We start from the raw sequence: 144,179 nt of genomic DNA, 5'->3' as shown, positions 1-144,179 counted from the left end.
TTTACATAGGTTTGTTAAAACCACTCTGTTAAGAGATTTTCCCTAATTCATTCTATCAAAATTGATTCAATACCTGATCCTTTAGTCTGTAGTTATAATTGTTGATTACAAATCTCCTCCTTCCAATCTTTGATCTAATCTCCAATTTGATATATCTATATTTAGTCCTTTACTATTTCATTAGGTCACTAGCTCTATTCTTCACAACTTTCTCATGCAATATCCAAAACTTAATTCCTTTGCACAATACTTAGCTTCCTTCACATGCTTCACATTATCATTTACAATATCTTACTCTATATTTCAAAATAGGGTTTGGATCTACCTATTTAAAGACATCTATAAAGTCTTCAAGATGCTTCTCTTTTTGCTTCTTCATTTGATTGGTTGTTCATCCCTCCTAGGGACCAATGATCAAAGTTAGAATGCATAACAACCTCTATAACAGACTCTATGATCATTAAATTTCATGTTCATTTCTACTTGAAATGGTTTATCTCAAAGTTCATATTATTCTAGACTTTTATGTTCTTTTTATATTTCTCAACACACACTATCTCTGTTGCTTGATCATAAATATTCTTTTTTCTATTGCTTGACCTTAACTTACTTGTCTCCTTTTGTATATTTCAACATCTATGTGCTCTGTCTATTAAAGATTCATTGATCTTAGGTTGTATTGAAAGTACTCAGTGACCAAAGAGTTTCTTGACTCCTATAGACTTATACATGATTATTTGTAAGTCTTTACACAAATAGACCTATATAGAGTAACTCAGTCATAGTGATGACTAACTAACTATAACTTTTTTATGATTAAATGTTTGACACTAATAGACAACAAGACTTAGAGATACCAACAACATGTTAGGTGAATAACACATTGATCATCACAATGTAAAACTATTTCTTCATGTTTTACTTGTAATGCATCCAAAAGCCTTTGAAACTAGATCACCTCTTTGCTAGCCTATGTTACTACCATATAATCTACTTCTATTATAAACAATACCACTAATAGATACAACTTAGAAACCCAACTAAGAACACCTCCAACTAAGGAGAAAATATAACTTGTAGTAGACATTCCCTTATCTCTGTTTCCATTGCAATATACATCAACAAATCCAACCACTTGAAGATTACTCGCACTATAATAGATAGCACCATTTGAAGTGCCTCTTACATAGCTAAGAGTCCACTTTATAATTGTCCAATGATGAATACTAGGATTTTTCATGTATGTCCAACTAACAATTTGTGCAATGTTTGTCTAGTGCATACCATGGAAAGAATAATATTTTCAACTGATGATGAGTACAACATGTGAGACATATTTATTTTCTTCACTTCTATTATAGGAATTTTTTCAATATAAAACTTAACATTCAAATAGGAAATGCAATACTATCTAGTTTTATATTTTTCAAATTAAAGCATTACAATACCTTCTCCACATAAGTCTTTTATGAAAACCATAGTTTCTTATTATTTCCATCTCTATCTATCCTCATTCCAAGAATCTATTTTTCACTTCCTAAGTTCTTCATGTCAAACTCCCTAGTAAGATATATGATTTTTCAAATGGATGATTTTAACCATGCTAGGACCTACAACTAATATATCATCCGAATACAAAAGTAGAATGATAAAATTGTCATCATAATACTTTTGAAAATAGGCAAAATTATCATATTTACATCTACTAAACCTTATACTCATCATGAAGAAATTAAACTACTTGTACCAATATCTTGGTACCCATTCTAAACCATACAATGATTTTCTCAAATTTTAAATAAGACTTTCCTTGCCCTTTTCCTTAAAACCTTCTAGATACTACATATAGATATCCTTAGAGAGATCACCTTTCAAGAAGGTTATTTTACCATCTAACCATTCTAATTCCAAATAAAGACTATCAAAAAGAGCTAAAAAACTCTAATAGTACTCAAATGCACATCAGGTGAAAAAAAATCATCAAAATCTATACCATATTTATGAGAAAACCCCTTGGTCACAAACTAGGCTTTGTATCTCTCTAATTGTCATTTAAATACATTTTCATCTTGAAAACCCACTTGTTCCCAATAAATTTTGTTCCTATAATCTAATAGAACATGATAAATATAGATAATTTTATGTAACTTAGATAATGGTTTCTTATTATGATATGAAAGCTTCTATAGATGAGTTTTCTTGATGTTTAAAAAAAAATTATATACTCTAGATTTATTACTTTACTTGAGATTAATAATATGAAGATGCAACCATGTGTTTTCTTGCAAAGTTAGACTATATTGGTATATGTGAAGCTATACAAAAAGGATGGAGATTCAACATTTAAACTTAAATTCGGTGACCATGAAATTTATGTGAAGTAAGTTTTAGATTCAACTTGAAATTGATGAATAGATTCCAAAATATACAAAAATTATTTTACATTGGGAAAAATGTTGAACATGTCTTGTTCTCTCATGATCTTAGTGTAGAACTAGAAAAGGAGTAAGAATGCACAAATTTGAGAACCACTAATCTCGTTAAAATTATGCAAAAAAAATTTAATCCAAACATAAAATCTACTTGAAGTAAAAATATTTAAACTATGAAACCCCCTTCAAATTGAGCTCTTATACTCTCCTTTATTCTCCATAATGTTGAAGTATTAATGTAGCTCTCAATCTTGACAAATTGTACCTATGATATTGAAAGTAAGGTTGATAGAAAAATGACAAGATGATGTGATAGAAGGTTGATGATAATGAGAATACTAGGAGAATGTGGTTTTCCAAAACAAGTACATAATGGCTTAATTTATAGGATTTTGAAGCCAAATGTAAGAAATGGAAAGAAAGAATGCAAAAGAGAAAGATGTCGTAATCATGTGTGAAACTTAGAAATTGCTATGAAAAAGGAAATAAAATTTAGAAAATTTTGAAACAATATGACAAAATATGAAAAATTGTAAAAATTGTGCATAGAAATGTGTAAGAAAAATAGAAGAAAGTATAAAAACATACATAGAAAGATGTAAGAGGTGTAAGCTAAAAATTAGGAATGTGTAAGAGAGAAATTTTGAATTTTAAAAACTCATAATTACATCTAAAATTGAAATTAGAAATTAAGAATTAGGAATTTGAAATTAGGAAATAAGAAAATAAGAAAATAGAAAATGGGAAATGGGAATTTAGAATTAGAATTCAAGAAATTAGGAATTCCTGTAATTCATAAAAATGGAATCAATTAACAATTAACAATTAATTAATTGCTAAAGGTTAGTAAAGAGGAATAATTAATAAGAGGGGATGAAATTAAATGATTAAGGCATAGGAAGAGAATATGGGTTATCTAATCCTATAGGACAAATTAACAAATTAATTGGCCAAAATGATGGAATAAATGCAAGATAACCCTATTGAAGGATCATGACAAAAATGCAAATCAATGTGATGATATTAGATTGGACTAAATAAATGATCAATTGAAATAAAGGGTGCTAGATGAATGACATGAAATGATAACTTGTCAAAAACACATGACAAGGGTTGATGACATATGACACTTAATAAACATGTAAATACCACAAGGTTGATTGAAATAACATCAAAAAACATAGTCAATGCTATTAAATTGAATAAAATAAAGAAATGATTAGATATTCGAGGACTCAACAATGTCGAGGATCAAATTGATGACATGTGATGATATGCCAAGGACACATGACATGTATTAATGAATGTTGAAAAGGCACTAAAGGATTTAATAATACCAACAATTGAATGATGAAATGATGATATGCCAAGGACACATTACACATATTAATGAATGTTGATAAGGCACTGAAGGATGTAACAATGCCTAAAGGATAGATAATATGATTGAAATGGTTTTGAATTGATTATGAGATGATCTAAATTTTGATTGAATGATGATCAAGTCGGCCAAAAGATCAAAGTTAGTGAAATGAGAAAATGGGACACGTTAGGATGTAAAAGTGATGAAAGAGTACGCACAAACCATTTTTGAGCATCTACATTTCCCCCCTCTTTGATACAATGTGATTATGAGCATTGTCTCAAAGAATAATAATGAAAAAATCAATACCTTGATAAAATTGAAAGAAGGAGATAGGATGCCTCCTCAAATAATTGGGCTAGAAATTGACTCAAGGACAACTTTTTGAAAATAAAAGATGACAAGAAAGATTGATGGAAGAAAATATTAGTAGAAGAGAAAATGAAACACAAGAAGAGTTAGTAAATGATTAAAAATTGCTTTCGTAGGTGCACTTTATGTCATTTGATCTTTATTTTGATATTGAAAATGGAATGCAATGCATCATGGCATAGAGAGTCAAAGTAAAAATGCAAGCCTTTTGCATAAAACAAACACGAAACAAATAGAAAATGACCTTATCCACCTTGAGGCATAAAATCATGCCCCAGACTACCAAAAGGACATTTAAAAAATAAAAATAAAAATGATCATGAATCATCATGGATACTCTCATAAATTAGTTTATATCATTGAGTATCATAGGAACATGATCAAAAGAAAACAAAGAAAAAATTTAAAAATTCTCTAAACAATTTGAGCCAACAACCATTTTGATATGTTATTACTTGTTTTATTAAGTGTTGTTTAGGGTTTCAAAGTTTTCTTATTTGATTGATGTTGGATTGGTTGATATGCCAATGTGTTGTGATCAGAGTGTGAAATCAAATTGATTATTGGTTCAAACAGTTCAATTTCTGTGTCGTAAAAGCATGATTTCATTGAAGCATAATGCTTAAGTCTAAGTCTACATGTGCAAGCGTTTAGAAAAATAAGTGATTATTTAAACCAATTATTTACAAGGTTTATTGCAATTTTTCAAGTGGATTTTCAATTTTTTTGTGTTTTTTAAGATAATTGATTTTTTATGGTGTATGTTTTGTTAGGACTTTTTATAATTTTTAGGTTTTGTTTCACATTTGCATTTAATTTTTTAGGGTTTTGTTCAAGGAATTTTATTGTTTATTTTTAATGATATTTTAGGATATTTTATTTGATTTTTTGAATTTTTTCAAGATCATATGTGATTTTTTTGGATTTCTTCAACATCATATTAGATCTTTTTTTTTGAATTTTTTAAGGATCATATTTGACTTTTTTTTTGTATTTCTTCAAGATCATATTTAATTTTTTTTTTTTTTTGTATCATATGTTATTTTTAAAGATTTTTTAAAGGTCTTTAAGGTATGTATAGAGAAAGAATTGCCCCTAGTGTTTGCCGAGGCAAGGGTATTGTGGATGGATGCATGAATAAGGTAGATGGATGATGAACGCAGGTTAGCTAGAATTTCATTGAGGTTTCTTTGGATAGCCTAAGACTATCCATAGAAGGGGAAGACATGTTTATGCAAGATCAAGGAATGTATATGACAATGATAGGCTATTAACACTTTATGAACTAGATGGAAAGAAATGTATAGGGATGGATGTGCCAAGAAGTTTGTTTGAAAATATGTTGTGCATTTTGTGTCCTTATATTCATCAAGACAAAGATAGGGACTGTAATAGGAAAATGATGGGATATGAAGGGGATAACCGAGATAAATAATTGACAAGGGTGATATGAACTGAAGCTTATGATAGGATAGGAAAATATGGACTAAAGTTATTAGGATAGTGTAGATAAGATATGATAAGATGTTCTTCTAGGAAGAATTGTATCCTTGTTAAGATCAAAGTCGAGAAAAAAGGAAATGTGAAATGTTGGTAGGATGAGGGGTACAATGGACATAGGATGATGGAGGAAATGATATTAGATAACATGAGTGAAACCTACCCCCAAGTAAGGAATGCAAGATGTTCGTAGACTACACATGACACCTGTTTGCTAGGTTTTCATATGATACTTTTCGAAATCACTTGTTTACTAGGTTTTTACCATTGGACAAAATGATTTCTCTTTATTTTTCTTTTTCTTCACGCCAAGGCATTTTTTGGTAGGTTTTCATCAAGGCAACATTTTTCTTTCTTTCTATTTTTGAAATTTTGGACATTTTGACACCTTTTAGAAGACAACAGATACATGAAATGACATGGATGAAGGACTCAAGCATCTTTATTCTTTGAATAGTTCTCTTAAAATATATATACTAATTGACCATGACTATAATAGTAGGCTCAAAGAGGTTGGTAGGGTAATGAAAAATGGGGATGAAAGGGATTTAAGAAAGGGATGTTGGACGCACATGATTAATTGCATATTGTCTTTGATGTTACACAAATGTCATATCATTATTGATTAGTATATGTCAAGCTCACTTGGGTAGTGAAGATAGTTTTATGTGTCTACCAAGCATTCCTATGGTTACCTAGTTCAGATTGTAGTGTCTACCATGTTCACTCAGGCATTGAAGGAAACTACACAGAAGATGAGTATTAACTAAGCTCATTCGGTTAATGAAGGAAAGTTGGATGAAACTAGTGCTAACCAAGCTCACTCAGTTGCCAAAGGATTTTTGCAAGTTTGTAGTGTTAACCAAGATTCTATTGGTTAACACAAGAAATTATTTCTAAGTTAGTTTCTACTGAGTTGGGTTGGCTAATGAAGGATTTTCTTATTTTGGCATATTAAGTTCAACTAATTTATCTATTGATTCCAATTGACTAAGGTGATGAATATTAATTATTCTAAGTTGTATTTGAGCCAACTTGACAATGTGAAAGATATAAGTATAAGGCCAAGTTGTGGTTTCAAAGTGTGCAAGTATGAAGATGTGATTGAAGATTTAAAGATGAGAAGAAGAAGAAAATTTAAAGGATAATAAAAATATCCTTGTGGAGCAGAAAAGCTATATTCAATCAGGAAGGATCAAGTACAAGCCAGAACAGAGATCTATAATCATCAATTCAATTGAATTCAAATCAAGTAATCTCATTGTTACTTTTTAACCATTGTAGTAGTGATCTAAATCTCTTAACAGAGTTGTCTTAACAACCATTTGAAAATCCTCTAACAAGGTGGTGGTTCTATTGAATTGTCTCAAGACCTCCAACAAGGCCACTCCTAATAGGGTGATTAAATCCTTTAACAGGGTCACACCTAACAATGTGTTTTGTAACCTTTAACAGGGTTGGCTCCTAATAGGGCTCACTTCAGAAGAATGAAAATAGTAACTAGTTGCAATTAGTGGTTTTTCCCAAATTGGGTTTTCACATTAAATCTTGGTGTCAAATGTGTTCATGCTATTTTATTTTGTGTGTTTACAACTAAGTTAAAGTATTGGTAACCACAAATAACATATAAAGTTTGTATGTTAATCATTTACCAAGCACATTCAGTAAATATTGAGTTACAACATTTTATGTGTATTTATCGAGCATTAATAATATTCAATTTTCAATTTTTATCTTATATTGACATCTAAGGGATTTGGAATTTATTTTAGTAGTAATTGATTCACCCCTCCCCTCTCAGTTACTCCTCTTATATTTCTAACAATTGGTATCAAAGCTTTTGGTTCTTGTAGAGAAGGTTTCAAGGACCTAAGCCAAAGATTAGGATGTCTTACAAAAGAGAGATTCCCAAGCTAAATAGAGACAATTTTGCAACATGGTAAAGACTTATGAGGTTACACTTGGCTATCATCAATGAATCAGGATGCAAATATATTGATAGTGAATACAAGACTCCCACTGGAACATTATCTATTGAAGATATTGTTGAGAAGAAGAATCATAACATCATGATGATTCATATTGCATCTGCTCTTAGTTATGCTAAATTTGATGAAGTCAAAGACTACAAGACAACTTATGAGATGTGGATCAAACTAAAAGACATTTATGGAGGAGATGACAATGTAAGAAGAGCTAAGGCTAAAAGTCTTAGAGGTCATTTTGATTAGATGAAAATGAGAGAAGATGAGAACATTGAAAAATATGTGGAAAGAATCAGAGTAAGTGTAAGTGCAATCAAACATCTAGAGGAGACATTAAAGAGAAAATAGTTGTCAACAAGGTACTTAGAACTCTTCTTCCTATTTATGCAATTGGAGTGTCTACTATTCAAGAAATGAGATGTGATCCAAATAATAAAATATCTTTGGATGCTCTAGTTGGAAGATTGATAATTTTTGAATTAGATAACTTTGATAACTATGTTCCTAGTTCAAAAGTTATTGAACATGCTTTTAAAGCTAAAATATCACTCAAAGAAAAGGGTAAGAAATCAAAGTCTAGCCAATTAGGAAGTGGAGAAGAAGAATCAGAAGAAAGTTCAAAAAATGATCTTGAAGTTTTTGAAGCCCAACTTGCAAGAAATTATTCCAAAGGTAGAGGAAAGTACGAAGGCAAATTTCCTTTGATCTACTTTTCCTCTAAAGAAGTTGGTCACATTGCTGCAAGGTGTACAAATAAGGAAATCAAAGATGAAAATAAAAGCAATAAGCACAAGGGCAAGAAGGATTCAAAGAACTTCAAGAAATTCAAGGAAAAAGGTAAGGAATCTTGTTTTATAGCTAAATATTCTGATAATAGTGAAGATGAAATGGTATATATTGTTGTGAAAGATGAATTTGATGATGAAGGAGATAAGATGACACTTATGTCTCATGTTAGCAAAAATGATATATGGATTATTGATAGTGGCTATTCACATCATATGATTGGAGATCAAACAAAATTTAAGCACATGAAATATTATGATGGAGGTAGTGTGAGATTTGGAAACAATGAACCTTGTAACATAAAAAGGAAAAGGATGTGTTTCATTGACTAAAGAACTTGCATGTGACAATTCTTATTGGGCTGAAGGACTAAAACATAATCTGCTGAGTGTGGTATAGTTGAATAACATTGGATTCAAGGTAGAATTAATGAATGGATAGGCCAAAGGACTAGATGGAAAATAAAATCTAGTTGGATCCAGCAAGCAAACAAAAGGTAATCTATTTTATCTTTATCTCAGTGATTGTTCATGTTTTATTGCTCAAGTAGAAGAAAGCTAGTTATGGCACAAAAGATTATGTCATGTAAACTTTGATAATTTGGTGAAGATAAGAAGACATAAAAGAGTAAGAGGCATTCCTAGTTTGAAGAAGCGTGATATGGGTTTATGTAAGAATTGCAAAATTAGAAAGTTGGGAAAGACTAGTTTCAAAAGAAAAATCTATCAATCAAAAGAAGTCTTAGAAATTGTTCATACAAACTTATGTGGACCTATTGGAATAGAGAGTTACAATGGAGAAAAGTTTTTCATTCTTTTTGTTGATGACTATTCTAGAATGATGACTGTAATGTATCTAAAACAAAAATTAGAAGCTTTTCAAAAGTTCAAGTGGTATCTAGCAAGAGTATAAAAGAAACTAGAAAAAAGTTGAAATGCTTAAGATTAGATAGAGGTGTTGAATTCATATCCAATGAATTCAACAATTTTTGCATTAAAAGAGAAATTAAAAGACAAGTATCAGCTCCTGGTACACCATAGCAGAATGGTATAGCTGAAAGAAGAAATAGATCTATCATGGATTGTGTAAGAACCTTGATGATTGAAAAGAATGTTATTCTCAAATACTTTAAGGAAGCTATCATCACTATAGTTCATACCTTGAATAGAGTATAGTTGAAGAAATATTCAAACAAAACTCCTTATCAACTATGGTATGGATACAAACCTAATGTAAGTTACTTGAAGGTATTTGACAACAAATGTTATATCTTGAAAGAGTCTAGAAAGGGAAAATTTGATGTAAAAGGTGATGAAGGCATATTTCTAGGATACTCCTATGGAAGTAAAGCATACAAATGTTTAAATTTTTCTAATCATAAAATAATAGAAAGTGCACGTGTTAGAATTGATGAGTTTGTGAAAAAGAGTGAAGAAGAAAGCAACAAGGAGCTAGAGGATTACATAAGATTTGTTTACTATGAACCTGACACCATGCCAAATATATCTAAAAGAAAGAAAATTTCATCTCCCAAGTCCCCAAAATATCCAACAGTTACTAAGTTATGGATAGTGCAACTTGAGTCACAATTAGAGGCTATTTAGCTAGTTCAAATTGAGTCTAATGAACCTGAGTCATAGATAGAAGGACCTAAGCATGAAATTGAAGTTCATAATGAAGACAATAGAACTCATTTAAAGCCCAAAGAACCTATGTTAACCAAATATGTTAGAAAGCATCATGCACCTGATCAGATCATTCGAGACAAATCAGATGGAACAATGACAAGAAGTAAATTAAAAGGTACATGTTTACTTGGTGAATTTGAACCTAGAAATGTTAAAGATGCTTTGGAAAATGAAATTTGGATTGAAGAAATGAATGAAGAAATAGAATAGATAGACAAGAACAAAACTTGGACTCTTGTTCCTAGACCCAAGGATAAGAATGTAATTGGCACTAAGTGGGTATTCAAAAATAAGCTAAATGAAGATGGAAAAGTTTCAAGAAACAAAGCAAGATTGGTGTGTAAAGGTTATTCTCAAGAAGAAGTTGAGTATGGTGAGACTTTTTCTCCTGTAGCAAGACTAAAATGTGTTAGAAATTTACTAGCATATGCAACACATAGAGGATTTAAAGTATATTGAATGGATGTCAAATCTACATTCTAGAATGGAATTCTTGATGAAGAAGTCTACATTGTACAACCAAAAGGTTTTGTAGATCCTAGCAAAAGAGACATGGTTTGCAAGTTACACAAAGCATTATATGTTCTCAAGAAAGCTCCCAAAGCTTGGTATGAAAGACTTCATAATTACTTGGTATATATTGTCTTTCAAAGAATAAATGATAATAGTAGTCTATATATCAAGGAAGGACCAAACAAGAAGATTGTGTTGGTAGAGATATTTGTTGATGATACTCTATTTACAAGAAATGATGATTTGTGTAAAGCATTTTTAGAAGAAATGAGTAAAGAATTTGAGATGTTCATGTTTGGTGAGATAATTTTTTTTGTTGGATTATAGATACAACAGAACAAAAATGGCATCTATATCACTCAATCTATGTATATCAAGGAGATACTAAAGAAGTTTGGAATGGAAGATTCAAGAATAGTTGGAACCCCTATGTCTAATGGACATAAGATTTCCAAAAGTAATGATTCCAAAGAAGTAGATCAAACCACATATAGATCAATGATTGAAAAATTATAGTATGTAGTACATATAAGGCCTGATATTGCTCTAGCAGTTGGAATAGTGGCAAGATTCTAGTAAATCCTAAATAAAATCACATGACAAAACTGAAGAGAATCATGAGATATCTGAAAGTACTAAAGATTATGGCTTATGATATAAACTTGGAGGCAATTTGGACTTGAAGGTATTTACTGATGTTGATTGGGTAGGAAGTATTGATGACAAAAAAAGCACTAGTGGTGGAGCATTATTTCTTGGTAAAAGGCTAGTGTCTTGGACAAGCAAGAAAAAAATTGTACATCTCAATCCATAATAAAGGCAGAATATGTTGTAGCAGTAGTTAATTGTCCTAAAATTGTTTGGTTCAAACAATTGTTGGGAGGAATGAACATATAGATCAATTATCCAATAGTTATATATTGTGATAACACTAGTGCAATCAATATATCAAAGAATCTAGTGATGTATACCAAAATAAAGCACAATGCAATAAAATATCACTTCTTAAGAGAATAGGTGCAGGAAAAAGAAGTCAGATTGGAATATGTCAATAAAAAGGAATATATTGTAGACATATTCACCAAGCCATTACCTAAAGATGCATTTTTGTATCTAAGAGGTAAGCCAGGGGTCATTCCCCTATCTAAAGTTCACCAAATAAAGTTTAGTGATGCATCAACAAGAGCTAAGTTGAAGATCAATTAGTCGGTGCAAAATTGACAAGGGAATATTGAAAATGAATTGGTACTTAAGGTACATTGATATTAATAGAGTTGTTGTCTTTAGCATGCATTGTCAAAGAGGGAGAAGTTTACTGTCATATCTCTAAGAAATTTTTGGAACTAAAATAAAGTAAGGAACTAAGAGAGGGAGAAGTTTTTCCAAAGAAAGAAAAGTTTTTTGTAAGAGGGAGAAAGTTTTGTGAATGAACTTGGTAGAAGTTGTTGCAGACAGAGGAATAATCTAGTGAAAGGAAGAGCTCATATTGATAAAGGGAGTTCTCAAGAACAAATCCAAAATTTCATTGTGCTATGACATGTTGTGTTGCCATCAATGCCAAAGAGGGAGATTGTTGGATACAATTGATTAATTGTGTATTGTCTTTTATGTTACACAAATTTCATATCATTATCAATCAGTATATGCCGAGCTCACTCTGGTAGTGAAGACAATTTTCAATGTCTGTCAAGCATTTCTGTGGTTGCCTAGTTTAGAAGGTAGTGTCTACCAAGTTCACTCTAGCATCGATGGAAAGTATGTAGAAGATGAGTATTAATCAAGCTCAGTTGGTTAATGATGGGAAGTTGGATGGAACCAATGCTAACCAAGCTCACTCAGTTGCCAAAGGATTTTTGCAAGTTTGTAGTTTTAACCATGCTTCTATTGGTTAACGCAAGAAATCATTTTTGAGTTAGTTTCTACCAAGCTAGGTTGGCTAATGAAGGATTTTATTATTTTTGCATATTAAGATCAATTGATTTATCTATTGATTCCAACAGACTAAGGTGATGAATATTAATTATTCTAAGTTGTATTTGAGCCAACTTGACAATGTGAAAGATACAAGTATAAGGTCAAGTTGTGGTTTCAAGGTGTGAAAGTATGAAGATGTGATTGAAGATTTAATGATGAGAAGAAGAAGCAAATTTGAAGGATAAGAAAAATATTCTTGTGAAGTAGAAAAGCTACATTCAATTAGGAAGGATCAAGTACAAGCTAGAACAAAGATCTATAATTAGCAATTCAGTTGCATTCAAATTAGGTCATCTCATTGTTACTTTCTAACCATTGTAGTAGTGATCTAAATCTCTTAACAGAGTTGGCTTAACAACCATTTTCAAATCCTCTAACAAGGTGGTAGTTCTATTGAATTGTCTCAAGACCTCTAACAAGGCCACTCCTAATAGGGTGATTAAATCATTTAACATGGTCACACCTAATAGTGTATTTTGTAACCTTTAACAAGGTTCACTTTAGAAGAGTAAAATAGTAACTAGTTGCAATTGATAATTTTTCCCAAATTGGGTTTCCACATTAAATCCTGGTGTCAAATATGTTCATGCTATTTTTTTTTGTGTGTTTACAACTAAGTTAAAGTCTTGGTAACCACAGATAACATCTAAAGTTTGTATGTTAATCATTTATTGAGCACATTCAGTAATTATTGAGTTACAACATTTTATGCATATTTACTAAGCATCAACAATATTAATTTTTTAGTTTGTATCTTGTACTAACATCTAAAGGATCTAGGATTTATTTTAGTAATAACTAATTCACCCCTCCCCTCTTAGTTACTCCTCTTATATTTCCAATAAGGGATTGGTTAGGTTTGATGGAAGTATAGGAAAATATGGAGGATAGAGGGAATGAAAGAAGGATTGATGTTTAGTAGATGGAAGTGGATGCAAGAATAATATTGGTACACACCTTGAAGGGTGACAGAATGATGGATGAAAAAGATATTTTGGATTTGGTAGAGGAAAGGATGTGGATTTTAGGAAAAAATGACCCAAAATAGATTTGGAGGATGGAAGGATTCTTGATGGAGGGATATAAATTTTGGATGCCACCTTTGATCTTTCATTAGGACTTTGTGCTTCAAGAAACTTCTTGCAAATCCACCTGTATTTTAACTTTTCATTCTTTCATGGGTCATTTTATTGTATTTTTTGTAAAAGAGATTTAGGAACCCATATTTCTTTTGACTTTTCTTTTTGATTGATGGGCCTTTGTGGAATTTTTTTATATCTTTTCTTCTTGGATCATATTATTATTTTTTTGACATGTTGATTAAATTGGACATGTTGATCCTTGACTACATGTGAATTCCTTGACTTATAGATCTTATTCTTGGCATCCAAATTACTTGGAGAGGGAATGGATTTCATGGATGGATAGGAATTATGTGGAGGAATCTTAGATGGGTGGAAGGTTCTCTAGGATGTGAGCCTTTTTTGACTTGCATATGGGAAAGGGTAAGTGGATTGTATACTAGTGGATGCAGGAACATATGAACCTAAAATGGATGGAAGGGGTGAAGGAGGAGGTATACATTTGGATATGGATCTAGAAGGGATACCAACACCTTAAGTGTGAGATTTAGGAATGAGGTCATAACCTTTACAATTCTTATTAACATGAAAGGGTTTTGACACACTTTATTTTTTAGTGTTGAACCCTTTGACTCAAAAATTCTTTTGTCTAAGGTGATACTTTCTACTAGATGCAAGTCCATGTTTAGGTGTATATGATAAAGTAGACTTGATAGGACAATGAATTGGTCTAGACTTGAAAGAACTAGTAGAGCACATTTGAATTAGAGGGGGTTCATAAATATCTTGCATAAATGTGTTTAAACCATTGAGAGAATAAAGAGGAAAAATGGGATCATGTAATGGAATATGAGTCGTGACAAGATCATCTAGTAGGATAGGATCTTATGGGAGATATAGAGGGATAGTAGGATCTTGAGGTGGATCTAGAGGGACAATGGGATCATGTGGTGAATATGAAGGGACAATAGGATCATTTGGAGCATCTAGGAGTGAAAGGATACTCTGATCTTGACTTGGAATTTGATAATTTAAAAAAATGGTAGGATGATCTTATTCTTGATTAGTAAGTGATATGTCAATGGGAAATAGATCATCTTGGATAATGGGGTTATTGTGAGGCTCAATGGAAATGAGGTCTTGGTCAAATATTGAATTAGATTTTTCATCATTAGGATGTTGATCTTGATTTATTTCAGGACTCATTTTTGTGCTATTTGGATCATCCTCCTGACATGGGATATGGAAGTTTAAAAAGGGATAAGTATTTGGATATGATGGATCTAGAATTTGAGTTGGACTATTTGAAATAGTATTTCTTAGAGATGGAGGAAATAATATCATTAGATCAAGTATTCAAGATTCATGAAAGGGACTTGGATCAAGAATGTGACTACTTGGAAATTCTTCTATGGATAACCCTTGGAAGGTTTCAACATTGGAAGTGAAACTTGAGATTATTGAACAAAAATGTTCTTATGAATCTTTGGGAGATGAAGAACTAGTGGAAGACATGAATGTGTCTTAGAGGTTCATTTATTGAGAGGAAATAGATTTTGCATCAATGTGAGTGTCTTAGTGTGACCATTGCTAGACCTAGTGAATTATTATCCTTGTCTTTTTCAAATAAGTTTTGACAAATTTTTTTTAAAGTATATGATTTGGATTTTCATTTCCTAGATGATCTTGTTGGTGTTGTGAAATTGATATTTACATGTTGTTTAGGTTTATTTGGTTGAATATGTTCCTCAAAAGGAATTTCATTGACCATATTTTTTAATGTATAAAATTTGACATGTTTGAGTTGGTGTTTGTTTAAGACAATCTTATTGGATTTGTAGACATAAAGTGTTGCTGATCAAATATTTTTGAAGGCCAAATTGTTTGTGGACTTGGTGTTGATTAGATTGTTTGCACAAAAGGCTTTGAAATTGTTGGAGGATCACTTGATTTGAATGGAATACTTTTGGATTGAACATATTTAAGGTCTTTGTTGAGAAGCATTTGGTTGAAGTTTTTTGTTGCCTCCATGAGTTGTGCAATAAGTTTTGACATCTTTTATTTGTCCATGAGATATTTTATGTGAGTGCCAATTTTTTTTTGTACTAGATAGTTATAAAGTTTAGCCATGTCATAGGATCTTTTTGTAATGAATTCCATTTGTTGTTAACCTTTTTGGCTTCTTTATCTAGTTTATTCTACAACCTTTCAATAAGGAGTGTGTGAGATTCAGGTGATTGATCACAAGTTGTTGAGGGTGTCATTTGCATTTGATCAAAAGTGGTAATGTCATACAAAGTGTATGTCATGTTAGGGTCAAAACCTTGTGTTGGATCAAAAGGTGTTTGTGAAGTTTTCATGATGTTTGGGTGAAAACCTTATTGTTGCACATGTATGTCTTGTGTTGGGTCAAACAATATTTGTGGGTTCTTGTCACTTGAAATGTGCATGGGTTGGTATGGACCTTGTTGCCTTGTGTAAGTTTGTAATATTTTCAAAATTGGCATGATGTCTAAGGATTTATGAAAATAAACCTAAGTATGAGACATGTATATGAAATGCACATTTTTTGTTGTTCAATGTTTTGATTAAAGGATGCAAATGCAACTAAGGTATGACAATACAAAGGTTCTAAAGGTATGGATTGAAAACACAAGTGTTGATTGGATTCTTGACTAAGTTATGAAAATGCAACAATTTTTAGATTGTTTTGGAAATATAAGTGTGAAAAATGCACACTAAGGGTATGTATGAAAAATATTTTTGGGATTTTGTATTTTAGATTATGGAAATGCAACTAAGGACATATGCATAGAATATGTTTTGGAATTTTAGACTCTGGATTATGAAAATGAGATTAAGGGTTCATGTAAGAAAGTATGTAAAGGGTTGATGATGTTTAGGACATGCGAGATTAAAGTTTAATGTAGGCTTATGCAAAGGTTTACTTATGCAAAGTAATCTTGGGTTTGAAATGTTGGTGGACTTGGACATAGTTGGTGTTTGATAGTGCTCATTGGATGTTGGAAGTTTTTTATTCTTGGAAAATGTTTTTGGATTTTTCATGAATTTATTTTTGGATTTGATATGCAAATGTTTGAAAATAATGATGCAAAATGTATCTATTTATTATTATTTTTTGGATACATAAATGATAAGCAAACCAAATTTTATGTAACTAAGGTTTATGCAAAGTAGGATCATGCGAGGATAATTTTATGAAACTTAAAGTTATGAAAAATGAGGATTATTAAAACTAAGGACATGCATAATGAAGTTTGAATCTTGAGGAAAATATTTGGAAAATACAAGGCTAAGAGTCTAACCTTACAAAGATGAATATTGGATCTTGACTAAGAAAAAAAAAAAACAAAATAAACATAACAAAGTTGCTAAAAGGACTAAGCCAAACCTATCAAGACATAGATGAGATTTTACTCAATGAAAATAATAAAAGGAAAAATGATAAAAGGATCAAGGACAATATCCTTTGATCATCCAAATAAGAGAACACTCTAAGACTCATGAAAATTTGGATTTTCAACAAACTTAAAGGTTCTAGGTTCAAAATGAGGGCTATGCAAGAACCTATATGTGAAAGAAAGGTTATGATGGGATAAAAAATGAGGATTAGGATATGAAAAGTGAGGATAATGCAAGATGTCCTAAGTGAAAAATGAGGATAATGTAGGGATCAAGATGAGGATTATGATATGAAAATCAATATGATAATGCAAAGGGGAAATTATGAAAGGAATATGATATGGTATGACAATGCAAAATTTAAGATGGGTATAGAAGATGAATCCTAAGGGTCATGCCACAAGATAATAAGGCAACAAGTTTTTGTTTCCATATTTTGCAATATTTTGGACAAATTTGACAAGTTTGTATTTGCAAATGTATTTAAGGTATTGGACAAGTTTGACAAGTATATGTTTTGCAAATATTTTGAAGAAATTTGACAAGTGTTTACAATTTTATCAATTTAGAAATTATCTTTACTAGTGTGAAACACTCATAGAAGACACAATCGATAGAATGGTTGTTAAAAGTGAAGTGTATCATCTTAAAATGGAAGCAATTCCATGATAAGAACATTTATCCCTTTAAGTAAGTGGTATAGGGTCATGTCAAGTTCCTTGATTGGGTCTTTGCATGGATTTGACTATTTCCCCCATTCTGCTTCTCTCCCCCTATTTCCAACACCCTTTCCACTTTCTTTCTACATTTTTCTATCATTTTGGACTGAGATCCTAAGATATGTGACCTCAGGGTCAAGGTCAACCTTGACCCTAAACTAGGTCAAGGGTGACCTCAACCTTGACCCTAGGTCTAAATTTCAAGGTTCCATGATTTTTGGATGTCAAGTTTCAAAAATTTTATTTTCCCACTTTTTGGTTGGTTGTTTGGTCTTCAAAATGTTAAACTCTTAAATTGCATTTAATCTAGGTCCATTTCTAGGGGTTATGGTTAATTGGGATTTAATTCTCCAATGTTGGACCCTCTAGAAGTTTGTGCACTAGATCACTATATAAGGAAGCCTCCTCCTCTCATTTTCTCTAAGACACATTATGATATCCGATGATCCATTATTTCTAAGATCAAGCAAGAATTCCATCAAGCATTTTCAAGGAAGAATTCAAGCCATTGTCTCTATTAAAGTTCTCTATTGAAGATCAAGGATTTAAGAATTCAACATTCAAGCCCTAGATCTAGTCATTATGTTGGTGTGATCTTCCTTCAAGATCCTATTGGTGTTTTGAAACATTTTGGTTTCAAATTACCCCGATGAGAACAAGATACATCTAGGGGCAACTACTTCCCATTTACAACATATCCTTTTGGACACTAGGCCAACTATAAGGCTAGACCCTTCTTCTACTTCATGCTCTACAAAACCTAGGTTATGTACCTATATATTCTTCATATGGTACTAGTTGTTCAAAAACATACACTGAATCTAAACAAAACAGATGAGACCCTTATTTCTCCTATATTGATGCAATGACAAAGATATGTAGTAGAAAATTGCAACTCTATGAAATCCACAAGCTAAGTGAGGGCATCCTTTTTAGCTCTTCAACATGAAATGGAAAATATTTTGATTAATGATGTTGAATATCAGCACAACCCAAGTAGGCAATAGCAAACACATGCAATCCCCTAGCTAACTAGTCCCTTATCCATTGGGCATAAGCTAAGTCAAAACATACACATGGATACCTGAGATATACTCATATGGTTAGGTATCTAATCTATCCATTTACCTTGTAAATAGACATTTATCTTCATAAAAACTCTCATACTTATTGTGATATCCTCTTGGTGAAACCTACAACCTTGTCAAGGTAAATAACCATTTACTTGGCTCTTTGTTCCAATAGAAAACCTATCCAGAGATACAACCTTAACGGATTGCAAATGAGTTTAAGCTTTTTGTTCTTAAACATAAAATATTGCATACAGTAGAGGAAGGAGATGAGAATTAGAATGAAACTAAGAAAATGAAGCTTTGTATTAATCTCCTTGAAACCAATACATTATGGTATATGCCAAAACTTATAATATACACAATAAATGAATATATAATCTATTTTCTTATAAGAAATTACAATTTCTATTCATAATAGAGAGAAATGCTGAAGAAATTGTGGTGGAATCACAACTCTGGATCCAACAATGCGATCTCATAGAAAAACTGGAACCAACCCTTACAATGGATGAGAAAAAGAAAGATATAGAAGAAGAATGGAATCTTGGATCTAATCTAGAAATGACATGTTTCCACTTGAATATCCATTCCTTGCAGTTGTAAAACATCTCTTATCTTTCTACACATGAAATCTAATTTGGTTTTCATCATTATTTTGCAACAAACCTAAAATATCTATTCGTTAATGATGAAAAACCCTTCTGTTACTAATATATCTAAAATGCATTATTAAATGTTGATAAAACCTCCATTAAACTAATTTTGATGTGACAACACTTTCCCATAACCAATTTTTACTACCTTTTACATTAACTCAATTCACCATTTCACTGGAAATCAAACCTAAACTACCCCAATTGAATGAAACTAAAAATTGGATAACTAAGGAAAATCCTTGCATAACTTGAACTAGTGGCCTCCTATGCAAAAAAAAAATCAAAAATAGAGAGTTCATTCTCTCTTGATTTCGGTGATATATAATAGTGCTATATGAGCTTATTAGAAACTCCCAGAATCTTAATTTGAAAATCAAGCTCCAATCAAGGCTATTCAAACAACACTTGGGCATATATTTAACTTTTTCTAAAGTTAAAACTATAGGATAAATAAAATTTCATTTAAAACTCCTTAGGTACATATTGTTTGAAAGGAAATATTAAAAAATAATTTTTCATGCTTGCTTGATTTTTCCTTCCTTTTCTCCATCTAGATCAAATTGGTTTGACCGGCCTTGTGACATGTGTCATCACTGAATTACCTGATTTCTACACAATCACCTAACAACTTTCACCTGGGTGCCACATGTCACTACCTTATTGGTTACCTATTTTTCCACATGGTTGCCATATTATTATGCATGTCATTACCACATCATCAGTCATTATGTCGCTATCCTGGTTAGCATTTTGCCACATCATCATGACATAGCAACCTCACAATGTGTGTCACTTTAGTCTAGATCAACACGTCAGGAAGCATGCCATGTCTAAAGCCTCCACCATGTGTCAATTTTTGACTCATCAAACTTAGTCAATCAGGTGCCAAATTACTACCATGTGTCATCCTCTAGTTAGTCCATAGGTGCCTTGTCATTGCTGATGTCATTGGTCACCATGTCACATGGTTATCCTCCTTGCAATTTTTCTTGGTGACATGGTGAAAACCTTCCAATCTTCCATGTGTTGTCATCCTATGCCTCAAATTTCAGACTACCATGAGTCATTATGTCACCACACATCGAGTACTGGCTAGTCGGTGGGTCCAAATGTTCTGTTACGTCATCATCTCAACTGGAGCCACGTGTGAAAATTTATTAACATCTTCCTCTAGCTAGATAAGTGGGCCCCATGCACAAGATGATTGTGGCTCCAAAAGCCATGTGTCTTCAAGACACATAGCAAGTGTGTGTTGGGGCATATAAAAGCTTCAAAGTGCCAATTCCTAGCGAATGTGAGACTAAATTTTTTTTGCATATATCAACATAAAGATGCTCTTGCATGCCAGGACTTGCAAAAGATTGTCAATAACATTTTCATTGTTGGTAGCTACTTTGTGTAATGGCATCTTATCCTACAACATGGGCCTTCTACGATGTGTTTTCAACATCCATGCAATAGAAATGGGAATGAATCTTCCTTATCCAACTATGTGCTTCCATTCCTCCTTTGTCTTCAATGTTGATTGATCCTCTCAAAGATCCTCACTTGGCTACTTCCTCTCTGAACCATGTGACTGGATAGAAAATTGACACACAATGTTCAACGCCTTCATCCCTCCATACTAGTGTTATAAATTTTATTTGTTTTTAGCATATGGTTTCTCCTATCCAAAGTGAAAATTTAAACATGAAATATGGCAGCTCCTACACCCCATTTTTTTTCCAACAACAACTTCCATAAATCCCCTCCATTTTATGGTGTTCCACACTTTTCTATAGATGGATGGGGCAAAGTGGGAGGTGAACTTCCCTTACTAAACTCTGCTCCTTATTGGCAGAACCTTCCCTTCCACATACTCTATTTAAGATGTAGATTTGGGGGTGCTATGGAATCGTGGGTGAAGGAAGTCTTCTTTCTTTTAAATGTTTTAACCTACAGATGCCACTAATTGGATTGTTTGATCATGAGCCTATACCTTTCTTCAAAGTTTGGCCCTGATTTGAAACTAAACACATCCAAAAAAAACTAAATCAATCATTGGCTCCCTAAAATGACATGGAAAGGTTGTAACATTTTTGCAAACTAGCTACCCTACTGTGACAAATTATAGTTGATGTCTAGCTCTAGCCAAGGAGATGTAAGCACCACATGCTAAGTAGTCATAAGACAATTATCACACCACAGATGCCACATGAATATCAAAGCAGTTGACATCATGCACCATAAAGGAAAGAAGTTGAATTGAGAAATACCACACATATAAAAGGCACTATCACACAAATAGTTCCAATGTGACCATCATATTAGGAAAATTTTGCATTGCCTCAGTCCAAATTTTATACCAAATAAAACTTTAAAATGAAAAAGTTATATTAGGAGTGTCCACCATAGAGGAAAATATCATCTGCTTGTGGTGATAAATGGGGAATTCCCTTTAGCTATTGACTTTTATCTTAAAATGCTCAAGGGATGAGAAAAGGTAGTCACCATGTATCAATAATACATTCCCAGAAAGGCTTTCTTTCCTATCAACTTCAAACAATAGATTTAGCATCCTTTAGACATTAATGTAATCATATTATGTGGAAAGCCAAAAGAAGGTTGTGATACATTAGGTTGGAATATCTTGGTATGTATAGTTCATTCCATTATTTTCACTATGTGCATGCATCCACACATCCACTTTCTTTAAAAGACCTTACACATGTGACAAATTTATCAAATCACTACCAACCTTGAGCTTTGTAACATTTTCTACTTCAGCATTTTGTCAATCTAATGAAATTAGTCAGGCCCCAAAGTGGGTCTAGCTAAAAGAAATTCATTTTCAAACAACTGAGTGCCCAATTGATCTATTGAACACCTAACCCCAACTGAAAAATTTTTAAACACATTTTCACCTCTTTGTGTAAATGATCGAATTTGCACCTAGGGGTCCCTTGATTGGCCTTAATAACTGACAAAAACACTTGACCAAGCTCTAAAATCAAATATATTGATTCTTTGTTCTGCATACTCTTACCTTGTCAAATCTCATCTCATGAAAAATTCTCAGTCAAAAGATATTGACTATCAAAGTTGCCTTCTCAAAATTGCCTACAAGAAAGCATGTCAGAAAATAATAAAATGCATTTGGATTTGGCTTTGGAAATAGGTCAAATTGACACTTGGGGGAACACAAACTAGGGGATTGGTTCATTGTCACAAGGAGATTATGAATCTATGATTAGGGGTCATGATGAATGATTGGGAAAATTTGGTGAGTGGTCAAAGTGGGCTACTCAAATTTGCAAGATTGGAAACATTGGTAGAAAAGTGGTTTTTGCAAATAGAATAGACCTGGGAAAGTGTGTAGACGGATTCATCAAGACTTGCAAACTCGCACACTTAAAGAATTTTTATAGTAGAACATAAGAATACAATCCATTTGATCTCACCTATTATGGATTCAAGGTTATGACATCATGAACATGGGTATTAACCAATCTACACTTCTTGACACCGATAAAACATTAGAAATTACATTTGGAATCATGTTCAAAAACTAATCAAACAAATTTTTCATAAGCTCAAAATTGAAATGTAGCAAGTTTCTAACCTTTAGAATGCAATGTAAATGGAAATTTCTCATTTTGGTCAATGGGGTCAAAGTTATAACAAGTCAAATAGGGCCTCCCATAATTCTAAACAATTTGCATTAGCATGACAACAATAAAAGACCAACTTTGAGGGATTCAAAACATAGTCAAAATATATCAAAATGAATTGAAATCTGAAACATAGGTTCTCTGATATGGATACTAAACACTCCCAAAGTGGTGAGCCATGAAACTTAATCAAGTGTAAGATATTCAATTGCGCTGCTTGACACTTAAGAAAAAATGTAGACTTGGACATCGCTCAAAATGAAACTCCATAGAATGACTCAAAATGGAAATTTATGTTCCTAGGATGAGTGGATATACTAAATTCAAGTTGTTAGAAACATTAAACACCTCTTACACCTCAAAAGGATAGCCGGGTATACATGCATTAAAAAGCACTTATAGGGCTCAATTTTTTGAATGGTACTCAAAATCAAGGCTTCAATTTTGAGTCGTAATAGATCTTTTGTTCATCTTCAAGATTCAATTATTCTTCTCTCAAGGTGGATTGTAAGCATACAATCATGGAGGTTTTAATTTACATTTTTTTAATGTTATGTTCAAGCTTTCATATCAACATACTTGCTTATATTTCAAATGCAACTGCATATCTATTGAATATCATAGCTTCATTGTTAGATTTAATACTACTACTTGCTAGCATTCCTTATTTCAATTTCATTATTAAGATTGATTCCAAACCAGGGTTTGACCAAGGAAAACCAGTCATCTAAAGAAAAAAAATCTTTTTTCTTTTAGGTATAGGTATAGGACAACAAATATCAGTGTAGATTTGGATACCCTTTTGTCAAACTTTCAAGATCCACCAACACAATTTTCGTTGGAGTAGTGTAGGTCAAGGTCAACTTTTTGGTACACAATTTTTCCCAAGGGTAAGATTGTTCCTTGATATTTGGGTCAAGGTCAACCTACCCTTAGAAAAGAAAAAATATCAACATTTATATATTTACATTCCATCCTCTTAAAATTCAAATGTATGTATAAAATATGGGTTTAGGGTTTCTTTCATTTGCATATTCTAAACCCTATCCATCCATACTTTTATCCTATTCATGAACAAACACACCACAACCTATGTTGAAAGGATAATATTGATTGAATTCTCACTTGAACCAAAGTTCTATCATGCTTATCCATAGTGGACAATCTAGAATCTTGGTAGCACAAGTTCCCCCTTAGAATGCACTCACTTCTTGAGCATACCAAGATCTGCTTCCCAAGGGACTATTGTCTCTACTAAGGACCACAAAAGTGTGAGATGTATTGAAAGGCATGGTTTACCCCTTAAGCCAATGGATAGGAGGTTTTCTTGCCACTAAAAAAAAACTTTTAGTATGGGACACTATGTTTAGTAGGTCAATGATAAACTCACACAGGAGGTCTCCTAGCCTTGAGAACTAGAGTTTGACAAATCTCTAAGAGTGGTGGAGGAGATCTATCACACATCCATACTGCCCATTGGGCATTACCCACAATCAAGACTTTATATAGAGATTAGAGTGGAGACCTATCTTTGGCTTTTTACCACTCCAAAGTTATCCTTCTAGCACACCCATTATTAGATATCTTGATCTAAGGCAAGATTCTCTAAAAGAACTACATGAATTTCTCTTAGACCCAATATCCACAAAGGTGACCAGAGAGGATACATTTGTATAAACCTTTGGGATTTTAGACACTATAGATACACCAAGAAAAATAGAAAATGTTCATTATAAGCCCCAAATGGAGTGTTATCTAAACTAAGAAATCAAATACACATTGGTTTTAAAGAAAACACACAATGTCTCCAAACAATGTCCTACATCAAATTAATTAGTATTTTTCATGATATTGTCTTCATCCCATGATTGCCACAAGATATAAATATATCATTAGTAACACAAAAATGATACTTTAGTAGAGCTACATAGATTTATCCTCACCCAAGTTCCACGAAGGCGAGGAGAGAGGATACGTCTATATAGCCCTTTGGGAAGAAAATTGACAAATTGCATGATACTTGTTTATTAACCCATTAAGAAAAGAAGTTTGAAAAAATATGAAAAATTATTGTTCTTTTGCTTCCTAATTAAATCTAAGTGAGAATCATAGAGTTCTTTGATCCTCCTACTTAGACTATATGATGTTTTTTGTTCATTGACCCATTAAGAAAGAAAAATTTGAGAGAATATGAAAATTTGATGTTCTTTGATACTTCTAATTAGACTAGATGAGATTTTTTGTTCATTCACCTCCTAATTAGATTTGAGTGGCTTTGTTGTTCATTTTAATTCCAAAAATAAAAAATTACACAACAACAAAGTTAGACTCCCAAAAGTTCTCCAAGATTTCTCTTTGAACCTACAAGAACACAAGAAAAAGAAATAACATTATTATAGCATGTTCACGCAAGTTTCACCAACTGTAGGACTAGAAAAAGAGTAAGAATGCATAAATAAGAGAATCACAAATCTCATAAAAATTATGTAAAAAATCTAATTGAAACATAAAATCTATTTGAAGTAAAAAGATTTAAACTATGAAACCCCCTTAAAATTGAACTCTTACACTCTCCTTTCTTCTCTATAATGTCAAAGTTTTGATGTAGCTCTTGATCTTGACAAATTTTAGGTATGATATTGAAATAAAGAAAGGTTGATAGAAAAATGACATGATGATGTGATAGAAGATTGATTATATTGAGAATACTAGGGGAATGTGATTTTCCAAAATAAGTGCATAAAGACCCAATTTATAGGATTTTGAAGCCAAATACAAGAAATGAAAAGAAAGAATGTAAAAGAGAAAGACATCATAATCATGTGTAGAACTTAGAATTTTATTTAAAAAATAAATGAAAATTTGAAAATTATGACACAATATGACAAATTTTAAGAATTGTGCATAGAAATATGTAAGAAAAAGGGAAGAAGAAAGTGTAAGAAAAATGCATAGAAAGATGTGAGAGGTGTAAGCTAAAAATTAGGAATGTGTAAGAGTGAGAAATGTTGAATTTTAAAAGCTCATAATTCCATATACAATAGAAATTAGAAATCATGAATTAGGAATATGAAATTAGGAAAATATAAATTAAGAAATAAAAAAATAGAAAATGGGAAATGGGAAATTAGAATTAGAATTTAGGAAATTACGAATTCCCATAATTCATGAAAATAGAGTCAATTAATTAATAAAGATTAATTAATTAAGAAAGGTTAGTAAAGAGGAATAATTAATAAGAGGAGATGAAATTAAATGATTAAGTCATAGGAATAAGCTATGGGTTATCTAATCCTATGGGAGAAATTAACAAATCAATTGGCTAAAATGATTAAATAAATGCAAGATAACCCTATTGAAGGATCATGATGAAAGTGAAAATCAAATGTGATGATATTGGATGTTGGTATCTCTAACCATTGTTGTCTATTAGTGTCAACCACTTAGTCATTTACAAGGCAAAGTCAGATGGTCATCACTGTGATCGAGGTACTCTATATAGGTCGAGTCATGTACATAAACAAGTATCTACCGAGCTCTATAGGAGCCAAGTAAGTATACGGTCACTTAGTATTTTCTATACAAGCTAATCTCTATAGAGACTAATAAAGTTTCAAGCATACAAGTGTTGATTTAAATTGTGTCCCAAGCACAATATAAACCGAGCAACATCAATGTTGAACATCAAAAAATAGTAAAGACTGAGCAATGCAAAGTTTACATTAAAGTTAGAAATGTAACAAATTATGAGGTAAAAAAAATTCAAGCCAACATGGAAGGAATATTTAATGTTTGTATAGGTTTTTACAAAACATTTAAAGGTTGTTCTACACATAAATGATGTGGATTACATATCCCTATTTTGTGGGATCAACAATTCAGATGGGGAGGCTATTATGGAAGAATCTAGAAAACTCTTCACCAAAATCTTTAAATAGTGAAGATCTTAACCTAGATCTTAATGCATGTGTGATCAAGGAAGTGTGTGAAAAAGGGGAAGTTTATACATGTGAACAAGGAGTAATGTGTGAGTGAAGGATCAAGATCATATTAGAAGTTAGTAAAAGGGTTCTATTATCACTTAACAAAACAAGTACCCTATTCAAGGAAGTGAAGTGAAAGGGAAGACAAATTCATCAGATTAGATGAGAGGATTAGTTAATAAGGAGAAAAATTGAAATCATCTTACCAAGAAAACCAAGAGTCAATTACTATATCAGTTCTAACCAACTAGAATCAGTGTAAATCTCTTAACATAGTGGTCTTAATAGATCTTTGTAAATATCCTAATAAAGTTCTTACTTTATTGTAAGTGTTAAATCCTCTAACAAAGTGAGACCTAATAGTCTCTTAAGCATTTAATAGGGAAAACCCCTCACATGGTAGATCATATTTTATGATAAAAAATTGTAACCATAACAAGTTAACTTCATTACTGCAATAGTGACGATTTGTGGGGGTCATCCCCACACTAGTTTTACATTCACCTTGGAGGTTTTATGGGTGAAAAATATTGTGTTATATGTTTATTTTCATTCATGTGATAGATTAGATTTATATGTTACAACAAGTTATCATTACAAGTCTTATAGGCATAGGATAACTAATGAATGTTTGAATGAACTGGGGAAAGTTTTAAAGTTCTTAAGATTTTGATTCACCCCCCCTCTTAGTATCTAATTGAATAGAAAGAAAATGGAAACCCTCTTCGCAAACCTAATCTTCAAAAGGAATGATCCAAATTGATTAAACATAAGAAGGTATTCAATGTAGAAATGGATCAAGTAATGAAAAATATGAGGAAAAGAGTGGAGCTATGTGTGATCTTTCTATTATGGGAGAGTATGTGCCAAAAACTTGAAATAGATAAAAGAAAAATACATAATTTGAATCTGGAAAATGTTGTTCTCTTATGTCTTTATGTAGTTTCTAGAAAATCTACAACCTATTCTAGATTAGAAATGTCGAGACATAGAAAACCTAGAAATATTTTGTCTTTTTGAAGGGAGGTTGATCTTGACCTTGTTGGTAGGGCACAATCTATCCTAGGGCACAATTATACCTCAAAAATTTGACCTTGACCTAAACTACTCTGACAAGATTTCTATTCATGGATCTCACAAGTTTGATAGAAAGGGTATCAGAATCTACTCTCTGATTCATTGTTCCACACCTATACCTACAAGAAAAATGGATTTGTTTGTTGGATGGGAGGTTTGAGTTAGTCAAACCCCTATTTGGAATCAACCTTGAAATATAATTGAAACAAGATATATGCATAAACAAAGTAAATGGAACTATTCATCTTGCTTATGTGGAAATCCTTATGGTGGATTCAAATCCTTGAATGCACAAGTACATATGCTCCAAATGTATGTAGAATGTATGTATGATGTCTCAAATCAATTTAATTAGATCTTCAACACCAATCTTGAATGTATCTTTACATAGAAGAAGGATTGAATGAATGTGGATGGAGAAATCTTCAACAGGAGGGCTCTATAGAGATTGAATCCTTCAATGGCTAATAATGGATCTCCTTGATGAATTGGATGCTTGAAGACTTGAATGCTTGATAGAACTTCACTTCATGGAATAATGGATGTATAAAGGAAATAGTTCACCTAATATCACAATGCATCTTCTTTTCTTTTAGAGAAAAATGAGAGTAGGAGGCTTCCTTGTATAGAGATCTAGGGCATTGACTCCTAGAGAAGGCCAACATAGGAGCATTAAATTCTATTTATTCGTAACCCTTATGAATAGACCTAGATTAAATTTTATTTTAGAGTCTAACATTCCAAAACCCAAAACAATCAACCTGAAAGTGGGAAAATAAACTTTCTAAAGCCTGAGATCCCAAAACTCCTAGAAATTGAAAATAGGAGTTGTGGTCAGGGACGAGGTAGAATCTGCCATAGGTCTAGGTCAAGGTCATCCTTGACCTAGGTTAGGATCAAGGTTGACCTTGACCCAAAACATCATCCTTGATCTAGAGGCCAAAGTCCTCAGTATTGCAAAGTAGTTTAACATAAATAGGCCAAAAAATAGAGAGATAGAGAAGAAAAATAGGGGAAAATAGTCAAATTGATGCAAAGATCCATTTAAGGTGCTTAACGAGACCCAAGACCCCTTACTTGGAGGGCTAAACACTCTTAACATGGAAGTGATTCCATTTTGAGACCACACATTAAGTCCCCACTTTAGCAACAAGACAACCATGGGTAGGTATCTCAACAATCTTAGCATAAATATAAAGGGGACCATTAGGAGCATTAATAGTCTTAGAACCATCAAAGGTAATCAAAATTTCCTAAGGTCATTTCTTCTTAGGTTTTTGTCAAGGTTTAGGTTGAGTTTCAATTAGGGCTTAGGCTTGAATTAAGGTAGAGCTGAAACTTGAGATTGAAATGGAGGTTGAGATACAGATTGAACCACATGCTCCACTTGATTAATCACATGATTAAGATCATCCATCTTTGAATCATACATAATATCCATAGAAAATGATCGAGCAATAGTATTAGTATCATGTGTAGGTAAAGGATTCATATGGATTTGCAAATTTTGATTAGGAGAAGAAAAAAATTTATTCCCACTACAATCAAAATTATTAATAGATAAAGCATTAGAATCAATTAAGTCTTGGACCTTATGTTTTAAATAATAACATTTCTTAGTATCATGACCATTTTGGCAATGATATTTACAAAAAGCTTTTAGATCAAAAGATTTAGCTATCATTATAGTAGGTAAAAGATGATGAGTAGGAGGTAAATTAACCATATTAGTAGTTAACAACCTATTCATAATAAAATGTAAAGATTTGGAGAGAGAAGTAAATGTACAATTCAATCAAAAAGTAGTGGATGTAGAAGTAGTATTGTGATATGCAAAAACAATTTGATCAACAACTGCATTTTCCTATTTATTTATCTTCACATAGTTGTTAAATTGTTGAACTTTATTTGGATTAGGAGAAGCATCACTTTTATCAATAAAAATAGGAGCCATTAGAGTGGTGCTCTCAAATTGAATCACTTGTAATTGATAATGATGAAGTGCTACACAATTTTTTTGAAAAGAAGTAATTTCAGTTAGCAAAATCTTATCTCTAATATTATTTTACAAATTTGAAACAAACATATGCTGAATATCAATATTAGGAACAAGATAGGAAATCTGAGCATGCAAATGCTTAAATCTACCAATAAATCCTGTCAATTTTTTTTCAGAATTTTTTTTTACAATGCATCAAATTAGTCAAAGACACTTGCAAGCCAATGTTGTTTTGAAAATGTTGAATAAAAGCATTAGCAAGTTGAGGAAATGAATGAATAGAATAAGGAGTCAAAGAGAAAAACCATTATAAAGCCTTGTCACAAAAAGTTTGAGCAAACAACTTCACTAAAATCCTATGATCATGAGCATAATCACTACAGAGGATTTGAAATGTTTAACATAATGAATAGGATCTTCCTTACCATTATAATTCTCAAGTATAGGCATATTAGCTTGGTGATGAATGAGAGTACAAATAATATCCCAAGACAAAGGACTTCCCATGTCACAAGTAGGGATACTAAACTTGTTTTGAGGCAAGAATGAAATTTTTTACTGTAAAGATGATATCGTTTGAGCCAAATTGATAATTTTAGAATCATGAGATGAAATAGGAGGAATATCAACATTAGATACACTAGCTAAAGAGTAAGAAGCTATAGGAATAGAAGATACAATTGGATCAACACTAGGAAATACAATTGGAAAAGAAGTAGAATAAGTAAAAGAAACATTATGATAAGAATGTTGTGAAATAGGAAGGGACACAAGAGGAACACTCATAGGAATATAGGGAGCCATCATAGTTACCAAGGAAGGAGTGTAAGTAGGAACACTAGGAAGAGGTTCTACACTAGTGACAAAACAAGTCAACCCTAAATCTTAAGCTTCTTGAGGTAAAGGTTTGATGTTGGAATGCAAAAGGTGAGTAACACCACACAAGAGATTAACACCTTGGTCATTATCATGAATTAATTTCTTAAGAGCCTCTATATCTTGAATAGAATCTTGATTATGGTTTTCTTGAAGAAGCCAGGTTCATTTGAAAGTTTTTGGACTTGTTTAGGAGGAACTCTTAAAGCATCATCATCATCATGAGATGAGTGAGAATATTTTTTCTCCATAAGAGGATTAGAATTAGGAAGAATCAAAATATTATCAAGAATCCTAAGAAAAGGAGAAGAAGACTCAATCTCAAAGGTACTCATACGTCTATGACTGCATCTAACCCTAATATTAGGAGTAGGACTAGAAGTAATAAAGCTCATAAACCAATGCAAAAAAAATGAACTAAACAATAAAACAACAATAATTTTGTATTTTGAAAGAGATTTTGCAATTTTTTTGTATTTTGGAATTTAAAATGCAAGAGCATAAACTAAATCTAATCTTAATGCAAGAAAAGACTTAATGAAATGAAAGGAAATATAACAACACAAAACACAATAGTGCATCTAATTCCATAAAAGAAAAGAGGGTAAGCATGTTGGGTTCACCAAAATGAATAGAAAGAAAATGGAAACCCTCTTCACAACCCTAATTTTAAAAAGGAATGATCCAAATTGATTAAAGACAAGAAGGTCTTGAATGTAGAAATGGATCAAGTGATGAAAAATAGGAGGAAAGAGGGGGGTTATGTGTGATCTTTCTATTATGGGAGAGTATGTGCCAAAAACCTAAAATAGATAAAAGACAAATACTCACCTTGAAACTGGAAAATGTTGTTTTCTGATGTCTATATGTAGTTTCTGGAAAATTAGCAACTTGTTATGGACTGGAAATGTCGAGATGGAGAAAACCTAGAAATATTTTATCTTTTTGAAGGGAGGTCAACCTTGACCCTATTGGTGGGGCACAATCTTACCTTGGGGAAAAATTGTACCCCAAAAAGTTGACCTTGACCTGTACTACTTCGAAAAAATTTATGTTTGTGGATCTTGTAAGTTTGATGAAAAGGGTATTTGAATCTACTATCTGATTTACTTCCTATACCTACAAGAAAAATGGTTTTATTTGTTAGATGGGGGGTTTGCCTTAGTCAAACCCCAATTTGGAATTAACCTTGAAATATAATTGAAACAATATATATGTATAAAAAAAGTACATAGAACTATTCACCTTGATTATGTGGAAATCCTTGTAGAGGACTCATATCCTTGAATCCACAAGTATGTATGCTCCAAATGTATGTAGAATGTATGTAGGATATCTCAAATCAATGTCATTATATTTTCAACACCAATATTGAATGTATCTTTTCATAGAAGAAGGCTTGGATGAATGTGGATAGAGAAATCTTCAACTAGAGGGCTCCATAGAGATTCAATCCTTCAATGGCTAATAATAGATCTCTTTGATGAATTGGATGCTTGAATAGTTGAATGCTTGATAGAACTTCACTTCATGGAATAATAGATGTAGAAAGGTAATAGTTTTCTCAATATCACAATGCATCTTCTTTTCTCTTAGAGAAAAATGAGAGGAGGAGGCTTCCTTATATAGACATCTAGAGTACTAACACCTAGAGAAGGCTGACATAGGAGCATTAAATCCCATTTAACCTTAACCCTTAGGAATAGAGCTAGATTAAATGTAACTTAAGAGTCTACCATTCTAAAACCTAAAATAATCAACCCAGAAGTGAGAAAAGAAACTTTTTGAAGCTCAAGATCCCAAAACTCTTGGAAATTAAAAATAGGACCTCTAGTTAGGGATGAGGTTGATCTTGTCCTAGGTCAGGGTTGACGTCCTCCTTGACTTAGGTCAAGGTTACAGTTGACCTTGATGTCATGCCCAGAACACCAACAAGTTTTGTTTTAATATTTAAAAGTGATAATAGGATTTAATGTAATAAACAAGTATTCAAATAAATTCACTTAACTTCCTTACACACATGTATAATTATAAAAATTAAGCACAACTCAAATGCAAATTTTCTTAACATATTTTAAACTTAAAATTGCATAGCTAAGTATATGTCAACATGTTATCTGATTAATCTAATTTAAACGAATGTGATTACCAATCATAAAAATGTGTAGTAAGGTAACACCATCGAATCTAATTTTTAAATTACATATGCAAAAATAAAAACAAAGCTATAAGACTCAATGCAAGCATATTTACTCAAACACCATTTTATTGGCAAACCTAATTCAAAGGCTCAGCCGAGAAAGAACCAAGAAGAAAACCCAGTGTCGTTGCCATTACAACAAGGTTTTGAAATAAAAATTACATAGGATTCCAATCCCAAATTTACAACAATCAAATAAATTTTCTTCAAGTCCCTTATCAATGGATCAACATCATTTTCTGCAACACATTTCTAAGAACCGTGCAGAGAATAGAATCTGATCAGGTGTCAACAAGCATGACCAAAAGGCAAATCAAACATACATATTCATACTAGGCTTTCACAACAAGATTCACAATGAATCAAAACTAGAGAAAGGTGGATTTTTCCAACAGGAGATGTCAGACACAACACCAAACCATGTGCCCAATCAGGGCTATAACTCAAGATCTTTCGTTCTTCCACAAATGCCCTTTCGAGGCTAATATAACAAAAAACTTCCATTTTTCCATTCTTACATACCAATACTCAAAATGTGGTTTGTACTGATAGATGGGGGCCCATAAAACCCTGCCCTCTCTCCCTCTTCTCATCCTGAGAAGAGACTCTACACTGTTGGAGTCCAACTAAAAGGACCTTTCCCAAAATTGATCACTTCTGCCCTATCCAAGGGTGAGTAATACAAAAACACCCATACAAGAAAACTTCAAAATTCAAACATAAACAAGAAAGAAAAGCATTCAATAACATGGTTTTCAATCCTTCCCAATGTACCCAACATACATACAAGCATCCAAAGAACAACAAGTAGCATAAGCATGAAAATCTAAACAAGGGAGATGAAAACTCCTACCTTCACAAAGAGGTAATGGCAAATGAACAAATTTGAGTAGAGCTTTTCCCTTCCTTCCTTCACTCTTCCAAGACTCCTCTCTAAAAGTAGAGATTGGGTAACCACCAAAACTACTCCAAGAAGGACCTCTAAATAAGTCTCAAACTCAACCACCCAAAAAGGCAATAACTTCTCCCACCCACCTACAAATCTAGAAGTTCCTAACTCAACCCATACTAAGGTTAACCACTGAGTGGAGTTGAGGTGATGCAACTCATGGAAGCCATAGTCAATTTTTGCACGAAGACAAAAATAGACCTTTTGAGTGACCTCAAAAGTCAATAAAAGGGGCTTAGGGGTTGGAAAATACCCGCAACCCATACCCATACCCTTTGGGTATAAATATTTCATGTTTTAAATCCTTAGGAATATATTTGGAACCAAACAAAAACAAGGAAATATTTAGGACCATCTAACAACTCTAAAAATGAAGATTAAGAACTAATCCAATGACTAAACTCGATTAAGAACCAAATTAGCAAAAATACACTAACTTAATCTAACTTAGGTCCAAAGGTTACACAACTAACCCTAACTAGCTTTCTGAAATGCATATGCAAATTCATGAGTGTCAAGTGACACTATAAGAACACAGTTACAAACATTAACATTTACTGATCACAAAAAAATACATTCATATGCTCTAAATGGTGGAGCAAATGGATATGCATATGCTCTAAATGGTGGAGAAAATGGAGCTAAAGTCACCCAATCCAATGGAGAAGGTGATCATGTCATCTCAAACTAAGCAAGAAACGTATTTATGGAACTGTATACTTAATTGATATATCATACATTAGTTCCTTACATGTAAATTTGCCAAAAGTTCATATTTAAATAAACAAGGATGCATAGGAACAAATTTGTGAAAGGTTATCGAGTGCTGGTAGAAATATCTATGTTGACCAAGAATTAAAATATAGACCAAGCACTTTAGAAGAAGAATGATAGAGACCGAATGATATGGAAAATACTGAGATGTAAAGAAAATACCTAGTTAAAAGGGCATCAATATCAAGATAGTTGGTCTCGACCTATCTAAGTACATAACATTAATGGAGACCATAAATTGATCAAAAGAAGGTATATATCAAATTTTGAAGGCATTATCTCATACCTTGCATACAAATTTTTGAGAGCACAGAGCGATTTGGCAATTTGAGTGATGAGTAAAAGATATTAAGAGTGATTTGGACAAGAATTGTGAATGAGTAGAAATCAAAACTATGCCGAGTAATCTAGAGGAGGAAAGAACTTCAAAACCTAACAACAAACATGGAAGATATTTCAATTGTTGGAATAAGTCAAGAGGTTAGTAAAATTAAACTAGTGAGGAGTGACACTTTTCCTCCACCAAAGTTTCATGTTATTCCAAGAATTGTCATGAAAGGAGATTCAATAGATGTGCTATCCTTAATAGCACCTAAATTCATTATGATCCATGATGTTAGAAATTGTTATATGTGAAAAATTGGAGAAGTAGGAAACTACAAGATCAAAGAAGTGTATGAGAAGTTGTGCAATGAAGGAATCTTGAAGGACAAATTTAAAATTGTTGAAAGGAAAGGGTTAACTCATTCCCTACAACTCCTGAGGAATTTTAGGATTGAATGGATTAATTTTTTTCTAAGAAAAATCCATAAAATGAAGTATTGGTTACAGAATGGACCTGTGGGGATCACAAAGAAAATGATTCATAGGGTTATTAGCTATCCAATCCTAGACAAGAAGAAAATCATGTGATGCCTAAGTGGAGAGTATATTGTGGCAAACACTGGAGCCAAGTGGAATGGACATGGCCTATCCATTGCACACATTTTTGATCCACCAATTGAACTTATAGTGAGGGTATTTGCTCACAAATTTTACCAATAAAGAAGATTGAATAGTGTGCCATGTATAGCTTTAGATCAAGCATGAAAGATGGTGGTGGAAGATCATGAATATGATCTTGCCAAGTTACAAAAACTACAATTTGCAAAGAATCTATCATCTATAAGGAAAGAAAAGAATTCAATGTGTAAGATTGGATCCCTCATTATATGTATTTTCTTTTATATCCAATAGTATTTTCATAGTGTTGGTAATGTTGTATGGGAGTGGGAAAAACCAATGAAAAGAAAAATTAATGAGTACATTACTCAATTGGGAGAAAATTTTGATAATGTATGGATGCTTATTTTAATGAATTTAAGCAAAGGATGAAAATTAGGATAAGCATACCTAAAGAATTGGTCACAAAGTATTACAATGACATATGTTTTCTTGTAGATACAGACAACACTTTTGTGCAGACAATAAAGCCACGGAAGGCTTAGTTACAAAGTTTTGACTATGAAATTGATAATGATGTAGTGAGTGCAAACATTGAAGCACTATTAAATGAAGAGATGGATGCCAAGGCTAAACATGTTAGGAGATATGAGGAAGATAAAGAAAGAATAGCTATAAATATTAAGATTTCTTCTAATGAAAATAAAAGAAAGAAAATAATTGATGATCTAGAAGCAAAACTCGACACCCTAGGTAAGGGAAAGGAACCATTACATTTGACACAAGGTCTTGGAGAAGATGAGGAAAATGATAGTGGTGATGAGAAAGAGGAAGAAGAATAAGAAGAAGGAGACAAGGGTAAAGCCCTAGTTATATTATCACTCTACTGAGCAAGAAGGCTTAAGGAACTAAGAAGAAGTTGATAGTGATACCTCTCTCTCCTCAACCACTAAACAAACCAAGGACTAGGGAAACTAATAGTTCTAAGAAGACTACAAAGAAAAGAGTAGAAGAAGCTATAGAGCCTAGTGCCCCCAAAACCAAAAGAAGGAGATTGGTTAGAGGACCCACTATTAGGAAATCTAAGTCTACTAAAGAGGTATGTAAAGATCTAAGAAGATCTCCAAGATTATCTAGCTTTATATTTATAAAGTATAATACATTAGATAATTCTAATAGAACTAAGATTGAGGAGGCTATGGTAGAGATGATTGAAAATCATAAACTAGCTCCTAGTGAAATGGAGAAGAAGATACCTCAAGATCTATATGATATATTGAAGATAAGATGGTAGCAGGAAGAAGAGGAAGAGAAAAAGATAAGGAATGACACATTAGTCAGAGTTATGCCTAATCTATCATAGGACCAATAGAACACATTTTTGGAACAATATAGGACTAGATTTTTTCCTAAGCACATAATTTTTTTGACACTACAAAATAAAATGGAAGTTGTGCAATATCAAGACACGTTGCTTTGGGAAAGTGTTTTTGGGTTAACAACTAAGGCACCAAAGAAAGACATTGTAAATATTGAAGATAATTATAGTAGTGTAGAAATCTTAGGTGTGTTGAGTCCACAAGAAAGCATGTCACCTACACATGCTAACACTCATGAAACTCCAAAGATTGAGTAGTTAAGCATCACAGGTACATAGGAAGATGGTGAAGAGAAATAAATAAGTGTAGATAATAAGAGTGTTTCAACACCTCATATTTAGGAAAAAAGAGAGTTAAGTATAGCTAAACATAGTGTGACTTTTGTTGGCTCAAGCATAGATGCAATAGCATGAATAAATAGGAAATATCCTTCACCAACTCTCAAAATAGTGCCAAGAAGAAACACTCCTTCACCAAGAAAAAGGAGAACAATAAAATATGTTTCGCTAGATATTGTAGTTAGCTTGGCTAAAATAATTGAGATGCCACAATTTGACTTTGCAAATCTCACCTTGGAGCAAACAATTTGGCCACAAGAAGTTTTGGCAAAGAAGAAAAATAAAGAAGAGACAAAGAGAGAGTTAAAGAAAAATAAGTTACTATATGATGTAAAGGGCATTTTTGTTAATGCTTTAGACATTCAAAATTTTGACGAAGAAAGTCCAATTATCAACCAACTTGTAACTATAGTTGATCAAGTCAATGCTGGAAATATAGAGTCAAATGAGAAATTGATGAATTGGTTTGTGAGAAGATTTGAAACTAAGATTGTGGACAAAGTTTCCATGACCATTTCCAAATAGAAAGTACAATTATAAGAGGAAATATAGGTTATGTTAGAGCTAATATAGAAGATAAAACATTTGTACAACATTCTATCAGATATGCCAAGATTCACAAATGACTTCTAGACACAAATAAACCAAATTCAGGCTGAGATGAAGAGATCTAGTAGTATTATTTTAGAGTCAATAACATCAAGCATTGATCATTACAATAATCTACTAAATGCTTAAGGTACATTGGTTGAGCTATAGTCAGCTAACAACTATATGAAATCCAAATTGATCTCTATTCAAGCAATGATGATACCTCATTTGGAGGTTATGCAAAGGGAAATGAAAGTAGCCTAGGATCTTATCAAAGAAAATCATAATCTCTCAGTGGTTGATAATTTATTTGATTTAACTACAAGACTGCAATTATAGAATCACATTTTGGAAACAACTAGAACCACATGGGATCATGCATTAACCATGATTGCTAGAGTTCACAAGATATTTGTTGATAAATATGGATACTTCCACTTATTCTACCCTAGTAGTAGTGACATAAGTGTTAAAAAATGAGGGGGAAATAGATGTGAGAATAGAGGAAATATATTTGAATAAGGGGAAATGAATTTGTTATTTATTTTGCATTGTTTATTCATTATTTGTTGGCATTAGTCATAAGACTTAGAAGCGAGCTCTTTATCAGATTGTATTTTAAAGATGTAAATATGGAAATGTGTTTTTTTCACTAATGTCAAAGGGGGAGGTTGTTGGTATCTCTAGGGTAAAAGCACAGATCTGTGTCACTGTTTGTGATACCAAAACCTATTTTGGTCACATCTCATTTCTCTATCAAAACTCATTTTTTTTCAAAAACTAAAAATACCCTTTTATAGATCCCAAATTAAATATCATCATTATATAGATTTTTGAGTGGTTTAAATTAATTATAATATGTTATAATCTCAAAATATTATAAGTCAATATTTCAACATTTCAAAAGATGCTCCCTCAAAAAAGGAAAAAAAATATTAAATCATATCAAAAAAATTTAAAAACTATATTTATCTCTAGAGGAGAGAATCTTCTTCATGAATATGTAATTTTTTTAAAAGAAGGTATAGATTTGATAGGGAAGTTTTGATGGGAGGAAAAAACTATTTGATTATGATAAGGTCAAAATTGAGTACTTATAACAAAGAAAATATACACCAAAAATAATTATTTCTTTTTTTGTTCACTAGCTATACATCTCACCTATAAGATATTTTCAAATCAAAACAAAAAAAGATGATTTGCATATACTTGTTTGATGGGAACTACACCCTATATTTTTTACTGTTAAAAAAGGGACTTCAAAATAAAATAAAATGAATAAATTCTTACTCAAAAAAATTATAAAAATTATAGGCATAAAATTCATGCAATTCTACACATTTCATTAGTTTACATATCTTCATATTTTAAACACAAATACCATTTTTTTTGCCATTAATGTTGAACTATCACAATCTGATATCACGTTTCTTTATAAAAGGTGATACAGGTTTGTGCATTTACCCTCTAACCATTATTATCTATTAGTGTCAACCACTTAGTCATTTACAAGGCAGATTTAGATGATCATCAATGCAACTAAGCTAATCTATATAGGCCAAGTCATGTACATAAGCATGTACCAAGCTCTATAGGAGAAAAGTAAGTTTATGGTCACTGAGTATTTTCTATATGAGCTGAGATCTCTAGTGATCGAGAAAGTTTCAAGCATAAAAGTTTTGAGTTACATAGTGTGTGTCAAGCATAATATAGACTGAGAAACAACAATTGTTGCAATAAGTTTGGGTATCCTGAGAAATTTTGAGGATGTACAAAATTTTGAAGTTCCAAAACTCCATCAAGTTGCAAAAATTCTCAAAGTTGCAAAAAATGATGGAAATGTAGAAGATCCCAAGGTTGGTGATATTTTTGAATTAGGAAGTCATGAAGAAGAAGATACAAATTCTTCCTACTATGATATTGATCCCCCATTGGATAATGATAAGATACCTCCCTCAAAACAAGATATTTCATCAAATGACATGGATGGAATGCTTAATTTGGTCTCAACCTTGACTAGGGAAATGTCTATTTATGGGTATTCTATGCATGTATCAAATTATGCAATAACAAATTCATGTAGAGTTCATCCCTTTGGGTTCCATTTAGAAGTAAGTTGTCCTAATTTCTTGTTAGCTTGGGAGATCGCAATGGAGGGTAGGTATGATTTTCAACATGCTTCTTTGGGATATGAGGGTGAAAACACCTTGATTAATGATATTAATGAACCCTATAATTTGAAAGGAAGGTAGATGATTGAGTTTTATAGTCACAAGGATCCTAAAGGTGAAAATTCATGGTTTAAGGCTAATGATGGTGATAATAAGGATCATAAACACAATGTTCTATATTTTGGGTCTTGTTATGATAGTTATATTACATTAGTGACACTAATGTTTTGTTGTCTGGATGGATTTGTATACCATGAGATAAGACCACTACAAGGAGTAAGTACAATGGATGAGTGTACCCCTATGGTGGGGGACTTGCAAGATCAGTGTTATCTTTCTATTATCCCTCTTAGCTTTTTGCTTCTTTTTCTTTTTTAGTCTTTGAGTTAGGGAGTCACTATGTTTTGTTAAAGTTGTTCCCAACATATGGTCCATCCCAACTAGTCTTGAATTCTAGAAGAGGCATTTCTTCATCAAAGCATTTGGATAACTTTATTTCTTGTATGAACTAATTATAGATGTTACTCATAGGTAAAGAGGAATTTTACCCTTACAATTAGATTCTAGATTGATCTCTCTCAATATTTTACAAATTTAAAGAATTGGTCATCTAGGTTGCTTTCAACCTAGGTGGATAGTGGCTCAGAGATAGTCCAAAACTTTCCAATTTGAACAAAAGATTTCTCTAGTGGATTATCAAAATCACTTGTTGGCATGTGAGTTTCCCAAAGTTCATTAAAAGAGGAACACACAAGTCATTAGATTGGAAAAGGTCCATAAGAAAGGAACATTAAAACCTTGACCACACAATCTAATTATTGCCAAGAGAAATTTAAAAAATAAAAATAGAACTAATGGTGTCCTCAAATAGGACTCCAGAACTTGGTATGAACCAAAATAAGGTGATCAATAAGAGCTAGCACAATATAATCACTGGCTCACTTCAAATAAACAAAAGTTTCAAGGAAGAACAAGTGGAAATGCACAAGCTCCATGAAGTTGATAAATGGATCATGAGAAATGCAAAAGACAAGTAATTGATGACTCATTAAGAGCCCTCTAAATTTTTTCTCACATTTGGTCATATAGTGATTGGAAATTTGTTGAAGGAGATTTCTCAAACTCTAGACTCTTTGTATGTTTTTGCACACTTGTGGTGGTTGGAACTTAGGAGTGTCAAGGGAATTAAGACATTGAACACATAATGAGCATGAAAATTGAAAAGTTTGAGTTTCTTGTTTGAAGTTCTCAAAAGCCACCAATGACATCTAGGATCAAGTTGTAAACTGGATACAGGTTTGAAAATTGCTTGCTGATAAAGAAATGCCTTTGTAATTTCTTCCTTTCTTTAGGGCTATTTGTTGTGGTTCCACAAAACATGCACCATTTTTAACTTTGGAAATAGGGACCCCCTTTTTTTGGCTCATAGAAGCTCATTCATCAAAATAGGGTATCTTCAAAGGTGCCTCAAGGAATGGAATTTTTTTCATTTGGGTTTAGGAGTTTGGTCATTTAGCATCTTTTTAAACCCCTAACACTAGTATATTGATGTTTATATTTTGTGTAGGTCATCATGACATCCTCATCATCCATAGCACAAATAATTACCATGATATTGCATGTGTATTTTCACAATAGGTGGCTTGGGATTTTAGATAAAAGAAGTAGGAGTTCAAGTATATGACAATGTTGGGCTATAAAGAGGGCATAAATAATCAAAAATATAAAAAATAAGTACACTAAAGTGCTAGACCCCATCTAACAATACCTAGAAATTATTTTCAAAACTAAGAACTTTGATTTTTTGGGTGAATTAAGCACCTTGTGCACTTCCCTAAATGTGTGAAGGTGCAAAGGTGCACAATTTGAAGATTTGGTAAAGGAATTAAATTAAAAATGTGTGTAGGTGTGAAGGTGCGCATGTAAAAATGTGAAAAGGTGTGTAATTATAAAGTCTTGAAGATACCCAAAGTCCCAAAGATGCTAAGGTGCACAGATGTGCACATTTACAAAGTTTTGAAGAGTAAAGTGCATAGGTGCACAAGGTGCACAAATGGGCCTAAATAATTAAAAGAAGAAAAATAAGTGCACAATAGTGATATAAAACCCCATTTTAGCAAAACCTAGAAACCATTTTCAAAATAGATCTACTTCAATTTTTTGGTGAACTGAGAATCTTACACACTTGTGTAGGTGCAAAGGTGTGTAAGCATGTAGGTGCATAATTTAAAGATTTGGTGAATGAATTATCTCTAAAGTTGTGTAGGTTGGCATCTCTGAAACATCTAGAGGTCCTCAAGGTCTTGAACATTACCATGGCTTTCTTGTCTTCTACAGTAGCTAAGATCACACTCAAATCCATGACTTTCAAGTTCTAAGGAATTCCCAAGAAGTCACAATTCATGATTTCCACAGGAAACTGAGGGAAAAGTATGAAGCTTTATACTTCTTAGCTCCTAAAAAAATGACCTCTATCATTCAAAAAATTCAAAGGGAAACATCCACACATCATTTTGGTATAAGGGGGAAGAAAACTTAGATGCTAGAAATTTAGTTTTGACACTTGAATATTTTTTGGATTTTTGAGTTATGTCACCAAGGTGTGGAGTTGTGTATGTATGTAGGTGCACTTTTCTCAGAGGTGTCTTGATAGTTTTGAAGAGAAGTAGTGCATCAATAGTTAACTACTAGTTTCTATTTTAGAGAATTCCATACATCAAAAACACATTTTGATAGTAGTTCAACTCCTAGAAACACCCCTAGAAGGCCAAACATCCATTTTTAGAGCTCTTAGAAACTCCGAGATTATCTAATGGCTTCTATCTTGTTGTCTTCTTATTCTTTTATTTCTTTAAGTCATGTAAAGGCTCATGCACCCATTAATTGACATGAACAAGGGTGGAGACCTACTTAACACCATTTAGAGATTCAGTTTGTATATAATTAAATTGTTTTATTAGTTTTTAGCATAATTTTTCATTTAAAGAAATCTCACTCTTACCATAAAGGGAGGAGATGATTTATTATAAATATATGGATGTAATATGTACTCTTGGTCATTATTTTGATGCAGTAATATATGTTATTGGTGTTCTCAATTAGAGTATAGTTATTCTTGATAGAGTGTGTTATTTTTTTGAATACATGTTTATGAATAATAATGAAGCCAATGGTTTTATTGTGTTGTTATGATTGTGCAATCTTTTAGTTCTTTTTCTTGCCTTGTGTTGATGAATTCTATTTTTGTGTTGAGTTGGAGAAAGGATCATATATTGTTCTTGCATAGCATCTTGTCTTGCGTGAGCACATTTTCTTTAGCTTTGTGATTTGATGAAAAGTGAATTTTTTTTTTAGTTTATATTGAGTTCCCATCGATGATTGCATCAGTAGAGTTAAGGAAGTGCTACTCCCAATTTAATTGGTTTCTTACCCAATCCTTTTGTTAATTTAATTTGCAGATGTGTTGTTACCTTGGTTTATCTCTGTTAGGAATTTTCCTTTCAATTATTTTCTTTAATCTCTTGTTACTCTATCTTTTTTATTTTCTTTTAAAACACTTGGTTAAAATAGGAATTCATATAGTTGCATTGATAAATTGCATTCATCATAAAACATAAAAATACAAAAAATATATCTCTTTTATGGTTATATTTCAAACAACCAAAAATTGTCCAAGATTATTTTAAACGAGCAAAGGCCTCCTCACAAAGATACACATTTATTTTCAATTGGGAAAACCTAGTAGTTTGAAAAACCCACCTAGAACCTTGGAGTTGGTCCTTGATCAACTTTTCAATAGATTGAGTTGAAAGGATCCCTATCATTCAATAGCATGCAAAATGATAACTCAACACATATGATGAAGACCTTGTGTGTTTGTCATAACATTTTGTGTGGTTTTTAGTAGATTAGAAAAAACATAGTTTGGTGCTTAAAAGTAACTTTTTCTATTATTCTTGTTGTATCTACAGTGTCTAAAATCCCAAAGAGTTATAAGCATGTAATCCTCTCCCCTCACCTTTTTGGATCTTGGGTGTAAGAGAAATATGTGCAATTCTTTTAGGGAAGCCTACCTTGGACCAAGATATCTAATATTGGGTATGTCAAGGGATGACTTTGGAGTAGTAACAGGAGAAAGAAAGGTCTCGACTCTAACCTCTATATAAAGGCTCAATTGTGGGTAATGCCCAATGGATGGTATGGTTGGGTGATAGCTCTCCTCTGCTACCCTTAGAGGTGCATCAAACCTTGATTTTCAAGGTTGGGAGACCTCCTGTGGGATTTTAGCATTCACCTACTAGCCAGAGTGTTTTGTACTAATCACCATGTCTTAGTGGCTAGAATCCTTCTATCCACTAGCTCAAGGGGTCACTAATGCCCATGAAGACATCTCACACTTTCACTTCCTTAGTAGAGACAATAGTCCCTTGGGAAGTGATGCCCCCCTGGGAAGCAGATCTTGGTATGCCTAACAAGTGATTGCACTATAAGGGGGAGCCTATGCTACCAAGATTGTATGTTTTTTTCTCTAGACAAGTGCAGCTAAACTTTGGTTCAAGTGAGAATTCAATGGATAAAATGCTTTTAGCCTAGTTTGTGGTGTGTTTCTTCACTTTCACCAACAACCATTCTATCTATTGTGTCTTGCATGAGTGTTTTACATTAATCAAGATAATTTCCAAATTGATAAACTTGAAAACACTTTTCATAAACCTTTAAAATATTTGAAAAAGATACACTTGTCAAACCTGTGCCAAAACATTGTAAAAACATGGAAACTCAAACTTTTTGTGTTAGGATATTATGGCATGTCTCGTAGAAATAATTTTGTATATCTATCTTGAATTTTGCATTATCATACCCTTATCATCATCCTTTCATAATTTCCCTTTTTTATTGTCATATTAATTTTCATATCATAATCCTTATCTCGATCCCTACATTATCCTCATTTTGCACCTAGGACATATTTAATTTTCCTTATTTTTCATATCATAATCCTCATTTTTTATCCCACATAATCTTCAATTCTCATATAGGTCCTTGCATATCCCTCAATTTTATCCTATAATAGCCCTCATTTTCAACCTAGGACCTTTTAAATTTGGTAGAGAATCCAAACAAAATATGTGTCTTAGACTATTCCCTTATTTGGATGAATAAAGGATCTTAACATTAGTCTTTTTATCTTTTCTTTTTATCAAATTTCTTTGGGTCAAATCTTATCTATGTCTGGATGGATTTGACTTGGTCCTTTAATCAACTTTTTCATTTTCATTTTATCTATTTTCTTTCTTGGTCAAGATCCAATATTCATCCTTGTAAGATTAGACTCTCAGTCTTGTATTTTCTAAATATTTTCCTCAAAATTCAAACCTCATTTTGCATGTACTTAGCTATCATAATCCTCATTTTTTATAAAACTAGGTTGCATAACCTTGTCCTTGCATGATCTTAGTTTGTATAAATCATACTTGCATGAACCTTGGTTTGCATACCATTTATTTATCCAAAAAATCTAGAAAAAAAAGTTGCATTTTGCATTATCACTTTCAAACATTTGCATATCAAATCCAAAACATTTTTCATATCAAATCCAAAAACATTTTCCAAGAATAAAAAATCCTCCAAAGTCTAAGGAGAACTATCAAACATCAACTTTGTTTAGGTCCACCAATATTTCAAACCCAACATTTCTTTGCATAGTCAATCCCTTGTTTAACCTTATATTACACTATGACCTTGCATGTACTAAACATAATTAATCCCTTGCGTACTTGTATACATAAATACTAGTGTCATTTTCATATTCAAAACTCCAAAACACCTTTTATGTACATGTCCTTAGTTGCATTTGCATAATCCAAAGTTCAAAAATCCCAAAAATATTTTGCATACATACACTTAGTGTGTATTTTTCATACTTATATTCCAAAAAAAAAAAAATTCTTGCATACAATAGTCAAGAATCTCATCAAAACTTGCATTTTCATTCCATACCTTTGGCACTTTTGCATTTTCATGCCTTATTTTTTTGATTTGCATCCCTTATCTCAAAAATCCAAAAAATATTTCATGCCTTATCTTACACATTAATTTCAAAGTCCAAAAATCCAAAAATTAAAGTGCATATTGCATACATCCATCATACTTAGGTTTATTTGAACACATCATTAGACAACATGCCAATCCTTACAAGGCCACAAAATCCTACAAGGAAAAAAGACTTATATCAAACCATGTCCACAAAAACACAATTTGACCCAAGACAAGACTTCCATTTTCAATAACATGTCTTTGACTCAAACATCATGGACACTTCACAAACACCTTTTGACCCAACATAGGGTTTTAACACCAATTTGACATACACTTCACAAGGTGTTACCTCTTTTAATCAAACATAAGTGACACCCTTAACAACCTACAATCAATCACTTTAATCTCACATCATCCTTATTGAATAATTGAAAATAAAAATAGACAATGAGTCCAAAAAGGTTTTAAAAAAATGGAATCCATTATAAAATGAGGCTACAACATGGCTATACTTTATAAATGTCCATTAATTTTTGTTCTTGAAGCTCACATAAAATATCTCATAGACGGATCAAAAATCCCAAAAGTTATTGCACAAATCATGGAGGAAAAGAAAAACTTCAATCAAATACTTCTAAATGAATACCTTAAATATGATCAATCCAATACTATTACATTCAAATCAAGTGATCCTCCAATAATTTCATAACTTTTTGGGCTAAAAATTCAACCAACACCAAGTACACAAAAACATTTTCCTTCAACAAAATTTGATCAAAAATACCTTATGTCCATAAATCCAATAAATTTGTCTCAAATAATCACAAATTCAAACATTTCTACTTTTCCACATCAGCCAACCATGATCATTGAGATTCCTTTTGAGGAACATATTCAACCCAGCAATTCTATACAAAATTTAAATATCAATGCCACATCAATAATGAGATCAAACAAGAAACAAAAATCTAATTCATTTAATTTGAAGCAAATCTTTCAAAAGTTATTTGAAATATATGAGGATAATGATTCACCCATGTGTAGCAATGGCTCATCCCAAAATACTTACATTGATGCAACACAAATCTCCCCTCAAGAAATGAACATCGAAGAAGTATCCATGTATTCCACTAGTCCTTCATCTCCCAAAAACTCATATGAGAATTTTCCTTCATTTCCCTCAAGTTTCACTTCTAATGTTGAAACCTCCCAAGGGCTATCCATAGAAGAATTTCCAAGTAACCCATTCTTGATATAAGCCCATTTGATGAATCCCAAATGGTTTATCCAATAACATTATTCCTCATTCTCTAAAAAATCCTATTTCAAATATTCCAACTCAAAGTCCAGATCCATCATATCCAAATACTTATCCATTTGTTAACTTTCATACCCCATGTCAAGAGGATGATTCAAATACAAAGAAATGTGTCCTAAAATAAATCAACATCAAGATCCCAATGATGACCAATCAAATCTAATCTTAGATCAAGACCTCATTTCCCTTGAGCTTCCTAATAACCCCATTTTACAAGATTATCCATTTCCCCTTAACCTTTCACTTTCTAAGCAAGATCAAGATCACCCTTCCATATTTCTTAATGATCTAATTCCAACACTAGTACATTTTGACTCGAATTTTTGACACATGTTGGTCGAGTTTTTGATAAACTATTTTGTTGCTATTTTTGTTGTCACAAATTTGACCAATTTTTCCTTTCGTGAAAATTTTTATCAAATTTTTGATCATCGCTATATTTTATAGCGATAAGCCTCCTTTAGTGCTCATCGAAAACACTCATTGCTATGAATTATAGTAATATCTCCTCCTTTTTGATAGAAGAGTTCACTATATTCTATAGCAATATCTCCTTCTTTTCAATATAAGAGTTTGCTATGTTCTATAGCAATATCTCCTCCTTTTTGATAGAAGAGTTCACTATATTCTATAGCAATATCTCCTCCTTTTCAACAGAAGAGTTTACTATGTTCTATAGCAATATCTCCTCCTTTTTGATAGAAGACTTCACTATATTCTATAGTGATATCTTCTCCTTTTCAATCCACAAAAACACTCATTGCCATGACTTATAGTGATATCTCCTCCTTTTTGATAGAAGAGTTCGCTATATTCTATAGTGATATCTCCTCCTTTTCAATCAACAAAAATACTCATCACCATGAATTAGAGTGATATCTCCTCCTTTTGATAAAAGAGTTTGTTATATTCTATAGCAATGTCTCCTCCTTTTTTATTATCAGCATGACTTATAGTGATACAACATCTCTATCGCTCATCCCTATAATTGTAATACCCCAAAATTGGCACATTGCCATGTTAAACTAGTTTTGGTCTATCTAATCAATCCTAAGTCCTATTTTACTAGACAATTCTGATTTTGATACTTTCTACTTGACCTAAGTGTTAGATGCAAAAAAATCTAATTTGCATTAATCACACTCTTTATTTAATTCCTAAGTATTGACTCAAATTAGTTACATTAAAATTATTAATTAAGTTTAATTTAATTATAAGTGTTCATACTTTAATTAAATTAAAATTCCCTTTTTAAGCTAATATACAAAATTAATTATATTTAATTTAAACTAGATAATATTCTCATTTTAATTATTCAATTAATTAAGATTATGCATTTATGAGGTCATATTCTATTTTATTATAGAATTAAATATTCTCTCCAAATCTCCTCTTCAATTCAAAAATAAAAATTTTGAGTGAACTAGAACTTGAAATGGAATTAACTTTGTTAACTCTTTCTCACACTCAGAAGAGACTCAGTTAACTCTCCATGAAAAGTAGATCTAAAATAGTTAACTTCATCTACACAATGAAGTTTCCACTCTAACTAAATCTCTTAACTTCATTTGCCCAAAGAAGTTTCCACTCTAACTGAATCTCATTTCCAATCTCAACCATCTATTATACTTGATCTTGACCATTGATTGATTTCTTGGATTCTATTTAAGAATCTCTCAATTCCTCATTACAGAGGTTGAATTGATTTTGAATCAAACTTATCCTGAAATATTTATTTGTCACTATTGCATTCTTAGCTTAAAATTTCTATCATTACAATCTCATATTAGTGTTAGAATGCATATTCTCTTTTTATTCTTATGTTAATATATGCATTACATATAGATTAATTTTCATATCTCATTTAGCTTAATTTGCATATCATCTAGCTTAAATAAATCCTTCATACTAAAGGTCTGGTTACTAGCTTCTTGGTCTGAGAGCAATAGCATAATCAATCTAGTTAGAAGACAAAAGATCAAACTGTTGGACATCTTAGATGAAAAATCCCATGTTTATTCCAAGATGATCTCTTAGATAATGATCATGTTGAAGTGTGTGTGAAGATCGAGGCCCACATTTCTTGCATACATTTATGGTGCCCACCGTGGGGCTGAGAAATCAAGTTTCTATCTTCATTTGTTCTATTTTTTTACATTTTTTAATATTTTATCACTATCATATGTACAGTATTCTAGATTCTCACATGATAAATCTCATTATCATGTGAAGAAACTGATGGCACTCAAAATTGCATTCCCCATTTTGAGTACCATTCCAAATTTTGAGTTGCTTTGAGTCCTATAAGCACATTTTCTTGCTTGTGCACCCAACTGTCATTTTAAGGCCTAGGTGGTGTTTCAGTTGTTTGACACCCTTCATTTGGCATATCCATGCATTCTATGATGATAAATTATCATTCTAAATTATTCTGCGAAGTCTTGTTTTGAGCTAGTGTCATATTTTACAATTCTGCCCAAGTGTCAAATAGTGATCAGAGGCCTAGTTTGCATTCAAATATCTCTCACCCAGTAATGTTTAATGACTTTCCACTTTGGGATTGTTTAGTATGCATATCAGAAAACCTACCTTTCAATTTTTGAATCATTTTGATATGTTTCAACTAGGTTTTGAATCCCTCAAAGTTATTTACTTATCTCTATCATGCTGATGCAAATTGCCTAGAAATCTGAGAGGCCTTGTTTGACTAATTATAACTTTGACCTAGTTGACCCTACTAAGAAAATTCTTTTTGCATATTATTCTAGAGGTTTCATACTTTCTATGCTCTAGATTTGAGCTTATGACAAATCTGTTGGTCAGTTTTCAAACGTGATTCCAAATGCAATTTATAACTTTTTACTGGTGTCAAAATGCAAATTGGTTGTTACCCCAGTTTGAGATGTCATAACTATGAATCTGTGATTGCCTGGATCAAATGGATTGTACCCCTACATTTTTCTCTAAAAATACTTCAAGTGTGCTAGTTTGTAAACTTTGATGAATCCATTTGCACACTTACCCAGGGCCATTCCATTTGTAAAAAAGCACTTTTCTACTAATTTTTCCAGTCCTACAACTCTAGGTAGCGAACATTAGACCTTTTCCAAATTTTCCCAATCATTTTTCATGAGCCCAAATTGGAGGTTTATACTCTCTATGTCAGTGTCTACCAATGCCCCTGTTTCTAGAACCTCAAGTGCTCGTTTGCCCAATTTTCAAAGTCAAATCCAAATCCACTTTGTGGTTTTCTCACATGTTTATTTGTAGGTGATTTTAAGTAAGAAACTTTTAAGGTCAATATATTTTGACCTTGATGTCATCATGCAACAAGATTTGGTAGGATGTAAGAATGTAGAATAGACTATCAACATATAAGCTTTCAGAGCCCAATTAGTTGTTTGGGTCAATTTTTTAAAGCCAACCGACATGCCCTATTAGTAGAAAATCACAATTTGCTTAAGGTGGTAAAACAAGTTTTAAAGTTTTATGTAGTGTTCAAATTTGAATTTAGATGGTTTGAAATGATCAATGGATCAGTTTTGAGGCACTAGGTGTTTTACTTTGGTTTTTTTTTAGTCAGACCCACTTTGGGGGTCTAACTAATTGTTTCAAATTAATAAGATGTTGGTGTTTTGAGTTATTTCAAGGGATGCCATAATGATTTCTAATTAATATGATAATAGTGTGTGGCCTTTTTCTAAGACTAGAGGGTTTTTTTTGAAAATATAGTTGTATTTACTTAGAGAAGTTGTTACCTCAGTTTTGAACATCTTGTTGGAAATGATTGAAATGATCATAAGAAAAATTGTTGGAATAATATATGGAACTGGTAAAGAATGTCCTCAATCATTGTTTTGTCATTGATGTCAAACTTGCTACTTGCAGGGATGACAATTGCTTTAGTGATCCAAATACTATCAATTAGTTGATTGTCAAGGTGGAGGCAATCAATAAGATGTAACTAGAACACCTAGAGAAAGGTTGAAGTTATGATGTAATGAAGTACAAGGATAAGTTAAGCCACTGATGAAACAGTGTATTGGATGTCATACTAAAAGATACAAAGAATGAGCACACTGAAACATATCAAAGATCTAAGGTTTTAGCTAAGTCTTTTGTAAAGCTCAAACTAAGTTGATTAGAGAGAAGGAGCCAAACAAGCTAGTAAGAGCTGAGAAAATTCCTAGTTAAAGTGCCGAGCAAGTTCAAATGCCGAGCAGAATCAAGTGTCGAGTAGAATAAAGTGTTGAGTAGAATCAAGTGCCGAGCAGAATCAAGTGCTGAGCAAAATCAAGTGCCGACAGAACCAAGTTTTGAGTAGGTATAGGTGCCGAGCACCAGTAACTCAATAATGCCGAGTTGTTGCATTATTTTGGAAATCAAAGATTCGTTAGATCTAAGTCGATAAAGTTGTTATCTAGAAATCTATGAATTAAAAAGAAGATAAGAATGATGAGTTGGTGGCACAAAACACCATGTAGAACATTTTTAAAATACAACTGGCAAAGTTTCTAGAAGAGAACAAGATATGGGGTAGATACATTGTATCCTACCTAATCCATTTTGAAACCCTAAGATTGGAAAGGAAAAATTGAGTGGCAAAAGGCAAATCAGACTTCTATATAAGAAGACATAAGCTAATGAAAAAAAAAAAGGAGGAAAAAAGGGGATAGTGAGAGAGAGAGAGCCATGGTCAAGCATAAAAGCATGAAGTGTTGTAGAATGTGCAAGGAGGATAAAGCATAGGAACTTTGTTTAAATAGACGACCACAAGAATGATTGTATTGGCAGAATGAGTAATAAGACTCAAGGAGACGAAGCATGAGAGGGAAACAAGCAGTTAGAGCTCAAGTGATTGAAGCCAAGCATAAGGATTGAACTGAAAGAGTGATCTAAAATCTACAAAGTATGTTGTAAGTTATGTCAGATCAAAAAACCATTATAGCTACTTTCTAGCAATTGTAATAGTAAGATAAATCTTATGGACTTAGGTTGGTTTAACAGCCATTAGATAAATCCTTTAATAGGGTGAAATTCCAAGTGAATGTTCTAAAGACCTTTAACCAGGCCCATTCCTAACAGTTTGGTGAAATCCTCTAACAAGGTCACATTTAACAGTGTGTTGTAAGCCTTTAACAGGGCAGGCTTTTAATAGGGCATCACTTCAAAAGAGTGAGAATCAAGTAGCATGTTACTAGTGGTTTTTCCCAAATTGGGTTTCCACGTAAATCATTGTGTCATGTGTTGATCTTTAATGTTTGATCTTTGCATGTTGATTTAATAGTAATTTGCTTATATGACTGATTTAAGTTTGAACAGATGAAAAGGGTATGGATTCATTAAAAAGGTATTAATAGGGCATTTGGACCTTGAATAACTGATTCACCCTCCCTCTCAGTTATTCTAAAAGAATTCTAACAATTGGTAATAGAGTTGACTGTTGATTCAGTTTAAAGGGACTACTAGCAAAAAAGATCAAAATGACAAAGAGAGAATTTCTCAAGCTCAACAAAGACAACTTTGTTGCACGACAAAGTTTGATGAAGCTACATCTTGGATCCATAGGAGATTATGCCCAAAATTCAATTGTCACTAAACATGTAGATCCAACAGGTGTTCCTACTGCTGAAGACATGAAAAACAAGCAAGAACACAACCAGACAATGCTGGAAATTGCCTCTGCACTCAGCTATGCTGAATTTGATGATATCAAAGGATGTGACACTACATTCAAAATGTGGAAAGTCCTATCAGACATCTATGGAGGAGATTTGAATGTACAAAGAGCAAAAAGAGAAAGTCTCAGAGGAAAATTTGATGACATGAAAATGGAAGAAAATGAGAATGCTGCTCAATATGGTGCAAGAATAAAGGAAGTGGTAAGTGCAATAAGATGCTTGAATGGTCAACTGGATGAAGATACTGTTAATAGTAAGTTCTTAAGAACCTTGCTCCCTATCTATGCTATTAGAGTATCAGCAATACAAGAGCTAAGATGTATACCAGGAAATAATCTAAGCTTTGAAGGTATAATAGGTAGACTCACTACATTTGAGTTATCTAACTTTGACAACTACAAACCTAAAAAAGCTGAATATGCTTTTAACGCCAAGTTATTACTGAAAGATGCCAAATAGGTGAAATCAAGGAAAAGAATAAAAATGAAGTATGTATCTAGTGACAATAGCATTGATGAGGAAGATGTGGAACAATTGGAAGCATTGCTCACTAGAAGATTTCACAGGGGCAAAGGAAAATTCAAAGGTAAGATGACTATCATTTGTTTCAATTGCAATGAAGTAGGTCATATTGCTACAAGATGTCCACAGAAAAAGGATTCCAAGGAAGGCAACAAATACAAGAACAGAAGAGATGATGACAAGAGAGATTACAAAGAAAAAGGTAAGAAGTGTTATATTGTTGAAGAAAATTCTGATGACAATGATGATGAAGTTGTTTATGTAGCCATGAAGGACCAATCTGATGAAGAAGAAGCCATACCACTGGTGACATGTATAAACAAGAATGACAGATGGATCATAGACAGTGGATGCTCACATCACATGATAGGAGACAAAAGTAAGTTTGTTAACTTTACTCAGTATGATGGAAATAGTGTTAGATTTGGTAATGATGCTCCATGTCAAATCAAAGTTAAAGGTTCCATTAAGCTCACAAAACAAATTTCATGTGACAATGCATACTATGTTGAAGGATTAAACTACAATTTACTAAGTGTCTCACAATTAGGCAATGTAGGTTGCAAAGTGGAATTTGAAAACAAAACTGCAAAAATCTATGACAATGATGGTAAACTAATAGGAAAAGGAGAACAAACAAAGAGTAATTTGTTTTACCTTGATATGGATGATGTTTCTTATCTACTTGCAAAATTTGATGATGAATGGTTATGCCATAGAAGATTATGTCATGTCAACTTTGACAATCTAGTCAACATCAGTAGAATGAAGAAAGTTAGAGGTTTACCAAAATTAAAAAAGCCTGATAATATCATGTGCAAACAATGTCAGCTAGGAAAGATGACAAAATCAAGTTTCAAAAGCAAAAACTATACATCTAAAGAGATACTTGAGTTAGTTCACACTGACTTATGTGGTCCAATGGAAATACAAAGCTATAGAGGAGATAAATACATAATGTTATTTGTTGATGACTATTCCAGGATGATGACTATTATGTTCTTAAAAAAAAAATCTGATTCTTTTCAAATGTTTAAGTGGTATGTGGCTAGAGTTGAAAAGGAAATTGGAAAAAGCTTGAAATGCCTAAGATCAGATAGAGGTGGTGAATTTACATCAAATGAATTCAAGATATTCTGTAATGACAATGGAATCAAAAGACAAATGTCAGCTCCTAGAACTCCCCCACAGAATGGAATTTTTGAAAGAAAAAATAGATCTATAATTGGCTGTGCCAGAACATTAATGATGGAAAATAATGTTGCTCTAAAATACTGGAGAGAAGCTGTAAGCGTAGCTGTTCATACATTAAACTGAGTACAAGTCAAGAAAGGTACAAATACAACACCTTTTGAATTATGGTATGGTTGCTCACCAAATGTAAAACATTTCAAAATGTTTGGTTGCAAATGTTTTATCCTTAAAGATGTTAGAAATGGAAAATTTGATGCAAAAAGTGATGAAGGTATATTTCTTGGTTACTCCACTAGAAGTAAGGCATATAAGTGTTTGAATATTAACACTAACAAAATTGTAGAAAGTGCAAATGTAAATTTTGATGAGCACACAGAAGTCCAAGCTGAAATACCAAAGAAAATGGAGGAATACAGAACCTTTGTATATTCTTATGAAGGAATGACTGTTGATGAGGATGATGTCAATCAAATTGAAAATAAAAAACAAGTGTCAGTTTTAGTCGATTCACAACCAGTGAATGCCGAGTTGCATTCAAAAGCTGAGTTACAAAATGAAGAAAATGCACAATCTAATTTTGAAGACAGCATACATGATGAAGAACAACCTGACAATGAAGTACATAGTGATCCTGAATCCGAAAGATCAAACATGGAAACAAGGATAGAGCCAAGATTATCCAAATATGTGAAAAGACATCACCCTGCTGAACAAATAATTGGTGACAAAGATTCAAGACCAATGACAAGGAATAGACTAAGACATGAATCATGTCTAATTAACCAATCTAAACCCAAGACAATACATGGTGCATTACAAGATGATGGCTGGTATAAAGCTATGGAAGAAGAAATTGATCAAATAAGAAAAAATAAAACCTGGAGTTTGGTTCCTAGACCAACTAACAAGAATGTGATTGGCACCAAATGGGTATTCAGAAATAAACTAGATGAGAATGGTGAGATTACCAAAAAAAAAGCTAGACTAGTATGCAAGGGTTACGCTCAAGAAGAAGGAATAGACTATGGAGAAACATTCGCTCCTGTTGCTACAATGGAAGGAGTAAGAATTTTACTTGCATATGTTGCCTACAAAGATTTTAAAGTCTATCAGATGGATGTAAAATCTGCCTTCTTAAATGGTATACTAGAAGAAGAAGTCTACATTGAACAACCAGAAGGATTTGTTGATGAAAACAATAGGGATATGGTGTGTAAGTTACACAAAGCACTCTATGGCTTGAAAAAAGCACCTAGAGAATGGTATGAGAGACTTCACAAGTATCTAGTGCAAATTGGATTTGAAAGAAATGATGATAACAACAACATGTACACCAAAGCTGAAGAAGGTAAAGACATTATTGTATCTGAATTTTTTGTGGATGACATAGTATTTGGTGGTAAGAAAGTACTTTGCAAAGGCTTTGCTAACAAAATGAAACATGAATTTGAGATGTCTATGTTTGGAGAAATCAAATTTTTTCTTGGATTGCAAGTACATCAACTCAAATATGGAATATTTATTACACAATCAAAATACATCAAAGAAATTCTTAAAACATTTGGATTGGAGGAATCCAAACTAGTCAGCACACCAATGGCCACAGGAAATAAGCTATACAAAAATGATGAGTCAGCAGAAGTCAATCAAACAATATACAGATCCATGATTGGAAAACTACAATATGTTGTACATAGTAGACCAGACATAGCATTAGCAGTTGGAATAGTGGCTAGGTTCTTTGCTAATCCTAAAGAGAATCATCTCATAGCAGTAAAAGGAATAATGAGATATCTCAAAGGGACTGATGACTTTGGTCTATACTACAAAAAGAATGGAAAATTTGAACTTAATGCATATACAGATGCAAACTGGGGAGGAAACATTGATGATAGAAAAAGCACAAGTGGAGGTGCATTATTTCTAGGCAAAAGGCTGGTTACCTAGACTAGTAAGAAAAAAACATGTATATCCCAGTCCACTACAGAATCAGAATATGTGGCAGCTGCAGTCAATTGTACAAACATTGTATGGCTCACACATCTATCGAATGGAATGAAAGAAGTAACAAAACCAGTGATATTGTATTGTGATAATACAAGTGCTATAAATATATCCAAAAATCTAGTAATGCATGCAAAAACAAAGCATATTGCAATCAAGTATCATTATGTCAGAGAATTGGTAGAAGAAAAACAAGTGAAGTTGGAATACATTCACACAAAGGAACAAACTGTAGATATGTTCACCAAACCATTGCCCAAGGATGCCTATGAATATCTTAGAGACAAGTTGGGGGTTATACCCCTAAGTCAAGTAGTTTAAGGCAATAAGGAAGCTACCTTGCATTAACAAGAATAAATCATTGAAATATTAACAGGTTGATGCAAAGGATGACAGCAGGAACAGAAACTCCAAATCAGCGACAAGCATGGTGACAGAGGGAGAAAAACAACAAGAAGCCAAAGCTTATATTTTGCATAATAAAGATGCTACATCTTTGGCATTTATGTCAAAGAGGGAGAAATATGCAGAAAAATAATCAATGCAAAGAAAGAGGGAGATATATTTAAGAGGGAGATATATGAGATCAGTAGTGAAAATGCAGCAAGCTATCATATACAATCTTGGTGGTAACTGAATTGATTACTTGATCAGTTTGGTTTGCCATCAATGCCAAAGAGGGAGATTGTTGGAAATGATTGAAATGATCATAAGAAAAGTTGTTGGAATAATATATGGAACTGGTAAAGAATGTCCTCAATCATTGTTTTGTCATTGATGTCAAACTTGCTACTTACAGGGATAACAATTGCTTTAGTGATCCAAATACTATCAATTAGTTGATTGTCAAGGTGGAGGAAATCAATAAGATGTAACTAGAACACCTAGAGAAAGGTTGAAGTTATGATGTTGTAATGAAGTACAAGGATCAGTTAAGCCATTAATGAAACACTGTATTGGATGACATACTAAAAGATACAAAGAATGAGCACACTGAAACATATCAAAGATCTAAGGTTTTAGCTAAGTCTTTTGTAAAGCTCAAACTAAGTTCATTAGAGAGAAGGAGTCGAGCAAGCTAGTAAGAGCTAAGAAAATTCCTAGTTAAAGTGCCGAGCAAGTTTAGATGCCAAGTAGAATCAAGTGCCGAGCAGAATCAAGTGCCGAGCAGAATCAAGTGCCAAGTAGAATCAAGTGCCGAGCAGAATCAAGTGCCAAGCAAAATCAAGTGCCAAGCAGAATCAAGTGCCGAGTAGAATCAAGTGCCAAGCAGAACCAAGTGTCGAGCAGGTATAGGTCCCGAGCACTAGTAACTCAATAATGCCAAGTTGCTGCATTATTTTTGAAATCGAAGATTCGTCAGATCTAAGCCGATAAAGTTGTTATCTAGAAATCTATGAATTAAAAGGAAGATAAGAATGATGAGTTGGTGGCACAAAACACCATGTAAAACATTTTTAAAATACAACTGGTGAAGTTTCTAGAAGAGAACAAGATATGGGGTAGATACATTGTATCCTACCTAGTCCATTTTGAAACCCTAAGATTGGAAAGGAAAAATTGAGTGGCAAAAGGCAAATCAGACTTCTATATAAGAAGACATAAGCTAATGAAAAAAAAAAAAGGAGGAAAAAAGAGGATAGTGAGAGAGAGAGTCGTGGTCAAGCATAAAAGCATGAAGTGTTGTAGAATGTGCTAAGGAGAAGAAAGCACATGAACTCTATTTAAATAGACGACCACAAGAATGATTGTATTGGCAAAATGAGTAATAAGACTCAAGGAGACAAAGCATGAGAGGGAAACAAGTAGTCAAAGCTGAATTGATTGAAGCCAAGCATAAGGATTGAACTGAAAGAGTGATCTAAAATCTACAAAGTATGTTGTAAGTTATGTCAGATCAAAAAACCATTATAGTTACTTTCTAGCAATTGTAACAGTAAGATAAATCCTATGGACTTAGGTTGGTTTAACAGCCATTAGATAAATCCTTTAATAGGGTGACATTCCAAGTGAATGTTCTAAAGACCTTTAACCAGGTCCATTCCTAACAGTTTGGTGAAATCCTCTAACAAGGTCACATTTAACAATGTGTTGTAAGCCTTTAACAGGGCATGCTTTTAACAGGGCATCACTTCAGAAGAGTGAGAATCAAGTAGCATGTTACTGATGGTTTTTCCCAAATTGGGTTTCCACGTAAATCATTGTGTCATGTGTTGATCTTGAATGTTTTATCTTTGCATGTTGATTTAACAGTAATTTGCTTATATGACTGATTTAAGTTTGAACAGATGAAAAGGGTATGGATTCATTAAAAAGGTATTAATAGGGTGTTTGGACCTTGAATAACTAATTCACTCCCCCTCTCAGTTATTCTAAAAGAATTCTAACATGTCTTTACTCCAATTATATGAATGTAGAATGTTGTTCGAGAGTGTCATTTGGACAAAATGAAATGGACAGAATCTGCTATTGTTAGGAAGGGGTATTTCAAATCTTTTAAGTTAAAGATTATTGTTCACTTTGATGATATGGCTAGTTTTAAAGTGGATGGTTCGAGAAAGATGAATAGGAAGTGAAATAGATTTTAAGAAAAAATGGAAAGTGACAAATGATTCAAAAGGGCTTTCCTAGGATGAAAGTGAATATGAATATGTAGACCACGTGCAATAAAATCTTACTTCCAAGTGCCAATCTTACCATATTTTCCACTACACATCATAATTTTTCATATCTGATATACATAATTGAAATAAAATCCGACTGCCATTAAAATGTATGTGCCATAATGCAAAGGGGTGGATAACCCTTGCTAGAATGAAGATGGTTTGTGGAGTAGAAAATCAATACAAAATGAGAAGCTCCATCTGCAAATGGGGTCTCAACACCTAGCAAAGTCACATGCATGAAGGAATGAACTCACAAGAAAGATGACATGGATAGAAGCTGCAACATCAAAGGAAGGTGGTGTAGATATGGGAGGTAACAGTTCCACCCAAATCCATGTCCACATCTAATGTGGAGAAGCCACAACTTGTAAATGGAGACCACCAAAATACCCACATCCATGTAGCCTACAACAAGAGAAATGGAGGCCTATCATAGAAAAGGGAGAGCATTCATGGGGAAATAAAAGGCTCCAATGCAAAAGAAAGAAAAGCCCATGGCAGAGGCATCAATATACACATTCTAGATGGCAAAATGAGCAATCTATGGCAGCAAAGGCAGGAGGAGGTCCATGTAAAGGCAGGATAACCCATGGAAATGCTCCAATAGTGGAAGAGTGAGCAGTAGGAGCTTCCATGATGAGGAGCAAAGGAATCATAATTTGCAGCAAAGGAAATGAAATGAGTAATGTCCCATATTCATTGTGGGATGGGTTCATTTTACCTTAAATATGAAAATACAAAACCATTAAGTGTCTTCAATGACACATTTGAAGAATGAGCCACTACTCTTGCATGGTGGGGCTGCTATGGCTAATTGGATAGCATGGTCAATGAAAATTCCTATATGTGATAGATTAGTGCCATGTAATGTGTAGTGGGGGCCTATCATGAGAATGCAATGGGAAGTTTGAGGCTCTATGATGTTATGACTATAACATAAGATCATGAAGCATAGTAAGGAGAGGTGAGATATTATGATGTGGTCAGGATATTGGGGAAATAAAATCAAACTCATAAGATGCTACAAAGCGAGCCTTGTCAGGAGATTGGGAGGTAAGTTTTCAAGCCTTAATATATTATGATTGTGTGCCCATCATAGGATTAGAGATATGGATTTTGAAAGGCAAGATGCTATGAGGGGAGTTTAAATGGTTTAATATATTAATAATACATTAATGTGTTCATCATGTTGTCATGAGATTGGGGGTGATTAAAAAATAATATCTCAGACTCATAAGTTCAAATGTTGTTTCAAATGCATAATACAAAGTAGGGCCTGCTTGAGCATTTCAACCAATGGAGGTTTGACAAGTGGCAATGGTTGATTGGGGAAAATGAAATGAATATAAGATAAAATTTAGAGAAGTATTCAACACATGAAATTTCAAATGTTAAAGATTTGATTTTAAAATATTATATAGTTTTAACTATATAGATATTTTAAAAAGTTCAATTTTAATACTTTGTTCATAGTCTGGGAGCTAAATTTTCAAATTGATCCCAGGGGCATGTTTTTAATCTAGAATATGCAATATAATATACCATTGGAACTAGGAAGAGACAAACTTTTCATTCAACAATCATTTTTGGTGCAAGCATTAACTAGCAACAACTACAAGAGGTTTTGTGATTTTGGGGCAATCTCAATGAAAAATGCAAATTTTTTTTCTAGTTTGAATTGAGATCAGATATAGCCATAATTTCATCATACTTGATTTCATTGAAAACTTCAAGGATGATTTGATTGTTTTAAGGTAGTTGGAAGTAATTAAGTTTTTTGCTAGCATAATAGTTTATTTCATAGAAAAAGCAGAAATGACATGCAAAAATCAGATTTTAAGGCTCCTGTACCTTTGATGTCTATTTGATATTTTCTTGTGGAGATATATTCTTGATTGATTTTGAGGGATATATCAGATATTTTTCTACATCATTTATGGTTTTAGTTGCAGGTAGTTAAAGGAAGATCAGTTTCAACAATGTTAGTTTGAAGACATTTTTAGTGGAACACATGTCAATTTTAGTTTCCAAATCCTAAAATATTTTCTTTTCTATATATTATTCCTTTTTGCTCATTGTAAGGGTTCCAATTTTTATGACTAGCAAGACCACAAGGTTGGCTCTAGTTTTAGAGTTGTGATAATATTTTCCTCAGTATTCCTCTCTTATGAACAACATTAGTTGTATTTCTTTTGAGGCATTTAAAGATATGCAGTCATTCCTTGGTGTTATTTTCTGAATTTTGATATGTAGATGATGTATTGGTTTCAAGGAAATCAATACAAGAGCTTCATTTCTTTCAGTCTCATTCTGATTCTTATCTCCTTCCTCTACTACTTGCAATCTTTTGTGTTTGAGAATGAAGAGCTTAAACTCATTTGCAATCCTTTAAGGCTATATGTTTGGATAAATTTTCTAGTGGAACAAAGATCCATGTAAATGCTTGTCTACATTAATAGGGTTGTAGGTTACACTAGGAGGATTTCACAATAAGTATGAGAGTTTTTATGAAGATTGATATCTATTTGCAAGCCAGATAAATGGATCAGATGTCTAGGTATATGAGTATATTAGGATATCCATCTATGTGTTAAGGTTTAGTTGATGCCCAATGGATAAGGGACTGGTTAGTTTAGAGATTGCATTTTCTTTGCTATTGCATACTCGGGTTATGTTGAGATCCAGATTATTGATTGAATATCTTTCCCTTTATGTTTAAAATTTAGAAGAGTTTCCCTTACTTGGTTTATCAAGTTCATGTGCTCTATTATTAGCTATTTCACACTCATGAATGCTTGCATGAACATAGAAGATTAAGGGGTTTTTATCTATTTTCTAGATTTAGTTGTATGCCTTTACTCTAGTACCATATAAATAATTTGAGGTCCACCCACCTAGGCCTTATAGAGCCTGAAGAAGAAGAAGGAATTATGCTTATAGTTAGCCCAAGATTAGTAGTCAAGTGCATCCATTATAGGAATTTGCTAGCCTCAGATGTATTGGTCTGGTCTCTTGGTTATTTTCAAATTTGTTAAATTAAGAGCCAATAGAAACTAAGATTTCACCTCTTTTATTGCACTTCCTTGTGTGAAAAAGTGTATAATTGTGCAATTTCTCATGTGGTATACACCATTTTCTTGTGCAAGCCTATGCAAGATTTTGCACTAGCAAATGCAAAGTACAATTTTTAGATTTTGTTTGTCATCATGTTTTAAATAACAATGTTTCTAAAGAAATTTCATTTTGGATTTCTCATTTTCAAACAACTTCACAGTGGTTTGCATGATGCTTGTCAAAGGCACCCTATGATAAACCCTTGAAACTGTACTGACCATCTAATTGTAGGATGTTTGTTGAAGACACACATGTCAAAGAAAATTATTTCAAACCCACTTAAACATTGTGTTTTCTTTTACTTCTTTCTTTCACATAGTTTAAATAGGGCTTGTGAACTTCGTACAGTGTAAGACAAGGGAATAGAGGAGTATGTTCTTTACTACTTGGAAGTGACGGCCAAGAGTAAATAAAAAACCTAGATGCTTTGAAAGATGGTACTTGAGGGAGGCAAGAGAGTTAGTGGTTCACCTATATGAGTCTTTTCTATGAAGGTATGATGATTTCCTTTTGGGAATTAAAAATCTTAAGAAAGGACAAGTTAGGATCGATAGACTAACTCGGTGATGAATATATCTTGTGTGTTTGGGCAAGGTGATGAGGTAGAGGAGTATGCTCTTTCCCCTTTAGGAAATTTAGAAACTTGGACCCTTAGATCTAAACCACTAGTGCGAGTCAACCTTTTAGAGGGCTTGCCAGAGCGATCCAACCTTTAGGAATGACCCAAGTGAGCACACTCCTTTCATCAGAGATCCCAACTCACTATAATTAAGAAGCTTTGTTGAGTGAAAGAATCCAAAGCCATGTTAATTCCCTCTTCTTCATTCTAATATTGAATATCAAGAAGAGGCTCTATAAACTGGACTGGACAACACTGGCCCCAGTCTTGCTATTTAAGTGTGTGCACTTATAGATGCTAGTGTGGGTTGCTAGCCTCAAATTCACTTGAAAATTTACTAGGGGATAATATGAATGAAATCCAAGTAAAAACCTTTTAGTTAGTTGCTACCTGGTTCAACTCTAAAAGGGGGCATAATCTTTGTGAAAGGAGGGGGAAGAATCTCTCATGTAGATACTCACCATAGGCATGTACCTAGATACTGGAAGGTGGTATATACACTTGAACCTTACCATAAGGGTTCTCATTCAGCATATATGTTATTGATTCCATAGAATACACTAAAAAAATGGGCACCCTCTACTGGGGTGACAGGACTATGTGAGGTGAATGCATGCATATAAGTTGTGAGACAAAGGTTTTGCTTCCTCTAAAATTTTTGGTTTTTAGGGATAAAGTGTGTCTTTTTCAAGTCTTTAAATTTGTCCAACTCTATTAAAAAAACTAAAAGTCAAGACTCCCCCATCCCTCCAAGTTGGTTTTCCCTTAGTTAGATTGTTTGTGAGTACTGCTTGTTTCCTATGTTTGAGAACAACTACTTATTGGAAAACCAAAATGCTATCCAAAACTTAAAAACTACTCTAATATTTGTTTGAAACTTGTAAAGAAAATCAACCTTCTATTCAATTTTTTTGAAAACATTGAAAATCTATTCAAATCTAGTCAAAAATTGTTATCCTGTCTAGATTCTCACATCTAGTTCTACAAATTTTTGCATGAGAAACTATCAACACTTCCTGACGGGGCTCTATGCAAGTCCTCATGCAACTCTCTATGAACCTCTGTATGAGATATTTCCAAATACTATCTTTTAATGCTAAAATTCTATCTTTTTTTTCAATGTGTCAACTCCTCATGTTTCTCTATACAAGTCCTCACACAAGAAAACTAGTTAAAAATTACTATTTTAAGTCTTTGCCTGGTTCTTTGTGGTTTTTCATGTGGTTCCTTGAGAATCCTTGCACAGAATCTTGTCCTAAAAACTATCAAAATATCATGTTAGAACTATTTGCACTCTAAGTCTAATCTATATTTGCAACATTTTACCACTTCTCTATCTACAAATGGTGTCAAACAACGACTTCTTTCTTAGTTGAAAACTTGTGACCTACGCATGAACTAGTCTCCCCACTTTTTTTTATCTTATTTTATCCTTTTTTGTTCATTGGTGTCATGATATTTGTAATTCTTGGATGTTCTAGCCATTTCTCAAACAACTCATTCCCAAGTATACAACATTCTTATCTCACTTTGAGGCTATGTTCTAGTGTGGTCCTTGTCTAGGCTTTTATTTTTTGTCATTGTCTATGACTATGGCAACAAGAAGTGGGAACATGTTTTATCCCCTTAGACTTAGATGAGGTAGAGATAGGGGTCATAATTGCGATAGAGGACTCTTCTTAGCCTAGACATAGTCTATATCTAGTATGTCTAGTGAGGAGTCTTCATGATCTCCTTTACCCATCATATCACCTCATTCTCAAAGAATGCTTTCCATTAACTTACAACAAACTAGGAATCCCTTGTATCAAGAGGATCCTAAAACTAGAAAAGATCATATGTCTCCAAACAACATAGCTAATTTTTTATTCAAGAGACCTTTTCAACCAACATACATAGAAACTTACCACATCCCTCAAATGGTTGATCAAGATCAAGAAAATGGAGAATATAGAAGAGAACAAGATCATCATAAGAATGAAAGACATAAAGAAATTTTTACTCATGAGAATGAGGAAGTTGAAGAAATACTTTCCAAACATATTTAAAAATTTCGTAAGGACAAAAAATTTCAAAAAATCGTGGAAATCTTGCTTAATGAAGAGAAAGAGAAATACTTTCTCAAACTTACTCAAGAGGGAACCAAGCTACCTCATCACTTAAATGTTGAAACAATCATTACAACTAAATAGGAAATTAAAATGTCTAAATTGAAAATACAACTAAAGATCATGCAATTATAGTTAGCCCAAATGATGTGTGATAAGGACAAACCTACAAAAACATACACCTTAGACACTCTTTGTCCATTCCCTTTTGCAAGAGTATAGACATGCCTCTATTTCCAAGAGAAGTTGAGTTACCTAAGTACAATAAATACTTTGGAACATTCGATCGCCAAGATCATTTGTTGGGAATTCAATGCCTTATCTATGGAATATATGCATGATCAGACATATCTAATGCATCTATTTCCACAAAGTCTTGGCGGCCAAGCCATGGAATGGTTTCATGCTTTCCTATTGGTATCAAAATGTTCGATGAGATTTCTAACCCATTTTTCCAATAGCACTCCCATAACATATGACATCCAGTTAACATACGAGACTTGTGTAACCTTAAATAGAAAGTTGGTGAACCTTTGCTCACATTCCTTCAAAGATGGAGACAACTTTATACCAAATAGTCATGCAAAATCCCTGAAATGGAAAAAATTGACATCTTCATTGATAATATTTTACCTAACTTTGGGTATAAAGTTCAATTTTAAGGTCAATGCACCTTTTAATATGTGATCATATAAGCTATATAGATTGAGGAATTCATGGTAAAAAAGGGAAAACTCACCTTTCAAAAGGACACAACACAAGGATCAACCTCTAAAAAGGATAAATCTAAATATGTCAACAAGAACTGAGAGGTTGTGCATGATGGAGTTGTTGATAACATTACTCCTAAACCTACCAAAGTAGCTTTTAATCTTACAGACAATCTCAAAGCATCCAAGAACATTGAGAAACCTCCTTCTAACAACAAGACATTTGCAAAAAAATTGAAGAACTCATCTTGGGTCACATGCCCAAAATGAGAATATACACCTCTTGGTGAACCTTTGGATGTGGTCTATAGGACCCTACTAAAAAACAAGCTCATTTCTCCATTGGATAACTCTCATCCTTATGATCCACAACCACAACCTCCACGGTGGAACAAAACCACATTTTGTGAGTACCACAAAAACAAAGGTCACAAAAGTAGCAACTATATCAACCTGCATCACAATGTTCAAGACTTAATTATTGGTGGTGACATTGTTGTGGATAGACATAACAAGAACTTTGATCACAAGGCCTTTAAGGAGCCATTCCCATCTTATGAAAAAATGAGAAAACTCAAAAAAGAAACCTCATAACAAGGTCAACTATACATACTCTAATGATGATGATGTAATCAACATGGGTGAACATGTGGAATTTGAGTATTGTGACATTATCACAATTAAAAGCAAACAAGATAACACTAAACCTAAGACACCATTTGTCTTAAGGGGCCCTACTTCCAATACATTTGACAATGAACCATCACAATTTTGCATGAATATTGTTATGCATTCTCCTGCCAACTTGGTACTCAAAGGCCTTGCACCTTCTACTCCTGAGTTAGAACAACACAAAGAAAAACCTCTTGCGAGTCCATCTGGAAAAGGAAAAAAAATTAAAACATCTTCTATGGCTACTAGCTACAGTATCCTTGATCAATTACAAAAAAAAAAAGCATAAATCATGATCTTTGAATTGCTCCAAATATCACCTACTCATAGGCAGATTATTGAAAAAGCCCTCACTATGGAAAATGTACCTCAAGATATTGATCTTGAGAGGTTCCAATCTATAGTAGGTCATCTAACCTCACCTTACTATATGTCATTCTCTAAGGAGGATGACAATTCACTAAGTCATCTGCATAACCAACCCCTACACGTTGAAGTCATGATACACTAGAAACATGTCTACCATGTGCTTATTGATAATGGGGCTAGTTTAAAAATTATCTCTACTACTTTGCTTAGACAATTGGGCTATTCAAAAGATTCCATTGATCCTCTTTACAGGATCACCATTAAGGCATATGACAAAGTTGAGTGTAAATCTTTAGGTCTTCTTGTGTTACCTCTCCGAGTTGGTCCTATAGAAAGGGACATCACTTGTTAGGTCCTTGACATCCCCTTAGGTCCTTGACATCCCCTTAGCATATAACATCCTACCAGGAAGACCATGGATACATCAAATACAAGCTGTACCTTCAACTTAACATCAATGTGTAAAGTTCCCATTTCATAGCTATGAAGTCACCATACCTACAAATACTAGCTATACTTGTAACATCCTAAAATTTGCTAAAATATTTGTACATGCTAATAGGGAATCTACAGAATATAATGATGATAGGCTGAAAAAAATTGAGCAGTCACTAAAGCTAAAAGAAACAAGAATGGGTGAATATCACATAGAACTAGTTCTATCTTTTACATCTCTTCACGAGTCTCCTTGTCATTATGGAAAACCATCTAAAGCAAAGAGACCTTTTTTTCTAACACCTCAAATGATATAAAATGGTACCTTTGTCAAAGGTACTATACCTCTCAAGGAGGAAGATGAAAATAGAGCCATTGCTACATGTATATACAAAGGGGAAACTCTAGTTAACCTCAGAAAACAATCTCATGAGATTATTCCTGAAAAGTATGGTCTAGTTCTTGAACTCATGAAACACTTTGGCTACAAGGGGAATGGTCTGATTGGATGCAACAAAAATGGCCTAGTTGATACTATCAAAGTGATAACTAGAAGGAATTGAGATACATCTAGTCTAGGCTTCAAGAAAATTCCCTTTCATCTACAGATTAACAAATTTATACCAAAACCTAAGAATTCATCTAAAAATGAGTCACAAGCTAAGTCTGATCACCATGAAGATAGTGCTGACAATGAGGATCCTTATCCTTATTCAATTCCTAATGATCTTGCTAAATTCTTTGTTGAACCTCCATATTCAACAAGAACAAGGAGAGTCCAACTAGGTGTTAGTCATTGAGTGCCATTGCAAAAATCTAGATGATGGAGAATTTGTTCCTATCACTATTGGGGAATTCTACAATCTATTCCCATGTAGCACAAATTCTTGAGAATATGAATTTGAATCTCTCTCAAAAGAAACTACAAATAAAGGCATAGATCAAGTTCATGCTTATGAAAATCAGCTCAAAGTAGATGAATTGTCTAGGGTTAGGTTAGATGAGTCTCATCCAACTAGTGTCATCAAGTCTTCAATTAATGATGTTAGCAATCAAAGGAATTTAGACACACTTGTGGATGAAGCCACTCTAGGTCTCAAATTGCTTGTCCAAGCATTTCATAATTACACTGTGAATGCAATCAAACCAACCACATATCTTTCACTCACCTATCTTGAGCTCATAGACTAGAATTGTAATGCATCTAGTGAAGTCCCTACATTCCAAAATGACTATGCTCTTCCCTGTTACCTAAACATTGTCAAACCTATATCATCTTCCACCATTAAACAAAGTGTCAACATGATAGAAATTGACATAAAATATCTTAGTCACACAATAAAACAATAAATAAATAAAAATGAAAATGAAAAAGTTCTTTAGTGAAAACCACTCTTTTTGGCATCTTGGTAGCAAAAGTAAAAGAAAAATAAATCCAACCTATTGTGAAAACCACTTCTTGTGGAACCTTGGATAAATACCATGATGAAAACCTAGTAAATAGAAATCATGTGTAATTCTTCCATCCATGGCATCCTATCATGATCTTTCTTATCCTTTAGATGTCCTCATCCCAAAGTCATTGACTCATAATCTCCATAACAAAATTTGTCATCCTATTCAATTAACCCTTTGGTCTTGATCAATGAAAGAAAGAAGAAAACTTAGTTCTTAGCAATATCTTGACACAGTCATTTTATTGTATTACTTATGATATCCTTCTTTACACCATGAGCTTATATTGTTATATCCTTTTTCCCTAGCTTGGGTAATCTTGTGAAGACTTTCCTTGAGGGTAACATTCACCGCTTCATGTTCCTTGCTTATCCATCTCTACTTATCCACTATCTTGCTATTACATCTCATCCTACACCTTGCTAGACACTGGAACAAAATGATATGATCCCGCTTGAGAGCTAGTAATCTCTAAAAAAGTTCTAATATTTTGAAAATGTCCTAAAAAGTCTAAAAATTGCAAAAACTCCTAAAAAAATCATTACCTTGGTGAAAGCCTAGCAATAGGTGCCTTGGTAATACCAAATAAATAAAAAAGTTAAAAAATAAAAAAAAATCAAAAAATACAAAAAAAATCAAAAATACAAAAAATACAAAAAAAAGTTGAAAAACAAAAAAAAAAGTGTCATTGATGAAAAACTGAAAAATAGGCATCATGGTAGAAAAAAAAGAATCTCTGTGAAGAAGGTGAAAACTTGGTAAATAGGCACCTCTTATTCCAAATGCTATATCTTTTAGTGCATCTTTTGGCTCTTGTATAGTTCCTTTCTTGCTTTAGTTTGTTTGTTTCATTCATGCATCCATGGATTGAATCTTGTCAAAACTCGAGGGCAACACCCTACAGTGTTATAGGAATCTCTCATGACAGTCACTAGTTATTCTAATTGCATCTTCCTATTGTCACTCATATCACTTTAGAGATTCCTCTTATGGAACATCTCTCATGACAGCCACCAGTTATTCTAACTATGTCTTCCTACTATCGCTTGTGTCACTTTTGAGATTCCTCTCATGGACAATCTCTCTTGCATCAATCACCAGTTTTCCTAACTATGTCTGTCTACCATCACTCAATTACTACTAAGGTTCTTCTTACTAAAGGTTCCTCTTTGACTCTAGTCACCAGTTGTCCTAACTATGTCTATCTACTATTGTCACCCTACTGAAGAGATTTCTTTCATACATGTTCTAAACATTGACACTTGACATCAATCTTATAACACTGAACAATGAAATTGTTTGTGAGATACTAAGCTTTTCTTTATTTTTTTTCTTTTTCTTTATCATGCGTCTTTGAGAAAATTGATGGTGTCTCTTTCAAATAGAGAAGCGAGGACTAGGGGCATAATCTTTTCTTTTCTTTCTATTTGTTGGTTTAGTTCCATTATCTGAAGTATCCATATAAAAGGGATGTCCACTATAAGAGCATCTATCTTGTATTGGATGGTTGTGTGTCCCTCGACTCTTATATGGACTCTTCATTGAGGTTGGTTCTTCTCCTTGCTTGTTGGAGTGAATTCTCTATGCTATAGTAAATACTGATACTCATCCTACTAAGTGAACATACAGGTCACTGTGAGTATACTTAGCACACTTCTATCTCAGGTTACAAATGTAAGGGTCATTGTGGACATAATACTTACTAATTACTTAGCATAAGAAGGATCTCTCATGTGTCTGGTGTGTCTACATGCAAGAAAAATTTTGGTAATCCTAGTGCTTATGCTCTGATGCAAGAAAAATTATGTTAGCTTGCTACATCAAAAGGGACAATTGTTCTGGTCATTTTGGCTTCTTGTGCCTCAAATGCTTACATTTAATCCCAAGAAAACTAGAACAAATATATTATTCATATTTTGATGATTGCAATATTAGTAGGAATTGTACAACATTTGGGATTTAGTTACATGCTTAGTGATGATAATTTTCAAAGCATGGTAACCAGAGTTAGGGTTGCATCTAGCTTAGGGCTACATTGTATAAGCACATGGTTCGATCATTGCTTCACTTGTATCCTTTGACATGAGGAGTTGTTGGTTTCTTTAAAGAATCACATTTCTTCATGATTGCACAAGTGATCAATTAATCACCCCCCTAGCTAATTTGGTTGCTCTAAGCTCATTTTTGGGATTGAATTCAAAAAATAACACACTTAAACAACTTAAAATCATATTTAAAAATTTTGGGATTGACATGATTGAATGCTTATGCAATCCATTTTTTTGATTCATTGTGAATTTTAGAATCTTTTTAGATCATAATTTCTTTAATTTTTTCAAAATTTCCAAAAAAAGTCAACTCTAGTCAACTATGGTCAAACTTGGTCTTTTAGACCTTGAAATTACTTTGAATTGACTCCAAATTTTCTTTATATTCTTTTGATCTATTTTACATTCTTCTAAATCTCTATTTTCTTCAATATCTCTCAATATTTTTCTTTGCATCACTATTTTGGTGTGTCATCTTTTGATTTCACTCCTGAGGGGGCAGGATGATTACGTCATTGAATCTTTCAAAACTAGTTTCAATTCAATCTGAATCTTATGTCCTCATCACTTGAGGCATTTTCTCCCTTCTATCTAGCATCTATGTCATCTATATTATCTTTTCATTAGCTAATTAATCTTATAACAGTCTTGTCAGAAATTGATGGACAAGTATCGAGACAGTCTAACCCTAACTCCTAAGGATCAAGCCTCATTCTAGGGATGATTCTATATCTCATGATAGGTCTTTTTATCTCTCTCATGGACCAATATTTAGGTGTTCTATCTAGACTTTGGGGAATTAAGCTCCATTTTGGAGATAATTCCAAATTCTTGCTAAGGATTAAGCTTTGTTTTGGAGATAATCCTAACTCTTATTGAGAATTAAGCCTTGTTATGGGGATAATTCTAGGCTCTTACTTTCAATCACTTTTTAATGGATAGGTATCGAGATAGTCTAAACTCAACTCCTAAGGATTAAGCCTTGTTTTGGGGATAATTCTATAAATTGTGATTAATCTTGTCATCTTCTAATGGTTCAATATTGAGACAGTGTAACCCTAACTCCTAAGAATTGAGTGTTGTTCTGGGAACAATTCTATGAAGTTTGATAATCTCTATCCTATCAATTTTGGTATATAGGTGTTCTATCTAGATTTCCTAAGGCTAAGCTTCATTCTAGAGATAACCTTAGAAAGATTATCAATTTTGGTATCTAGGTGTTCTATCTAGATTCCCTAAGGTTAAGCTTCATTCTAGAGATAACCTTAAAAAGCTTATCAATCTCGGTATCTAGGTGTTCTATCTAGATTCCCTAAGGTTAAACTTTGTTCTAGGGATAACCTTAAAAATCTTATCAATTGGTCTTTGTATCATCAATTTTAGAGCCAATCTCTCTCCTTGATCTATGCTTCATACTTCTAATTTCTTTGAATCGAATGTGTTTCTTGCACATTCATTCAAAGAGGAGAAAATGTAATACCCCAAAATTGGGACATTGCCATGTTAAACTAATTTTGGTCTATTTAATCAATCCTATGTCCTATTTTACTATGCAATTCTAATTTTGATACTTGCTACTTGACCTAAGCATTAGATGCAGAAAACCCTAATGTGCATTAATCACACTCTTCATTTAATTCCTAAGTATTGACTCAAATTAGCTACATTAAACATATTAATTAAGTTTAATTTAATAATAAGTGTTCATACTTTTATTTAAATTAAAATTACCTCTTTAAGATAATATACAAGGGAATTAAGTTTATTTAATTTAAATAAGATAATGTCCTCATTTTAATTATTGAGTTTAATTATTCAATTAATTAAGATTATGTATTTATGAGGTCATATTCTATTTTATTAGAATTAAATATTCTCTCCAAATTTCCTCTTCAATTCAAAATTGAAAATTCTAAGTGAACTAGAACTCGAAATGGAATTAACTTGGTTGACTCTTTCTCACACTCAGAAGAGACTCAGTTAACTCTCAATAACACTTAGATCTAAAACATTTAACTTTATCTGCACAAGGAATTTTCCACTCTAACTAAATCTCATTTCCAATCTCAATAGTTTGTTCTACTTGATCTTGACTGTTGATCGATTTCTTGGATTCTATTTAAGAAGCTCTAAATTCCTCATTATAGAGGTTGAATTGATTTTGCATTGAACTTATGCTGAAATATCTATCCATTACTATTGCATTATTATCTTAAGATTTCTAGCATTATAATCTCATATTAGTGTTAAAATGCATTCATTTAGAATAATATTCTCTTTTTATTCTTAGCTCAATATATGCGTTACATATAGATTAATTTGCATATCATCTAGCTTAATTAAATCCTTCATACTAGAGGTCTGGTTGCTTCCTTCTTGGTCTGAGAACAATAACATAATCAATCTAGTTAGAAGGCAACAAATCAAACTATTAGACATCTCAAATAGACAATCCCATGTTTATTCTAAGATTATCTCTCAGATAATGATCATGTTGAAGCGCATGTGAAGATCGAGGCCCATATTTCTTGCATATAGTAATGATTATATTTGTTTTTTGTTTGTTGATGATCACTATATTTTATAGCAATAACCCTCCTTTATCACTCATCACTATATTTTTTTTTTAGTTTCTTCACATAATGATAAAAGGGATCATTATATGTCATAATGATCTATACTTTCCTCATTGCCTATTTTTATGTCAAGAATAGGCCTTCTCTATATAGCGATAGAAGAGTTCAATATATTCTATAGTGATATCTCCTCCTTTTTTATCATTTAAAATACTCATCACCATGACTTATAGTGATACAACATCTCTATCACTCATCATTGTAATGATTTTTTTTTTCCATTTGTTGATGATCGCTATATGTTATAGCGATAAGCCTCCTGCATCGCTCATCACTATATTGTTTTTGAAGTTTCTTCACATGGCAATAAAAGGGATCACTATATGTCATAGGAATATAATTTCCTCATCATTCATCACTATCTCAAGATAAGGCATTCTTCATATAGTGATAGAATAGTTCTCTATATTCTATAGCTATATCTCCTCCTTTTTAATCACTAAAAACACTCATTGCCATGACTTATAATGATACGACATCTATATTGCTCATCATTGTAATTGATGAGGCATATCAATGTCTTAGATTTGATATAATTTTTATATAGTCTAAACTTACTCTTTGAGCCATGAGAAAAACATTTCCAAAATACTTTTTTTAAAAGTCTTGTGAACTTATGTTGAATGCAACTAGAACCTATTAAACTTGTGGATAGTGGATATAACGTACCTTGCTTAGTATTATATATAAAGTGCAGTATTTCATATAAATGTTTTAAGCTATATTTTAATATTTGAATGAGTAGTAATATTGTTGTATGTGCTCAAATGTTTCTAATTTGCAGGAAATGAAGAAGTGGTATGAAGGGTGGCAAGCACCACATTAAAGGAGTAATAAAGAATGGTCATAGCATGAGAAGTACAAGTTAGTTCTGAGTGATATGCCACATCTGGGAAAAGATTTATTTTAGAAAGCTGACTTGTTACATTATCTATGAACCATTATTCTATTACTCAATCAATGTTCTAAAAGTCATGGTTGACATCCTACCCTTTTTCTCCTAATGATGTTTGCTTACAAGTTTTTATGTTATGTTTTCTAATAAGTTCCATTCCTCTCTCTCTCTCTCTCTCTATATATATATATATATATGTGTGTGTGTGTGTGTGTGTGTGTGTGTGTGTGTGTGTGTGTATGGAAAGTTAGAGTTAGTGGAGGATTCAAAGATTCTTAAGTTCTTTTCTCTATTCTTTACAAATTGTTCAATCATGTAACAAAAGAAGAATCCTAATGAGAAAGTGATTTTGGATTACTTGTTGTGTTCTTAGTTAGTTGAAGCCAACCAAGGGGGGCCACTTGGGAGGTGGAATAGATTTAGGTAGAGTAAAATAATTTCTTACAATTTCCTATTTAAGATAGATTTACTATATTAGTCTTGCAGAATAGTTACTATGAAAGTTCCTACAACACTTGTGGAAAATTGTCATAGTGGACATTTGAACTATTAACTAGTTTACAATTCCCTTTTCTATAGTTTCTATAGTTCTCTGTTGATAATCTAAGCATGTTTACTATTCTATCAGTAGTATGGATTCCTTTCATGCATTTTAATTTCCTATAGCATAGGTGTTAAGACTCCTAATGGAACTTGGTGCACATATCGTGCTGACCCATTTCAAGTCCTATGTCCTTGGGTTGACAATTCAAATGTATTTTTATAGTAGAATAGATAGTTCTCAAAATGGATAGAGTACCCTTGTTAGAGGAATAATAGTGTGATTATCTTGATTTATTATGGAAACCTGTAGTAATTATTATATTTGTTTTCCATTTTCTAATGATCGCTATATGTTATAGTGATAAGCCTCCTTTATTGCCCATCGCTATATTATTTTTGTAATTTCTTCATATATCTATAAAAGGGATTGCTATATGTCATAGCAATATACTTTCTCATCGCTCTGCACTATGTCAATATTAGGCCTTCTCCGTATAGCAATAGAAAAGTTAAATGTATTCTATAGTGGTATCTCCTCCTTTTTTATCACCAAAAATACTCATTTCTGTGACTTATAGTGATACAACATCTCTATGGCTCATTGCTGTAATGATTATATTTTTTTTATGTTTGTCGATGATCACTATATGTTATAGTGATAAGCCTCCTTTATTGCTCATTACTATATTATTTTTGTATTTTCTTCACACAGTGATAAAAGGGATCACTATGTCATAGTGATATACTTTCCTCATCGCTCATTGCTATGTCAAGATTAGGCATTCTCCATTTAGTGAAAGAAGAGTCTTCTATATTCTATAGAGATATCTCCTACTTTTTGATCATTGAAAACACTCATTTCCATGACTTATAATGATACAACATCTCTATCACTCATCACTATAATTATTATATTTGTTTTCCATTTACCAATTATCTCTATATGTTATAGTGATAAGCATCCTTTATCACTCATTGCTATATTGTTTTTGTAGTTTCTTTGCATAGTGATAAAAAGGATCTCTATATATCATAGAGATAAAATTTCCTCATCACTCATCACTATGTCAAGATTAGGCCTTCTTTGTATAGCAATAGAAGAGTTTGCTATATTCTATAGTGATATAGTATCAAAAATCTCTTTTGATCATAGTGAGATTGCTATAGTGTATCTCAACTCACGAAGCCTAATTGTTGTATCTATAGTAGTATATGAAACATTGAACAAAGAAACAAAATTTCTATTAATTGAGGTCTATAGCATGCCTGTGTGAAATAAATATAATTAATAGTTAAATGAAATGTCGAATGATATATTTCAATTATTATTTAATAGTTTGAGTGAGGCAAGGCATCAAAGAAATATATAGAGAATTCAAGGTAGGGTTTTGGAGCATCCACTAAATTTTTGGTGGAATTAGTGTGGCCAACGCTTACACAATTTCTAACCACAATGTATAGGTGAGTTACCCCATCTACCCCTAAAGATATGAAAATAAAGCTACACCCACCATTTCATATGAACCCACTAGTGTTTTGTTGAATAAGGGTTACAATGTTTACACCTTTGGCACTTCAATTAACGTGACCTATACAAGATAGTGAAACCTAACCTGTACAAGAAATGATGATGTGAAACACAACTACTCATGTGTTCACTAGTTCACTTAATGTTATCAAGAAAGAGTCTATTAAAACATATTGAGGAGGAAATATAAATAAATCATTTATATATATCTATATCTATATCTATATCTATAGCTATATCTATATCTATATCTATATCTATAAGCTAATAGATTGAAGGAGAATTATCAATTACATATTTGAAGAATTCAAATAGGAAAGGGTTCAAAACCTAGCACACATTCACTAAAGAGTGAACATAACCCATCTATGACCAAAATAAGCATGCACTAGTACTATGATATTATACTAGACAAATCATCAGTAGGCCACCATAGTATAAAGAGGTTTAACTAGAAAACAACAATTATATACGTAGTATCTTATCCACTTCAAAATATATCCATAACAATAACTTCATACTCTTGTCAACTATCAATATCAAACTAGTGCTCAAAACAGATTACCTTAAATCATATCAGACTTGGGTGTGGATAATATTGTCTATTACCTTCCTCTATCAATGTCTAAGGTGTTCATTAATAAATTCTAGTGTAAAGGAGCTCAAGTTTGAATAAAACCAAGGGTTCAAACTTGGATGTGTATAATATTATCTATTACCTTCCTCTATCAACATATAAGTTGTTCATTAATAAATTCTACTATAAAGGAGTTCAAATTTGAATAAAACCATGGTGAACTAGCAAATTTCTATAACTAGTTATATAATTTTATATAACCTTGTTAATTTAAAGGAAATGTTACCTTATAGAAAACAACTATGGGGAATAGCATAATAAAATAATCCAATTAGTTTTTACTATCAAATTGACTACTTTTCACAATATTCACCCAATAATTAATGTATAATGTGTCAAATCCATATCTGTTTTTCACAATGGAAGATGAATTGAGCTCACAAAACAAGAAAAAATCTAATAGAGTGCACCCAAATAAAATCTTGAATCCACTACAATGCTATAACTTAAACCTACTGAAATAGTAGGAGGAGTAAACTATGAAAAAAGAAAATGAAAAACAATATAAAACTTACTAATATTTGGAGCCTACAATGAAATGGAATTGGTTGATTGAATTGAAAAAGAGATCATTATTGACAACTACTTTGTCATTTTTAACAAGAGGTAGGGGAGAAGGTCATATTTCCTAAGGCACACAATCAGCCATAGCCACAATTACAATCTCAACCTCAACCTCAACTTTAGTGTCCTCTCTCTCTTTCTCCTTCTTTGAATGATTAGGATTGAAACCTTATATATGGTTTGAGACTTGTTATAGTAAAATTTTCTTTATAAATATTGCCATTGTTTTCTTGATACAATTCAAAGTATTCATCACTCCTTTCTGCAATAACACTACCTTGAATTATAGCATCTCTAGTTATGTAAAAAACTATTAAGATATATAACAATAACAAAAAAAAAACATCCCCATTAAAAAAATTGGAGACTAATATTTTACCCTTATCTAGAAGAAATAACATAACATATTCATCGATCAGAGCATCATAATCATAGCTTGTAATAATAAAGGGGCCTCTTATTGTATGACCAAAGTTGGTTCCTCCATGATACTACAAATTGTGCAACTTAGGCATTAATTCTACATATGACATTGATGAACAAGTTCTAAATTGTTAATGTTGTACGCTCCAATAGGCATCTCACATCATTCACATAATACAATAGAGATAATACTTACTATATGTTAAAAAAGTGTTCTACCTAATATATTTTAAAGATGTAATATACCTATATATGGAGTGTAAATGGAAATGAACAACATCTTATACTTTGATTATCTAAATGATTATCTAAAGGAGTGAAGACAACCAAATTATTCTAGAATGCTCATTAAATTGTGGCCTTGTATGAATACTATATTTTTAACACATTAAGACATCCTATTGAATTGGAAATCTCTATAATTTGGTGCACTTTGAAATGATTAACTCTCTTAGGTGTACATGAGCCTGTTTAACATAAAAAAATTAGAAATTAGTAAAACATTTAATTTACAAATTTAAGGAAGTTGAAAAGTAAGATACTTACATTGTTGTCACCTTTCCACAACTCTTTTAATTGATGTTTATAAGATAACCAATATTCATAGAGATTTTAACCTCATAATTGCATGGAACTCAACATTAAAATCAAGATTTTTTCCTTTGAAACTTATCTACAAAGATTTGCAAGTTAAACAAGAGAACTCACCAAGTTGAAAGAACCACAAGTACTCAACAAATCTACAAATAAATCCATGTAACTCTTCCAATAATAAAAAATTTAGAGTATTAAATTATTCAAAAAAATAATACATTCAACACAACAATGAATCCAAGAGCTATTTAAACAAACTGTCATATTGCTCTCTGTCGAAAATAATCAAATCATCAATTAGTCCATTAGTCCTATTCAAATGAACATACAAAATGACAAGAAGCTTAAATTTTTTTTTTAAAACATTTTTCAATGCATTTTTAGTTTTTCATCATTTCCTTTAAGTGTTAGTGTGATTATAATTCCCAAAGGAGCATTGGAGACAAACAATTTCTAATCTTGAGTGAATAATTAAGATTCATAAGAGATGAATGCCTATTAAACACTGGTAAAGATAAATGGTTCTAAAATGATAAAATGATGTTGCATAAGTTACCCCATGAAGAAAATGGATGGTTCCTATGGAACATATCTATGAGCAAAAGCTTTGGTCAAATTGGTAACAAGCTCTAATGGCATAAATCTACTGTTAGAATTCTTTAGAATAACTGAGAGGGGGGGGGGGAGGGGGGTGAATTAGTTATTCAAGGTCCAAATGCCCTATTAATACTTTTAATGAATCCATACACTTTTCATCCATCCAAACTTAAATCAATCATATAAGCAAGTTATAGTAAATCAACATGCAAAGATAAAACATCCAAGATCAACACATGACATAATGATTTATGTGGAAACCCAATTTGGGAAAAACCACCAGTAACATGCTACTTGATTCTCACTCTTCTAAAGTGATGCCCTATTAAAAGCCTGCCCTGTTAAAGGCTTACAACACACTGTTAAATGTGACCTTGTTCGAGGATTTCACCAAACTATTAGGAATGGGCCTGGTTAAAGGTCTTTAGAACATTCACTTGGAATGTCACCCTGTTAAAGAATTTATCTTATGGCTATTAAACCAACCTAAGTCCATAGGATTTAAACTTACTATTACAATTGCTAGAAAGTAATGATAATGGTCTTTTGATATGATATAACTTACAACATACTTTGCAGATTTCAGATCACACTTTTAGTTCAATTCTTATGCTTGGCTTCAATCACTTCAGCTCTGTCTACTTGTCTTCCTCTCAAGCTTCGTCTCCTTGAGTCTTCTTACTCATTCTACCAATGCAATCATCCTTGTGGTCATCTTTCCAAACAAAGTTCATGTGCTTTCTTCTCCTTAGCACCTTCTTCAGTACTTCATGCTTTTATGCTTGACCACCTCTCTCTCTCTCTCTCTCTCTCTCTCTCTCTCTCTCTCTCTCTCTCTCTTTTCATTAACTTATGTCTTCTTAAATAGAGATCTAATTTACCTTTGCCGCTCAATTTTGCATCTCCAATTTTAGGGTTTCAAAATGGATTAGGTAGGATACAATGTGGGTAAGTGCACCAAGTTGTGGTGCCAAAAAGATGACACCATTTTTTTTCTTTGTAGTTTTAAATAGTGTGCATGCACTATAGTGCGTGTGCACTATAGTGCACACACACTATGCCTTGGGTATACCAAGCCATAGCGCACACATGCTATAGTGTGTACACACCATAGCGCATGCACATTTTTTGAAAAAAAAATTACAAAGCTCGTACGCGCTATTTGAAAGTAAATTTAACAAGCTTTAAATAGCACCTGCATGCTATAGAATGCACGCACTATATTGCGCACACACTATTTAAAGATTTAAATTCTACCAAGCCTAACTTTTGGTTTTGCCTTGGGGATCCAAACCAAAGCTTTGGAGTCCATAAACTGGTCTGAGATGTGTTTTGCTACAAACATACAAAAAATGATTGATTTTTCTTGTGTGCTCTCCTTCTAGTTTCTTCGTGGTTGAGCATCAATAAAATTAGGTTACATGACATTGCAAGTCTCTTTGTTAGCTACACAACCATATAATTTATTTTTAATTTGAACTATTTTAAGCCTTTCATCAATAATTTCTTTTGAATGTATGTCCATTTTTTATCAAAAACCAACATGTACTAATTGGGTTGTAGATTTTAGCTCGTTCATTGAATTTTGAAACAACTTAGTTTTTTAGAAACTAGACTCCATTCTATACACTTTGAAAAAAAGAAGTTTTGATTTTAGATTAGTTTTTAATCATTTCTAGGGGGAGCACACAGATATTTCACATTTTTTGAATGTGTCTAATTAAAAAATTCATAAAAAAAAAAATACACATTATAAAATTAGTTGAAAAATCTGGGATAAACTGCATAGTGTTAGGTAACTTTTGACTGGAGCGATTAAAGAATTTCAAAAAAAAAGTTAAAATTTTAGGGGGGCCACACTTTGTACTATGTTATGTTTTTCTGGAATAAACAACACCACTTTTTGTGGCCCCCTTTTTTGAGGACCTAAAACTAAACCATTTTGAAAAAAATTAGTACTTTAGAAACTAGATTCAGAGGACTATGACTTTTGTTTTTGTCATATCTTAAAATTTTGAGCGTAACTATCTTCAAATTCTTGTTGAAGTCTAGAAATTGCTGATTTCAAGAAAAAGGTGTCCACTTATACCCCCTTTTTGGCATCACAACTTGGTACACTTACCCATGTATCTACCTCATATCTTGTTCTCTTCTAGAAACTTTGCTAGTTGTATCCTTAAAAATGTTCTACATGGTGTTCTGTGCCACCAGCTCATCATTCTTATCTTCCTTTTAATTCACATATTTCTAGATAACAACCTTGTTGGCTTAGATCTGGAAAATCTTTGATTTTCAAAATAATGCAGAAACTCGACATTATTGAGTTACTAGTGCTTGGCACCTCTGTGTTACTTGGCACTTATACCTGCTTGGCACTTGGTTCTACTCGGCATCTGAAGTTTGCTTGGCATTAACTAGGAATTTTCTCGGCTCTTACTAGCTTGCTCGATTCCTTCTCTTTAATGAACTTAGTTGAGCTTTACAAAAGACTTAGCTAAAATCTTAAATCTTTGATATGTTTTAGTGTGCCCATTCTTTGTATCTTATAGTATGTCATCAAATACACTTTTTCATCAATGGCTTAGCTGATCCTTGTACTTCATTACAACATCATAACTTCAACCTTTCTCTAGGTGTTCTAGTTACATCTTATTGATTGCCTCCTCCTTGACAATCAACTAATTGATAGTATTTGGATCACTAAAGCAATTGTCATTCCTGCAAGTAGCAAATTTGACATCAATGACAAAACAATGATTGAGGACATTCTTTACCAATTCCATCATTTCATTTCAACAACTTTTCTTATGATCATTTCAATCATTTCCAACAATCTCCCTTTTTGGCATTGATGGCAAGCCAAACTAATCAATTAATCAACTTGGTTACCACCAAGATTGTATACGTTGTCTTGCTGCATTTTTACTACTAATCTCATATATCTCCCTCTTTCATATATATTGCCCTCTTTCTTTGTATTGATCAGATTTTTGCATATTTCTCCCTCTTTGACATGAATGCCAAAGATGTAGCATCTTTATCATGCAAAATATAAGCTTTGGCTTCTTGATGATTTTCTCCCTCTGTCACCATGCTTGTGACTGATTTGGAGTTTCTGCTCCTACTGTCATCCTTTGCATCAACCTATTTAATATTTCAATGATTTATTCTTGTTGATGCAGGGCAGATTCCTTGTTGCCTTAAACTGCTTGAGTTAGAGGTATTACCCCCAACTTGCCTCTAAGATATTCATAGGCATCCTTGGGCAATGGTTTGGTGAAGATATCTATAGTTTGTTACTTTGTGTGAATTTATTCCAACTCTACTTGTTTGTTTTCTACCAATTCTCTAACATAATGATACTTGATTGCAATATGCTTGGTTTTTGCATGCATCACTGGATTTTAGGATATGTTTATAGCACTTGTATTATCACAATACAATATCACAGGTTTTGTTACCTCTTCTTTCATTTCTTCCAATAGATGTGTGAGCCACACAATGTTTGTGCAATTGACTACGGCTGCCACATATTTTGACTCTATAATGGACTGGGATGTACATGTTTGTTTCTTGCTAGTCTAGGTGACTAGCCTTTTGCCTAGAAATAATGCGCCTCCACTTGTGCTTTTCCTATCATCAATGTTTCCTCCCCAGTCTGCATCTGTATATGCATTGAACTCAAATTTTCCATTCTTTTTGTAGTATAGACCAAAGTCATTAGTTCGTTTAAGATATCTCATTATTCTTTTTACTGCTATGAGATGATTTTCTTTAGGATTAGCAAAGAACCTAGCCACTATTCCAACTACTAATGCTATGTTTGGTCTACTATGTACAACATATTGTAGTTTTCCAATCATGGATTTGTACACTGTTTGATTGACTTCAGCTGACTCATCATTTTTGGACAGCTTATTTCCTATTGCCATTGGTGTGCTGACTGGTTTGGATTTCTCCAATCCAAATGTTTTAAGAATTTCTTTGATGTATTTTGATTGTGTAACAAATATTCCATGTTTGAGTTGATGTACTTGCAACCCAACAAAAAATTTGATTTTTCCAAACATAGACATCTCAAATTCATGTTTCATTTTGTCAGCAAAGCCTTTGCAAAGTACTTCCTTACCACCAAATACTATGTCATCCACAAAGATTTCAAATACAATAATGCCTTTATCTTCTTCTTCTTTTATGTACATGTTTCTATTATCATCAGTTCTTTCAAATCCAATTTGCACTAGATACTTGTGAAGTCTCTCATACCATGCCCTAGGTGCTTGTTTCAAACCATAGAGTGCTTAATGTAGCTTACACACTATATTCCTGTTGTTTTCATCAACAAATCCTTCTGGTTGTTCAATGTAGACTTCTTCTTCTAGTATACCATTTAAGAAAGAAAATTTTACATCCATCTAGTAGACTTTAAAATCTTTGTAGGCAGCATAAGCAAGTAAAGTTCTTACTCCTCCCATTCTAGCAACAAGAGCAAATGTTTCCCCATAGTCTATTCCTTCTTCTTGAGCATAACCCTTGCATACTAGTCTAGCTTTGTTTCTGGTAATCTCACCATTCTCATCTAGCTTGTTTCTGAATACCCATTGGTGCCAATCACATTCTTATCAGTTGGTCTCGGAACCAAACTCCAGGTTTTGTTTTTTCTTATTTGATCAATTTCTTCTTCCATAGCTTTATACCAGTCATCATCTTGTAATGCACCATATACTATCTTGGGTTCAGATTTGCTGATCAAACATGATTCATGTCTTAGTCTATTCCTTGTCATTGGTCTTGCATCTTTGTCACCAATTATATGTTTAGCAGGGTGATGTCTTTTTACATATTTGGATAATCTTGGCTCTGTCCTTGTTTCCATGTTTGTTCTTTCAAATTCAGGATCACTGTGCACTTCATTGTCAAGTTGTTCTTCATCATGTGTACTATCTTTAGAATTAGATTGTGCATTTTCTTCATTCTGTAACTCAGCTTCTGAATGCAACTCGTCATTCACTGGTTGAGACTCGACAAATACTGATACTTGTTGTTGATTTTCAATTTGATTGACATCATCCTTATCATCAGTCATTCCTTCATAAGAATACACAAAGGTTCTGTACTCTTCCATTTTCTTTGGTTCTTCAGCTTGAACTTCTGTGTGCTCATCAAAATTTACATTTGCACTTTCCACAATTTTTTTAGTGTTAATATTCAAACACTTATATGCCTTACTTCTAGTGGAGTAACCAAGAAATATACCTTCATCACTTTTTGCATCAAATTTTCCATTTCTAACATCTTTAAGGATAAATTATTTGCAACCAAATACTTGAAATGTTTTACATTGGGTGTGTAACCATACCATAATTCAAAAGGTGTTGTTTTTGTACCTTTCTTGACTTGTACTCGGTTCAGTGTATGAACAGCTACACTTACCGCTTCTCTCCAGTATTTTAGAGCAATAATCTTTTCCATCATTAGTGTTTTGGCATAGTCAATCACAGATCTATTTCTTCTTTCAACAATTCCATTCTGTGCAGGAGTTCTTGGAGCTAACATTTGTCTTTTGATTCCCTTATCATTACAGAATATCTCAAATTCTTTTGATGTAAATTCACCACCTCTATCTGATCTTAGGCATTTCAAGCTTTTTCTAGTTTCCTTTTCAACTCTAGCCACATACCACTTAAACATTTGAAAAGCATCAAATTTTCATTTTAAGAACATAACAATCATCATCATCATGGAATAGTCATCAACAAATAGCATTATGTATTTATCTCCTCTATAGCTTTGTATTTCCATTGGACCACATAAGTTAGTGTGAACTAACTCAAGTATCTCTTTAGATGTATAGTTTTTGCTTTTGAAACTTGACTTTGTCATCTTTCCTAGCTGACATTTTTTGCACATGATATTATCAGGCTTCTTCAATTTTGGTAAACCTCTGACTTTCTTCATTTTACTAATGTTGACTAGATTGTCAAAGTTGACATGACATAATCTTCTATAACATAACCATTCATTATCAAATTTTGCAAATAAACAAGAAACATCATCCATATCAAGGTAAAACAAATTACTCTTTGTTTGATCTCCTTTTCCTATCAGTTTACCATCAGTATCATAGATTTTTGTAGTTTTGTTTCCAAATTCCACTTTGCAACCTATATTGCCTAACTGTGAGACACTCAGTAAATTGTAGTTTAATCCTTCAACATAGTATGCACAATTACATGAAATTTGTTCTGTGAGCTTAATGGAACCTTTTCCTTTGATTTGACATGGAGCATCATTACCAAATCTAACACTATTTCCATCATACTGAGTAAAGTTAACAAACTTACTTTTGTCTCCTATCATGTGATGTGAGCATCCACTGTCTATGATCCATCTGTCATTCTTGTTTATACATGTTACCAGTGTTGTGGGCTCTTCTTCGTCAGATTGGTCCTTCATGACTATATAAACAACTTCATCATCATTGTCATCAAAATTTTCTTCAACAATATAGCACTTCTTACCTTTTTCTTTGTAATCTCTCTTGTCATCATCTCTTTTGTTCTTGTATTTTTTGCCTTCCTTGGAATCCTTTTTCTGTGGACACCTTGCAGTAATATGACCTACTTCATTGCAATTGAAACAAATGATAGGCATCTTACCTTTGAATTTTCCTTTTCCCTTGTGAAATCTTCTAGCAAGCAATGCTTCCAATTGTTCCACATCTTCCTCATCAATGCTACTATCACTGGATACATACTTCATTTTTCTTCCTTTCTTTAATTTCACCTATTTAGCATCTTTCAGTGATAACTTGGCCTTAAAAGTAGATTCAACATTTTTAGGTATGTAGTTATCAAAGTTAGATAACTCAAATGCAGTGAGTCTACCTATTATACCTTCAAAACTTAGATTGTTTCCTGGTATACATCTTAGCTCTTGTATTGCTGATACTCTAATAGAATAGATAGGGAGCAAGGTTCTTAAGAACTTACTATTAACAGTATCTTCATCTAGTTGACCACTGAAGCATCTTATTGCACTTACCACTTCCTTTATTCTTGCACCATACTGAGCAGCATTCTCATTTTCTTCCATTTTTATGTCATCAAACTTTCCTCTGAGACTTTCTCTTTTTGCTCTTTGTACATTCTGATCTCCTCCATAGATGTCTGATAAGGCTTTCCACATTTTGAATGTAGTGTCACATCCTTTGATGTCATTAAATTCAACATAGCTGAGTGCAGAGGCAATTTCCAGCATTGTCTGATTGTGTTCTTGCTTGTTTTTCATGTCTTCTACATTAGGAGCACCTATTGGATCTATATGTTCAGTGATAATTGAATTTTGGGCGTAATCTCCTATAGATCCAAGATGTAGCTTCATCAAACTTTGCCACGCAAAAAAGTTGTCTTTGTTGAGCTTGGGAACTTCTCTCTTTGACATTTTGATCTTTTCTACTTATAGTCCTTTTAAACTAAATCAGCAATCAAGCTCTGATACCAATTGTTAGAATTCTTTAGAATAACTAAGGAGGGTGGGGGGGGTGAATCAATTATTCAAGGTCTAAATGCCCTATTAATACCTTTTTAATACTTTTAATGAATCCATACACTTTTCATCCATCCAAACTTAAATCAATCATATAAGCAAGTTATAGTAAATCAACATGCAAAGATAAAACATCCAAGATCAACACATGACACAATGATTTATGTGGAAACCCAATTTGGGAAAAACCACCAGTAACATGCTACTTGATTCTCACTCTTTTGAAGTGATTCCATGTTAAAAGCTTGCCCTGTTAAAGGCTTACAACAAACTATTAAATGTGACCTTGTTAGAGGATTTTACCAAATTGTTAGGAATGGGCATAGTTAAAGGTCTTTAGAACATTCACTTGGAATGTCACCCTATTAAAGGATTTATCTTATGGCTATTAAACCAACCTAAGTCCATAGGATTTAAACTTACTATTACAATTGCTAGAAAGTAATGATAATGGTCTTTTGATCTGATATAACTTACAACATACTTTGCAGATTTCAGATCACACTTTTAGTTCAATCCTTATGCTTGGCTTCAATCACTTCAACTCTGTCTACTTGTCTTCCTCTCAAGCTTCGTCTCCTTGATTATTCTTACTCATTCTGCCAATGCAATCATCCTTGTGGTCATCTTTCCAAACAAATTTCCTGTGCTTTCTTCTCCTTAGCACCTTCTTCAGTACTTCATGCTTTTATGCTTGACCACCTCTCTCTCTCTCTCTCTCTCTCTCTCTCTCTCTCTCTCTCTCTTTCATTAACTTATGTCTTCTTAAATAGAGATCTGATTTACCTTTGTCGCTCAATTCTCCCTCTCCAATTTTAGGGTTTTAAAATGGATTAGGTAGGATACAATGTATCTACCTCACATCTTGTTCTCTTCTAGAAACTTTTCCAGTTGTATCCTTAAAAATGTTCTACATGGTGTTCTATGCCACCAGCTCATCATTCTTATCTTCTTTTTAATTCACATATTTCTAGATACCAACCTTGTCGGCTTAGATCTGGTGAATCTTCAATTTCCAAAATAATGCAGCAACTCGACATTATTGAGTTACTAGTGCTCGACACCTCTATGTTACTCAGCACCTATACCTGCTCGGCACTTGGTTCTGCTCGATACTTGATTATGCTCAACACTTGATTCTGCTCAACACTTGATTCTGCTCGGCACTTGGTTCTACTTAGCATTTGAATTTTACTCGACATCTGAAGTTTACTCAGTATCTAAAATTTACTCTACATCTAAAGTTTACTCGGCATCTAAAGTTTACTTAGCATTAACTAGGAATTTGCTTAGCTCTTACTAGCTTGCTCGGCTCCTTCTCTCTAATGAACTTAGTTGAGCTTTACAAAAGACTTAGCTAAACTCTTAAATCTTTGATATGTTTCAGTGTGTCCATTCTTTGTATCTCATAGTATGTCATCAAATACACTTTTTCATCAATGGCTTAGCTGATCCTTGTACCTCATTACAACATCATAACTTCAACCTTTCTCTAGGTGTTCTAGTTACATCTTATTGATGGCCTCCTCCTTGACAATCAACTAATTGATAGTATTTGGATCACTAAAGCAATTGTCATTCCTAGAAGTAGCAAGTTTGACATCAATGACAAAACAATGATTGAGGACATTCTTTACCAGTTACATCATTTCATTCCAACAACTTTTCTTATGATCATTTCAATCATTTCCAACATCTGCAAGCAACTTTGGGGTATAATATACACCACATGGATGCTAGATATGGTACAAATCTATGATCAAAACCTTTCATCACATGGCATAGCAAGCTAGGCAAGCATAATTTTGGAGGAGACTTTTAGTTTATAACTTTATCATTCTTTTACTTATTAAGGAATATGAATCTATGGTAGAGAATTTTAATAGTCTTGTACTATTAGATTATCTGAGATTTATATATTGACATTCTTCCTTGAATTAAATATATACATATATGATCAAACTTTGTAATATATATATCTTAGACTTTCCTGAGAATATATATATAAATATCATGATTATCAATATATGTATTCTAAATTGTACCAAGAATATCTTTTTAATCTATTACGTGGATAATAATAATGTATTGCCTTGAATAATAATGAAGAATGATATATTGAATGCCTATTGTAGATAACATTATTACCACTTTTATTGATCTTGTTTATCCAACAATCATCGATGTTTATAATATATACATTGCAAGGGGTTAAGTCCATGAAGAGACATGATGACCCCCCCGCGCCCCCCCCCCCCCCCCCGTAATGCCATGAGGAGTCATGGCCCTTTATGAGCTTAACCAAATTTTATGCTAACTAATAAATATCTCAAAAGCATCGACACTAATTATGCTTGTTATTGTATCATTCTTATTGTGCATGATCATAATGCATTACCTTAAATTATGCTTCACAAATGCGTGCGCGCGCGCGCCCACACACACACACACACATTAATTTAATAATGATGTATTACCTAGTTTAATCTAAATAAAGCTACATTCTTAACATTATTCAGAATAGTTCTTAGATAGTGACCTCTGACGTTTGGGTGTCTTACAACTCATGCAAAGGGTTATCATAAAACACTAATCATGAAAAATTTAGGGGAAGTAGGGGTGCAGAGGGAGTCCTTAGATATGTTCTATCTTCTATTTTTTTCTAATACATTCAATCATTAAACATGTAAATTTTTGTTGAAAATCATACATATCATGTCTTTTCAGTCAAAAGATACAAATGTTTTATGTCATTAAATCACACATTGGGATGTAAGATGAATAAAATATCTAATATCACTATAAAGAGAAACAATTTTGGCAAAGATAGGTCACTCTTCTTGGCTAAATAAAACTAAATAAGTCCTATGTTCTAAGAAAAGTACTGCAAGTGTAGAAATAAGATTTCAAGGAAAATTGACACCAAAGGAAATATATGATTAGAATGGAAAAATTGCATACAATTCATTTACCCTTATCTTTGGCCCCAACTTGATTATAGAGGTAAATGTAATGATCAACTTATAAGTGGATGAATTGTGTGTGAAATTGACTGACATCCCATACCAAATCACTTTTGTCATTGATTCCTAGATTGTCATTCTAAATCTCTTGATACATTATCACATACAATGTGGATTAAATCCTCAACTTCTAAACTCATATTTCATAAGACATGTCCATGCAATGAAAGGTCCATGCATAGGTTTAGAGCCACACAAGCATTTCTAACACCTAAATAGATTTTTTCAATAAGTAACATAGCTAAGTACTCATGTAATAAATACATTTTCTTTCCTGCATTGAGCATATAATTTTAATATTTTGAAATCTTGGTCCCTGCTAGTTAATCTAAGTTAATTTATATTTGGATGCATTTCTTTAATTAGCCTTGGATTTAATGAACAACTATCAAAAGCATCTAAGTGCCTATTAGCTATCTAGAGTAAGGAACCAAATTATCAAATTAATATCAACTAGAGGTTAGTGATAGAAAATAAATTCAATGAAGAAGGCATCTCTCAAACACATATAAATATATTCACACATACCATAATATAAAGTATACATGTGTATAATTTAATTAGCAAAAGTTGACATAAAATGTCAAGATTGCAATATACCTCTTTTATACCAACTGTCCTTGAAACATGAGTTGTGCCTTGTGCTTTATGAATGATTCTCTGTAAAATCTGAAATTTATATATTGCAAGAATTATTATGATGTCAATAGATCTTTTTTTTAAAATCCACAATTAAAAACTTTACTTCATTCTAAAATTAAATTAAACTAGAACATGTTTAGCAATTTAACAAACTGCTCAACTACTTTAACATGTAGAGAAGATATAGTAAAGAGGCTCTAGGATAAATGAACTAATCAATATTTTTCTATGTTTATGAATTGATGACTTTAATCTTATCATGCCCTCAAAGAACAAGTTCAAATACTTATTTATGAATTTTTTTTTTTTTACTTGTGTTTTAGATAACTAAGAGTCAAAATGAAACATGAGAAAAATAAGAATGAGGAGCCCTTAGATAGTTGCACAAAATAATCAAACAAGTTGTCACCATTAAAATGGAGGAAATAATTGTTTAGTGAGATATTCACTTGCAATATTATGTATAATGGTCTTGTCTCTTGTCTTGTCCCCTTCCTTAGCATAGTCTTTTTGGTGGTGCACTTAGCTTATTATACATCCCAATATTCTAATGTTTATTCAAAAGGGATGTTGGGTGGTAGCATTATGTGTTTTACTATTTGGAGAAATTATGCAAATTTATTCTCAAAAACTTACTTAATATCAAGTTCCTAATGTTTTCTATACAAGATTGCAACCACTATATTTAACAAGTACACTTTATTTCATAACGTGGGGCATCTTTTCCTTGTTTCCACCCACCAGTACCCATTTCGAATACAATGTACATTATTGTGTGCATAGTGGTTTTCAAAAGGCATCACTGCTGAAAGGAGATCATTCCAGACAAATTCTCTGGGTACATGCTATTGTTACATTCCCTATTACTGAAAGTTCCTTAAAGATGCAAACCTTGAAGGAAATGATATGGTGTAGATCCAATCTCTTGGTGTGAGTTTTCTTATGGGTTCATAGTTGAGCCCACTAGTTGTTTGGAGGATTTGGGATGAATGAAATGGAATAATTCTAGGTTTTTAAATGTGAGGTTGTATTTTCAATCTCAATGACTATTGCTTTTCAACTATATGATCACTTTTTCTTGCTGAGGAACATTGTCCGAGTGAAAGGTTATGTATCTTCGATGAGCTTAGCCATGTTTTTTTTGGTGAGTTTGAGATGCTTTGAACAATTTCTACCATTAGGAATTGACTCCTTGATCTTAGCATTGAGTTGGTTCTTAATGCACAGTTGGGCCCAAGTTGCATACATGCACGAGATTCTTGCTATGTTAAATCAACGTTGTTGTAGTTGTATCAAACAAAGGAGATGAAAGCTCCAACTTTAATACTTTGATTTAGACCAGATGTTGTAGAAAAATAATTTGTCTTAGATTACAATTGCATTTGGAACTCTTAGTTACCTGGCTCCCAAATGTGTGATGACAAGAAGAACAAGCCATGAATTAGATGTTTATAATTTTAGGGTTGTGGCCTTGGAAATTGTTATAGGAAAGAGGGAAATAGATGTGAGCTTGCAAGAGCATCATATGAGGCTTGTGGAGTGGGTATGGGATCTCTATGGTCAAGGAAAAGTTTTGGATGTTTCAGATATAACTTTAAATGGGGAGTTTGAGAAGGCTAAAATGTAGCAATTGGTAGGGATAAGGTTGTGGTGCTCCCATCCACATCCAACTGCAAGACCCAAAATGAGGAAAGTGGTAAAGTTGTTGAAGCTAGAAGATTGAGTACCTAATCTTCCTCTAGATATTCATACCTATACCATAGAGTATCATCCTATCATTCTAGACCTGTAATGAATGAAATTGATTAATTAATGAAGGTATGTTAGTTTGAGCTTTACTTGGTTTCAAGAAGAATTTAATATTATCTAATTAACAAGGCCAACGACCTAAAGGTGGAAGCTCATTTGGCCTCACTACCCCTCCCCCTAACATCAAACTAAATTCCTCATTAACATATAATTACATAGACAACATTCATCCATTCATCCATTTGTGAACAATAACATTCAATCAATACAATCACATAACATTCATTAATATGATATAAAAATCATTAATATGCAATACTAATCAAGAATTCATTAACACATAACAATATTTATTAACATGACATAAAAATCAATATTAATACGTAGCTTTCATTGATAATTACTTAAAACAACGTTATTTCATTATCCAACAAAGTTTATAAAACACAGTTGATCAAAGAGCATTTTAAAAAAATCATTTCTTCTTTTTGTTTTTCTTAGCTTTCTTAATGAAAAGGCTGATAGGAGCATAAATATCTTCCTCATTCTCCTTCTCTTTTTGCACATGTAATGTCAAATTATGACATCTTCCCCTATTTTGAGGGGCATGAGGCTACTACACTAAAGGGGACTCTGTTGCAATAACAAGTAAATGGGTTAAATTGGCATACTCTTTTTGTTTTTTTACTGTTACAAGTATTTGATTAACTATTAGAACATAACATACATTTTCCTTACCTAAAAATTTCACATCATGTACAATAACATTTTAATCTATTACTACCTCCACATTCACCAATCAACAAAAATATGGCCCCCTTCAATGTGAACATGTTGACTACAATGATTCTGGCTTGTTGTGATTAGAATTCTTTGATTCTTTAAGCCCTTACACTTTTTTCAAGAAGTACAATTACATTTTTTAACTTTTCTTCAAAACTAAGACCCTAATCTAGCAATTATCTTGTTATTTTGTTCTGGGTTCATATTGCTAGGCTTGGTCTTTCTTCACAAGAAAATATATTTGCAAAATTATTGAACATGTTGTACTTAATGTTTATATCTACACATATGGTTTTGAAAGAAAAATTTGGTGTAGTTAATGTGTATATCTGCAAAATTATTGGACATGTTGTACTTAATGTTTATATTTGCACATATGGTTTAAAAAGAAAATTTTGGTCTAATTAATGTGTATACCTACAAAAATATTGGAATGTTGTACTTAATGTTTATATCTACACATATGGTTTTGCAAGAAAAATTTGGTCACCTTGCTCAAGCTCACCCATATTATAATCAATGAAAAATTGTCTTCTTACAATGCTCTTTGTTAATATCCTCCTTACAATGCTCTTAATTCTTCTTGAAGATGTAAATTCTTAAATATTTTTTATTTCACTAGTTTCTTAATTGCATCACTAAAACAACTAATTCTTGGTTTTGAATGTTTTGGTGTTCAATAATGGATAACATGTTTGTTTCTTCTTAGACATGCATTTCCTACCATTCCTAAAGGTTTGGGATCGATTGGTGCCCATTAGGATAAAAAATATAAAAATTTGTCATATTTGACAAGAAATTATAAATATGCAAAAATATAATTTTGGAAAAGTTGTCAAACATATCTTTTTGGCCTCCCAACATTCATAACCATAAAAAATTGATTTAAACTAATTGGATGAAGGTATTTAAGAGTCATTGTGTCCATTTAATAACCGATCATCAAGTTGTATGGAAGAATCAACATTTTATGAAGGGGAAAACCTGAGATCAATTCCTGATTCAATTTGAAAATAAGAAGGTAAATCACTCATATGTATTTGGATTTGTGATGCCCTCATTATTAACCTAAGAACAAAATATAAATGAAGCACATATGTGGTCAAGGGGTGGTATACCTTGAGCACCTCAAGCTACTAAATAGAAATTGGAAAATTGTACATAGTAGTTAGAAGTTCAAGAATGTAATTTATATGATTTTTCAATAAATTTAATAGAATCAAGGTCTTATTAATAAAAATTGTGAAGTCTTATATATATGATGATTCTCCTATCTAACTTCAAGGAAGTGCACAAGGGAATTGAGATCAAGTGATGTGAGCCAGGGTTGAAGATAGCAAGTACCTTCATTAGCATAGAACCGAAGTATGATCCAAACATTGAGATCACATGTTATCAAGTATAACAATAGTTTGGATACCCGAAACCCACCTTATCAATATTTGAATCATGAATTTACTAATAAATGATAATTCCATAATTTGTCATGTCCTTAAGATGACATCCTTTATCGATCATCATTGAGAAAACATGAAGTATAATTCTAAATGAAGATATGGTTGTCACATCATAGAATCGATCCATTAATCATTTATGAATACAAATCCTTATAATTAATCATACAAAGATGAGATAATAGAGTTATCAATCAACGTGATAAGACAAGCAACATGATCATCCAACAATTATTATCACTGAGGAGATAACCAAACATAGCATCAATTACCAAACCAATCTACAATAAATGGTAATGTTAACCATAAAATTTCAGTTAGCAAGCATGTCAAGATTATCACCTTATGTATTGCTCAAATGGTCATCATAATCACCCATCAATTATAACCATTACAAGAGGTATTGATTAGGAAGATTAAACATCAAAGAAAAAATTTTGTCACACCATTCAAGTGTTTCCATGTTCACATCAAACAACATAAATGCATCCATAGTTGTGTATGTGTGTACATATGCATATAATTTTCTATCAACAAATAAACAATCACATTATCAAGAATCAACATGATATTGTCTTTATCACCACCTATGGAGGATTAATTAAATAATGATGAATGATGATAGATAAATTTAAATAAATCTAGTGAACTCACTCTAATTAAAAATCTAGAGATTTTCCCTAATAGTATTTCCATCTATTTAATAACATCTCTTAAAACTAAAGAAAATTCATTTGGAAAGATAATGTATGGGATAAAGAAAAAACACACTTCATATCAAAGAATAAGTTATGTGCATACTTTCATAGTTTATGTAATGCCCCGCCAAGGGATCCAAAGAATTAACTTAAAGTTTCACTAAGTTTGGTAGCATTTTTTTTTTTTAAATCATGAAAGTAAAAACCATTTATAACATATACATAGTAATGGAAGCAATAGCAACAATCCAAATGAAAGTAAACATAAACATACATAAAAATTTACATTCTTTATGGATCCCTTAACGTTGAGTTACATCTAAATTAACTAATCACCTAACATCACATCCTCATGAAATAATAATGATACATCCAACGTACTTAAACAATAAATAAGTGTCCTTTTTGAATTACATTTCAGATTGCTCAATCATCCACTGTACATGTCACAGGGTATGAAAGGCATAAAAGAATATATATTTGTGAAAATAGAGTACATCATCATACTAACTCTAATCCATGATGCAATATCATAAATGAAACCATAAATCATACATGATACATCATTATAAGAGATAACCATAAGTAATCAAACATAATTAACTAAGTGCATGGTTCCTCCCAATCGTAAATAGCATCATTAGACCATCATGGGTCCTATCCATCCCTCCATGTGTAACATCCCAAATCACTGAAGAAATCATTAGTGTTAACATAGTGGGAATGTCACTCCTAAATCATACTACATCATATGCAGAAAGTAATCTAACATGCAAAGTAGAGCATAAGATAACATCATCTAACATATGCAAATCATCAATATAAGGATGCATATCCACCATCATAATCCAAGAATTCATCAGCTATGGTGTCTCAAACAGATCTCAAATGATAAGAGTGATAAAGCACTACCACCCAACCATGTGGTACCTAAATGGTCCACTCCCATCACGCTGAGGAGATAATCTCAAGTCCCAAACAGGTTATCAAAATCACATAGCATAAATACTCTCTAAGTCCAAAAATCCTAAAAGTATACTAACTCAAAGGTTCCAACACAAATCTAACATCTAATTCCCAGAGGCGCACAATGACATGTAGGAAACCTACTATGCAAGCGGGAAAGTGTCATTGCAGAGAACATGCTAGAGTTACCCTGGTAGTCTCCTAATAGACCTCGACCCCCTAGTGATCCCTACGTGGCCACTAGTATCCTCTTGTACAGATGAGGCATACTACGAAATGCAAGGTCACAACCAAGCGTTCTCTCTACTCCCATCCTAGTCTATATAAGCACTCGAGGTATAGGCAAGAACAAAACAATTATCTTTTTAGGCTCATTTAGTTAGTATTAGGTGTGAATGTTTTCACTTATCAAGCAAACTTACAATGTGTTACCTTGGCAGCCTCTTAGGGCCCTAGCCCCCATTGCAAGCCACTTCCTGACACTACAAGTAGATAACCTACCCTAAGCTCATGAAATCATAAATCTCAAAATCACAAAAGATAATCCACAATATAAACATCAAATCTCCATGAGTCAATTGAAAAACATCATAGATAATCATGACCTCAATAGTTCTCTATTAGCAAGTGAAGGTATCCCTGATAATCACAATAATCATTGGTTCTTAATAAGCAACCATATGCATCTCAAAATAATACTGATCGAAGACTCCAAAATGGTTGAGTCAAAACATGTCACAACATGACATCATCAAGATCAGATAACAATTTCAATTCTATCAAATGACTAAAAAGTAACTCAAGTATAATTGATCGATGACTCAAAATGGTTAAGTCAAATGTCTCATGAATCTCAGCTTCACACAAGAAGATTGGAAAGCGATAACAAGCAATAAATATAGATATCTCATAGAGCATTCCATCACATAACCATGGTTGGGTTTATAAAGATTAGAATCAAAAGACATCATCATGACATCACAATCATAACCCTCGAGCCTCTGGTAGATGTCTTATAATTGGTCAACACTAGTCAACCCAAAAACCCAAAACATGAAGCATAGAGTAAACACAATGCAAACACATGTTCTAGTTTGCTAAAATTACATAGTTGAATAAAGTGTGGAGGTCTCAGTTTTCGTTTTCCAATTTAGATATTGAGTGGAGGAAAATTTTGTACATTTTCCTAACCCATGTGTTGATTAATATTTCCCATAACTCTAGAATCAATTTTCCAATTATTCTAATGATATTTAGTTTAAACAAATATTATATGAAAATGATCCCCCATCAAAACCAATAAGATTCCTTGTAACTTTTAACATGAATAAATACTAATTCCTTTTAATATCTTTCCTTCATAATTCAAATCAATATTTAAATTACATCTACATCATTTGACTATAATATTACAAAGTAATTAACTATTAAAGAAAATAAATTATTAGTACCATTCATTTAACAAATATAATAATTATTAATTATTAATAACATATACATACATACATATACATACGTACATACATACATACATACATACATACATATATATATATATACATACATAAATAAATAAATAAATATATAATTATTAATACTAAATGATAATAATAATATTTTAAAATGTTATAAATCAAAATGGGAAAATTCGATTTCGTACCCAAAAATCAAATTGCATAACACAACACACACACACACACACATATGTAGTATCGTCGTCGACTGCGACGAGTACAGGGGCGCAGGTTCTGTCCCCCCACAAAGTTTTAATAAAATTTTTTTCCAAAATGTTTTTAATTAAACGTTTGGCCCATAATAAGATTTTGAAATTCATTTTTATATTTAAAAAAAATACAGAATTTCATTAAACATTATTCTATTGTGATATAATAGCGACGTTTTTAAATGAATACATTTATATAAGTATATATGTATATATACTTATGTATATATATATATATATATATATATATTTATTTATATTTATATATTTACAAGTATGCAGATCTAAACACAAATGTATATTTTAAAATGAGACATATACATAATTTAAAAAGGCTTCCAATCTTAAGAATTTTCCTATAAAATAATTGTTCTCTAATTTATCCATTAATAAAAAGGGTTTTCTCATACGCATCTAAAAACCCTAGTCCCATATAATTCTCAAATCTATGCATGAGGGATTTTCTCTCATAAGAATTAAATTTCCATGACAAGATTAAAATAATTGGAACATTCACACATAGAATCCTCAAAAAGTATTCAGAAGACACGAAGAAGATAGGAAGTGCAAGAAGTGGAAATAACATAAGCAAAATCACAAGTGTCTACCCGAATACTGATGCTAATTCACTTCTCCTCAAAAACTATAGAGCAAGCTCCTTCCTTCTCCCATGTTCCCGAGTCCTCCAAAAATGCTCTCCAAATGCTCTACCTAAGCTTCTAGGAGTGCCTGAATATAAAGAACTCTCAAGAAGCACCTAGAATGTCTCTAAAAACAACCGGAAGGTGTTGAAAACTAAGCATTAGTCTATTCCAACTTTCTAGATGAGTCATAAGGTTGTAGACACCATGTGCTTAATTGGTGCACTAACTCTTGTGTTGTTGACATATGTGCAATCAAGAGGTGCATTTACTCCTAGGCAAGTTTATAACTTTTATTTTAATTTTCTTATAACTTTTATTATTATTTATTTATTAATTTATTATAATTTTATTATTATTATTATTATTAATTTTAATTTCTAATTTCTTTTATTTAATTCTTTTTCTCAATTAATTCTCATTTAATTAATTATAATCAAAATATCAAAGATCATGATATTATATTAATTTTTCTCTTAATTTAAACTTAATTAATAGAAAATTCACCATAGACCTCCAAGATAAAATATAAAAACCCATCATAGAGCAATCCATACAAAATCAGTCTAAACGGTTAAAAGTCACGAATTATGTCATTCGACACATTCAGAAGGTAAAATATCTAGATACTTGTCCTACCTCACTAGGACAAATGGTTTAAGGGTTTGGGATTTGGACTTGAGAATTTATCTCCCTTCTCTTATCATTGAGATAGTGTAATGGGGTATGCTCATTCTGGCAATTCAGGGAAGTCGATACCTAGTACCTGCAACTTACATAAAAACCATGCATGTACATACAATATATATATATATATATGCTAACTAAATAGGCAATGGCAGAAAGTGGTGCATCGTGTAGATCTCGACTAGTAGGTGAGTATGACTTCCTTCCTTAACCACATCAAAAATGCCATACATAAGAACAAACACACACACCATACACATGCAAGTATGGGGTAAGTATCTATAATAAAACACATGTGATAATATACCATCTAACTAATCATCATCAATAACTGAAAGCAATGTAATAATCATCATGCATGCATGAAATTTAGAGTCTAAATAATCTCATCATACATCAATTGAATCCATAACATAGTTTTTGATAGTCTCGAAACAATGCTACTAGTCCATCAACATAAAACTAGTCTAACATAGTCTGACAATAATAGTAACAATGTGTCCAAAAAAAGGTAAACAAGGGTAGGCACTACATCCACCCCCCCTTGGATTAGGCTTACTCTTGGAAGCCTAAAAACAAGTAGGGATATAACTCCTATAATCTAGCCACATCCTCCCATGTAGCTGAAGAATCATTAGTAGGGTCCCATTGGACCCTCGATTCGACCCCTGAGGGTCAACTCCAACTACTCCAAAATATGAACCAGCTCCAAAGCTAGTTGCCCGTCCTCTGCCTACAATGCATTCCAATCAAGAACATGTACAACATCAGGAATATACTGCCTAAGTATTGAAACATGAAAAACATCATGAATGTGAGCTAGGCTGGGCGGTAGAGCAAGGCGGTCAGCAACTGGGCCAATCCTCTCAAGAATCTCGAATGGTCCCACAAAGTGAGGTGCTAGCTTTGAACCCTTTCTATAGCAGATCAGAGTCTTCTACAGATGCACTCTCAAGAAAACCTTATCTCCCACAGAAAACTACTTATCTATCCTATGTGCATCAGCATTCTTTTTCTATCTATCCTATGCCGTAGTCAAGTGCTCGCGGATATGCACTACCTGTTGCTCCATATCACAAAGCATCTTAGGACCCAATAGGATGCGATCCTTAAGACTGTCCCAACTTAAAGGTGTATGATAAGGACGTCCATATAAAGCTTGAAATGGTGCCATGCCAATAGAACTGTGATACCTGTTGTTGTAAGCAAACTCCACTAGGTAGAGATAGTCCTCCCAATGTGTCTACCTATCCATCACATACATCCTTAACATATCTTCCAAAACCTGATTCACCCTCTTTGTTTGACCATCTATCTCTAGGTGATATGCCAAACTAAAGTTAAATTGACCTCCAAGCTCATGCTGCAACGATGTCTAGAATGTGGATGTGAATATAGGATCTCTATCAGAAATGATCTTTCAAGGAATACCATGTAATCTCACAATGTCATGCATGAAGACATTAGCTATAGAAGTTGCTGTGTAGGAAGACTTGATTGGTGAAAAATGTGCCACCTTATTCAACCAATAAATAGTGACCATGATAGCATCATGATGATGAATAGTCATAGGTAATCCTACTATGAAATCCATAGAGATGATGTCCTACTTCCATGAAGGAATGAGATTTGGTTACAAAAGTCCTACCAGGTGTTGGTGTTCTACCTTAACTCTTTGACACTCAAGACACTTGGCCACATAATCAGCAATGTCTCGCTTCATCCCAGAACAATAGAATAAATGCCGCAAATCAACATGCATCTTCTTGACACCTGGATGTGTCGAGTAAGGTGTACAATGGGCTTCTACTAAGATCAAGGTGTGAAGCTCATCCAATAATGACACATAAATCCTCCCTGAATGTCTCAAAAGACCATCTAATTCTTAGACATAGCCTGCAAACTTACCCTCCAAAGGTCTTCTTGAATCTATCTCTCTACACACTTCTTGGTACCAAGAATCTATAGGAAGTGCCTAAGAATCTGACTCCTCAGATCAACACTAAGAGTCATAGATGATATCACATGTCTCTTGTGACTCAAAGCATCTACCACTACATTCTCTTTTCCTTGAATGTACTTTACCTCAAAATCATACTCACATAAAAATTCCATCTAACACCTCTGGTGAGCATTCAAATTAGGCTGTGTGAAAATGTACTGAAGATTGCAATGATCACTATGTAGCTCAAAATTTGTGCCCCAACAAGAAATGTCTCCACCTTGTCAAAGCATGAACTACTACTGCTAACTCAAGATCATGTGTAGCATAATTTAGCTCATGATCCTTGAGCTTGCATGATTCATATGCAATCAACCATCCATTCTGCATCAAAACTGCCCCAATCCCTTCTAGGTAAGCATCTGTACACACCAAGAAATCACCTTCTGAATCGGGTACTGCTAAGATCGGTGCACTGGTCAAAAGCTCCTTGAGCTTCTGAAATGGTTCCTTGCATTTCTCTATCCAAATAAACTTCTTTCCTTTCCTCTAAAGAGAAGTGATAAGATGCGCTATTCTAGAGAAGTTTTGGAGAAATCTGTGATAATAACTAGCTAGACCCATGAAACTATGAATCTTTGACACATTAGTCAGTGTAGGCCAATATACTATTTCTTGGATCTTTGCAGGGTCTGCTAAAATACCATCACCTAAAATGACATGCCCTAAATATTGAAACTCTAATTTGAAAAATTCACACTTAGCTGCATTGGCATAAAGTTGATTGTCTCTTAAACTCTATAAAACCAATCACAAGTGTTCCTCATGCTCCTTCTGAGACTTAGAATATATCAATATATTATCAAGAAACACAAGCACAAACCTATTAAGATAACATTGAAACACCCCATTCATCAAACTCATGAAAATTGATGGAGCATTAGTCAACCCAAAAGGTACCAATGTAAACTCATAATGCCCATAGTGAGTTCGAAAGGTAGTCTTGTGAGTGTCAACTTCCTTAATACAAATCTGGTGGTATCCTGACTTAAGGTCAATCTTTGACAATACTATAGCTCCCTTGATCTGATCAAATAAGTTGTCAATCCTAGGTAAAGGATATCTATTCTTAATGGTCACCTTATTCAACTACCTGTAATCAATACAAAGGCACAAAGAACTATCTTTCTTTTTCACAAAGAGCCCTGGAGCTCCCCATGGTGATACACTAGGTTGAATTTTCCCTTTGGCCAAGAGTTCCTCTAGCTGAAGATGCAACTCTCCCAATTCATGTGTAGTCATACAATAAGGAGCTTTAGAGATAGGCTCCACTCTAGGAATCAGGTCAATGCTGAAATCGATGTCCCTCTTCAAAGGCATGCCTGGAATCTCACTTGGAAAGACATCTACGTACTCCTGTAAAGTCAAGTGATATAAAGTCTTCCTCACAAGATCTTCCTCATCAAGACCATTTACCATAACAACAAATATCTGACATCCCTTACGAAAAATTCACTTCAATTGCATAGCTGAAATCATCCATAGAGATATAGGCCTTGGTATCCCAACAATCTTCACATCATTCCCTTGGTCATCTTAACACATTATAATCTTCTTCCTACAATCTATACTAGCTCTATGAGAGCCAAGCCAATCCATTCCTAAGACCACATCATATAAACCAAGGGGTATAACTTGAAGGTCAACTACAGTATCAAATCCTCCTATGTTAAGCCCACACTTATGAACTACAAAATCTGTGGAGACCTTAATACCTGAGGCTAGTTCCACTTGCTAACTATGATCTTGCTTCACCACATCCAGCTTACACTTAGCAACTATAGATGGAGAAATAAATGAATCTATAGCTCCCAAATCAAACAAAATTGAAATAGATGTACCTCAAATAGCTCCTATCATTTCAACCACTATTCCCTGATGATTTTCCTGACGATGATCTGCTACTACAAACACTCTATGAGCTCTTCTTGCATCTCCTACTGTAGGCTTGGATGCTATTGACCTAGGGCCTGAATACTGAGGTGCTTACTAAGGACAGTGAGCTACAAAATGTCCAATTTGTCCACATGAAAAACATCCTATATTTCTACCAGATCCTCTTCCCATAGGTGGTGCATTTGACTGCTGACAGTTATTCCTGCTGACAAAAGACTGACTGCTCTGAGCTGGCTGATTGGATTGATTTTGTTTATTGCACTGAGCATTGCAGTTGTTCTTGGAATTAGAACCTCTGCCACCACCTTGAGCTTGAGAGTTTGAACCCTTCTACTACTGTGTCTATTGAGACTGCTGCTAAAACTGTTTCCCATTAGAAAAAGGAGGCTTCCTATTACTACCTGAGTTGTAGTTTCCTTTCGATCCTGATGCTGCAAGTGCTCCCACAAAATCTCCCTTACCTAAGATTATGGAACTCATCTTCCCTTTGCTGCTTCCATTCCTCTGGTAGGAATCATTTGCAAAAACTCTCTAAGAATAGCTCCCAAGTGACATTGTTCATGTCAATACCCAACTTCTTTTCCTCAATTGTCCACCAAGTGGCCCCAAAATTCTCCAAGTTGGTATAGCAAATCATGCCTTAACATTACTATCAAAGTCCTGTATAGCAAAAATCCTGTCAAGGGTGATAAGCCAGTGTTTAGCCACATGTCTAGAACCTTGCCCGTTAAAGGGCTTGACCTTGGATCTTGAAAGGTCCTTCATCTGACTAGAAACAATGGATCTCTATCGATCCTTTCGAGGGCTCCTAGACCTGATTCTATGCTCTTGTTCTATCTAATGTGCTCTATGCTATTCATGAGAAGGAGGTAGATGATCAAGAATGGTCTACATCATCTATCTCAAGTTAACCTCCTCAAACTCAGCTTGGTTCTCTCGATGACTCTCTTCCTGCTACTTACTAGCATGCTCTCCTCTGCTCTCTTCATGAGCAGATTCTCCATAGACAGAATCATGGACACTGATAGCTCTGCCATGACCATGACCTCTACCATAGCCTCTAACAAAAGACCTAGTCCCATATACCATCCTACAAAAATAAAAAGTACTATTACAACCAAAAGACACGTGTTTGCAATAGACTAAGTTCAATTTCAGTTTTACCTATGTTTAAGATTAAGTAAAATTTTCAGGTTTAAAACCTAAGTGTTGAAGTATGAAAAATATGCAAGTAATAGTTTTAAGTTTTGTTGCAGTTCACCTAGTTTTCAAGTTTGACAGAGATATGCCTAAAAGTTCAAAGTCCTAGTTTATTCCAAAATACCCAGAGCTCCTAATGTAGAAACTCGGGCTCTAATAGTTTACAAGGAGCTTGTCACCAAAAAAAATGTTTTTCAATGGAGGCAAAAATTATGGTGGAAATCATTATGGTAGATTTCTTTCTACCTATTTCTGATGTAAATTTAAGATTACTGAAGTTGCTACAATTTTTGTTTATCATAGATGAGAAGATTGAATACTCCCAAAATCACTAAGATCTAGCCTACATTATCCATCCCAAAACTTAATAAATTGATTTATGTTTCTCCTACAATAATTTGAGTGTAGTATATATATGATAGGATTATTAACACATCTATACAATTGTGAATAGATAAAAAGTATACAAATTCAATTTCTCACAAATAACTCTGATGAAACAACTACAAGATTCAGAAAGCAATCACTTACTATTTAGATAGAAGTAACATTTTTAAAGAGACCTTCAGACCCAAAATTGAAATGCAATCTAATAATATCCAAACTTCAAATAATGATATAAAAGAAAATAAAACCAAGATAAAAACAAAACAAAATAAGATTATTATTATGAATGTGGCATGAAACTTGTTCAACACTAAAATGCCTATAGTAGCTCCTAAAATAAAAAATCATATGATATTTGGCATAAGAATTAAAATAGATAAGAGGCACTGATCCATAGGTATGAGCTGGTAAATCTACAGGGTTTTAGTTTTTTCCCTTAACTCTCTTTCTTTTCATTTCACAGCTGCCAAGGTTTGGGTCTAGTTTGAAATGAGAGTTTTATGCATTCACTTTTTTTCTACCATTCACTTCCTTTCTACCTCCTACAAATATATCCCCACCCCACCCCACCCCACTATTCTGTGGTTAAGGGTAAGGTCCCCCAAATAGATTATTGTAAGGGAAGATTATTGCCCCTACTATTCCTCCTATATTTTAAGGGCCTGCCTAGGAAAAAATGGGGAACACAATATAGGGTAGGTGCATTCACCTAAGATCTAGATGCCCTACTATTCTAAGGTGATAAATATTAAGATTGTAAAGCAAAGGAAGCATCCAAGTAGTAGACAAAAGCATAGATGGAAGCAAAGGTTGATGTTCATTAATCAAAAGTAGCCAAGTAGTCACCTATCGCCTATGATTACAAAAGGAGAGGCAAGGGAACCTACACTAGAAGTAGATCTAGTATCACATCCTATGGTAGTAGTAGATCTAGTAGAAACAATAGTGGTAGCAACAATAAGAGACCAGATAATCTCCTACAACTTATAACCTCCTTTCGCATTCGCTTGCTTTCTACCATTACGATAACAAAAATGAGCTCAATTTCTTTGTGATTAGATCACTTATGTTCAAAATCATGCATCCTTTTACATTAAATTACATTCAAAATGGTATGGGGTCAATGAATTACCAGAGAAATTAGTCACACACTTGTAGCTCGATCCCTCCCCCTATTCCTGCAAGTAAATAGACGTAGTAAAAATCCCTCCTCCTGGGCACTTTTCTCTTCTTATTTTTTATAATCTATGCTAGTCAAAATTTCAACCAAAAAACTCATGTTGTTCAAATTTTTTACCAAATTGGGAGCTTAACAAAAAAGTTAATATCAAATGGAAAATGGCATAAGGTCAAAAACTAACACCAAATCTACTAGGCAAGTCATGATCAAAGTTTCCCTTTACCCCTAGATGCTCCAAAATATCCCATAATACCTTCATGTCCACCACATGGTTGCATTAACCCTTCAAATCCTCTACAAGACCCTATCTTGCTAGATTATTCTATCATTTCTTCTATTCTATTTCAAGATCTCATTATTCCTCTAATTGAGTCCCCAAATGCTTTAAACACAATTGTGCAAGATGTTCATGAACCCTTTCCACTTCAAATGGGTTCCCCTAGCTCTATAAAATCTAGTCCAGTTCATGATCCTATTAGTTCTTCCATATCACATACACCTAAATATGGACTCACATCTAGTAACAGATATCCCATTGATCAAAAGATCTATCAAGTCAAAGGGTCCAAGATTGATGAACAAAGTACGTCAAAACCCTTTCATATAAAATAAAATTATAAAGGTCATGACCTCAATCCTAAAGTTTATTCTCTAGGTGTTGGTATCCCTTCCAAAATTTGGATCCAAACATATTTCTCCTCCTTTACCCCTTCCATCCATTTTAGGTCCATATGTTCCTCCACCCACTAGTTCACAATCAACTTACCCTTTCCCATGTGTGAGTCTGCAAAGGCATACATCCTTGAGAACCCTTCACCCATCCAAAATTCCTCCACACAATTACTATCCATCCATGAATTCCATTCCATCTCCAAGTAATTTGGATGTCAAGAATAAGATCTATAAGTCAAGTAATCCACATGCAGTCAAGAAGTATCAACATGTCATGTCTAATCGACATGTGAATACAAAGAAACACATGATCCAAAAAGAACAAGTATAAAAAAGGCCACAAAGGCTCACCAATAAAAAATAAAAGTCAAAAGAAATATGGATTCCTAAATTTAATTTTCAAACAATGCAATCTAAGGATCCACAAAAGAATGAAAAAGCAAAATACATATCAATTCCCAAGAAGCTTCTTGAATCACAAATTCCTAAAGAAAGATCAAAGATGGTATCCGAAATGGATATCCCTCCATCAAAAATCCTTCCATCTTCCAAATCTATTTTGGGTCCTTTTGTCCCAAAACCCTCATCCTTTCCTCTATCAATTCCAAAATCTCTTTTTCCTTCATCATTCAATCACCCTTCAAGGTATGTACCATTGTTGTTCTTGCATCCACTTCAATCCACTAAACCTCAATCCCTCTTTCATTTCTTCCATCCTCCATATTTTCCTATCATTTCAACAAGCCTATTCAATCTCTAGCATGAATTCATTTCATCCTCATTTTTAATTATCCTACTAATATTATTGAGCCTACTATCAAAGGTGGTCAATTAGTCTATATCTTTCAAGATAACTATTCAAAGAGTAAAGATTCTTGAGTCCTTCACCCATGTCATGCTTAATGTCTTTTATCTTCTAAAAAGTGTCAAACAAGTCAAAAAAATCCAAAAAAATATGAAAAAAAGAATAAACAAAAATCATTCGTCCGATAGTGAAAACTTGGCAAATAGGTATTTTGGGCAAGTACTATGATGAAAACATGGCAAATAGGCATCATGAGTAGCCTATGAACATATTGCATTCCATACTTAGGGGTTAGTTTTACTCATGTTATCCCCTATAATTGCTTGTAATATCATGTTCATTGTATCCCTTATCCTATCAACATTCCACATTTTCTATTTTCCCAAACTTTGATCTTGACAAGGCCCTAGATCTCCCTAGAAGCACATCTTGTCCTATCTGCTTTACACTATCATATCCCCTTGGTCCAATTTTTGCTATCTTATTTTAACCTCCATTCATATCCCCTTATCCATTATTCATATTGGTTGTCCTATTTACATCTTGTCATTTTCCTATCACAATCCCTATCTTGTTCTTGATGAAAATAAGGACACAAAATGAAAAACATAATTTTCAAAACATCTTGGTATGTCTATTGCCATGGAACAATTGTCATCTAGTTTCTAAAGTGTCAATAGCCTATCATTGTCATATCTAGTTGTTGAGACTTCCTAAAACATGTCTCACATTTATGTGGATAGTCCTTGGTGACCCAAAAAAGCCTTGAAAACATTTTGAGTTACCTTTATCCATTATCCATCTACCATATCCACTCATCCATCCATTCTACCCTTGCCTTGATAGACACTTGGGGCAATTATTTCTTTGTACATACCTTAATGACTTGAAAATTTTAAAAAAATGAATATGATCCTACAAAAATCACATATGATCCTACACAAACTCAATAAAAAAAATCATAAAATGATCTTGAAAAAAACACTAAAAATCACATATGATTCTTTAAAAAAAAATTAAAATCACATATGATCTTGAAAAAATTAAAAAAGACACGTATGATCTTGAAAAAAAACAAAAAATTCACATATGACCCTGGAAAATGTTCAAAAAATCAAATATTTTTGAAAACCCTAAAAAATTATAAAATCCACAAAAAAATTGCAATAAGCCTTGTATATAATTATTGTAAATAATCACTCATTTTGCTAAACATTTGCACATCCAGAATCAAACTTTAACATTGTGCTTTAACAAAATTATGCTTTGAAAAAACACATACTAAACCATTTGAACCAAAAATCAATTTGATTTCATAATCTCTTCACAACACCATTAACTATCAACATGTCAAAACATCAATTGAACAAAAACTATTGATAACAACAAAAATTAATCAAGCAAGCAATAATGGATCATAATGGTTATTGGCTCATGCTTTTTAGTGAGTATTTTATTTTTCTTTTGATCATTTTCCTATGCTACTCAATGATATAAATTGATTTATTTGTCTTTTTCTTTCAAATTTCCTTTTATGGTCTGGGGCACAACTCTATGTCTCTGGGTGGATAAGGTCATTCTTTGTCTCATTGTGTTTTTCCATGCAAAAGGCTTGCATTTTCACTCTAGCTCTCTATACCACAATTTGCTACATTCTATTTTCCATATCAAAACAAAGCTCTTGTTATATTAAGTGTACCTTGTTGATATCAAATTGGTTTGGACAACTGAGTGTCAACACACTTAAGAAATTTTCCAAATTCATGCCAAGCTAAGTAACATATGTCAAGTATAATATAGATGTTAAATTGCAATAAGTGTTGAGTCACTCATGTGCAAAGTAAATAGTAAGTACCAAGTAGATAGACATAGATGAGCAAGTTTCAAGTTCCAAGTGAAAAATAGATGCCAAGAAAGTTCAAGTGTTGAGCCAAAAAAAAATTTAGTATGTGCCAAGCATCAATATTATCAAGTGTCGAGTAACACAAAATTGATCTAGTTGTTTGTGATAGCAAAAAAAATAATGTAAACCATTTTTGAGCTAACATATAGATAGATCTCAAAAGTTTAAATATAAGATAAGATCTATTTGGATTCCCTATGTGATCTACATGCAACCAATCAAGAAAATGGAAGGAATTGAGTAGGAAAATTAGATGAATCTTAATCATAGATTCATACCTAACCCTATGCCACCAAAGTCTTTTTAAAGAGAGACAAAGCCCCATATTTCATAGAGTGTAAGAGAGAATGCATGTGATGAGGTAATGCGAGCAACAATTTGAAGAAAGTTAAAGGGGTGAATCGATCAAGTTGAAGGTGACATAGAAGAAGGATAGAATTGCAGAATCAGTTAACAAAAAAAAGGATCAATATTACAACAATTTTCTATCAGATCAGAGAGGATTGAGATGAACTGAATAGGGATCTAAAATCAACAATATTAGATTGTAAGTGTATTAGATCAAACATTCTACTATACTTTCTAACAACTATATCAATAGAATGAAATCCTATAGACTTAGGTTGTTTTAATAGCCATTGTATAAAGCCTTTAACATGGTGACATTCTAAGTGAGTGTTCTAAAGTCCTTTAGCCAAGCACACTTTTGACAGGGTGTTAAAATCCTTTAATAGGGTAGGATCTAACAATCCTTTTTAAGCATTTAATAGGGCAAATCATGAGAATGGTCAAAACATATAACCTTAACAGGTGAACTTTATTGCTGTAGTAGTGAAGAATTGTGGGTATCATCCCCACCCCAATTCTACCTTCTCATTGGAGGGTTTCTAGGTAATCATATATAGTGTCAAGTGTTTATGTACATGCATTTTATTTACATGTTATTTCTATATGTTTATGCATGTAATGTTCTAAAGTCAAAAGTTTTATTGATATGAGATTAGTACTTTTGATTCACCCCCCCTCTCAAAAGAATACATTTCCCATTTGTAATCCCAACAATTGGTATTAGAGCTAAATTTTCATTCGGAGAAGCCTTACAATTTGGAGAAAAGATCTTGTGATGGAGATTTACAAGTTGGGAAAGACTATTGAGAATCAAGAGATTGAGATACATCTCTTACTACAACAACTAGATGAAGCCAAAGATTCTTTGAGAAGTTTGCTAAAGAGAAGGAAAGAGATTTCCATAGCTGAAAATCACACTCAATACAAAGAGATTGACACCACAAAGTTATTTGAATTTGATGTAGCAATTTTAGATCTCATGGATAAGAACAGAGCACAAGCTAAGGAGATCAAAAATCTTGAGTTGGAGCAAGAATCACAAGCTATACTGCTATGTGAGGTGACTGAGCAAAACAAGAAAGCTATAGAAGACAAGGTCATGATTGAAGAAGACAAAAGAATCTTGTCAAATAGATTGGACGAAAAATCAATAGAGTTATCTAGGGTCTCAAACATGTAGTTGGATACCTTAAGTCAAATGATGAATGCTTATCATGAGTTGAATGTCAAGAACATTGAGATAACTACATTGAAGTTACAGAATGAGCAACTGCAGAATGACCTAAAAAGAGAGAAGGAATTTGTTAAAAGCTTCAACAAGCCAAATGAAGCCATTAAGTACTTTGAGAAACTATTGAGATCCCCTAGATCCAGTAAAGACACATCAAGTTTGGGCTATACAAGTACTAAAGAAGGAGAATCATCCAAAGCTATTGAATAAAGAAGTGATAAAGGTAAGAACTCTAAACCTACTTGTCATTATTATGGAAAGAAAGGGCATGTAGTTAATATTTGTAAGAGCAAAAATGCTAGTCAAAATTCCAAGCCAAGGAACATGATCCATTGTTACAAGTGCAAAAAATAAGGTCATCAAGCACATGAATGCAAAACAAGGACCATGCATGCACCAAGATTTGAAGGACACTACTACAATTGTGAAAAGTTTGGACACAAAGCTTTTGAATGTAGATCCAAGTCCACATGGTCATCAAACAAGGAAAGAAACCATGAAAATTCCTATAATTGGGATTACAATACAAGACTTACCTATCACCATTTTCAAGAGTATGGACACATCCCTGAGAATTGCATAAGAATACATTTTACTGGAAGGTACAATAGATGGTTGAGTCAAACCACATGCTTTAGATGTTTGAAGAATGGTCATATTAACAAGCACTACCCAACAAGGACAAAGGAACCTAACTCTAAGTTCAACAAAGGAAAAGAGAAAGTAGATGTTGAACACATCAGAGGAGAGATGAATAAGACATGGAAGAGAAAAGATGAAAGTAGCTCATCAAATGGAGAGATCACTTCACCTAAAAGGTCAAGTGATCACACTTCATCAAACTAAGAAAAAAGGTATGTGGGATTGATATTTAAAATCTTTATCATACATTAGTTCCTAGATAAGTTAGTACTGAAAAGGATAGATCATCATGAGTAAAGATGCAAGGTTAAATCTTCAAAGTTTTCACATTACAGCTGAATGTGAAAAGTTCACTTTAAATGTTGAGTGAATGTTAGTATGTGTTATGTTGCTAGCCAAAGCTAGTTGGAGCCGAGTGAGTAGTTGTTGCTGAGCAAAATTAATGTTAGTTGCTACCAAGTAAAGGCAATTCCTATAGCTAATGAGTGAAGAGGAATTTGCATTGATGCCAAGTAAAGTAGAAATACACAAAGAGTCGAGTGTACAACTATATATGCACTAAGCATTAAATTCTATGTATTGAAGGGTATAAGGTCAATTTTTTGATTATTTTTGCATCATTTGAACATAGATCAAAGATTGAGTAGAGAAGAAAAGAAATTTCCAAGTAAAGACAAAGCTTTTGCACAGATTCCAATAAAGATCAAGCACCATTTCATCGATTTAAAGGTATTCCTCATGAGCTAAGTTACACAGTTATGAAGTTTAATATCTTTTGAAACCCTAGTTTTGCAAAATGGCCTTTAGTTCTAGAAATCCCAATGATAAGGAACCATTTGAGGTTCAACTAGTTAGCAATGAAGTTAAGCAACCAGATTTTAGGCCAATTCTAGAAGTTGCATATAAAATGTGCTATCCATTATTCCACCAAAAGTCATAATGGTACAAGATGTTAGAAAATGTTACAACTATAAGGTTGGAGGGATTGGTGATATGAAAATCTGATAGGCATATGAAAAACTGTGTGAGAATGGAGTATTGAAGGAAGAATTTCAAATTATTGAGAGAAAGGGCTTAACCCATGCCCTAGATTTTCCCACCATCTTTAAGACTGAATGGATAAGAATCATTTTGAGTAGAATCCATGATCAATGTTTATGGTTAGAAGGAGGACCCATCAAGTTGTCAAAAAGGATTGTGCACAGGGTTACAAGATTTCCAACCCTAGAATGGCCCAAAACCCTAAGAAGAAACTCAAAAGAAGCTATTAAGAAGAATATAGGGGCTAAGTAGAACAAAAGGGGCATGACCATTGATACCATCAAAGATCCACTTCTAGAATTTGTAGTGAGCATCATATCCCACAAATTTTATCTGTTAAGCTGATTGAATAGTGTGCCATGCATTGTAGTTGATGTGGGATACAAGATTGTAAAGAAAGATCATACTTATGATCTGGTAGAGCTACAACTACAACAAATCAATGAGAATTTAGGAGCAATAAGGAGATCAAAAGGTTCTCAATGCAAATTTGGATCAATTTTGATATGTATATTTTTCTATGTTTGGAATGCATTTCCCTCTTTTGGTAAGATAGGATGGAAGACCAATAGGTCCATAGCTATACAGATAAATGAGTACATAGACCAGATGGGAACCAATTTTGAAACCATCATGACAAGCTATTTTGAGGACTTTAAGAAGTTCATGAAGCAAAGACTAAGAATTCTAGTTTTCCTAGTAGAGCAACACATCAATGATATTTGTTTCTTAGTTGATATTGATTATACTTATATCCAAGTAGCAGTACCAAGAGTTAGATGGCTAAGGCCATTAGGATATGAGGTAAACATTAATGAGGCATCAAAAACAATCACAACATTACTTGCAGAGGAAATTGACAAAGTAGCAAAACCTTTTGGTACTTATGATGTTGTGAAGTCCAAAGTGGAAATGGAGTTGAAAATTGCCTCAACTCTAAAGAAAAAGGATAAATTGGTTAAGAAGCTTAAAGCCAAATTTGGAGAGGGATTTGAAGGTGAAGAAGATGAAGAAGATGAATAAGAAGAAGAACAGGGCTAGGAACCAGTCTCCTTGAGACAAGGCATGGGAAAAGATGAAGAAGAATAAGAAGGTGCTAAGGAAGAACAAGCTAAGGAAGCACCAGCTAAACTAGACCCTAGGAAGAGAAAAGCTCAAAAATAGCCTGTAGCTTAGCCTAAGGACAAAAAAACTACAAAGCCAAGCCTAGCTAAGCCTACTACCCTAGCGATAAGAGAAACTACAAGGGCCACCACTCAAAAGGAAAAAGAGTAAACAAAAGATAAGAAGAAGGCTATTGAGCAAATAGGTCCAGTGCAGAAGAATAAATTAAGAAGGAAATATGTTGCTCAACTTGAGTCGAGTGAAGAGAGGACTAATTTAGAAGACACAAGCCAATTTAGAGTGGTAAGTCATGCCAGTCTGATTTAGAGAATATTTGTGATAATATTAAAGATAATGCAAACTTAATTAGCTTAAAGAACATTGATTTTAGTAAGTTGAGTAGGGAATAACAAAACATGGTTGACGAATTAGTTTATACCATGATGGCTAAGTTCAAGAACACCCCACTTGAACTTGATAATTCAATTCCTAAAGATTTATATTCTATAGTTGAAAATAAATCACATTATTTCCTAAATATGGAGAAAGAAATAAGGGAGTCTACATTGGCTTGAGTAATGCCAAAGCTTACAAAAGGAAAAATAACTAAGGCTAACAAGAAGCATGGGAGTAAATTTGCACCCAAATATAGAGCCTTCAACATTCTTCAAAACAAGATTGAAGATGTTGTCAAGAAGTCTACTCAAATGCAGATGCTAATATATGGGCTAACTATTATTAAAGAAGGAGAGGAAGATCCCTTTTTGGGAAGAAATAATGGAGAAGATGAAGAGAATGATAAGGAAAGAGAAGTTGAGAAAGAAAAGGAAGATAACATAGTGGAGGAGACACCACAAAAAGAAGATGATATGGCAATTGCCGAGGAGTAACAAACAAATCAGAGTGTGCAAGACACACAATTGCCACCACTAAGCCCTCCACATGATAGAAACACACATGTAGAGATGATCAAAATGAAGGATGTTCCTAAAAACACAATTTAGAATATCAAATCGCTCACTGTTGAAGATCTAAAGAAGATCCTTGACCAATCAACTCTACAAGAAAAGTTTTGTGATAACCTAGTATTGGTTAGTGTAGATGAGTTGCAGAAAGTAGTGGCTAACCTAACTAGGGACAAGGTGGTCACACAAGAAACATCCCCTACCATCCTTATAGCTACAAGTGGACAACCTCAAGATCAAACATCAAAATATTCATTAGTTAAGGTTGATTCCATAGTTAAAGTTGCCATAACTGCCGAGGACCCAACAAGGGAACAAATAGGATAGATGGATGCTTCGATTCCTACTACACAAGTACAAGGTACACTACCACAAATAATTGTTATTGATAAAGAAAAATCAGAGGAGGAGAAGAAGATTCCTAAGGAAAAGGAGAAAGAATCAATTCAAACTTTGGTAAATCTACCAACTATTGGGACTCCTAACAGAATGCCTCAGAAGTTGAGCACTGATGTTATGCCACTCCAAAAAATTTGCAAGGGTAATTCATTATGGAGACCCTACATTAGATGAGGAAATAGTCATTCCAAAATATGATTGTGAAAACATTACACTTGAACAAATAAACATCATGCAGGAGATAATAGAAAGGAAGAAGAAGCATGAGATACTAAAAAATGAGTATAAATAAAAGCAAGCATTACATGAGATTAAGGACATCTTCTTAGATGCCTTCAGCTTGCAGCCACCCAATGAAATAAAGAACATATTAGAATAATTGTCAAATATTGTTGAGTAGGTGACAAATGAGGACTAAGATGCTAATGTTAAACTTATGGAATGGTTAGAGAAGAAATTTCAAGTAAAGGTCAATGAAAGGATATCTAGTGAAATAACACAATCACATGTAGAGCTGGCAAATAAAATTTAGAAGGTAAAGAGAATACTTGAGAATATATTCTCACTATACACAAAATTGTGTGATCCTTCAATCTTCACACAAGAAACCAGCCAAAGAATAATGAGCTTGGAAAGAAATCTTAAAGCATCAAGCATGCAATTGCCAAAAGATCTAGCTCAAAGTGAGAAGCACTTTCATATAATGCTTCACACATAGAAGAAACTAGCTATATTGATAGCAGAAGAGGCTAATACTAGACCCAATTTAGTTCAAATACGAGCTTCCCTAACCCCTCACATGGAGATTCTACAAAAGGAACTAGCCATGCAAAAAATGTATTGAAGAAAGATCCTAATCTTTCAACATTAGATGGCTTAGCTCACCTTGTAGCAAAAACAATAATACAAATGAAATCCCTAGAAGTTGCAATACATAACTGGGATGCTACTCTAAGAATTGTGATGGAAGTAAGTAATACCTTCTTAGCAAAATTCTTAGTCAACATATAGACCCTTTGACATAAGTATCAAAAAGGGGGAGAAATTGTAAAAAAGGGAAGATAAGGAGACAAATCAAAATCAAAAGGCCAAAAGGAGACTTAATTTGCAAGGGGAGACATGTGAAAGGGGGAGCCAAAACAAATAGAGCAGAGTAAACAAAGGGGGAGTACAAAGTAGAAAAGTAGAAAATAGGGTATATTAGACCTTATTAGACAAAGAGTATCAACATAAGGAAAATCCACTCAAAGGAGTAAAAGGAATAAAATTTTGGTTACTGAAAAAGGTACATCAACTCAGGGGGAGATACAAAATTTTGAGGTATCTAGTCCTTCACAAAATTTTGAACAAATTTTGAAATTTTGTATATATGTTGAATAGAATGTATATTATACTCAAGGGCGATAGACTCATCATGCATAGCTAAGTATTTTTGACACTCATGTCAAAGGGGGAGATTGTTGATCTTAGATTGGTTTTGACAATTGAGTGTCAACACACTTAAGAAATTTTCCAAGTTCATGCTGAGCTAAGTACCATATGCTAAGTATAATATAGATGCTGAGTTGCAATGAGTACCAAGTCACTCGTGTGCCGAGTAAATAGTAAGGGCCAAGTAGATAGATAGAGCCAAGAAAGTTTCAAGTGCCAAGTGAACAATAGATTCCAAGAAAGTTCAAGTGCCAAGTCAGACATAATTTTAGTATGTGTTGAGCATCAGTATTATCAAGTACCGAGTAACACATAATTGATCTACTTGTTTTTGATGGCACACACAACTATTTAAACCATTTTTGAGAAACATTTAGATAGATCTTAAAGATTTAAATATAAGATTGAATCTATTTGGATTCCCTATGTGATCTACATGCAACCAATTAGGAAAATGGAAGGAATTGGGTGGGAAAATTGGATGAATCTCAATTGTAGATTCATACCTAACCCTAAGCCACCAATGTCTTTTTAAAGAGAGACAAAGCCCCATATTTCATAGAGTGTAAGAGAGAATGCATGCAAGGAGGTAATGCTAGCAAAGATTTGAAGAAAGTGAAAGGGGTGAATTGATCAAGTTGAAGGTGACTTAGAAGAAGGATAGAATTGTACAATTAGTTAGCAGAACAAAGGATCAAGATTACAACAATTCCTATCAGATTAGAGAGGATCAAGATGAACTAAATAGGGATCTAAAATCAGAAATATCATATTGTAAGTGTATTAGATCAAACATTCTACAATACTTTCTAACAATTGTATCAGCAGAATGAATTCTTGTGGACTTAGGTTGGTTTAATAGCCATTGTATAAAGCCTTTAACAGGGTGACATTTCGATGAGTGTTCTAAAGTCCTTTAGCTAGGCACATTTTTGATAGGGTGTTAAAATCCTTTAATAGGGTAGGAGCTAACAATCCTTTGTAGGAATTTTTGCAGGGCTAGCCTTTCACAAGGTAGATCATGAGAATGGTCAAAACATGTAACCTTGACAGCTGAAATTTATTGCTGCAATGCTGAAGAATTGTGGGTGTCATCCCCACCCCTATTTTACCTTCTCATTGGAAGGTTTTTGGGTAATCATATCTAGTGTCAAGTGCTTATGTGAATGCATTTTCTTTACATGTCATTTCTATATGTTTATGCATGCAATGTTCTAAAGTTAAAAGTTTTATTGGTATGAGATTATTACTTTTGATTCACCCATTTGTAATCCCAGCATACCTATGAAAGTAGTATTCATCATTTTTTAACTCTTCTTATTTGTATTTCCTCTTTTTACTAGTTTTTCTTCTATCAGTCATTCTCATCATCTTTTTGTTTCAAAAAATTATCCTTAAGTCAACTTCTTGCCCAATTTTTTGATGGGTCACCCTACCTCCTTTTAATTTCACTAGGGCATTTATCTTGTTTCTTTTTTCTTTGACACAAAGCTCTAAATCGAATTGTATCAAAGAGGGGAAAAATGTATATGCTAAAAAATGGTTCAAGCCAACTTTTTCATTACTTTTCCATGCTAACATGTCCCATTTTCTCTATTCATTAACTTTGATCTTTTGGTTAACTCGATCATCATTTACACTTTCTTGACAACATTCTATGAACATCTTTTGATATATTTTTCATCATTTTCAACTCTTTTTCAATGAAAATTCATGTCATCTCACAATCAATTCAAAACCATTTCAATGTCATCATCTTATCATCATCGATCTTTTAGGCATTTTTGCATCCTTCAATTTCTTATCAACATGCATTAATATGTGTCATGTGTCCTAGGCATATCATCATTTCATCATTCAATCCTTAGTGTTGTGACATCCTTTGGTACCTTATAAACATTCATTAATGCATGTCATGTGTCCTTGGCGTATCATTATTTGTCATCAATTTTATCCTTGGCATTGTCAATTCCTTTAGTGTCTTCTCATGTCCTTATATTATCCATTTAATAGCATAGGCTATGTCCATTGATATTATTTTAGTCATCCCTATTAATCAATTTCAATCAATCTTGTGTTATTTACAATGTTCATTATAAATCATATTGTTAGAGTGGGGTTGTTGTTGAGCCAAAAGATAGGTCTATCAATTCCCAATACAACCACTCAACTTATAGTACACATGAGATGGTTAAACCCTTGTTACAAATCCCGAGGGGAGAAATAATTTTTTTTTTCAACAATCCCCCCCTCAATGTTACTTGAGGATCTAAGGATTTAAACTTGTGACAAAGCTCTAATACCACTTGTTAATGTAGGGTTGTCATTGCACCAAAAGACCAATCTACCAATGCCTAATACAACTACTCAACTTATTGTACATAGGAGGCAGCTAAGCCCTGTCATGAATCTTGAGGGGAGTGCTAAAAAAATTTCTAATACATATGTCATCAATCCTTATATGTTTCCTTGAAAAATCATCATTTCATTCCATTCATCTAGCATAATTTATTTCATTCAATCATTTCTTTGGTCCAATATCATCACATTTAATTTTCCTTTTCACCATGATCCTTCAATATCTTATATTTACTTTATTATTAATTTTCCTTATAGGAATTAATAACTCAAGCTTTATTACTATTTCTTTAATCATTCAATCCATTTCATTTTATTAATTCATCCTCTTTTATTAATTATTCTATTTTCTTGAATTATGGGAATTTAATATACTAATTAATAAATAAATATGAAATACAAGATGTTCATAGAATACATATTAAGTGTTTGGTGTGTCTTATCATTTCTAATCCCAAAGGGATATATAGACATATCCTTTCCCCTCACCTTATTAAACTTAGGTGAAGAGAAATCTATGTAGTTCTTTTAGAGAAACATTTTGTGTTATTTATTATCTCTCTTTTTAGCTTGTGGCAATCATGTGATGAAGATCACATCATGCAAAATACTAATAAATTTGATGTAGGACATTATTTGAAGACCTTATATGTTTTCTTTAAAACTAATGTGTCTTTTATTTCTTAGATTAGCAAGCACTTCATTTGGGGCTTAAAATGTTTTTTATTCTATTTTGATTGGCTTGTCTATAGTATCTAAAATCCCAAAGATTTATATGGATGTATCCTCTCCCCTCACCTTCATGGATATTGGGTGTAAGAGAGATATATGTAATTCTTTTAGAGAAGCCTACCTTGGACCAAGATATCTAATATTGGGTATGCCAGGGGATGACTTCAAAGTAATAACAAGATAAAGTGAGGTCTCCACTTTAACTACTATATAAAGGCTTGATTGTGAGTAATACCAATTGGTGATATGGTTGGGTGATAGCTCTCCTCTAGTACCCTTAGAGGTGCATCAAACCTTGGTTCTCAAGGTCGGGAGACCTCATACAAGAGTTTATCATCCACCAAATGAAAAAAGTGTTTTATACTAAAAAATGTTTTTTGGTGGCCAAAAACCTTCTATCCACTAGTTCAAGGGGTCACCCATGCCCGTGAAGACATCCCACACTTTTTTGGTCCTTAGTAGAGACAAGAACTCCTTGGGAATTGATGCCTCTTGAAAACTAGGTCTTGGTATGCCTAAGAAGTGAGTGCACTATAAGGGGGATCATGTTCTACCAAGATTATAGGTTATCCACTCTAGATGGGTTTCGTTGAACTTGGGTTCAACTAAAAATTTAGTGAATATAGTCCTTTTATCCTAGGTTGTGGCGTGTTTGTTCAATTTTTACAACAACCATTCTATCTAATGTGTCTTGTGTGAGGGTTTTCACTAATCAAGATAATTGATAAACTTTCAACCACTTGTCAAACACCTTGAATTTTTTTTCAAAATAATATACTTGTCCAACTACTCCAATACCTTCAAAACATTTGCAAATATACACATGTCAAACATGTCCCAAAATATTACAAAACATGGAAATCAAAACTTGTTGCATTAGGATCTTATGGCATGCCTCTTAGAAATAATTTTGCATATACATATTTCATTTTTCATATCATATCCTTAGCATAGTCCTTACATAATTTCCTATTTATATTTAGAACCTCTTTTGCATAGTATAATCCCTAATTTTGATCCCAACATTATCCTTATTTTGCATATCCTAATTGTCATTTTGATCCCATCATAATATTCATTTTTCATCTAGGTCCTTGAATATCCCTCATTTTGATGATATCATAATCCTCATTTTCAACCTAGGACTCTTTTAATTTGGTAGAGAATCCAAACAAAATATGAGTCTTAGAGTATTCCCTTATTTGGATGAATTAAGGATCTTGACCTTGGTCTTTTTCTCTTGTCCTTTTATCAATTTTCTTTGGGTCAAATCTCATCTATGTCCTAATGGATTTGACTTAATCCTTTTATCAACCTTTTCATTTTGATTTTTCCCTTTTTATTTCTTGGTCAAGATATAATATTCACCCTTGTAAGGTTAGACTCTTAGCCTTGTATTTTCCAAATATTTTCCTCAAAATTCAAATCCTCATCTTGCATAACACTAGGTTGCATAAACTTGTTTTCATAATCCTCATTTTTCATAAAGCATAGTTTTATAAACCTTGGTTTATATATCATTTATTCAACCCAAAATCCAAAAAAAATTTCATTTTGCATTATCATTTCCAAGTCTAAAACATTTTTATATCAAAATCCAAAAATATTGTCCAACTAAAAAAATGAGCATTATCCAACACAATCTTTTTCCAAGTCCATAAACATTTCAAACCCAACATTTTTTTGTATAGTCAACCTTTTTTTATAGTACCCATATTTCACTTAAAACCTTACATGTCATAATACATTATCAACCCTTTGTATTCTTTCATACATAAACCCTCAGTCTCATTTTCATAATCCAAAATCAAAATTATCAAAATACCTTGCATGCACATTTCCTTAGTTGCATTTTCATAATAAAAAGTTCAAAAAACCAAAAATATTTTGCATACACCCTTATTGTGCATTTTTCATACTTATATTCTAAAAAAATCCAAAAATACTTGAATTTTCATACCTCTATCAAGAATCCAATTGAAACTTGCATTTGAAATCCATACCTTTGTATCCTTTACATTTTCATACCTTAGTTTTATTTTCATCCCTTAAATCAAAAATACCAAAAAACAAGTCTTGCATACCTTTGTTTCATTTTCATTTCAAAGTCCAAAAAAACAAAGTGCAATTTTCCTATATCCCTCATACTTAAATGAATTCTCATTTAGACATCATTTCAATCCTTAAAAGGTCACAAAATCCTACAAGGAAAAAAGAATTATATCAAACTATGTCCACACAAACATAATTTGACCCAAGACAAAACATCAATTTTGAACAAGTCTTTGACCCAAACATCTTGGAAACTTCATAAATACCTTTTGATTCAAAACAAGGTTTTGACCTCAACATGACATACACTTTACATGACATTACCTCTTTATATCCAAGACATATGTCACCTACAACAACTTATGGTCAATCACTTGAAGCTCACATACTCCTTATTGAAATGTTGCAAAAGAAACTGAATAAGGAGTCTAAAAAGGTTCAAAATAAAATGAAAATTATCTTACTTGTGTGAATATAGGATAGAGATAAACTTTTTAATATGTAAATGTGCACTTGAATATTTTGTGTAGATGATATTTCTAGATAAGTGGGGGGGGGAGAGGGGTGAATCAATTATGTCTAGTTATCTCACAATCTCTTCAAACATCTCAACACCATCAAAGAATAATAAACATCAACAATAATAACTTCAATACATGCAATCACTTGGTAGTTTCCTTAATCATTTCTTTTAAACATGTTAATTCAAAATTATTCCTTGCAGCACCGACTACTAGTAAATATCCAATTATTACATTGTGATGTCTTAGTTATTACCAAGTTGTAGTAAAGTATTAATTAAACATGTGAAACAACTTGCAACACAAATAAAATTCACACAATTAACACCAAGATTTTAAATTTTGAAACCCTATTAAGGAAAAAAAAAACACTTGGGATTGGAAACCCATTCTAAAGTGATCTTTATTGGGAGACAACCTTATCAAAGGTTAAATAAGCTATGTTAAAGTGACATTATCAAAGGATTTCACCAAAAGACCATCTAGACCTTATCACTCCTTATCCTTGATTAAAAAATAGTGGCTTGATTTAAAGAATTTAAAAAAATCATTAATTGATGTTACCATATAGGATTTCATAGACTTGTTAGGGCCACTTGATACTTCTAAGATTTTTTTCTACAATGGTTAAATTGTAATAGTATAAAGTGATCTATCAAGAAATAGAAACTACCTTTCCTTGTTTAGATCTATGTTTTTTTCTTCCTCTATCTTTTACTCACTCAATTGATTTCATCTTCCACAAAATCTTCTTCTTTTCTTCTCTCTACTCTTCTCAATTCACTTGGCTCAACAATCTCCTTTACCCTTCTTCTCACTTCACACTTGATTTCCTCTTGAAAATATGATCATCAATAACTTTGAACTAGCATCATCAAATCAACAACATAAACTATCTTTTTCTTCTCCTTAAATATTTTTCTCAATGATCCCAGATCCTTCCATCTTTTGTCACTTGATTAGAATTGTCAATCTTAGGTTTACTATAGAACACCTTCATACAATGAACTTAGACACATAGATAATATAACTTTACATAGAAATTTGTGTTTATAATTATCCTTCTTCAATTTATTTCATCAAATCCTTCTTGAATTTTCTTCACCATTAATCTTAGAAAAAACTTTGACTCTTGCATTAGACCTTCTCAAACTTTCCAAATTTTCATCAAAAGTCAACTTGACATTCTAATTTTGCAAACTTGTTCATCCAACTATCATAAACATTATATTTACTTGAGCAACATATAACTCAGTTAATACTAACTCATTTGGGAAACATTTTTTTCTTCCTTTCATTTCAAATTGCTCAGGTAATACTATACTCACTCGACTAATATAGTCTCCCTTTACTAACCTTGTGACTTGGTTAAGCTTGTGATCCTTAATACTTCTCAACAATACATGATTGTATAAAAATCAAACCAATATTACATATTCATTTTCCAACTCATTCAACTACCCATTGAATACCTTACATATCAACTATGATGTCATCACACTTTCTTCAAATCCTCTTTATCAATAAAATCCTCTTCATTAATCTAATAATATGGTACTTTCTTGAGTTAGCATAATGTCTGGCCAACTAAGACTTTGACATCAATGATAATATAACAACTAATATGAATCTTTTACATACATTCATAGCATCATCACCTAACAATCTCCCACTATCAATTACAATCTTTGTTGGGGCTAATAGATATTCCCTATAAATTTAATTAATCTCATTATATCTTGATGATATAACAAAATATATATTTATATAAGATCCAATATGTTGATGATTATTTATAAATGGAACTAATCCTATAGACATTTTACTCATGTTTGATTATATGGGTGATTTCTTTATGTGGAATCTTTTTTGACATCTATGTTGCATGAGAGGAAGTATTCTTATCACTCCTATGGGAGATCTACACCATTTTTCATGTTCCCTCATTGTCTACTATTGTGTGTTTATATATACATGTATGCTCATATTTATAATATAAGTTTCTAGTTAATAGACATTGACTCCCTTAAATAGGCAAGAATGATCATGCTTTTACTTGATGAATAAGTTGAAAATAGAGATAACATCCCAAACCATTTTTTCCAAACCCATTCATTTTTAAATCTTGACTCACTAATTTTAGGTGTTTGGAAGACATCAATAAATCCTTTGTGTTCCTTGTTTATTCTTGATATGTGGGTATGATTGTTATTCTCAATTGCCTATGTCACTTTGTGATGAAGTTCTTGATATTTGAGTGTTTAGGTTTTTAGATTTTGGATGGCATCTTGTTAGTCTTTGATTCATTATACTTATTCCTATTTGGTGACAATACGATGTTGATGTGTAGATATTGTGATTGCTTGACCTTTTTCATCTCATGACCTCTTATACTTGATATTTTCATTATGATATGATATGAAATTTGTATAAATCTTTAAAGTTTGGTACATGACTTCCAAAAGTAAGTCATTTTCTAGGGGGAGGATGTAATGCCCACATATACATTTATACCTCTCTTCCATATATATGATCATTGTTTGATATATGCATATATGGGTTGGTACATATATGTGTTAATGGTTGCATGATGATGTTTTTTTACAACTAATTAGATTTATGTTATCACACATTACAAGCCATTTTAAAGTACCAATAACTATTTATAATTTATTTATAATCATTAAATGAAATTATATTATGAAGGTAATTGTATATAAAGTATTTCCTATCATCTTTAATAAAGTCATCATTGGTATGTGCAGGATCATGGTATGCCAAACTATACCCTTATGTGGCAATGTAAAATTAACAAACTAGTTTTATGTCAACTTGACATGCAATTTTAAATTAGTTATGAAGTTTATATTAAAAAGTAGTAAGAATAGAATCTATTAGAAATTGAATGTAATTTCTAAAATACTAGGTCTTATCTAAAAATAATTTAATTTGATTGGTAAAAAAATTGTATTTTCATACAATGTTATAAAAATTTTAGGACAAAAATAAGAAGTAGGTGTATGTCTGACCACCTTAATCATAGCCAAATAATACTATTTTTTTATAAGATCCTAGATATCTGAAGTAGACGCATGCCCAAATGTGAAACATTTTTTTTGGTATTTTTATTCCAAGGAAATAATTAATTATAAATTTTTGCTACAACATTATTTGGAGAAAAAAGTTTTTGTCTCACCACCTTAAATAATTCAAAACATTACCAAATTTAATTTTTCCTTTTTGTTGTATTAGTAAAAACATAGAATGTGACGCATCTTTCAGATTTTTTTTTAAAAATTATGGTTTGAAAGTTATATCTATTTTTCAATAAATTTGTAAATCAACATCTTATAGGTATCTTCATTTAAAAATAAGTAGTAAATACTTATCAAACTAATATCTTGACAATAATTATCATGCCACTGCAAAGTTGAGAATGCCCTCTACAAACCCTTTTTATTAGTGAATTCCATAAAGATTATAAGTCATTAGATATCTCGTTGAAGTCTAGAACACCCCTAAACACTGAAAATTAACAATTTTTGATTTGACCAAGGAGGCTTGGTGATTATCAAGCCTAATTGAATACCCAATATATCATGTATATGAAATATCTGATACTTGATAGTTTTCCACTAAACAAGTCAAAACAATCACATAAGAATAGAGGGTGTGGATTTAAAGTTAAAGAGAAGTATAGATTGTCTCCTCCATGATCCATGTGATATACAAATTGTGTCTATTTTATTGTTATAAATAAGGTCATATTCAAGCAATGATATGTAGTCTTTCTAATTATAAATTGTTGTATTTAACATATATATGGTTTAGAAGGTATGTTATTATAAAACATAATATTATGACATATTATATTATATAATATAGTATTATAATATATTTTATTTTATTTTATTCTATGATATAGTGTATATGATATACAAACTAATTACTATAAGATATATCATATACCTACTCAAATGAATATAATATGTCCCTAGGGGAAAAAATATATGTTATCATTGAATGGGTCAAAAGGGATAATAGGGTACCTTAAGATCCCTTTCAACCCATTAGAACGAATATAATATGTCCCTAAGGGTTCTACAACACCTAAGAGCATATGTTATCATCGAATCGATCAAAAGGGATAAAAAGGTACCCTAAGACCCCTTTTAACCCATTAGAATGAATATAATATGTCCCCAGGGGTCCTACAAGCCCTAGGAACATATGTTAACATTGAATAGGTCACAACCCCTTTCAACCCATTAGATCAAATATAATATATCACTAGGGGTCCCAAGAACCCTAGGAACATATGTTATCATTGAATGGGTCAAAAGGGGTCATAGGATACCCTATGACCCCATTCAACCCATCAGAATGAATATAATATGTTCCTATGGGTTTGATGACCCCTAGGGACATATGCTATCATGTACTAGATTGAAAAGAGTCATAAGGTACCCTATGACCCCTTTTGACCCATTTAATGATAACACATGTCCCTAGTAGGGACAAATTTAATTTTCTCTAATGGGTCCAAAGGGGTCATAGGGTACCCTATAGCCCCTCTTGACCCATTAGAATGAATTTAATTTGTCCTTAGGGGTCCTACAACCCCTAGGAACATATTTTACTGCTAAATGGGTCAAAAGGGGTCATAGGGTACCCTATGAACCCTTTTGATCCATTAGAATGAATATATTATGTTCCTATGGGTTTTAAGACCCCTAGGGACATATTTTATCATGGATTAGGTCAAAAAGGATCATAAGGTACCCTATGACCACTTTTAGCCCATTATAACAAATTTAATTTTTCCCTAGGGGTCATATGACACCTAGGGACATATGTTATCATGGACTAGGTCAAAAGGGTTCATAGGGTACCCTATGACCCCTTTTGACCCATTAGAATGAATATAATATGTCTCTAAGAATCCTAGGACTGCTAGGGACACATGTTATCATGGACTAGGTGAAAAGGGGTCATAAGATACTCTATGACCCCTTTTGACCCATTTGAATGAATTTAATATGCCTATAGTTTTAGGACCTCTAGGGACATATGTTATTGTTGAATGGGTAAAAAAAGGTCATATAAAACACTATGACCCCTTTCAAAAACTTGGAATGAATATAATATGTCCTTAGGTTCCCTATGACCCCTAGGGACATATGTTATCATGGATTAGGCCAAAAATCCATTAGAACAAATATAGTATATCCCTAGGGGTCCTAGGGCCACTAGGGACATACGTTATCATGAAGTAGGTCAAAAGTTGTCATAGGGTATGCTATGACCCCTTTTGATGCATTAGATTGAATATAATATGTCCCAAGGGATCCTAGGATCCCTAGGAGCATAGGTTATCATGGAATAGGTCAAAAGGGATCATAAGGTACCCTGTGACCCCTTTCGACCCATTAGAATAAATATAATATATCCTTAGGGATCCTAGCACCCCTAGGGATATATGTTATCATTGAATAGGTCAAAAGGGGTCATAGGGTACTCTTTGACCCCTTTTGACCCATTAGAATGAATTTAATATGTCCCTAGGAGCCCTAGGGGCATATGTTGTCATGGACTAGGTCAAAAGGGGTCATAGGGTACCCTATGACCCTTTTCAACCCATTAGAACAAATATCTATATATTATATGATACAATATAATATAATATAATATATTAAAATATTTGATAATATGATATAATATGTTATAATATAATATAGTATATATTATAATACATATCTTATTTAATATACATATAAATACTACAATTTGTAATTAAAAAGACTGCATATTATTATTTGATTAGGGCCTCATTTATAACTATAAAAAATATAGAAGTTATGTTAGGGTTTGACAGATTTGAAACAATATAAAAATAAACAATTATATGCAGAAACAATAGAAGAAAATACAAAGAACACAAATGACATATGGATTTAACATGGTTCACTCAAAACCTGGGCTATGTCCACTGATGAGGCAAATTAATGTCTCAAATTTGATATAGTTTTTATATAGTTTGAACTTACTCTTTGAGCCTTGTGAAAAACATTTCTAACATAATTGTTTTAAATATCTTGTGAACTTATGCTAGGTATGGCTGGAACCTATTAAACTTATGGATAGTGGATATGATATACCTTGCTTAATATTATACATAACATGTAGTATTTCATACAAATATTTTAAGCTATGTTCTAATATTTGAATAAGAGTAGAAATGTTGTTGTGCATATATGTTCTAAATGTTTCTAATTTTTAGGAAACGAAGAAGTGGCACAAAGAGTGGTGATTACCATATTAAAGATGAAGTAATGGAGACCGTTCATGGAAAAAGAAGCATAGATTAGTTTCAAATGACAAGCCACATCTGCAAAGAGAGTAATTGTTCTAGAAAAACTAGGAAGACCCGACTTGCTATATTTCCCGCTATCTACTATTCTATTTCTTAATCAATGTTTTATGTTATGGTTGACATTTCATCTTCGTTTTTGGCTATGTTTGTTCATAGTTTTTATGTTATGTTTGTAATAAGTATCAAATCCTCTATATATATAATGAAGAGGGGATCATCTTAGGGGGAGATGAAAACTTAATGAAACAATACTAGTTTGAGATTTGGAAATTTCTCATTTTTATTCTTCATGAATTATTTAGTCATGTAATCAAAGAAGAATTCTAATAAGAGAGTGATTTTGGAATACCTGTTGTGTTCTTAGTTAGTTGAAGCCAACCAAGGGGGCCCACTTGGGAGGTGGAATAGATTTAGGTAGAGCATATTCATTTCTTGCAATCTCCTATTTTAAGATAGATTTACTATATTAGTCCTATAGCATAGTTATTGTGAAAGTTCTTGCAACACTTGTGGAAAATGATCATAGTGGATATTTGAATTATTAACTAGTTTAGAATTCCTTTTCCAAAAATTTTATAGTTATCTATTGTTAATCTAAGTGTGTTTACTATTCTGTAACAGTAGTGTAGATCCCTTTCATGCATTTTACTTTCCTACAACATAGGTGTTGAGACTCTTTAAGGAACTTAGTGCACATATTGTGCTAACCCATTACAAGTCCTACTTCCTTGGGTTGAAAATTCAAGTGTCTTTTTCATGATGGAATAGATAGTTCTAAAAAATGGACATTGTACCCTTGAGAGAGGAATAATGGTGTGATTATCTTGATCTATTATGGAATCGTGCCTTTTTGGCACCATTGTCGAGGATGGTGTCAACCTAGGAACCTTTGTGAGTCCTTTATTTTTAGATTATTGTGCTAGTTAGAAACCACAAAATTGTAGGCTTGATTAACAAGTCACCAATTCAATTACATACATCAGAAAGGGAGACAACAAGATGAATATGGGAGATTTCTTCCATGGGAGTCTATTATTTTGAATGAAGAAATTGAAGAAGAATTTGAGTTGCCTTTTTTAGATGTAAGCTCTATTTTTCTTACAGAATCATCCTCAAGAGTAGAACCTCTAGATACAAGTGGTCTTTAACCTTTTTATAAAATTTTGGCTAGTTTCCTTGATAGTGCTACTCTAAATCCACCTGTTGTTAACAATCTAGTACCCAATGCTCCTTTTCAGTAGCAACCCCATAATCAATTACCCCTAGTAATGGCACAACCTACTTTTCCATTTTCTCTCCCGAGCCTCATAACCAATGCTAATCTCAAAAATATACCTCCAAATGCTCTTCAAAAGTTTTATGACCTTGCAATTGAAGATCTTAATACTTTCTTGTTTGAGTTTGACATACTCTGTCATAACTTTGACTACAACACTGATGCCCATAAGCTCAAGGTTTTTCCAGCAACACTGAAAGAATTAGCTTTACAATGTTTCATGGTCTTAGGAGCTAATGTAGTAGGTACTTGGGATGAAATGCAAACTCTATTTCTAGAAAAATACAAAGAGTATTGGAAATCAAAAGATTCTAAAGGAGATGATATCTTTAAATATCACAAAAGGAGGATGAAACATTGGAAGAGTATGTTTCATGTTTCTTGTATACACTATAGAAGAACCCTTAGCATGTACTATTAGAGGATTCACAAAAGCTAGTCTTCTTGAGAGGGGCAAATGATAATTGTCTAGAGGCAGTAGACCTAATGGATGGTGTTGATGTATATCAATCTTCTTGCAATGACCTTAAGAAAATCTGTCTTAACTACTCAAGGTCAACTATGAAGAAAGTAAGGGGACACCAGACTACAACTACTAAAGGAATTAGTTAGGGTATTTCAAAACTCAAGATATCTAATCTGCTCTTAGATTTTAAGCAAAATATCATAAATGATGTTGCTACACATCTCAACACAATGATTGCAAAGAAGAAGCATGTAGAAGCTAAGGTGCAATTATCTAAGTATTGTCCACACTACCAAAAGTAGAAGAAATATTGCCAATGCAAATTGATCACTAATGTGAAAAACCAACATCTTCCAACTGAGTACATCAAGATAGATGGAGAGGATGAGCAATTATTCTTTGTTGCTCAATGACAGCCATGGGCCCAATGCTAAGGTATGCCTCAAGACCATTTACAAAATTCAAATCTATATGGTAATCAATGGCAAAACTATAGTACCCAAGGTCCTCCACAATATAGTCAACATAATTGAAATAATGCCTGACAAAATAATCCACAATAGCCTTAATGGCCCCAATATTCCCAACCTTTTTGGCCAACCCAATAAAATAATCAATGCTAGAACTAGCATAAGCAATGGCAACCACCCCAAGGGAATTGGTAGTCTATAAACCAATGGAGAGGACCTCAACATTGGCCTAACCAAAATACTGGTAATCAACAATTACCAACTCCAGTCCAAAAACCCACATTAATGCCACCACCTACAAGTTCTGGACCTCAAAAGAAAACTCAGTTACTTGTACAACCTTAACCAAATCCAAATAGCCAGTAGGCACAACAACCTATGTATTTAGCTAATGCTTACCAATATCCCACTTATACTCTAAATGTTGCAGCTATACATTTGAGATCTGGTACAACCCTACCAATGCCTAAACTACCTCTCATAACTAAAATACTAGATACTCCTATAGCATCAGAACCCATAGCTTCTAAGCCACAAGTGGTTGACCCAACCAATGTAAGTAGCTCAGCTCAAACTCAAACAATAGTTGAACCTCCTTTTCTAGAAAAGCTCATACAAAGTAAACCTACACAAATAGATCAACAATCCATTGACATCATTGATCAGTTTAAGAACATGCATGTCCAAATACCATTATTCCAAGATATTAAAGATGTTCCTATTTATGGCAAAGCCATTAGAGAAGCTTGTCTAAAAAATCCTAGTAGAAAGAAAAAGGATCCAAGTACAGTCCATTTTGTGGGAGAATTGGCTAAAATCATGTTAGGAAAATTGATCACCCCTAAATATTTTGATCTAGGAAGTCCAGTTGTGAATGTGATTATAAATGGATAGTCTGTTAAAATTGCTTTAATAGATCTTGGTGTTGCTATAAATATCATGACTAAAGTTACTATGAAAAATTTGAATATAGAAGCATTGAGGGCTAACCCAACCATTCTAGAACTTATAGATAGTTCTACTATCACTCTTGATGGGATCATAGAAGACATAGTAGTAACCCTAGACTCTCTACAGTACCCTACAAATTTCATGATCTTGTCTCCAAAAATCAATTTATCTAGTTATTTTGTCATTTTAGGATGACTATGGTTAGCTACAACTGATGTAAATATAAGTTGAAGGTCAGGGAGTATGATCATATCCAATGGACAGGAAACAAAGAAATTTGATCTATATGCTCTAACACAACCACAACCAGATTTAAGTACATCTATATGGCCAGATTTAGGGGATGGAGAAGAAGAATTGAACTCTATAGCACGACTTATGATGTTACATAGACAGTCTTTTCCAAAGCTGCAAGAAGAAGATTTAGTAATTCAAAGTATTCATAACAATACTTGTATGGTAGAAAAAGATGTATTTGAAATTATGTCTTAGAGTTAACTACATATGAGGAGTGTAGTGAGAGGTGTTTTCTACTCAAGGAGCTAGACATTATCCATTAGCTCTTACCATGTGAAATATATACAAGTCCAATCTTTAAAGCTGCTATAGTTGATCTTACAACTACTATTGAGTTGTTAAAATGTCATAATCTCCATGTTAATCCAAAATTGTCTTCTACACAAATGAAACACTAGTTAACAGAGCTTCTTCAAAAACATGAAAAGGATTTTGCATGGGACTATGGGGATATGAAAGGGTTGAGTCCTACATTATGCACTCATAGAATATACATCTATGAGGGGTGCTTGCCACTCCATCAACCCTAGAGAAGTATTAATCCAGCCCTCAAAAAAATAGTTAAAATTGAATTGTAGAAATTGCTTGACGCTGGTTTTATATATCCTATATCTAATAGTAGATAGGTTTCACCTTTGGTCATAGTTCCTAAAAAGGAAAGAAAATGATAGATTTGTGTAGATTATAGAGAATTGAATAAAGCAACCAAAAAGGATCACTTTCCTTTACCATTAATTGATCAAGTTCTAGACACTCTGACTAGTAAGAAATAATTTTCTTTTCTAGATGGGTAGAGTGGTTATAATCAAATAAGAATAGCTCCTAAAGATCAACATAAAATTACATTTAAATGCCCATGGGGTATTTTTTCATATCATAACTTTCCATTTGGCCTATGTAATGCCCCTACAACATTTCAATGAGCAGTGATCAACATTTTTGTTGATATATCGCATGATTGCATTAAAATATACATGGATGATTTCACAACATTTGGAGTCACCTTTGAAGAATCCTTGATGAATCTTGAAAATATTCTTGTCCAATGCAAAGAACATAATCTATCACTCAATAGTGAGAAATGTTTCATGCTCATGTAGGAAGGAGTGGTACTTGGTCATTATCAGCTATAGGAATACAAGTGGATCTGGCTAAGATAGAGGTAATTTTAATACTACCCATACCTACAAAACCAAAAGATGTAAGAGCTCTTTTAGGTCATGCTGGATATTATAGACATTTCATAAAAGATTTTAGTAAAATAGCTAGTCCTCTATATACACTATTGACTAAGGAAGCTGAATTCACTTAGACACGTGAATGCAATGAAGCCTTCTTGTAGCTTGAGAAATTCCTCAATACGACACTAGTTTTAAAGGGCCCTAATTGGTCAATTCCATTTCATGTCCATACTAATGCATTAGATTATGTTGTAGGAGTTGTATTAGGACAAAAGCCTTCTAATCTTGAAAATGCCATCTACTATATTGGTAAAAGCCTTCATGGACCTGAATTGAATTACACAGTAACTAAAAGAGAACTTTTAGCTATAGTCTATGCATTGGACAAATTCAAACATTATGCAATTGGATATCCTATTTTTGTTCATACCGATCACTCAGCTATAAGGTACTTAATGAACAAACTAGCTATAACTTGTAAACTGGTTAGATGGCTCTTGTTGCTATAGGAGTTTGATATTACCATTATTGATAAGCTAGAAAAATCAAACATAGTTTCTAATTATTTGTCTAGATTGACCATTACTAATGAAAATCCAACTCCAATTGAAGATGCCTTTCCAGATAAACACTTGTTCCATATAGCAACTCATACACCATGGTATCTAGACATAGCTAATTATCTTGCTGCAAATAGAATTCCCCAAAATTTCTCTCACAAAGAAAGGAGGAAGATAGTAGAGAACAATTTTCATTATTCTTGGAAAGATAACAATCTCTTCTATGTTGGACCAGATCAAGTTATGAGGAGATGTGTCAGGGAAGATGAGATATATGATATACTACATGCTTATCATGATGAACCATGTGGATGTTATTTTATAGGAAAAATAACAACATTGAAAGTACTTACAACTAGATATTATTGGCCAACCTTACATAAGGATGTAGTGACTTATACAACTAATTGTGAAAAATGCCAGAGAATGGACTGAAGAACCAAAACTGACCAAATGCCACTCAATCCATAGATTTTAGTAACACCTTTTAACAAGTGGGATATGGACTTCATAGGTCTAGTTGACCCACCATCTAGTTGCAAATCCTACATCTTAGTATGTACAAGTTATGTAACCAAATGGGTGGAAGTTAGAGCAATGAAAAATGTAAGAGATGAGAAAGTAGCCAAATTTTTATATGAAGAAATATTCACCCATTATGGAGCCCCAAAAAACTTATTATAGATTAAGGAGCCCAATTCACATCAAACCTAATCACTAATGTTATAAAAGAATACAACATAAGGCACCATAAATCTAGTCCCTATCACCCTTAAGAAAATATGTAAGCCGAGGTCACTAATAGAGAAATTGAAGCCATTCTGACTAAGATAGTGCACATACACAAGAAGGATTGGGCCAATAGATTAACTGAAGTTGTTTGGGTGTACAGGACCACATGGAAGAAAATGACTGGATTCACTCCATTTGAGCTTGTCTCTCGTAAAGCAGTCATGTTGCCTATTGAATTTGAGCATAAAAGACTATGCAATACTTTAGAGTTGAACATCATTCTTCCTAAAACACAAGAAGAAGACTTCTCCACATGAACTCACTAGATGGAATAAGAAAGACAACTTTGGAAAGAACATAATTTATTCAAAAATAATGAAAGAAATGACATGATGCACATATCCATAATAAAAAAATTCAAAGTAGGAGATTGGGATCTCCCATATGACTCTTGCTTCAAAGAGAATCTAGGGAAGTTGCAAACTCAATGGTTAGGACCTTACAAAATTCAGTATGTATTCAAAAATGAAGCAGTGCAATTGACAACAATTTATTCTGTCTAGTTCAAGTTACATGTAAGTGGCCATAGGTTGCACCTCTATCATAAACCATAGACCAAAGATGAGTTCTTGCAACAGTTCCAATCAATTATTTTACCAGCTCCTATGAACATAGTTCCTACAGAAGAGGGTGAAAAGCCTTCTTCCTACAGCTATTCCATGACAAACTTTCAGGAAACCATCATAATAAAACCTTATTTAATATGAGGTCCATTCTTTCATTCACTTTTATCTTTATTCGTATCAACCCATCTCATTTCTCTATATACCATCCACTCACACTCCACATCACCTACAAATTCTATTTTGACTGTTTTCAATAAATTATACTATTAGCACCTTTTTTGCAATCATCAGACTCCACCACCTCATCAATTTGCATGCGCATGTATACTCTCAAATTTTTAGGTATAACAATTTCTTTACTATTTATTCATTTTTAGTATATAGGTTTTGATATTTATATCTAGTATTGCATTATATGTATCATATAAGTCTTAAGCCAGTTTCTCATTCCTATACCAAAATTTTCAAAGTGTGGACACTTGTCAAATTTTAGTGGGGGGCTGAGAAAGTGTCTTAATTTCCAAATGTCATCTCCATGTTATCATAAGTCATGTCCACATTATAGGTTGTACTTTGGTGGCAATCTAATATTTTTTATTAATTTTTAAAATCTTTCTATATCTATCATACCTTTTCATTGCGATTTTGGGGAAGATCACCTATCTTTGCCATGATTGAAAGGACTCAGAGTTATTACTCAGTTAAACTTTGATGTCCTTCATAATTAATGCATCATTATTTTACATGCCAAACACAATGGAGTATTTTTAAGAGAAGTGGTAATGACATTTTTCATAAAGATTAGTTTGAAATTTAGAGAAGAGGGAATTCGAAAAGGTGAAAAGTGGAATAACTTATCAGAGTGCTCAGAGTAGAGGAAATAAAAACTAGAAATTTTGAGATGGGATGATAGTTAAAGAGGTATGAGCTAGTCATTCATAATATTTTGCTTATTGACATTAAGGTAGTTAAGTGATTTCATGCTTGTGGATGGCTTGGCTATTTTTTACAATTAATTAGGTACAATAAAGAAGTGGCAATGGAATTTATGACTACATTTGATGAAGGGGAAGCCACAGTATGGGGACTAAGACTGATTGCTACTAAGGAGAAGATAGTAGAAGTCATAGGACTACTAGTAGTTGGGGAGTATTATCCAAATGAACATGATGCCAAGTCCTCACAAGCACAGTTCACTCAGCCAGGTGACCCTCAACTGGACATTACAAAAAAGGGTGTAAAAGACTTTCTCTTCCATCTCCATATCCAAAATTGGCAACCCACATTATTAGGTATTTAACTTGTGAAGGCGGGTTATCAAACTTGCATGCTCATCATTTAAATTGTTCAGTTGCATAAGACATTATATGCAAGTTAATGTCCCTAATTTCCTTTATAACATGTTGTGTATTAGCACTGAAGAAACTCAAAAAGGAAAGGAAAATTATGTTTTCCATCATGTCCTCATTAAACTTCCAGTTGAAAGATCTCTTAGGGATTCTTCCCCTATATCATGGTCAGAATTTGTTGAATTCAAGACCTTATAGCCACAATCCAATCCTATTCCTCAAAATTTAGGATATGAGGAAGAAATCAAAGAGCCAAGTCAAAATTTGGCTGAAATGGAAAAAGAACCCTCTCCTGATAAGCCTATTGAACCTATTTTATAGGATGTTATATTGAGCTCTTCTATAGATAAGGGCAAGCATAAGATTGGCAAAGAAAGCCCTAATCTTGAAAAGGAAACCCAAAACCCCTCTGTTAAAGTAATAAAAAGAAAAAGGTTTGTTCCTATAGCAACCATTCCTACAGCATCTACTCCAGTCATGCCTAAACCAAGGCGGACCCACAAAATGGTCAAAGCTAAAGAGATTCCTATGTGTAGAAGCCCTCATATGTGAGGTCAAGCATCCCCAGTTTCCTTTAAAAATTCAAATCCCCCAATTTCAAAGTCTCACATAGAATAAGTAGTTGAAAATACCCTAGATGAATCTCTCATGCAATTAGAACCCCAAAATGTGGAAAAACATGAAAATGAGCTTGATAATGAGATACTGCAAGAGAATCAAGAAATTTTTAAATCAAACCCTACTGATGTTCTATAAAAATCTCTTAGCAATGATCAACCTACCATGCTACCAATCCCTAAATATTCCAATGTTTCTCTTATACCTTATAAGTATTCCTGGTACACTCAATATTTCCAGCAAGTTGCCAAAGAACGAAAGATGAAATCTAAGGCTCAATAATTTTCATCATCTACAATTTAGTTGATATTATTTGGTCTAAAAAATTAATTTATTTTTCAAAAGGCCTTGTGGAGGCAAGAATAAAACCAAATGTAGAAGGCAATATTTGATAGAGATAAGGAAATTGAATCATTGAAGAAACAACTTGAAAATTAGAACCAACAAATGAATAAAGCTTTAAAGTGAGTTGATTAGGTAATGACCTATAGATCAACCCCAAGGGTGTATGCTATTTGTTTGAAGGAACAGTTTCTATTATTTCAGTTGATGATGTCAATGAGAGATTTTGATTGTGAATTTAAAAATGCTTGAGATTTTTATAATGTATATCAAACTTTTCCTTCATGGCAAAAGAATTTATTGTGTGAGCTCTATTTGCATAATTTCATGATTCCACATGAGACAGAGTGGAATCCTCTAATTTATATAGGGGATGTTCACCTAAGAGCTCTAATATCCTGGATGCACAATGAAACAAATTATGATAGGTAGTTGGATACTTATAGAGATCTTGAAAAGTCTGAACCATTACCACTCTAGGCTAAATCCCATAAGCCTTATGACCTTTTGAGAGATCGATTTAGATTAACTTGTGGGAGACCAAAACTAGAAATTAGAGAGAAAGTGTTTGAAGAAAGGGAAAAAGTTTACAAAGAATACCAAACACTTCCAAATTTCACACAACAAAGATCAATTGCAAGGCATAGAAATCAATGGAGTTGACTGCCACAACCTTTTAGAAAGGCTGAACCACACAACCCAATCAATTTTGAGATAGCAATTAATAGAGTAGCTAAATATATGCAACTAGGAAGACAAATCAAAAAAGAGCTATGGATGCCACTAACTTTTTAGCCTCCAACCCTTCTCTGGCCTTTGTATGAAAATAATGCTACCAGATTAGACCCATTGGTTGAAGAACACTTGGGTGAGTATTGGAGATGAACTAGAGAATATTTCTACACCTTCAAAAGTGGGAAATAGGGGAAGACTATAGTTGGAGATTTAAGAGCCATGGAAAAGAAGTACAATGCTTGAGGACAAGCATTTGCATAGTGGGGGAAAATGATGAGGCATATTAATGTCTCAAATTTGATATAGTTTTTATATAGTTTGAACTTACTCTTTGAGCCATGTGAAAAACATTTCCAATAGATTTGTTTTAAATATCTTGTGAAATTATATTGGGTATAGCTGGAACCTATTAAACTTATGGATAGTGGATATGATATACCTTGCTTAATATTATACATAACGTGTAGTATTTCATACAAATAGTATAAGATATGTTCTAATATTTCAATAAGAGTAGAAATGTTGTTGTGCATATGTGTTTTGAATGTTTCTAATTTTCAAGAAATAGAGAAGTGGCACAAAGAGTGGTGATTACCATATTAAAGGAGGAAGTAATGAAGATCATTCATGGCAAAAGAAGCACAAATCATGATAAGCCACATTTGCAACAATTACTCTATTTGAATATATATATAGAGCAATATATAGAGGATTTGATACTATTCTATTGCTTAATCAATGTTTTGTGTCATGGTTGACATTCCCTCTTCTTTTTTGGCAATTTTTTCTCATAACTTTTATGTTATGTTGTAATAAGTATCGAATCCTCTATATATATATATATATATATATATATATATATATAATGAAGAGGGGATCATCTTAGTGGGAGATGAAAACTTAAAGAAACTATACTAGTTTAAGATTCAAAAAAAAATCTATTCTATTCTTCATGAATTATTTAGTCATGTAATCAAAGAAGAATTCTAATGAGAGCGTGATTTTGGAATACTTGTGTTTTTAGTTAGTTGAAGCCAACCAAGGGGGCTCACTTGGAAGTGGAATAGATTTAGGTAGAGTAGATTCATTTCTTGCAATCTCCTATTTTAAGATAGATTTACTATATTAGTTCTACAACATAGATACTATGAAAGTTCCTGCAACACTTGTGGAAAATGATCATAGTGGATGTTTGAATTGTTAACTAGTTTATAATTCCTTTTCCAAAGTTTTTACTATTATCTATTATTAGTCTAAATTTGTTTACTATTCTGTATCAGTAGTATAGATCCCTTTCATGCATTTTACTTACCTACAACATAAGTGTTGAGACTCTTTGAGGAACTTAGTGCACATATCATGCTGATCCATTTCAAGTCCTACGTCCCTAGGTTAAAAATTGAAGTGTATTTTTCATGATGGAATAGATAGTTCTCAATAATGGACATAGTACTCTTGAGAGAGGAATAATGGTGTGATTATCTTGATCTATTATGGAACCATGCATCCACCTACATAGCCTTCAACCTTCTATTATCTAGCAAAAAAACTTACCAACATTATGATGCATTATGCATCTCATCTTTTTATAATAGTGTTTTAGGGCAACCACTAAAATTGACCATTTTAGGGCTTTTACAATGTTGCCAGTTTTCTTTTCCTAAAAAAGCACAAATTTTATTTGCATTGCATGTCAACCAATGGTTTTGAGACTACCACCCCTCGCCTCTGATAGCTACCAGAGAAAGTGCCATAGCATCAACCCCCACTACATGATTAGTTGCCACAATATCAACAATCTCCCACTTGGAGACTAATTAGGCTCCACACGAAAAAATCTCCCACTTGAAGATTGAAACCAGTTGATAATGTAGTACATGCAACTCCCACTAGATAAAATAATTTGTTATGTAGTACCTCCATGATCATCACTCAAGATGCCCAATAGAAGCTGAGCAAGAAACCAACTTCTCCTTGGGGACTGCCTTTAGGAACATGTCTATAGGATTTTCACTTGTGTGAATATTTTCAAGCCACAATTTTGCCATCCTCTAAAATAGACCTTATAAAATGGTACCTGAAACGTATGTGCTTTGTCCTTGAATGACAAAAAAAATTCTTTGCAAGATGAATGGAACTCTAGTTATCACTGTACAAAGGGTGATCTTCCCACTTTTGACCTAATTCCTCCAAAAAATATTGTAACCAAATCATCTTCTTTCTAGCTTCCATAGTATGTACAATATGGAAATCCAACTAACTAAAATACCCCCTACAATGAAAATAGACCTTATAGTATTCCTCCTTGTATCAAGATCTCCTGCCAAATCAGAGTCAACTAACCCACTCAGAGAAAAATTGGATCCTGTGAAACATAATGCCTTTTTAGTAGTACCTTTCAAATATCAAAGAATCCATTTGACAACATTCCAATGTTCCATACCCATATTTCTCATATACCCACTAACAACTCCCATTGCATGAGAAATATCTGGCCATGTGCATACATCAGACTGCAAACTACTCATGAATATGAGATGTTAGACATTTTATCTACCTCTTCATGTTACTTTGGGCACATTTCCTTAGTCAATTTGAAATCACCAGCCAAAGGTGTACTAATTTCTTTTGCATCTTGCATATTAAATGTTTTCAACACCTTTTTTATATACTCACTTTGGGACAAATTTAAGGTTTTATTTTTCCTAACCTATGCAATCCCCATAACAAGGATTTTCTTAGCAGCACCCAAATCCTTCATAGCAAGTGACATTTCTAATTTATGTTTAATTCATTTATTTGTTGCATATTAGACCTATCAACACACATGTCATCAACATAGAGTAATAGGATAATGTAACTCCCACTATCCAATCTCTTAAAATATACATAGTGATCCAAATGACATCTATGGTGCTCTTGTTCAGCCATGAAACTATCAAATTTTGAATAGCATTGTCAAGGTGCCTGCTTTAGGCCATACAAAATTTTCTTTAACCTACACACCAAATTATCCTTACCCTTGACCTCATATCCCTCTAGTTGCTGCATGAAAATTTCTTCCTCCAAATCTGCATGGAGAAAAGTAGTCTTGACATCTAGTTGTTTAAGATGCAAGTCATCTGGAACCACAATATTTAGTATAGTTCTAATTGAAGTCATTTTTACAATAGGGGAGAATATTTCATCAAAATATATACCCTTTTTCTATGCAAAACCATTTACAACAAGTTTGGCCTTATACCTTTTCTTTCCTCCATTTTCCTCCTTTAGCCTATAAACTTATTTGTTAGGCAAGAATCTTTTTCCTTTAGGTAGAGGGGCTAAGTCACAAGTCTTATTTTTAAAAAAGGAGTCCATCTCCTCTTTCATGCCCAGCTTTGATTATTATTTGGCATCCACCTGCATTGCTTCTTCATATTCTTTTGGTTCACCAGAATTAGTCAATAAAATGGAATACAAAGAAAGAGAAAACCTTTCAAGAGGTCTATTTGACCTTGTAGAATGTATAACACTTATAGGAGTTTGTGGGATAACCTATTCTTATTGAGCACCAAGTACCAGTGGCTTTTCAATTTTAGGAGTCTCATCCAACACCACATATTCTTGTTTGAATAGTTTATGCTTCTTTTCCTACAATTGTTCTTTATACATGACCTTCTCATTGAATAGGACATCTCTACTTTTGATTATTTCAAGATTTTCAAAATCCCATAAGTGCTAACCATAGTCACCTAATATATATCCAATGAAGGTACATCTTATAGATTTAGCATCAAGCTTGGTTCTATTTTCTTTATCAACATGGACAAAAGCTTCACAACCAAAAGTTTTCAGAAATGAATAATTTACCTTTTTCCAAATTTATGCTTCCTCTAGAATACCACCATCCAAAGGGGCTAAATGTCCTCTAATTATCAAATAAACAATAGTGTTTGCAAAATTTTCCTAGAAATGATGAGGCAGACTAGCATACAAACTAATGCTCCTTGCATGTTCCATGATTGTCCTATTCATTCTTTTTGACATCCCATTTTCATGTGCAGTTCCTAGAACTATCTTTTGCCTTCAAATTCCATTAATAAAATAGTAATATTAAAAGTATATGCTGCAATACTCACCTCCATTATCAGATCTTAGACACTTCAACTTCTTTCCTCTCTCATTCTCAACCAAACATTTACATTTCTTAAATGGTTCAAAAACATCAAATTTATGTTTCAAGGAACACACCCATGTTTTATTGGTTGAATCGTCTATTAAAATAACATAATAATGAGAGCTACCAAGAGATTATACCATAGCTAGTTCCCATACATCTAAATGCACTAGCTCTAACTTCTCACTCTTCTTTTCTTTCCCAACTCTAAGAAATATGACTCTTTTCTATTTGTTATAAACACAATTTTCACAGAACTCTAAATCAATATTTTTTTACTCTTGGCAATAGATTTTTAGGGTGAAGTATTTTCATCCCTTTCTCACTCATGCTCCCAAGCCTATGGCACCACATTTTTTAATTTGTTCTTGCAACATCTATAGTAGATTTACCTGCATTAACTTTATCAATACCAACTAAGGTAGAAAAAGTGTTACTAGCACATAGATATCATGTTCCCACCTTCGTACCTTTAGCTACTACTAATAAATCTTTAGTGACCTTCTAGATATTATCTGAAAACATGAATATGAATCATTCACTACCAACTTATCCAAAAAAAAAAAAGTTTCTTCTTAAATTAGGGACATGAATTACCTCCTATAGTATCTAGTCGTTTCTATTTGGAAACTTATCTTTATTTTTCCTTTCCCAACAATGGGATAGGGCTCATCATCACTCAAATATACCTATCCAAAATCACTTTGAATATAATCTTGAAAATATTTTCTATGGGGTGTAGCATGGAATGAAGCTCTAGAATCTATTACCTAGGAATCATTAACATTATCCAAACATAAGATTAAAGCATCTTGTAAAGTATTACTTGCAAGATTAGCTTCCTTACTGTCATCTTCATTTTTCTCTCCTTTTTTTTTCTCAAGACCAACAATCTTTCTTTAGGTGATTAGGCTTTCCATAGTACCAACAATCTTTCTTTCCTTTACATTAAGAACACCCTTTCTTTGACTTCCCTTGTGACTTGTCATGTGAAAGCCCTTTTCCTTTTTCCCTTCTTCTTCCTCTATTCTCCACATTTAAATTTGAACCTAATGAGGATGAAGTTTCATCTATGCTCCATCACATTTCCTCACTTAGGATAACACCAAAAACTTCACCAAATTTCAAAGTATTTGAACCAGAGACATAGTTAGTTACATCCATAACCAAGCTATTCCAACTTTCTAGCAAAGAACACAAGATTAAGAGAGACCTAACCTCTTCATCGAATAACATTTGTATGGATGACAACTAACTGGTAACTTTGTTAAATTTATTTAAATGATTCACTATAGACCATCTGTCACCCATTTTCATATTAAACAAATGCTTCATAACAAATACCTTATTTGAAGTTGAGGGTTTCTCATAAAATGTAGCCAATTTCTCCATCAA

The sequence above is a fragment of the Cupressus sempervirens genome, chromosome 1 (assembly GCF_028749045.1).
Source record: "Cupressus sempervirens isolate cs-2001-9-10 chromosome 1, ASM2874904v1, whole genome shotgun sequence".
In the NCBI taxonomy this organism is placed as follows: Eukaryota; Viridiplantae; Streptophyta; class Pinopsida; order Cupressales; family Cupressaceae; genus Cupressus; species Cupressus sempervirens.
Note: the sequence above shows the minus strand (reverse complement) of the source record.